Source organism: Podarcis gaigeae (genome assembly GCF_964106915.1).
Source record: "Podarcis gaigeae genome assembly, chromosome: 1".
Classification (NCBI taxonomy): domain Eukaryota; kingdom Metazoa; phylum Chordata; class Lepidosauria; order Squamata; family Lacertidae; genus Podarcis; species Podarcis gaigeae.
This window is the reverse complement of record NC_139678.1, coordinates 33,176,613-33,320,791: the sequence shown is the minus strand read 5'-3', so window position 1 is coordinate 33,320,791 and position 144,179 is coordinate 33,176,613. Positions and strand designations below refer to the sequence as shown.

Below are 144,179 nucleotides of genomic sequence, written 5' to 3'. Positions count from 1 at the left end.
CAATTCCATATAGTCTGTCAGTTGCATCTGTAACCTGAAACTTTTCTTAACCTGAAGCACCACTTTAGCTAATGGGGCCTCCTGCTGCTGCCACGCCGCCAGAGCATGATTTCTGTTCTCATCCTGAAGCAAAGTTCTTAACCCGAGGTACTATTTCTAGATTAGTGGAGTCTGTAACCTGAAGCGTCTGTAACCTGAGGTACCACTGTACAGATGAACTGAGATTTAAAGGGGGCATGCATAAGAAATGGAAGAAAGGGTAATTCATGAAGGAAGAGTATATACGAGTAGCCAACACCTGCAGGGAGAAGCTGAGGTGGGCTACAGCTCAGAACAAGCTCAGGCTTGCAAGAGAAGTTAAATAATAATAAAAGGTTTTTTTCAGCTGTTTTCAAAGCAAGAGGAAGTGGTAGGTCCTCTGCATGGAGAAGACAGAGAAATGCTCTTGGGTGACAGAGAGGAGGTGTTGCCGCTCAGCGTCTACATTGTCTCTAATATCCATAGGAAGAAGCCTAGATGAGCTGTTGGACAAGAAGATTTACACATTTCAGCTTTCAACATGCTGCCGTGTACATAAACCAGGTGGGACTGAGGACCAAGGAATGGTTTACAGGAAGCCACATTCCTTCCTTTGCTTCAAGAGGCAGATAAGATTTCATAATACAGATCTTCACCACAACACAAGTGCATTATCACATTGGTATTTACCACATCAGGGAGCTTGTTATTTCCCACGCTTTCCCTTTGACATAAGTACTTACTGTCACCCTGGAAAGCGTGGATGGCATCCCCCTGCCTTTTCTTTTACTGAACTCCACTGCTCCATTGTTAATATTTCACATCAGGTTATCTACATTGCAAATGTGTCGCTTAGCTTCTTTTATTGAGGCAGGAGGAAAGGAAAGGTGGAAAATGCAACTTGGGCATTTCCCCCCTGTCATTTGAAGCAGAATATAGACTGAATACAGAAATAATCTTCATTTGCCGGGCTGCCTGTTCATCTATGGGTCACCTAGAAACTCCATCCTTTGTGTTTCTGGTAGGTTGCTGGATCTGGCATAAACTACATAAAATTCAAGTTGATTGGGAACCCAAATATTTTGTTCCAAGATGTCCTAACAGGATCAGTTTATGTTAATTGTGTATCAAGTTTATGTTATTGTAGGGAATGACAATCACCACCAGGTGGCAACACTACAACTATTTGTTTCCTTTAGAAACACACAAATAACACCCCGCCCCCACCTGCTTTTCAGTTCAAAACGCTAAGAAGGCCACATCTTTTTTGTTTCAGCAATATATTCCACGCACTGGTATTATCCCTCAGGAAATATCCAGGACCTACGGAATATGGAATTCTACACGCAACAATATTACGGTTTTTAAAGTCGCTAGTCCATTCTGATGATTAAGCATTTGTAAAGGTAAAGGGACCCCTGACCATTAGGTCTAGTCGTGGCCGACTCTGGGGTTGCAGCGCTCATCTCGCTTTACTGGCTGAGGGAGCCAGCGTACAGCTTCCAGGTCATGTAGCCACCATGACTAAGCTGCTTCTGGCGAACCAGAGCAGCGCACGGAAATGCCATTTACCTTCCCGCTGGAGCGGTCCCTATTTATCTACTTGCACTTTGATGTGCTTTCGAACTGCTAGGTTGGCAGGAGCAGGGACCAAGCAGCAGGAGCTCACCCTGTCGCGGGGATTCGAACCACCAACCTTCTGATCGGCAAGTCCTAGGCTCTGTGGTTTAACCCACAGTGCCACCTGCGCCAAAGCTGTTCTAACTTCCTGCTCAGGAATGTGAGTTATCTTTCCCAATTTTTTTCCTTTTAAGTAACGCAACTAGTTTCGCTCCTGGAAGCAGCTTCGGAGGAGTTCCAAGGCCCGCCAAGGGTTATGCACCCAGTGCCTCAGCCCCTCCTTCTTCCGAACTCGGGGGTGATTTATGGCAACAACGGGTGAAAACGGCATCTCTCCCCCCTGGAGAGATGAAGGGAGACTGATATACTCCCCATAATCAGCCTCTAATTACCTCCTGCGAGCTGGATAGATGTTAATATCCGCCATCTTCCAAGGCGCCCCCTAGCAGCCCCCTCTTTCTTTCTTTCTTTCTTTCTTTCTTTCTTTCTTTCTTTCTTTCTTTCTTTCTTTCTTTCATACTGTATATATATATACACACACATGCATTTACCACAAAGGCATTTCAGAGCAGCTGGCAAGTAAAATAGTTTCAAATCCAGAAAACAATGATTAAAAACAAGGCAGCGAGTTACTCCCAGTCAACAAAAAATACCAGTAGCGCCATCAGTTTCCACCACAGTCTTGAGCAAATAAAAAAATCCTTGCCTTCATCTGGCATCTAAAATTTAGAAGAGCAAAGTGCTAGCCATATCACAAAGGGGAGGGTTTCCAAAACTGGGGTGCCTCCTAACAAGAATGCTCTTACCTATGTTGGCGTATAATGGCCTCAACCAAAGATGTTTAATCTGTAAAACAAGATAATCTTTAATAAAAACAAAACAAAACAAAAAACCAAAGATGATTAAAATCCCTGGTTGATCTTAACCAATGGACACAGTCTAGTCAGGAAAATATACTATTACAAGAGCCTTGCTCCCCTGTTGCATAGGAGTTTATGTCCTTAAGTCCATCTTCTGGAGCAAATGGCTTTTATTATTGATCAGGCAATATGGTGGACGAGTGGAGAAAGAGGGAAGGAAAGAAAAGGTGATAAAAAACCCCATAATGATTTGGGGACCCCTGGATTCTGCACTACTCCTCTGTGGAGAAAATGTGAACTTTTCCATAAGCCCTCCTGGAATTATCTTCAACGATGCAAAGAAAATACAAGCTAATTATAAAAGGCACATTGTCTATTAATATGTTAATGAAGCGAGGCTGCTAATGGAGAGATCTGAATTTTAATACATTTTAAGAGCTTCATGATTATGTGTTTGTTAGTTGATATGATCATTACAAATTAGCTGTACATGGTTTTACCCTGACTAAAGTCTATATTAAGCCCTGTATTCTAAACAGGCTTTAATGAAGCAGGTGAGTGGGCCATCTGTGTCACAAAGATTGTCACTAAGAAATTTGCATTCAGAAGAAATGCATGCCAGCTAACAAGCAAATAAAGCATCAGGCATGGTGGTTTACTGTTTACAAAACAACATTTTCATACATCGCCATATATCCTGATAATAACTCTGATGTACATTTCTACAACAGTAGCTCTGTAAAAGTAATTTTTTTTATTTTAAGAGATCATAGTTAACTTTTATGGTTTCCCTACAACAACAGAGAGTTTGAACACATAGTGGAAGCAATGTGATAACTAACAGCATAAAGAACCAAGAATTCAACTGAGATTTTTCAGCTTTACAACTGAGATTTTTCAGCTGTAACTTTTGAAATTATGGGTTGTTCCTAAACTAGCCATGGGATGCGGGTGGCACTGTGGGTTAAACCACAGAACCTAGGGCTTGCCGATCAGAAGGTTGGCGGTTCGAATCCCTGCGACAGGGTGAGCTCCCGTTGCTCAGTCCCTGCTCCTGCCAAGCTAGAGGTTTGAAAGCATGAAGTGCAAGTAGATAAATAGGTACCGCTCCAGCGGGAAAGTAAATGGCGTTTCCGTGCGCTGCTCTGGTTTGCCAGAAGCGGCTTAGTCATGCTGCGCACATGACCCGGAAGCTGTACGCCGGCTCCCTCGGCCAATAAAGCGAGATGAACGCTGCAATCCTAGAGTCGTCCATGACTGGACCTAATGGTCAGGGGTCCCTTTACCTAAATTAGCCAACGTGTGAAGGTAGAAAGGACCTTGGAAAGGCACAGCATAGGGATCAGAGTAGGTCACAGGTTCCCTCCTTTGTCTTAAAGGACTTTATGATCTGAAAATAGAGACGATGTATGTGCTTCTGTAACCCAAGAAAATCGTTAATAAAAACTTAAAATAATAATAAGAAAAATGCACACCAGAGTGGCTTGTGAGATCCTGGGACACACATCTGCGCTCATTCCAAAATTGCACACTATTACAAGTTCTGTCCCACTTTAACTCATGCTTGAGAGCAGCAGTAGCTATTTGACAAGTAAGAAAGAGCTTTGTCCTTTTATCTGTCTGCAAATCATCGCCAGCAAAGATCCTTGAGGAACACAACTTTGTTTACTTCCATTGTGAAGACACCCAGTTTACGCTTACTATCCACTGCTTGTCCTAAAGTTTAATCGGTTATTGATCCCATGACTGTTAAGTTCAGGAAATGCTGTGGGCTATTCCATCTTTTTAAAAAGTAGAACAATTGTCCCTATCAATTTCAGACTTGTCAGGAAACCAAGAGGAAGACAGATGCATTTGTTCTGAAAGTCTGGTGGCATCATTCTTGACCCCACCTTCTAGCACCAGTCTCTGGCAGCCTGCCTTAGCTTCCACCTGTAAAATGGCAATAATAGCTATCTATATCTCCAGGGTGCTCTTGTGCATATGCATCATGCATGGTTTAAGATTGTATGGGCTGCACCATGAGACATTTGGGAGAAGCCTATCAGAAGGTTGATGGTTCGAATCCCCACAACGGGGTGAGCTCCGGTTGCTCTGTCCCAGCTCCTGCCAACCTAGCAGTTCAAAAGCACGCCAGTGCAATAGATAAATAGGTACCACTGTGGCAGGAAGGTAAACAGCATTTCCGTGCACTCAGGTTTCCGTCACGGTGTTCTGTTCCACCAGAAGTGGTTTAGTCATGCTGGTTGCATGACCCGGAAAGCTGTCTGTGGACAAACAGCGGCTCCCTCGGCCTGAAAGCGAGATGTGGGCTGCAACCCCATAGTCACATTTGACTGGACTTAACCATCCAGAGGTCTTTTACCTTTTTATATAAAACAAGTAGTAAGGGCCACCTATTGTGCATGTGTGCTAGGCTTAGTTTCAGTTAGGAATGAAAGCCATAAGTACAGGCAAGTAAATTATTCCCCCTTTTACCTCTCCTCCTCCCTCCTCCTGCCCCTTCTGATTGTCAGCTGTTAGATTCTACGGTTCTCGATAAAGAACCATGGGTAGCCACATAATTATCACCCTCCATTACAATCATAGTACATTATATTATTATACAACAACAATAAGCAAAATATTAACACACTCTTCTTTCTTATCATTGCAGCATGTTCCAAGACTGAACCCTAACACCAAGAACATATTCTGGGTCTCAGGCTGAATCCAGTTTTTACTCATGGCTAAATATACTTCTTGAAAACAACATCATTTATATCACATGTGATACACTGACGGAATCCAGGTGGTCTCTATTCTAGGCACTGGCCAGGCCTATATTTGCTGAGCTTTAATATCTTTGCTGCATCAAGTGCCTAACCTTGGATCATAAGTGGAATGGGAGTCACAGACCAGGTTATGACTTGAAAATGAACTAGCATATGAAGCATATTTGAACAGTACTCAAAATACTTATTTATACAGCTTGTTATTTTATGAGCAAAGCATTTATAATCCTTCTGCTGTTATTTGGGATCAAAAAATAACTTTCACCAGGCAGATTTGGTAAAGTAATTCCTTAAGTGAGACAACTGAGCCGATCCTTGGAGGGGGAAATGCTAATTGAACGATTCAGCTTAATTTAGGTCATACTGCCCTCTAGGGGATCAGTCATACATATCCATTTTTTGTTTCTAAATAGTAGGAACTCTTCTTAATACAGCTTTGATGTTCAGAAAAAGAACGTTGTTGTGTATTTCAATGGGCATATTTACTACATTAAAGAATGAAGGTAACTACAACTCTCATAAAGAATTTAAATGTTTATTTAGTTCTTTGAAGAACTTGGCAATCAGCACCAAACTGAAGCTTGTGGGAGATGCATCATCTTTTCGTACTGTCTCCGTACTGGACTTTCTGGATACGTTAAGACAAATTGCTTCCTTTTAGCCTTCACTTTCCTCTGTAGAATGGGAATAATAATTGCCTGCTATGGTGATTGTATGCCGCAAACTGCCAAACCCTACTTCCTTAAGGGAGTTTACACAGGAGCAGGGCTGAACAGAACATTTAATTGGGTTAGAGACTATAGAATATTCAGTTACTATTTATTACTTTCCTGGGACATGGGTGGCGCTGTGGGTTAAACCACAGAGCCTAGGACTTGCCGATCAGAAGGTCGGCAGTTCGAATCCCCACGACAGGGTGAGCTCCCGTTCCTCGGTCCCTGCTCCTGCCAACCTAGCAGTTCGAAAGCACCTCAAAGTGCAAGTAGATAAATAGACCGCTCCAGCGGGAAGGTAAGCGGTGTTTCCGTGCACTGCTCTGGTTCGTCAGAAGCGGCTTAGTCATGCTGGCCACATGACCCGGAAGCTGTATGCTGGCTCCCTTGGGCAATAAAGCGAGATGAGCGCCGCAACCCCAGAATCGGCCACGACTGGACCTAATGGTCAGGGGTCCCTTTACCCTTTACCTTTTACTATTTATTGCTTTCTTTTTTAATTGTTACTGCTAACAATAATAACCAGGAGACCAATTTAGAATCAAAACCAGTATTTAGTGGTTTAAGGTTCAAGTGGCAAGAGCAGTGATAGAAACAAGAATGCAAAGAGCTAGCTTCCCATTTTTAGAAAGTCACATATACGAAAGGATCTGTATAGACCTGTTAATGGAGATGGAAGACTAAAGGCAGGTCTGCATGCTCTTTTTTTATAGGCATCAAATGTATACTTTCAATTAGTCCAACCCCCAATGCCACGCAGCATTTGTGGGCAGTCTCTGCTATGTTTCTGCCCACAGACATTGCATGCTAGCTATAATTTTGGAGCCACTCAAGGCTCTGCAGTCTTCAGCACCAAGGACAAGTGTTATGAGAACACTTTCTTTGGAATAAAAAGTAAATGCTATTTTTATTCCACACAATCCCAGTGCTTAATGACACATGGTGCCTAAAAGATTGGCGAAAAATACCTTTATTTGGAGGGGGAGAACCTAGGATAAAACATAAGATTCTAATTGATGTAAAAGACAGAGGAGGTTTCGCACTCCCAGATTTGGAATTGCATTTTGAAGCTGCCTGCCTGTGTTGGATAAAAGACTAGATATAGCTAGAAAACACACAGGTGCTAGATTTGGAGTGTCATAATGTCAAACACGGGTGGCAAAGCAGGAATATGTAAAAGCTTCAACAACCGTGTTATTAGGGGGTAAAAACTTAATTAGGTTGTGGAGAAAATGCAAACATTTATTAGAAAACAAAACACCAAGGTGGTTATCCCCAACAGAAGTTGAGACAAGGAAAAAAATAATGAGAGTGATAACTGGGATACTTATTTGTTAGACTTTTCAGAAGGAGAACCAAAAATGATTTTTTAAAAAAAAGAGATTAAAAATATGTTTCTAACTGGCTAAACTATCATCAAATCAATTCAAAATTTAATATAGGTAATAAATTGGGATTTGCAGAAAAACCAGTACAATTTGAAAACCAAATATTAAGATCTAGAGTTTAAAAAATATATCTAAAATGTATAGGATATTATTAGATTGAGAAACTAAAGAAGAATTTGTGAAATCATCTATGAGCAAATGAGCACAAGATGTGGGTCATAATATTGATCCAAACCTGTGGGAACATTTGTCAAAAACAAATTTTAAAATCACTGTTAGTTATGTATTAAAAGAGAACTGTTTAAAAATGGAACTTGACGCCAAGTAAATTAGCTAAAACTAGAACTAAAAGTGACCTATGCTGGAAATGTAAAGAAACAATTGGCACATTTTATCACTTATGGTGGTCTTGTAGAATAATAAAAGAATTCTTGGAGATGGTCTATAATGAACTTAAGAAAATGTTTAAAAGAATGTTTCCTAAAAACCCAGAAGCTTTCCTTCTGGGAATAATAACAATAGTAATTTGGGGGAAAACAAACTACTCAACAAATGTGTGACTATAGCTGCCTGAATTCTTGCAACACAAAAGTAGAGTACAGTTGCAGTAGCATCAAGAAAAGAATGGCACCTTAAAATATTAGAATATACAGAACTTTCCAGCATGAGACATAGATTAAGAAATAAAGATGATAAGAATTTAAAAGAGGACTGAACATTATATTTAGAATATATGGGAAAAGATTATAACAAGAAAATAAATGTAATAGACTGAAAAAACAAAACTCAGTAGTAGATGTGGGATAGTTGTAAAGTAATGAAAATAATTTAGTAGAATAAGAAAATGCAGTCATAAAGACAACAGAGAAAGAGTGGAAGAGGAGTTAAAATTAAGGCTCATGAGATCCAATTAAATTGGAGGAATAAGTTATGTTACTATTATTATTTACAGATATATGTCTTATACTTATGTTTCTTTTTTTTTTTTCCTCTTTCTTACTAACATGTGTTTGACTGTAACATACTATGCACTGATGACATGATAAAACAGAAAAGCAAATAAAGAGGGAGAGAGAGAACACTTTCGGTTTTCGGAGGGGGTTCTTTATGGTTTTGATTTAGCTCATTTTTAAAGGGTTTTTTGAATGATAGCACCATGTTTAGTACCATAAAACATGTTTGTGCTGGGGGCAAATGGTGGTCCATTGGGTGTGGCATTTTGTTTTTACAGTGGCAAACTTTTAATTCTTTACCTCCAGGGAGACTAGCAACAGGTCTCTGGGCAGCTTCACTATTGATGAGAAGGGAAATTATCCATTCAAGGAAGAGAGTTAATCGCATTATATCATTTTGTTTCAAGAAACAGAACACTCTATGCATACTTACTTGATGCTGTTAGATCTGTAATTCTTAACGGTCTCATATAGTGCCCTTATAGAAGATCTGGATGCACACAAAATGAAAAAGCAAATACAGTAGCAAATAAGCAAACAGGCAAGTAACTTTGGGCACAAATGTCCAAAGTAGCTATATGTAGGCCATATATAAACAATGAGGTTGCATTTATCCTGATGCTTGTGCAGAGAAAAAAACTTCTGATTGAGTTTTTCATGCAAAAAAGGTTTTTCTTGATGACAGTTGTTCATGTGTCCTACTTTACAGAGGAAAGCCCTCTGTTCGAAGGCAACCTCTATTTGAGTGTATCTGAAGAAGTGTGTATGCACACGAAAGCTCATACCAAGAACTGACTTAGTTGGTCTTTAAGGTGCTACTGGAAGGAATTTTTTTTGTTTTGACTATGGCAGACCAACACGGCTACCTATCTGTAACTGGCTCTATTTGAAGGGTAATGCATTTCTACGTTTGCATCTATACATATGAATCAACATATGTCAATCTTATGCAATGGCATATAGATAGATAGATAGATAGATAGATAGATAGATAGATAGATAGATAGATAGATAGATAAATTTATTGTCATTGTCCGTATATACACAGTATACACAACAACGAAAATCAAACACCCGAGACCGGATTCACATACACATTCGCACGTATCTCCAACACTCTCATCCTATGCAGACATAATCTATTAGAACATAACATAATCCAGAATATAACATAACCTATTTGAAGCATAGCATAACCTAAAACCTATCTCATTCCTTACTACTCACTGCTTGCTATTTCTTACAACTGGCCCTGAGATCATTATTTAGTGCAATCAGAGCTCTTGGATAGAAACTATTCAGAAGGCGTGTGGTTCGTGTTTTCATTGTCCTGTATCTTCTGCCCGAAGGCAACAGTTCAAAGAGGTTGTGAGCAGGATGGGTGGGATCTCTCAGGATATTGTGTGACTTCTTCAAGCTGCGAGACGTGAAGATCTCATCCAGGGTTGGTAGTTGGAGCCCAATAACATTCTGGGCAATTTTAATTATTCTCTGTAAAGCTTTTTTATCCATTTCAGAGCTGCTCCCATACCACGATAATATACTATAGGTTAAGACACTCTCAATGGTACTGTGATAATAGGACAGAAGTAGGTGCTGAGATAGATTCAATCCCCTGAGCATTCTCAGGAAATACAACCTCCCCTGCACCTTCCTCACAACCATATTAATATTTGCAGTCCATGAGAGGTCCTCAGAGATGTAAATGCCCAGGTATTTAAAACTACCAACCCTCTCCACCTCCTCGCCATTTATGTGCAATGGTAAAAATACACTTTTCTTTCTCCTAAAATCAATTATGAGTTCTTTGGTTTTTTTGGTGTTAAGCATAAGATTATTTTCTTTACACCATTGAATTAACCCCTGTACTTCTTTACTATAAGCAGCCTCATCATTCTCACTAATGAGCCCCACCACTGTTGTATCATCCGCAAATTTGATGATTGTGTTGGACTTATGCAGTGGGGTGCAATCAAATGTGTACAGGGAATAGAGAAAGGGGCTTAACACACACCCCTGAGGGGCTCCTGTGCTTAATACTAGAGTAGAAGAATAGTAAGGTCCCATTCTCACTGTCTGCGGCCTATCGGTCAGGAAATTCCTTACCCACAAACAGATCTTCTGATGTATACCCAAATTGGTCATTTTAAGGAATAACCTGTCTAGTAGAATTGTATTAAAGGCAGAACTGTAGTCCACAAACAACAGCCTTGCGTAGGTTCCCTGTCGTTCTAGATGACTCAGTACAGTATGGACAGCGATGGAAATAGCATCATCAGTAGATCTATTTCTTCTGTATGCAAACTGGAATGGGTCTAGAGTGGATGGAAGACCAGCCTTAATATAATCTAGCACCAATCTCTCAAAGCATTTCATAACGACAGATGTTAGGGCTATTGGTCTGTAGTCATTGAGAGATACCACCACTGACTGTTTAGGGACTGGCACTATAATCGATGTCTTCAGGCAGGTAGGGACAGAACCCTGCAACAGGGATAGATTAAAAATGTCCGTAAATACACCAGCTAATTCTGCAGCACAGTCCCTAATAACTCGTCCCATAATTCCATCTGGTCCAGCTGCCTTCCTAATATTAATGCTCCGAAAAGCACGTTGTACGTCGGAGGTCTGTAATAAAAATGGTTGTTTATCAGTAATAGTTTCTGATGATGTGCTGGTAGCCAATGCTGTAGTGACGGTGGTTCCAGTTCCCACCTCAAAACGACCGAAGAATTGATTCAGCTGATCAGCCAGGTGCGCACTGCTGCTAGCCAGTTCGTTTTTAATATTTTGCCCTGTAATTTGTCGCAGGCCTTGCCATACTCGACGAGGGTCGGAGCTCTCAAAATGCTTTTCGATCCTCCGGCAGTACATAGCTTTGGCATCCCTAATGCCCTTTTTCAGTTTGGCTCTAGCTTCTCTATACTGTTGCGCATCGCCAGAGTGAAAAGCAGCATTTCTTGCCTTTAACAGAAGATACACATCCCTGTTTAGCCAGGGCTTGTTGTTAGGAAACACCCGTATTTGTTTGGTGGTAGTAACGACATCAATGCAGCTTTTGACATAGAACAGTACTATTGAAGCGTATGTGTCCACATTATTCTCCACAAAAAGTGACCATTCAGTGTTCCGAAAGCAATCTTGAAGTTGCTCGGATGCACCTGCTGGCCACACTCGTATCTCTCTAGTTGATGGTCTAATTCTGCGTACGAGAGGTCTATATGATGGTATCATAAGTAAGGATATGTGGTCTGACTGTCCCAAATTGGGCAAGGGCTTGGTCTTGTATCCATGCATGATGTTACTATATACTCGGTCTAGGGTATTTCCCCCCCTAGTGGGACAATCAACATACTGGTGGAACTTAGGAAGCACAGTCCTTAAGTCGGCTCGATTTAAATCACCAGCAACCACAAATGCTCCATCCGGGTGGGCCCGCTGCTGTTTGCTAATAGCAGTTAGCAGGTGACCCATAGCTGTAGTAGTATTTGCATCAGGAGGTATATACACCGCTGTTATTATGACAACATTAAACTCACGTGGCAAATATTTGTCCTCTTTGGCCTTTTGTGTGTGTGTTTGATGCATTTCCTCATTTCTGGTGATGTGTAAATGAGCACCCTAGATAACAGTGTACCAATAGATAGGTAATTCCTTACAGAACTGCAAAGCATTAGTCCAGTGAAGAAACCAAAATGCATAATATCAGATTCCTTTGATCTGCCCAGCTGATGTGATTCACAGAGTGGCTTGAGCTAATGTCTGCTGGCAATTTATGCTTGGCAAGTACATTATACAGTCTCTTCTGCCCATTGCTGCCCTGTTCTGTGCTGTGCAACTGGCAGAGATGACTCTTCTTTTTGTATCTGCACTGGCTCATGCTCCTATTCCAGTTCTGGGTAGTCTCAAAAGGCAATCACATCCATGCATGTGCACACACGCATTTTGAAAGGGGCTAACTCTTTAACCAATCAGAATTTTAAGAGGGAAGGGTATAATACTCCTAGATGTATCCTTTTATGCAAATAGACCCACTCATTCTTGAACTGTGAGGAAGCTTTAGAAATAAATATATGTGGGAATGTTCAGGGAGGTAGGAGAGGATATATTGTTTAATAATATCCTTCTCAACTTGCGTTAGCAAGTTCTATAATTTAGCAGAGTAACATTCCCCTTTTAAACTTACACAGCGGATAACTTGTTGCCAGGCGTGTTTAAGCCTCTAAAATAAGTTTCCTGGTATTTCCCCTTTATTCCCCCCTAAAAAGAATAGACATGAGACAGTCTTGTATAAAAGGTATAAAATAGTTTACTCACACATTCTGTTCACAGATGGATCCCAGAAGGCAGACTTAAGTTACAAAATATATACACTTGGAATCTATCACATAAGGAGATAGTTCCTTTGTCCTCTCTTGGCTGGAGGCCAAGAGAGCATCTCAGGCTAAGCAGCTGATGCTTCTACAATGAAAGCAAGATGAAGAAGAGAAAGAGATGGTGGCCAGCCCTGTGCTTATGTTACCTACACAGGTAAGGTCACGCCCACCTCTAGTCACATGTTGAGGAAGTTTGTCCCAGCCTAGGAGGAAACAGGAAGTTCCGACTCTCTGGTACAAACATGTCCACTCTCAGAATGTTGTATTTGACTGTTCTGTGTTTCACACCCCACAATATAAACACATGTTATAACTGCAACTTATCAAGAATAACTATCAACAATGAATGGGATTCTTTGCAAGCTAACTTTTAGAAGTGGAGCACACTGGGTCTTTTTTTGTCTGTCTCAAAAAAAGCTCCATTACTCAGGCATGCATATGTCACTAAAAAGCCCTGGGTACTTCTGTTGGTTTATCTTCCATGAGTTGATCACAGACCCCAGAATTCATATTCAAAGCTTTGCTCAAAGTTCTTCTCTAAGGCTCAAACTGTGACATCACTGCTTCTAAATCAGTAGCAGCCAAAGGGGCCAGGACCCATGAGAGCGACCAGGATTATTGTGATGTCAGAGCAGCCAGTCACAGCAGGCACAGCTAGATTTTCTGAAGCTCACAGCAGGACTATTCAGGTATATCCTTTTTGGCTTTAGCTTTTAGATTCATAAAGCAATTATAATACCAGAAGTTGTAATTTCATTACTTGCACCCCATCATAAACGGCTATTTGCTGCTATGATACAGTTAGCATTTGGCTGCTAGAAAACATATCTGGTTTTAATTTCAGTCTTTTACGCAGACAAATAGTGCACCTTCAATTTATTTAAAAATGTGTCTTTTATAATAGAGAGACAACGTATCCTTTCATATCTGTTTGAGATCTTTTTTTACAGAATACAAAAAGGGTTGATTTATTTGTATAAAAGGAATCTGCCTTTTGCCTATCGTTTTCCTGAGCATTGTCAGTATATCTTGGAAACTGCAGCATTTTCTTATTTAATGACCCTCTGCTTGTAGGAACTTTAATTTCTGATGTCTAAGCAGATTTATGTTTTACACCCCATTTTGTGCCATATGGCACCGAAGCCAGAAAATTAACAAAACCTTCTTCTGTTTCCAATATCCTGCATAGCTCTTCCTGATGCAATCATATAAGCTACCATATTCCCATATCTTCATTTAACCATTTAAATCAGTTTCAGAACTACACATGACCTCAGCAAACATATGCCTGCAGGTTGATAACACCTAATGGAAGGGATGCTTACAGCTGAGAATAATTGGGTGGGCAAATACCACATCTGCTGATGCAAACCTTGTGATGAGAGGCAAGTTTGCCAGAGGTAACAAAATTCCAGCCTCACTAGGGAGTAAGTCCCATAGCAATCAGTAGAACTTACTGTGAAAAATAATCATAGATAGGAAAATTATACTCACCCATGATTGGGTGCAAGTACTACACGCTCCATTAAATAGACGTCAGCTGTAATTTGTGTTCTTCTCCTTGTTCGTATTATTATCTATATGTTTATTGGTCATGTTTAAGCGTGACGTAAGCACTGCAAATTACAAGGCCAGTGGAAGTGATGGTATTCCAGCTGAACTATTTAAAATTTTAAAAGATGATGATGCTGTTAAGGTGCTGTTAAGTTTGGAAAACTCAGCAGTGGCCAGAGGGTTGGAAAAGATCAGTCTACATCCCAATCCCAAAGAAGGGCAGTGCTAAAGAATGCTCCAACTACCGCACAATTGCACTCATTTCACACGCTAAAAAGCTAAAAAGTAGAGACATCACCTTGCCAACAAAGGTCCGTACAGTAAAAGCTATGGTTTTCCCAGTAGTGATGTATGGAAGTGAGAGCTGGACCATAAAGAAGGCTGATCGCCGAAGAATTGATGCTTTTGAATTATGGTGCTGGAAGAGACTCTTGAGAGTCCCATGGACTGCAAGAAGATCAAACCTATCCATTCTTAAGGAAATCAGCACTGAGTGCTCACTGGAAGGGCAGATCCTGAAGCTGAGGCTCCAATACTTTGGCCACCTCATGAGAAGAGAAGACTCCCTGGAAAAGACCCTGATGTTGGGAAAGATGGAGGGCACAAGGAGAAGGGGATGACAGAGGACGAGGTGGTTGGACAGTGTTCTCGAAGCTACCAACATGAGTTTGACCAAACTGCGGGAGGCAGTGAAAGACAGGAGTGCCTGGCGCGCTCTGGTCCATGGGGTCACAAAGAGTCGGACACGACTAAACGACTAAACAACAACAAACAACCAAAGCGTGACGTGCCTTTCCATAAAAATAATAACCAACATTACAGCAGCCTTCCCAATCTTGGTGCCCGCCAGATGTTTTTGGACTTTAACTCCCATCAGTTGCAGCCAGCATGGCTGTGCTGGCTAGGGCTCATGGGAGTTGTAGTTCAAACCTTCTAGAGAACACCAGGATGGAGAGTGTCACATTACAAGCTTAGAAACAGGGCTTTTTTTCAGCTGGAACTTGCCAGAACATCATTCTGGAACCTCTCAGGTGGGCACCATTGCCATTACAGTCAAACCTCGGATCCTGAACACCTTCACTTTGGAACATTTCGGCTCCCGAACGCCAAAAACCTGGAAGGAAATGCTCCAGTTTTCAAATGTTTTTTGGAAGCCAAACGTCTGATGCAACTTCCGCTTGAGTGCAGGAAGCTCCTGCAACCAATCAGAAGCCGGGCCTTGGTTGTCGAACATTTCGGAATACGAACAGGCTTCCAGAATGGATTATGTTCGACAACCGAGGTTTGACTGTATAAGAGAACAAGGGAGATCAATGTAAGTTCTGGCACCTCTTTTTCTAGAAAAATAGCATTGCTTAGAAGTATTACAAGCTAACATTACAAGTTTTACAGTGCCAGCTCAATACTTTCCTATTAGCTTAGGCAATTTAATTTGCAGATGACTTTTGGAATTGTCTTCTGTTCTTAGCATTTAGGGAGGTAGTTTTGTACTTTTGTATTTTGTTATGATCATTTGTTGGTTTTAAAAATGGTTTCAAAGTGCATTTTTATGTCGCATGTGTCAGAGCTGCCTCTAGGTCCCAGCTCACAGAGGACCAACGCCCGGTTGATGTAATGTACAAAAGTCTTTATTGAAGTTTAGTTTCCATTTCAAACCCCAGAGCGTGCAGCCCTACGTCTTGACTCTAGATCGGCGAAGTCCCCTCTGAGTCACTATCCCTTCCGCACCAGTTTAAGATCCTAGCCCGGCTCCACCTCCTGCGCTGTTCCTTCCTCCTCTGGGTCCTTCTGCCCCCTGGGGTTTCCTCCTTCCTGGACTCTTCTGACGCTGACCCCCCTGAGTCTTGCCCTTCCTTCCGGCGGGCTTTAGGACCTGGCTCCGTATCCGGGCTACCTGCTGTGCCGCTCGCCTGTACATTTGAACTTGGCGCGCGCGCCCAGCCTGTGACTTTCCTCTTGACCGTTTCCCCGCTCTCCGATGGAGGCGTGGTCAATCCTGATTCATCTCCTCTCTCTGGTGGTGAGAACACTGGTCCCGATGCCTGGGACTCCTCCCCCCCACTGCGCTCTGGTGGGGAAGCTGGTCCTGATTTCCAACTGCTGCTCAGGGAGTCCCCGCTGGCCCCTTCCTTCTGGGGTTTCCCCCTTGGCACCCCCCTTGCCCTGGCCATCGGCGCTCCTTTCTGTGAATCTTCCGATTCGCTGGAGAGACTTGTGGAATCTCTCTGACCACTGTCACTGCCTACACCCCCCTCGGATTCCTCCTCACTCTCCATTTGCTCCATCTCCTGTGTCTCTGCTCCTGAACCCCTGACAGCATGAATTAATTTTATTCACACTTTTGCATACTGCCCTTGAATCTTTGGATAAAGAGCAGGTAAGATATAGGAACATAGGAATCTGCTTATACAGAGTCAGGACATTGGCCCATGCAGCTCAGTATTGTCTTAATATGTTGATTAATGGCAGCTCTCTGGGGGTTTCTCCCCCCAATCCTACCTACAGAGTCTGTTAATTTAACTGGGGACCTTCCAAATGGAAAGCAGATGTTCCCCCACTGAGCTAGATACATTTTAAATAAAATAGAACAAGCAAATGTAAATAGACTTGAAATACAAAATAATTTCATTTTACTGGTCTGGGGGATGCTCACTTCTGCACAGAATCAGGCAGCAAGTCTTAGAAATGCTTTTTGCTGCATTAGTGTTTCTTCTTTAATTACCCTGTTAAATTAGAGCAAAGGTTCATAAAGCACAGCATTCTGCCTCTCAAAGTGGGTGGCAATGCATGAATATATTAGCCATTCCTTGTTGTTTCCCCACCCCTGAATAGATTTACAGTGCAATCCTATATAGGTCTACTCAGATGTAAGCACCAGATATTTCAAAGGGACTTACTCCTAGGTGTGTAGAAAATTGCACCTAATACTAATAGACAAGTTTAAGCAATTCCCAATTAACATTATACAGCAATGGTAACCAGCATGTTTAATCACATTATTGTCAGCACTAAGCATACATGTCTTCTTTCACATATTTAATTTCAATAGCTGAATATGTTGTACTTAAAAGCTCTTTTTTCATTATGCACCCCCCCCAGTAACACTATTACTTTAAGAAAATGATACATTTAAGAAAATGATATTCATCCCAATTAAGATGTTTCCAGACAATTAAATTGCTTCCTGATTTCCATAATTGTCTCATGTCTAAGATTTCTCTCTTTCCTGATTAGTCAGGTAGGGTAATCCCAGTCCTTTAAAGATGTATGGCATTCACAAGTTTCAAGCAAATCCTCATGAAATAAGCCACCACAAAATTTGCCTGTTTGTCCTTGTTCAGCTCCAAACACTCAGCATGACACTTAGAAGTGTAAATCTCTGTGTGATGTAGTCCTGAGCTGGCCTATTGGGTCAGATGAAATATTACCAAGGAAGAAGGTTTTCTGTGAGGTGCAGTTCTAAGAGCTGGAAGAGTGAATGACAATCTGGCATAAATTAAGTCCGCCATAAGACTGCTTGGATTTGTGGTAGGAAATAATCTCATAAAGTGTCAAAGACATGTCCTTGCCAGTGTCTTGATCATCATTCTATTGGAGTCTGAAAAGGAGTAGTGAGCAATGAGGACATCTGTTAATGCTCTCTGTGCTACATACTTCCCCTAGCACTGATATCAAACATGGGCATGGATAGGCAATTGTGCTCTAAATAGGACTGTTGCTATATTTGGATATTCAGAAACAACAAAAGCCATCCGTCCAACAAGCAATCCTGATTTACAAGGCCACCAGAAATTTTGGAAGTACAAACTATTTTCACATTGTTTGTACGTATCAGTGCATCAGTTGTTTTGTTCCATCACACGCTGTACTAAGTATTCATCCACTCAGAGCATAATATTTACAAAGGCAGATTTAGCGGAGTGCTTCTAATATTGGATAGCTTCAGCATACTCAGGAATCAAAGGTTTTGTCTCTCTTTTGTGGGAAATGTACACTTGTTGTGCATCCTAGGATCCATGTACCTACAGGACCGCCTCTCCTGGTATGCCCCGCGGAGGACCTTACGGTCCATGAATGACAACATTTTGGAGGTCACAAGTCACAAGGTGGTTAGATTGGTATCAACCAGGGCCAGGGCCTTTTCAGTACTGGCCCCGACTTGGTGGAACGCTCTGTCACAAGAGACCAGGGCCCTGCTGGACTTGACATCTTTCCGCAGGGCCTGCAAGACAGAGCTGTTCCCCCTGGCCTTTGGTTTGAACTCAGTCTGACCCTTATGTTTCCCTCCCCTTATGGTCTTGATTTATTGGCTATTTTTAAATGAGGCTGCATTTTAAATTGCATTTTAACCTGTATTTTAAATTGGTCCCCCCTCTTATGTTTTTACTGTGATTTTATTGGTGTTAGCCACTCTGGCTGGGGACGGTAGGGTATAAATAAATAAAATTTATCATCATCATCATCATCCAGCAATTTCACTGGAGGGCACCACAATGATTATTTAGAATGGAGTGTGAGGGGTGGGGTGGGGTGGGGGGCACCAAATGTTGATGGTTGCACAGAACGCCACTGAAATTTGAGACCCCAAGATCTGCCACTGATATTTACAAGCCAACTTGGCTCTGAATTGACCCAGTTGAACTGCACAATGCACTCTAACATGATGTAATAATGGCCACCAACCTGAATGGCTTTAAAAGAGGATTAGACAAATTTGTGAAAGATAAGGCTTTCAACACCTACTAGCTGTGATGGGCATGTTCTGTTATTATAAAGCACCAATGCAGCAGCAAGCAAAGGCTATAGCAGCCAAGTCAGCTGCTTGTGGCTGGAAAGCCAAACAGGATGTTTGTGACTGTTGCCATGGGAACAAAGGGGCAGTCCATTCTGTACTGAGCACTGGATGTTAGCTCAGTGTGTGTGTCATGTGGCCCGTACTGGAAGTACATGGGTGGAGTTTATTCTTACTGCTGTTGAGTGCAGACATGTTTTCTCTGTACTGATGTGAGAGACAGAAATAAAGGATGTAAATAGTTTTCTGTCTGCTTCTTTCCCCTCCCTGGGGGACACCAAAGGGGAGAGAGAAGGAATGGTGTGTTTTTCTCACAGCCTGAGAAAAATCACCGAGACCTCGCCTGCTTATCTGCCGGGAGTAGCAGCGGGGAGGTCGCCAAGGAATATCTGCCGGTGCCTACGCTGTGGCACATTCCTCTGACCCAGGCAGAATTCCAACATGTTCTACCTTGGAGGCAGTATGCCGCTAAATACCAGTTGCTAGGAATCACAGGTGGGGAGGGTGCTGTTGCACTTGGGACCTGCTTGCAGGCTTCCCTTAGGCGTCCGGTTGACCACTGTGAGAAGAGGAGGAAGAAGAAGAGTTTGGATTTGATATCCCGCTTTATCACTACCCGAAGGAGTCTCAAAGCGGCTAGCATTCTCCTTTCCCTATTATTTAGGTGTGCATCAGTGGGGCTGAGAGACTTCAGAGAAGTGTGACTGGCCCAAGGTCACCCAGCAGCTGCATGTGGAGGAGCGGAGACACGAACCCGGTTTACCAGATTACGAGTCTACCGCTCTTAAGCACTACACCACACTGGCTGTACTAGGTGGGCCTTTGGCCTAATACGGTAGGAATCTTCTTACATGCTTGGATTTTGGAGATAAGCACGTGGACAAGATATGCAGGAAATCTTTATTGCCAAACAGTGTTTGATTACTGTAAAAGTTTGGAAACGAAACAGAAAAACTCCTTGATTTATCTTCCAACATCCTGTGGCAACTGCTGTCATTTGTAGAGAATATGCAGAAAACGTTTAGGACACCTTGAAATATAAAGTGCTAACTAGAATAACCTCATCATGGTATATAATTGATCTTTCTTACATCAGATCTCTTCTGCTTTAACAATTTGGAGAGAAGTTCAATAGCCACTTGCTCTGATGTAGTCCCATTGACTTTCACAGGTCTGAACTGGCATAAGAGGTCACTGAATTACATCCTTTTTGACTCTCTCACTGAACTCCACTTTGATCAGACAAAGGAAGCAGCTTATTGATGGAGCAACATATTTCCCTCCTGCACTGCTGAGCAAACATTCCTCAGGAAACCCAGTAACCATAATCAGCTATCAAACACATGTACTGTATGAATGTTGTGTATTGAATCCATTGTTCCCTTTGATCTGCATTCTTGATATCTGTGCTTACCAGATGCTCAGAACTTCAAAAAGTTTCTTCATCCTTTTGTCTGAATTTTTATGGGCCAAATGTTTGAAGTGGCCTTTTAACCGATCTCTAAATTTGTGGCCAACAAAAATTTTAAAAAGAAAGATAACACGACGATATTGCAGTAAGGTGGAAATACTCGGAAGACTGTAAGTAATCCAAAATCACGTTAGAGCATTCACACGCTGGAAAGAGTTACCCAAAGTAAATAACCCTAAAGTTTATTTATCCTGCAGTAAAAGAACCACATCATTTGGCACAAATGGGTTTGTATTCTCATCACCAAAAATGTTCGAATTCCAGTAGTGTATTATTTAGGTGTGCATCAAAGGTTTTAATGGCTATCATTGCTGTGCATAAACATAAAATATGACTAATTATAATCACAGGTGTGAGGTGCTGAAGGAATCAAAGAAGTAATACAGGTTCAAATTTAAGAGCCAGTTACAGAAAATAGGGCACTTAAAACACATCAAATATAAAGCAGAGATGGGAAACATATGGCTCTTGAGTCTGTCCATTTACATCCCAAAGCTCTTTGCATTGAGCTCCATTATCAGAGCTTGACTTACCTATAATATTAGACATTTTTTTAAAAAAGGAATATAAAATCTTTATTAAACATTCAACACATATTTACACAACAATATACCATGTAACAATTTATGCACATACACTACAAGGAAAAAAGGAAAAAAGAAAGACACAGAGAAAATTAGAAAAAGAGAAAATAAAGAATAAAGATAAGTGAGATAAAATAAACTTACGATTGTTCTCAAAAAACTGGTTCTCATTTGTTACTTTATACACAGTATCATATTATTGTATTGTTTCCTAATTTCTTTCAGAGAAAGATTCTTTAATTTGTTAACTAAACATTGCAAGAATCATTCAAGATCTGCCAGAAGATTTTTACTATCGCAATAATTTTTATAATATACTTTAATTTTTATAATATACTTTAAATATTGTCAATTCTTTATTTACCTTCTGCACTGAGTACCTTCTAACTCTCCCTGTCATTTTTGCCAGATGGATGTATTCTAACATTTTTATCTGCCGTTCTGACTTTGTAGGTGTAATTTCACTCTTCCAATTCATTGTGACCAAGTTCCTGGCTGCTGATGTTGCATACATAATATTAAACTTAATGGTCTTCCCAGGAAGGAGGAGCAAGAGGCTTGAGAAAGCCATAATAACATAAGAGTCTAGCTGGATTGTGCCAAAAAGCCATTTAGTCCAACGTTCTGCTCTCACAGTGACCAGCAAGATGTTTACAGGAAGTCTGCAAGCAGGACTTGAGTACAACCACACTTTCCTCACTTGTCATTGCCAGCTTTGGGTATTCCACAGCACACTGCCTCCAATCATGGAGGCAGAACATGTGGGATATATTGCTAGAGCAGTCAAGTACAACATTCCTGTTTTCCTAGAATGGATATGCAGGGGGATGTGGCTCCAAAGAGGGAGGACTTCCTGCCATACCTGTTGGGAGCCACCTCCCTCTGAGTGTGACCAAGTAGATAGGTGTTACCCTAGCTGACCCAAATAAAAAGGGCTAGGCATGCAGTCACCTTCCTTTTTTCTCCATTTTCTTCTTCTGGATCTCTACAGTGGTACTTCAGGTTAATTTGTTCTGGAGGTCCGTTCTTAACCTGAAACTGTTCTTAACCTGAAGCACCACTTTAGCTAAAGGGGCCTCCCGCTGCCGCCACACAATTTCGGTTCTCATCCTGAAGCAAAGTTCTTAACCCAAAGTAATATTTCTCGGTTAGCGGAGTCGTTACAGACTCCGCTAACCCAGAAATATTACTTTGGGTTAAGAAGCGTCTGTAACCTGAGGTACCACTGCACTGCTCCTGGCTCTGAGCCAGGACATGGCTCATCCCACAAGTTGCAAGTCTGAGATTTAGCTCAGACTTCTTTTCTTTACCTGTTTTACTTTACAAGGGTGACTGGACCACAAGATGAAGCCTGCCTTCAGGTTATTGCAGTGAACTGAATGTGAGTAAAACTTTATTCTTATTTTCAAGAAGACTATGTTGTGTTATTGTTTTAAGAAGGAAATAAAGGGAAAATTTACCAGGAAGAATCCACTCTGAACAAGGCAGACTGGATTACTTACATAATTAAAAGACTGACACCAGTCATCAACAGCTTCATGACAAGTTGCAAGGCAATGTGCTTTGCTGTTTGCTCACTAGTCCAAGTGAGGAGGGATCATATCAAAACAATATATCCTCTCCTACCTTCCTTAACATTCCCACAGAACATAGCCATCATGGCTAGTAGTCTCCATGCATTTATCTAATCCTCTTTTAAAGCCATCCAAGTGGGTAGCCATCACTGCCTCTGAGGGAAGTGTAGGCATGGATTTCATAGGTTAACTATGTACCGTCTTTTGTCTGTCCTGAATCTTCCAACATTCATCCTCAATGGATGCCCATGAGTTCTAGTGTAATGAGAGATGGAGACTTATCTCTTACCATGTTCTCCATTATCATGCATACAGTGGTACCTCAGGTTAAGAACTTAATTCGTTTTGGAGGTCCGTTCTTAACCTGAAACTGTTCTTAACCTGAAGCACCACTTTAGCTAATGGGGCCTCCCGCTGCCGCTGCACCACTGCCACACGATTTCTGTTCTCATCCTGAAGCAAAGTTCTTAACCCGAGGTACTATTTCTGGGTTAGCGGAGTCTGTAACCTGAAGTGTCTGTAACCTGAAGCATCTGTAACCACAGGTACCACTGTAATTTGTTTTATACACCACTAACATGACCTCCTCTTTTGTTTTTCTTAACCAAACAACCCCAAATGTTGTAGCCGTTCCTCAGAAAGGAGTTGCTTTATTCCCTTCATCATTTTGCTTGCCCTTTTCTGAACCTTTTCCAGCTCTGCAATATCCTTTTTGGGGTGAGGCACCCAGAACTGTGCATGGGTACAGTGCACTATGTTGTGAAGCATGCACTTGACATGAATCTTTCGCTTACCACCTCCTTTACACCTAAAAGAAACCAAGCATTTGGCCAACCCCCAAAAGAAAAGAAATACTTTGAGCATGTGCAGTTTCTTCAATCCACTTCAACCATCATCACAGTGACTGCAGGAATATAATGGAGTTTCTTTTTACTGCCCTGGTGCTATTTACTAAGGAATGAACACCACTTTGTTTTTAAAAAAGCAAAGAAAGCATGATATATGTTTTAAAATAAAAATAATAAAATGAGCATCTGTAAGCAAATGTATGCCTGGCTGACCACTCCGTCCCTGACTATAAAGTGTACATGTATATAGTGTACATTTTTAAAATAAGTAGAAAGGAAGGATGGCAGCACTTAGAGGTGCCAGCTTGCTAGGGCGACTGGGGAGGCCAACGTTGTGTGTGTGACATTGTAACATTGGGAGGAGCCAGGGGTGGAGCTGAATATGGCAGCTGTGCGACTCAATGGCTGGTGGCTCTTCCTCTTGGTGCCACCACCAGCGGGAGGCTGCTTCTGCTCTACAGCAGGAGGTGGAGGAGGAGGAGGAGAAGGAGCCTCCACACTTTTTGGACAAAATATAGGCGGGCTAGACCCCCAGGATCTGCCATCCCTGGCAGCACTGATGGTTCAGGTGCTGATGCAGGGCCTGTTTTCCACTGATCTGATCATTTGCTACTCTCTGGGTGCTCATTAATGGGATCTTGAACTTGGGTTCCCAGGTCCAGCACTAGCTGCTTCACTGGCCTCAATTTGCCCTGCATCACATAAGGCAGGGATGGGAAACCTGTGGACCACAAAATGTTGTTGGACTCCAACTCCCATCAGCCCTGGCCATCATGGCCAATGGTCGGGGTGATGATAGTCCTGTGACGTTAGCAGGGCTACTGGATCCTTACGCCTGCCATAAAGCCTTCAGCTCCAGCAGCCTCCCATCTGTGCATCTTGCAAATCAGCGTCATGCACCTATTATTAGGAAGCACAAATTCATTTGCAGCCTACATTAAAACAAAACAAAACAAAACATTGCTTTCATTTCATTACATGCCTCATTTCCTCCACTTCTGCCTCTTGCTATTTGCCATGCTTTCCAGTCAGATAGAGAGAGAACTACATTTGTGTGTAGAGTCTATTACCAAAAAAGAAAAAGGTTTTGATCTCTTACTCTGGCCTCAGGCAGCTGCTATTATATCATAAACGATAAGTTCAGATCCCTCCCCACCAACAACCCTCCATGTTAGAATAGAACTAACAAAGTAGCTGCTCTTTTTATCGCTGAGTATCACAAATCATCCCACCTCTTAAAGCAACAAGGCTCAATCAGCATGTGGTTAACCTACAGAAGCCTCCCTCCTGCTGTTGTTATCCCTGACAATGAAGACAATATTTAAATGCTTAGCAAGATGGACAATTCCTCCTTTGACGGCAGGTAACTCACTCCAGCTGCAGGTGCATGATTTTCTGAAGAAATGATGACAGGATCACACATGCTCTAACAAGCGCTCCTGAAATCAGACTGCCTTTCACTCGGCAAATGACTGTTTAAAAAGGGGAGCTTTGAGAACGACAATGGAAAGTTATCATTTAATCATGGGCAAAACAGAAGTGGCTGCCAATTTAGTGCAACATCTTCAGGAGAAAAGCCTGGTGAGCATAGTGAAAAATGCAAAGCGATTTGCTTAAGAGGAGCTAATGGCCTCCTCTCTCCACTAGGAAAAGACTGATAGAAGGAAGAGAAAGTGTCTCATGAAAAGCACTCAGCTATTCCCTTTCTCAGACTCATGATTACAGAGTCTCTTGCAATATAACTGAAGGGTTGCCTTTTTCGAGGCCTGGATCCTGAGGCATGATGAGCCTGAGCACATCTTGAGACCATTTCGCCTCCTTGGAATTGCACCTCTCCTCAGGGTGGGAGGAGATGGGAGTTGGCTGGGAAGCAGAAAGGAAGGCATGGATTTGTGCAAGAAGGGCTGATAGCAACACTATGGATTTGGCCTGGCAGGGAACTGATGTGGTAACTGGAGGCCAGCATGAGCTTGTTTCTGTATGTCTGCAGTGGCTGTTCAACATGTGCCTTTGTAAATAAAGTATTGCTACCAACAATTACCATGCTCTGTCCTCTAGAGAAAACACCCTTTAAAGCTTGCCTTCAACTTCCCGTCATGTACAGGAGGACTATAGAAAGCTGCCATACAGGGAGACAAAGCACCTATCCATCTAGCTCTGCATTGACACTGACAGTCAGAAGCTATCCAGGGTTTCAGGAAGGAATCTTTCCAGCCCTTTCTGCACATCCCAGGACTTGAACCTGGGACTCTGTGTAGGCGGATAATGCGCTCTGCTTTTCATCGATGGCCCTTTCCACTTCCACTTTTGGAAGCAGGAGCACAAAAGCAGTATTTGCTGAAGCAGCAGCTGAATATCAAGTCCATAAATAAATAGCAGATCATCAACAACAAAAATCTATGTCACTTCTTATCTACAACACTGAAAACCATAGAATCATAGAATTGTAGGGCTGGAAAGTCCCCACGGGTCATCTAGTCCAACCCCCAGCAATTCAGAAATCAAAGATGATGTTAAATGTAAAAGTAATGAAATTAATATTAAAATTAATTACCAGAGGCCATTGAAAAATAGATCAGAAAGTAAATAATCTCTTTCTCCAGCAGTAAGGAAATGAAATTCTGCCCACCCCACTGCCAAAAAGCAATTTCGAATAATATTTATTTCATTATTCAATATTCATTTCAATTTGTTGTTGACTAATCTTAATAGACACATTTCAGACTAGGTCCAATGTATACTTTTGGATAAACCTTTGGGAGATCTAAAATCCTAACAAAAACAAAGGCAATCTGACTTAGAAAGCCCACACCCAGCAAACATGGAGAAATCACAACACTCTGAAGCTAGGAAAAAGCCCAGAGTGAAAGAGGAGGAAGGAAGCAAAAGATGAATGCATAAAAGGACATCACCTGCATCCATATTTTATGTGAGCGATTTGGAGCAAACGTTAGGCAGGGAAAACTGAATGGTCATTAGAAAAGGCAGCACTAGCAGCATGATTTATGGCTTTATGGGGGGGGGTCTGCTAGTAAGAAAGCAAGCATAGCTGACAGATGATATCGCCACAATCATATATGTGTGTCACAGAGTAATGATCAAAGATTATTATAGGAAAGTGTTGTATGTGGGAGAGAACAGAAGTGTTCAACCAGCTGCTTGCCAAAAGCACATACAAATCCACACCCATACTAGCAATAAACCAGGGACTTCCAGAACTTTAAATCATATGTCATTTATTGGTGCTGTGGGTGGGAGGAAGAGAAAGATCTTGACCTGCCAACTGAATAAAATATGTGGCAAAGGTGAAACCGAATTTGCATTAAGCTTTGCATTCAGTGCCTCAGCTCAGATCCGGGGCTTGTAAAAATAAAGGTGAAAGTGTTTTGAGAATATTCAATTTGCTCCTCTCAGGAACAAGACAGCTCAGACAAATATGAGATTATGGGTGATAGTTTCAAGGATGGTGGCGACATCTTCAAGCAAGCTTTAGCTCTGGCTCTGTTTACGTTTATAAAAAGCAATATTCTCAAATAGCAAATAAAAATGAAACAATCTCCTTTATTCAAAGGTATAATTCAAATGGAAAAGATATTGGAGATATTGCTAAATACCTCTCTCTCTCTCTCTCTCTCTCTCTCTCTCTCTCTCTCTGCGTGTGTGTGTGTGCGCGCGTGCACACATGTTGCTGTTGCAAAGCTTGTGGTTCCCCAAGCCTGCTGTTTCCTCCCTCTTTTGCATAGATGATGCTCTTTTAGACTTTAACCAAAAAATGAGATCAGCACTTGGAGAATAAGCTCTCAGCATTTTTACCAACCTCCATGCTTTGTGTGAGCTGGAGTTATAACAGCAGTAGCAGCAGTCAATCTGTGCTGAAACTCTACATTAGAGGAAATAGTATTTCAGACCTGGAACAGCAAATTCATCATGGTCCAAGGTTCCCCACAGTTGTAGGACTCATGGGTGTAGATCAAGCAAAACAATAGAAATACTTAACCAACTGACCAATCAGGTCAGTTCTGCGCCCCCAACAAAAGTTCTGCACCCCACAACAAAATTCCTGGCTATTCCCATGGTTGGATTGGCCTTGCTATTAGGCATAGTGAGGCAAGTACCTCAGACAACTGATGTAGAGTACAGTGGTACCTCGGGTTAAGAACTTAATTCGTTCTGGAGGTCCATTCTTAACCTGAAACTGTTCTTAACCTGAAGCACCACTTTAGCTAATGGGGCCTCCTGTTGCTGCCGCTGCGCCACCACTGCACAATTTCTGTTCTCATCCTGAAGCAATTAACCCGAGGTAATATTTCTGGGTTAGCGGAATCTGTAACCTGAAGTGTATGTAACCCGAGGTACCACTGTGTAATATAAGAGCAGCAAATTATTAGTTAATTAATGTATTGCTGTATTATCTTTATTCCCAGGGAGAGGTGCCGATGGAATTTTCTGTCTTAGGTGCCATAATTTGTCAGTCCTTGAGAACAACATGCGCCCACACCTAGAAAGAAGGGACATTTGCCACCCCACTTAAGGCAGCAAAATATATTGTCTTATGCTGTCCCTCCTCCCATGATCCCACCCGAAAAAACTGATAGGGCCAGGGTTCCTAGGTGTGAGCACATGAGTGTCTGAAGTCATGTGTACACATGTAAGAACAGAAGAACATAATGAAAGCTCTGCTGGATCAGGCCAAAGGCCCAACTAGTCCAACATACTGATCTCCCAGTGGCCAACCAGAAGTCTATGAGAAGCTTGCAAGAAGGACCTCAGCACACCAGCACTCTTGCCACTTACGCTTCCCAGCAACTGACAGTCAGGGGCATACTGTCTCTGACAATTGTGGGATGTAATCCTCTGGAGCAGTCAAGTACAACTTTTCCTGTTTGCCTAGAGTAAACATGCAGGGGAATGTTGGTCCAGCCAAATGAACTTCCTGTTACACCTGGTCTGGAGCATCCTTCCTTTGTATGTGACCAGGTAGGTGGGCATGACCCTTCCAGACCTAACAAAAGGTCCAGTCACACTGCCACCTTCCTCTTTTGATGCATTTTCTTCTCTTGGACTGCACTGCTGGCTCACTGCAGGGATATACCCATATGGGGTAAATCAACACCTTCTACTGATTTGTAACTTCAAGCCTAAAGCCTGCCTTCAGGGATCACCCTGTGCTCTGATGGTGAGTAAACTTCTTATTGTTACTTATGAATAAGATGGTTGTGTCTTCATTCTTTTAGGAGGGAATCAAAGGGGCCTTACCAGGAATAATAGAACATAAGAGATTCTAATGAATCTATAGCCAGCTTCCTGCTGTGTAAAAGGGGGAATGTATTCTGCTGTATGAATAAACTCACTAATGTGAGTTAGGAAGGATAATATTTAATCAATATATCCGCTCCTGCTACCCACAACATTCCCACAACAATAGAGGTAGAACAAAGCCAGATGGGCAGGGTATAAATAACAAATTATTATTATTAAATTATTATTATCACAGTCAGTAGTTATGTCTAACTCTCTTTCAAAGCCATTCAAGTTGGTGGCTACCAGTACATCTTGTGGGAGTGAATTATGTAGTTCAACCATGCATAGTGTGAAGAAGTCCTTTTCTTTTTGTCGGTCCAGAATCTTCCAACATTCAATTTCAGCCACATAATATGCATCTGCTATGGAAAATACTAGCAAAAGGTCAATATTTAAACCAAAGTGCATCCTGGAGCTGATGTGCAGTTGTGGTCTAAAACATCTGGAGGAAACCAGGTGAAAATTGATTTAAACCAACTGTGTGACTCTGCAGGACTATATTTGAAGAAACCATTTATTTTCCCCACACATATGGCTGACCACAGACTAGGGTGTAATTAACATATTCTTTAAAATTGCTGTCACTAAATGAAAAACACTGCTTACTGGAATATAGTCAAGTCAAGGTCTATCCCTAGATCCTTAACGTTATGTTTGAGTGGAGCCAGCTTCTTCCATTCTCTGGGCACCCGATAAACGTTTCTTTGTCCATGTGAGTGGTTTGCTTTTATTACGTTATTTTCATAAGATTTATACACTGCTTGATTGTAAAGAAGCTCAAAGTGGTTTGCAAAACGAATCAAACATTAAAGTTATGGTGAACTGTGGAATGGGTATTATGTGGTACCTTTAAGAGTGCCAGTTCCACAGACTGAAGCAGTCAAGTGGGCATATATGGCAGGGCCGGCCCAAGACATTTTGGCACCTGAGGCAGATGACAAAAAATGGCCCCCTTCCTGCCAGGGAAGAAGGGGTGAGGGAAGAACTACATCAGGAACAAGGGGGCAGAGAAGGATCAATATCAGGATTTGCTGCCCTGGTTGGTCTTGACACCTGAAGCAGTCACCTCACCTTGACTCATGGTTGGGCCGACTCTAAATATAGGGTAAGGCGTTCTTACAGGCTGACTGGCTGAAGAATGATTCTATTGTTAACCCCAGTCAGTCTGCCAAATCAGTTATGATATGGGTGTGAAAAATGAGCAGGAGTTATGCAATCGGCCAGTTATTGCAGCTGGAAATTGTATCTCCTCTGGTTATAATGGTGAGACGTATTCAGGAACAAATTGGACTGAATGAATGCATTTCTCGCACGCATACACACTCCCCCCGACCCCACCGGTGTGACTTTAACATGTAAGGTGAGAAGAAGACTAACTGGCTTTCATGCTTCTACACTGTGAGGCTGCTACCATTTCATAATAAACATGGTTAACATAAAGGGGAACTGAATTGACGTCAAGATTGTGCAGTTTTGTTAGGTAACAGGGAGACCTTCCATCCTTTGGGTGGTAGTCAACTAAATATTTGCACTAGTGCAAGGATTAGCACTTTCCCCCTTGATATAACACCCTTATATCTGCTTTGTAGGGTTCAGGGGGAACCCAGAGCAAGTATAACAGGTGCATGAGAAGAGGAGAGAAACCCTTGCTCTTAAGGAACATTCTCCTTAATGCTAAACTCTGTACAATCCATACTGTCCACTTTCCTAAAGAATATCATCCAAGCAAGTTACAGTTTATATGGATGCAGGTCAGAGGTTTTGACCCAGGTCAAAATAATACACCAAGAGAGAAGAAAGGGTGCTCTTCTGAGAAAGCAAAAGCTAAATCATAAAAGGGAGGTCATCAAAGTGAAGATGTGAGAAAATGAAAGTTTAAAAAAATCAGTTATCAGAGTTTCAAAGAGATTACAAAGCCATTGTCAGTCAAGCCACTGTTCCTTTTAGCCAGACTGCAAAACAAGCACCTCCTTCAGCTATACTGAAGCTTAGATGTTTGCATGAAAGTGCCAATTTACCACCTAGGATCGAAACAATGTAGTGTAATATAATGATCCAGTGATTCAGTATTAAGTGTGGTGCAAGTATTAATGTGATGGTGTATGTAAAGCACTTAGAACCAGTGGCGTAGTGTGGGGGGTGCAGGGGAGGCCGGGCGCAACATCTGGGGGTTAGGGTTAGGGGGTGCAAATCCACGGGTTAGGGGGCACAAATTACTTGCCTTGCCCCGGGTGCTGACAACCCATGCTACACCACTGCTTGGAACACCCTAAATCAGCCTCAGTATAATTGATTGATTGATTGATTGATTGATTGATTGCAGCCTACCTTTTTCTCCATGGACCCCAAAGTGGTATTCATGATTCCCCCCCCCCTCAATCTGCTCAACACAACCCTGTGGGGGTAGGTTAGGTTGAGTGACAGTGACTGGCCCAAGGACACCAAGTGAGCTTTATGGCTGAGTGAGGTTTTGAACCCTGGTCTCCCAGGTCCTGGTCTGGTCTGTCACTCCAACCACTACACCCCACTGTCTCTCTGTAATAATTATGGGGCTACTTCTGAGGATGTGCAGACCTAATTTCCCCTAGACCTGAGTAGCCATAATGTAATGAATATTAAAAGACATGCCGAGCAGGAAATATGACACCAGGCTAGAGTTGAGACTTTGCGAACTTCCCATTTTATGACGTATGATGTATGTGTGTATTTTAGAAATTAAGACTGCATTTATGTGGAAGGAAGGGCCAATCTGTGACCTGGCTGAGACTAAAAGCAGTAAGGAACTTAAACCTCCCAAGTGGATCATTCCTATAGAAGATATAACATGTGACCCAACTTACCCATGTTGACAGGCACCTCTTTGAGCTGGTTCACACATAAACTTAATTAGTGGAATTTTCAGTCATGATGGGTGTGTGCAGTGCTTTTCCCCCAGGGGTACACATACCCCTAAAATTTTTGTTTGGCCTCATTGAGGGGCAGTATTTCAATATGAGTAGGAAAATGAAAGCATCCCAAACATATATATATATTTAAGAAAATAAGCACTGTGTGTGTGTGTGTGTGTGTGTGTGTGTTAGTGTGCAAATAAGCCATCCCAGATTGCACATCAGCACAAAGAATTCTCCCTCCTCCTTACTTGCAGTACTTTTCAATGGAGGCAGTTCCCACATCCCACTGCCCAAGGATAGAGAAATCAGGTGATAAGACCTGGGTTTCTGAATGACTTAACTCCCCCGCCGCCGCCGCCGCCCTTCTTCGTACGGTTGCACTGGTTCAGGCATTCATTTCATCTTCCAGAGAACCTTTGCCAGATATTGAGCCTAGGACCTTCTGTATTGAAAGCAGATAAGCTACAGCCCTTTTATGGAGACTGGGCACACGGGCTCCCCAGTGCTAAACTAATAAGAGAGGGCTCGAAGCAGGGTGAGGACAGTTACCACAGAAACAAACTAGCAAGATGCGGGCGGGGCAGTGGCTGCGCCACATTTATTTCAGCAGGAGATACTTCCAAAGAATTTCTGTTTGGATCCATCTGCTGCCACTTTCATAAATATTACTTTTTGGGAGAATGTTTCGTGAAGTATGCAAAGCTGTTTTTGTTGTTTGAATAACGCAGAGGATTGCTTACCGTAAAAACCAATTTGGGGGGAGGTGGGGGGAATAAGTGTCAGGTTATATTCAGGAGTTCAACAAAGCCTAAGTAAGGCTTAAATGAAGAGTTAACATGCAAATTAGCTTCCAGTCTATCTTCTACAAAGTCTATTGCTAGAAGTCGCAGCCCCTCCCCCACCCAATCATTTGTTATAAAGGCTTTTTTATGATACAAATTTGATAATCTCCCTTCCATGTTGGCATCGTTCTAATTTGCCTTGTAAGCCCATAAAATTCGGGCTCTTTGTCTCCCCTGAAGGCCACAAGGTTTTCAAAGATACCATTGTGCCGCCTAAAACCTATAAAATTGTCACTAGGGACTGATTAAACAGTCCTGAATTGAAACAGTGCGGGATTTTTTGTCTTGGTCCCTTTCAGGCATGACAATGCCCTTTTCAACTCCCGAGACAAAAGGGGGTTTAAGGGAGCGATTCTCTGGGAGATTCTTCGGAGATAACCCCAACCATATGGAAGACAAGGTGGCCAGCAGCTGAGACAAAAAAACAGGTGACAACAAGGACTGTCCACCCCAACCCCCAACCCCGGAAACAAGAGGCTGGACCCGAATATCCTTCTGCTCCCCACTCAGATGTCTTCTTGAAACCACCACCCACGGAGCTGGGCATCACACAATGACCCCCGGCCCTCCACAACAATGGGACTGAGAAGGCCCACTGCAGCCAAAGGCACACAAGCAAACACACACTCACACACACAGAGAGAGAGGTTGCTTTGTGGTCGACCCACCAACCAATGCCCAGAGAATTTGATCCTGCGCCAAGACGAGGGATGGTCTGGTTGATAGCCTCAAAAGCAAGAGGTGTGCTTAATTGAGAAGAGTCCATTTTCAGATGAGCTGTTTTAAGGAAAGAGACACACCCGGGCAAACGTCCTTCTTTGGCACCAGTCTTGGTGGGAAGTGAAGCTCTTCTTCCTCCTCCTCCTCCTCTTCTTCTTCTTCTTCTTCATCATCATCATCATCATCATCATCATCTATTTATATGCCACTTAAGGCCAAGGCCGTCTCTAAGCAGTTTACGAAAAAACAACACATTGTAAACACACAAACACGCATGCACAAGTAGCAGTAAAGCTGAAAAACGAAAAACTAGAATGCCCAAATAAAACAAAAATCATTAAAAAGCAGCCGTACATTGTGAAAACAACTAAAGAGTCAAGGTTCCATCTAGAAACCATTCCTCCTAAAGGAGTGGGTCAGTAATATTTCTCCTAGTATAATAACGTAGAGCAGACTCCCCCCCCCCCCCTTTCCCTCGGCTTAAGAAGCCATCCAGCCAAACCAAAGGGTCGATAATATTCCTCTTAATTGGCGTTCGAGAGAATGCACACAACTCCCATCTCCCTACCTCCACAGCCAGGTTGCCAAGAGAAGCGAGGAAGGACCACACCACCACTTTCGAACTTCGCAGAAGGCGAGAGATACGGAGGTCAGAGGACCAGTTCAAAATCCTCCAACCTGCACTGTTTGCACTAGAATTTCAATTCTTCCGCCCAACGCCAGATCACTTCCCTCTGCTATCACGATTGAGATTATGCTGCTGGCCAATGAAAGAGATACCAGGTTCCCATCCTAAAATCATTTAAAAGAGCCTGGAAATACGCAAAGAATTTTTTAAAAAAAATAAAAATCCTGCCTTTCATCTCAGTTTATAGAAGTTGAGAAACTTCGACGGGCTCGGTTTAAGTCTTCATCCTTATCGCATTGCGGCTGACAATGAGGGAACACTAGAAAATCCCTCGATAGAAAATCGCTCGGTTAACCCCCCACGCCCTGCGAGCCAATTAGACAGTGAAAATGCGCGCAATTGTCACAAAACAGCATCGCGAAAACAAGTCAGAGCCGGTTTCTTTCCTGTCGTAAGAGCTGTTTGGAAAATATATATACATTCTCGGTACTGTCACTTCGCAAAAACAAGGACAGCATCAAATCAAATGAAAGAATCGATCAAGGGAGGTGGCAGAATATTAGAAGGGCTGTGCAATAATGACTCCAATGGTACTGCTGCTGCTGTTACTACTCCTCCCCAGCTTGCATATATGCGCGTTTTATTGTGCGATAAGAAAGGGAGGCATTTTTCTGAAAGCTTGGAGGAAACCAGCTGTTTTAGGTTCCTTTCCAAAGAAAAGGGTCCGGGGCAAAGTTCCGCTTTTAGGCTATATAATGCTTCCTTTCCCACTTTCTGAACGCAACGCTTTGATATAAATATATCCTATTTTTTTTTGATAGGTTTCTTATAAATCCGGCCAAAGTTAACTTGTATTTCAGCGCGAGATATTTGAGCACGTGCGAAACTGCAGTTGAAGCAAATGGATTTTTCGAAGCCAGCGGTGTCCATGTAATTGGGCCTTAAGTATTAGTTCACCATGTAAATTCTGGGTACAGTCATTGACTGTAACTATATATAATTAGGGCAAACATTTAGTTCAGAGCATCCGTCTTCCTGTACACATTCGTATGGTAAATTTAATGGCAATCACATTGATCAATGTAGCTTTGCATTAATAGGACGAGATGGTGGTATATGGCATTTGCCAGATCGCAGACTGTGGAACTCCCTCCCTCTCTCTCTCCCTCTCTCTCTCTCTCTCTCTCTCTCTCTCTCTGTGTGTGTGTGTGTGTGTGTGTGTTGCTTTCCTACCCGAAGGGGTCCTAGCCTTGCAAACAGTCCTAGAAGCCCATATGCAGGAAAGCACCCCAGAGAGAGGGGGGAGGGGTCAAGCATCTCCCTAACAGCTTGTCACTTGACAGTCACTCTTTCCGGTGTAAATTGCCCCTTCGACATAAATGCAGGCAAGCAATTCGACCTTCTGAGCGTTTACAGGCTTGCGAACCCCGCGAACTCCAGCGGGACTGATTTTAATCCCATAATTCCAAATGACCAGGCAACGGCACCCAAAAGATATTTAAAAGGGAATTTACTGAGATCCTTCCAGAAGGGAAGAGATCTTGGTCGCTCCCAAACACCAGTTTATTGGATCATTCGACCTTGATTTTTGTGTGCGCAACTTTTGCGAGAAGAGGACTAGGGCTATTTATTGAGCATTTGTTCTGATTTGTTTGCTGGTAATATGAAGTTTGGCCAAGCAACTGTTAGCCTCACACTTTCCACTGCATTTTCCTTCTCTCCCCCCTCCCGCCGCCCCCCTCCTCCACTTTCCTTATCCCCCGAAGTCCGATCTTTTGCGGGGAGGGAGTTTGTAGCACCAATTAACTTTAAGAGGCCAACCTGAATTTGCAGGCATGGTCCCATTAGAAATAGTGAGTGATATGGGACTTCTGGGATCGCAAGCGCTCGCGTCTTGGGATGCCTGCCTCTTCTGCCAAAAAGACACGGATCCCGAGGGTGGTTTTTGTTTGCCAACAATCCGGTTTATTGAGCAGGGTAAGAAAGTTCTATTTGAAAATCAACTATGTCTGATACAAGTAACTCACTATTCGTTTTGTTTAGAATGAAACTCAACCACCTTCCTTTTTTTAAAAAAAAAGCAACTATGTTTTCGGCCAGCTTTCTAAACAAAAGGCCAAAAACAGGGTTAGGGCGAGACGATCAAGGTTAGCTACGGCAGGCATTCCGATCCCCACAACATTGACAGGGAAGTCCCGTTGAATTCTGTTCTTTTCCAGGATCCGAAGCACCCATCCAACACTTCCGTTCCGTCTATTAATCCGGAACAACTACCATTCGTGGCTTTGCTAATCACAATCGTTCATGAGGGCTGCCATCCCATTTCACCGATAACAATGGGTAGAAAATCCCCATATTTTCCCGACCCCTTACTGTGAACACACTGTGTGTGTGTGTGTGTGTGTGTGTGTGTGTGTGTGTGTGTGTGTAAGGGAAATTAACCCGGGTCGGGCGATCTTAACTTTGCACCCTTCCTTCTATACGCGTTCCTATCTGCCAATCCTCTCTAACCCCCAGGAAGAGTGCGTAAGATTTGCAGCCTTCAAGATCCCACGGTTACTTCCTCGTAAAGATAATTTGGCGGGGGCGGGAGAGAGGATTGGGCCCACTTCCCTTGGTAGCAAGCTGCTGGGATTTGAAGTCTGGGTTTTCCTTTCTTACTGGTTGGGATCCGCGGCTCATTTTACTCTAAAGTAGTACTATCCAAGCCAACGCCTCGCGAGATGAAGGCACCAGTCCAAGGCGTCGCCCCAGGGCAGGCGGGGTACAGTGAGTCTCTTTCTCTCTCTCCTTCTGGCAACCTGTCCGCGTCCTCGGCGCCTTCCTCACCCCCAGTTCCAGGAGACAAGGGCCGGGGGCGCTAAGTGCTGGTAGGCGGGGAAGAGGCTTAGCGAGGCGGCCTGCGGGAAAGCCGGGTAGCCCTGGAGGCCGAGCGCGTTCTGGGCGCCGCCGTAGTCCTGCGCCGCGCCGCTGCAGCTCTGGCACGCCTTGCCTTCGCGCACCAGCACTGGCACCACCACCCTGCGCAGGAGAGGCGCCGCCGCCGCCGCCGCTCCTTCGGCGCCGGCTCCTTCCCCGGCGCGCTCTCCTCCGGCGCCGCTGCCCTTTGCGCGCTTCATCTTGTAGCGGTGGTTCTGGAACCAGATCTTGACCTGGGTGGGCGTCAGGCGCAGCAAGTGCGCCAGCTGCTCCCGCTCGGGCGCAGACAGGTAGCGCTGCTGACGGAAGCGCCGCTCCAGCGCCAGAGTCTGCGCCTTGGAGAAGAGCACTCTGCGCTTCTTCTTCTTCTCGTCGTCGTCCTCGTCCGCTCGCGTCGAGGCGGCGGCCGGCCGCGATCTGCTCTCGGGGCCGCTCTCGTCCGAAGCTGCGGGGCAAGACAAGGGTTGGGGAGGGAAGGAGAGAAGGCAGGCGCGTTAGATCCCTTTTCGTGGTTATCATTTGTTTATTTACCGCTGCAAAGGGACACATGTAAGCGAGGATTAGGAAATTCCGGAAGACTGAAAGCGCAGTCAAAACATCATCAACATCAACATCATCAATGAAATACAGTAGTATCTCGGGTTAAGAACTTAATTCGTTCCGGAGGTCCGTTCTTAACCTGAAACTGTTCTTAACCTGAAGCACCACTTTAGCTAATGGGGCCTCCCACTGCCGTTCTCATCCTGAACCAAAGTTTTTAACCCGAGGTAATATTTCTCGGTTAGCGGAGTCTGTAACCTGAAGCGTATGTAACCTGAAGCTTCTGTAACCCGAGGTACCACTGTACTGTTCAATGAATCCGGCATATAGGTTAGGTCTGAATGGTACATTATGCTGTGTTTGTGGAGAAAGAGGGCATGGGGAAGAGCCTGCTGGATCGGGCCCATGGCAACATCCTCCTCTCACAGTGGGAAACCAAATGCCTGTAGAAAACTCCTAAGCAGTTTTTCAGCCCAAGAGTCAGAAACATAGTCATCATGGCTAGTAGCCCTTGATAGCCCTCTCCTCCGTGAATCTGTCCAATCCTGTCTAAAAGCCATCCAAGTTGGGGGCTGTCACTGCCTCCTGTGGGGGTGAGTTCCATAGTTTAACTGTGCGCTGCGTGAAGAACCACTTTCTTTTACCTGATATGTGTATGTCTAGAATATATAGCTATACCCACACACAAAATGCAGAAATAAATCTGCCCAGCCACCCGTAGATCCATTTTCTCTGGAGATCCGACAAAGCCGAAGCCGAACGAACCGAAACGGTAGCGCTTTTATTTGGGCGCACTGTGACCTTTTTATTTGGACAGGGCTTTGATGATGGTTCGGGTAGGATTTACACAGGGACGCACGAAGTTGCTTTATACTAAATCAAACCATTGGTCCCATCCACGGGAGTAGCTCTCCAGGGTTTCCCAAGAGAGACATTCCCAACCTTGCCTAGAGATGACTCTGGGAATTCTCATCCGCCTCATCTTGATTTTTTAAATGTGGTTATTTTAGGCATAGTTTAATGTTTTGTTGCCAGCCAACAACACTGGAGACTGACGTGAACTGGTCTCCTGGAGCACCAATCCGCTTCTGCAAGAACCTCCGACAGGAACAGGAGCAGCGCTAGGACGCGGGAGAAGTTGCGCAGCCGAAACCGCCTTCCTGTGGTTTGCGTTGAGAAGACAGCGATACCGCTTCTGTGTCGCGCGAGTTAAGCGCGAGACTGCGGGCAAGATTTCCTTTCAGCTATCATCTTGATGAAATATTGTTCTTATCTTACCCTGTCTATTGGAAGAGTTTTAGAATAGCGAGTATCTCCCCTTGATTTCAATGAGCTCCAGCTAGTACTTTTACGAAATATTAATTGTACAATTGTAGAAATGGGTTTGTGGCTTTTAGCTCGCTGAGTTCCTAATCTTTTGCGTTTTATCTTATTTTTTTAAAATCATACTTGGGCAGCTGGAGCGCTTGATAAAGCTGCAAAAGAGTAAATAACAATGATTGGTGCATTTGGTGGTTTGTAGGGTGCGTATATATGTATGTGAGTGAGTGTGAGAAAAGAACAAGAAAAGTGAGAGGTAGACATTTATCGGATGCCCAAAAATCTATTAAACTTTCTCATCCTTCTTATTGCCTCTCCCATACACACACACGCCCAACTGCAAGGGCTCAACATCTATTTTAAAGTACCCTTTTGTATGCGCCGTCTCCAAGCCTAAGGTTAGATCAAGAGATCTCCCGGAAGCCCCCCAAGCAGCCGCTCGCCTTAATAAGCTAAAAGAAGAGAAGATGCGGCTGAGCGCATTTGTTATCCTAAGCATGGGTGGTGGGTGGGTATGTGGAAGTGATATTCCTGGTGGATTTACTAATGGCAAAAGGGTGTGCTTTGGTTATATGGTGCGTGAGAAATGCTTCTAGAAACCAATGGGTCTGTCTTCCTTCTGTCTTTCTGTGACAAAAATCTCTCCCCACCTCCTCTCATTCAGGAGCCGCTTAGCTGCGAAGGGACCAGCTCTCATCGAAGTGGTGGATGGAAAAAATCGAAAGGAGGCGCATCAGCAAGAATACCTGACAGGGTTTTTATGGCCAAGGGCCATTGCCTCCGGAAGACCCCACTAGGAAGCCCTGGGGCGCACCATTTTCCTAAGAAGCGTTTTGGAAGACTGAGCTGGGTTATTAGGATTTTAAATAAGCTAGTACACGTTGTGAATTACTCTGTCTGTAAATGGACTCGTACTCGTTTGTGTATTTCCTTAATTCAGTGCCGGAGATTTAAGATGCAAGACGTTCCTGTTCCACAATAGGAAGGGTCCTTAGATCTCCAAGAACTGCTACTCCGCTTCTGGAAACACTGGGCCAAACGGGAAGCATCTTCTGGAGCGACAGACTGTTGTATTTAACCAGGGGATCTGCTTTTGGTGAAAGCAGAGCCGAAGCCTGGAAAACGACCCACTACTCTCCTCATCTTGAATACAAGGGAGCTTGAACTATTGGCAAGACGACCGGAAACAAGTTGACTCGGACTTAAGCTGCGTACACAACATCCATTTCTAGCACACCCACCCACCCAAATAATTCCGGCAACTATAGTTTACTCCTCACAGAGCTGCAATTCTCGGCACCCTTAGCAAGCTACAGTTCCCAGGATTAATGGGATATGTGTGCTTTAAAGGTTTAGCGGGAACACAGCCTGTAAACCCATCTGCTCTCGGTGGGACCAAAGCTACTTCCATCGAAGGTCGCAATCTTGGGCGCGTTTACTTGGGAGTCTCTTCGCATCCAGGGGAACTTAATTCTGAGCAAATATGCACAGGATCGGACTGAAGGGCAGCCTGAAAAGGCTATTGGGGGATCTAGGGAGGGGGAGCTTATATTTTACAAGGCTGCAGGCAGCACGATTCGGCAGGAGTGAGGCTTGTAGGTGTGGATTTCATTAAGTCCGCCCTTCTCATTTTCCTTGATCGAACATTTCTCCAAACCTCACTGGGGTGGAAGCAAAAATCACTGCCTAAAATCACTGCCCAAATTAAGCTCTGTCTCATTGATTTCAAAGGGAAATCAAAACACGTGGCTACATCTCCCACGGAAATCAATTGGACTTTTTTTAAAAAAAAAAAACAAACAACCTTAAGTGTGGCTGGATTTTACCCATAACTTGGTTAGCATTCAGCTGGAGTTCAGACCAATGGAACCTGAATCCAAGCGCTGGAATTTATTGAGCTTCGAACAAATATGCATGGATGGATGGATGAGTCAGATCATCTTTCGCTATTATATTACCATCATGATCTAAGCCATGGATTCTGTAGAAAGGCTGGAATTTGGTACATGCGTACATACTAACTACCACAGAAATAGACTACAGTGCTTTAAGAGCCATTACTTGGAAACAGAAATCGGTGGTGAGGGAAGGGGAGGGAAAGACAGACCGTAGAGATCAGCTATGATGAGGAAATTGCCCAGGGATACACTGAAGCGTGTTTTGTAATTAAACAAACTGAGCCCCTGGGGGGGGGGGACTACAAAAGACAGCCACGGATCTAATCTTGTTGCCCAGCAATACAAGCATATTCTACATTATAATTACTTCAGTAATATTAACTAATTACAGCAACTGTGGTATAGATTGTATACTGGGCTGAGTTTGGATTCTTATTTTTATCTACAGAAAATGTTTTGATTTTCCATGAGGTGGGAAATATCTCTATGAAGTCTGTTTCCCTGCCTCTAAACAATTATAAAAAACTATGAATAGAGATCTTAAAAAAAAAAGACTATAGAATCATATATTATATATTTGCCAACATCTTCATCTAGGCACACGTTCATTCAATGGAATTTTCTGGCTGAGGAAGTGTCCTTAAATTCGTATGGTACATTTTCTGTAGAAAACGGTAGATATATAAACGGCAAAGCATAGTCGAGGTAAAAGGCACCGTCAAGAAACAAAAAAATAGCCCTACATGTGAAGTCGTAATAGTTTTAGTATATAATATGTGACCAATTAGTAAATACATATTATATTAATCTATGAACAGACGCATATGTGTCCATCTTGAAGATGTAAGCGCGGAGGAGACAATACCTAAGCTGGACCATTCCTAAACACAAAGGCTACTACAGGGATCTCACGGTTTTGCCTGGAGTAAGCTTTATGATAGGAAGAAATGTATTTCTGCCTTGCTTTGAGTAACGAGTGTGTGGGCGTCCCTGAGTCCGTGTACACACACCTGTGTACACGAGGGATATGTATGAAAGTCAAATATGACACCTCTCGCTCAATATCTCCTCAATGCACAGCGTTATCGATTTCCCTTCGGTGGGGTAAGTGGGTTCTCCCCTCTCTGCCGCACGTACACACCTTTCCATCATCTCTGCCCAGCAATATTGTTGGGGTTCAATATTCCTCCGCCCATTATCTCTGGGTGACCACCACGTCCCCGTTATCTCCCCGCCTTTTACATCTCCCTCTAAGATGGTGGTCGCCTTTATTTTCTCCCTCCCTCTTCCCCGGATCTCCCCCAAGCCCTTCCTTCATCCCTGTGCGATCTCTGCCGCTGCCCCCCACTCACACAGATACTGGCTCCTGTCCGTTTCCATCCATTCCCGGTACAGGGAGCGGCCGTATCCCTCGCTGGGGTCCTGCTCCTTGCCTCCGCCGCCTTCCGGCTCGGGTAAATCCAAAAGGCTCCGCACCGTGAAGCTGATCCTGCCCACGGTAGTCATGGCAGAGATGCCCGCCGCCGCCGCCTCTTAGTCAGTCCTCGGCAGGGGCGGTGATGGGCAGGCTAAGGCGAGGAGAGCGCAGCTACTGGGTGCCGGGAAGGCTCGGCCGGAGGCTCATCCCTGCTTCCCCTCCGGCGAGAGATTAGTGTCGCTTACCGAGGGGGCTCCTGTTTATATCAACAGTCCTCCTCCCCAGCGTCAACACGGGCTGCTTTCAAACCGTCCCTGTCTATGGGATGCTAAGTACCTGAATTAGTCAAGTGCTCAAGCTCTAATGGGGAGTAAGGGCAACCTCACCCCCCCCGCACGCACACACACACGCAGCCCCCTACCCATCCCCCTCCTCTCCCCACCCCCCACAGAATCACCCCTCCCCAAAGCCAGCAGGAAGCAGCTTTCAGTGTTACAGATTCTGTCTGATTAGGCCAAAGTGGGGACAGATAATGGTAATTGTTCGCCGTGAATAACATCTTGGGTGGTATGCGGGGACCAGCAGCCGCCCTCGCCAGCCCCTCCGCCCTTCTGTGAGCACACAAAGTGAATCCTCGCAGAGACATCCGCAGCGCTTGTCCGGGGCTCGCTTGCTTTTCGCCTCGAGCCCTCCCTCGCTCCTCAGCCTTTTCACGAGAATGCAGGAATTTATTCATTGTTTGTTTTCTTCTCCCGGTTTGGGAACCACTTCGGGGGCGCAGCTACCCAGGATTCGGTCTCAATGGGTCCCCTTCTCTGCTTTTGCAGAGGGTGCCTTCGCGCCTCAAACATCCAGGGGCGTACCCCGCGGGAACAGCCTCTTGAGTCCCTCTCCGCCCAACGCCAGGGAGGCACTAGCGTGGCTGAGCTTCCCAGGTCGTGAAAACGCTTTCCCATGAAGCCCCTTCCGTCAGTGGGACCGGGGTCCTATTTCCAAAGAGTATGGCAGACTCCTAGCTCGACCCATCATCTTGTGGAGGCCAAACCATAGAATCATAGAATCATAGAGTTGGGAAGGACCATGAGGGTCATCTGCGCCAAACCATTGATTTCTGCCTTCCAAAGGTGTGAGCCTTCCTTGCAGCCAAGTTAGCGAAGGGCCACGGTTCAGTGGAAAAGAAAAGGCTCTGCATGCTGTCGATTCTGGGTTCAATCTCCAGCATCTCTAGGTAGGGGTGGAATGACTTCTGCTCCTAACCTTGAAGAGTCACTTGCTACCAGTGCAGGAGGTGGACCACAAAGCAACTTCCTGCAAACCTGCAAAAGGAAAAGAAAGAAAGGATCGTTTCGCCATGTTGTTGTTATTTCACAACTCAAAGACAGCATTCCTAAGCACACTTACTTGAAACTAACTTATATTGAAAGCTGTAGGGATAGGTGTTAATCACAGAGGGCTTCAGACGTTCTTGTGCACACAGATCATACACATTCCATGGTGTTAAACTGGAGTAAGCAGGGGTGGGGAACACCTTGACCGCCAGCTGTTGTGTGACCACAGCCACCATCATCCCTAGTCACTGGTAGTGATGGTTGGGGCTGATGGGAGCTGGACTCCAACAACATATGGTGGGGCCCTGGACTCTCCACATCTGCATTAGAGTGGTTGGTACTGGAACCAGTGAGACTCATTTTGGGCTGGGTTGACAGCAGTGTTCCCAGAAGGTGGAGTTATTCCACTCCTGCCTGGGTGGGGGGAACAGTGTAGAAGGAATATTTGGATCTATTTTCAAGTTATTTCAATCTAGTGACATAAGCTCATGTCACCCCCTCATCCTCGCATAACACAACTGAAGTGAAAACAGTGGGAGCATTGTGGGTAGCAGGAGAGGATATATTGATTAATATTATCCTTCCTAACTCGCGCTAGCAAGTTTCTTTATGCAGCAGAGTGCATTCCCCCTTTTACACAGCAAGAAGGCTGGTTGCAGACTCGTGTGAGTCTCTTAAAATAATAAGTGATTCAATCTGGCTTCCCCAGATTGAGATCTGTTCTATTATTCCTGGTAAGACCCCTTTTATCCCTCCTAAAAGAATAAAGACACAACAGTCTTATTCGTAAGTAATAAAAAGTAGTTTTACTCACGATCAGGCAGAGCACAGTGTGATCCCTGAAGGCAGGCTTTAGGCTTAAAGTTACAAATATGTACAAACAGGTTTACCCCATATGGGACATAACCTAGGAACTGCCGGATAACAGCCAGCAGTGCAGTCCAGGTGAATCAGGAAGCAGACAGGACGAAAAAGAAGAAAGGAGGTGGCTACGTGACTTGGCCTTTTACCAGGTCTGGAAAGGTCATACCCACCTACTAGTTGTGGGAATGTTCAGGGTGGCAGGAGAGGATATTTTGTTTTTTAATATCCTTCCTAACTTGCGCCAGCAAGTTCCTTTACTTAGCAGAGTTTACATTCCCTTTTTACATGCATAGGAGATAGCTGGTTGCAAGCTTGTGTAAGCCTCTCACTATTATACAATTCAGTCTGTCTTCAGTTGTAACCATTCATCTTGTTTTTATTATTGCTTGTAAGCCGCTCTGAGCCCGGCCTTGGCTGGGGAGGGCGGGGTATAAATAAAAAATTATTATTATTATTATTATTATTATTATTATTATTATTATTATTATTCAGATTGAATTGTACATTCCTGGTAAATTCCCTTTAATCCCCTTAAAAGAATAGAGACGCGACAAACTTATGCAAACTCAATAAAAGAAGTTTACTTACATCAGTTCACAGTTGAATCCCTGCAGGCAGACAGTTACAAATATGTACATGTGGATCTACCCCATATGGGGGAATAATCCCACTGTTCTGCTAGCTGAGAGCTAGCAAAGCAGTCGTAGCTAAAAGCTGGTCAAACGAAGGAGTCCAAAAAAAGAGGTGCACTGAGTGACTCTTCCTTTTGTTACCTGGACAGGTTAGGTCACACCCACCTTCTATCACATGCAAAAGGAAGGATACTCCAGCCAGGAGGAACAGGAAGTTTTGACTGGCTGGACCAAACATTCCCTTGCATGTCTTCTCTAGCATTACAAGGAATGTTGTACTTGACTGCTCTCAGTGGATTACATCCCACACTAGTCACATGCAAAGGAAAGCATGCTCCAGACCAGGTGTAACAGGAAGTTCAACCGGCTGAACCAACATTCCCCTGCATATCCTCTCTAGGCAAACAGTCAGTGTTGTACTTCACTGCTCCAGTGGATTACATCCCACAAAAAACAGCAAACCAACTTTAGATAAACCAATAGTCTAATTTAGTGGGAAATGTCATGTCAAAACAAAATGTTAAGAGTTACAATCATTCTGTAGAAAGTTACCACAAAAGAAGGTTGTTTCTGAAGCAGCAGCTGACAGCTGGATCCCAAGAACGCAAGACAGCCACCTGTGAGATGGATGCTCAGGGGGGAAATGGCACTCTCCTTTAAAGGAAGAAGGAAAATGTACATAGTTTTAGGTATAGGCATTGTTTTCCAGAGTCAGATGGGTTTGGGACTCAAAAGTAAGCGGATTGGTTACACTTAAGCTTAGAAAAAGGTCCAGAATGGGGAGTGAGGCAATGAGGGCATTGCAGGGGGTTGGACTAGATGACCCCCGCATTCCCTTTCAGCTCCACAATTCTATGATTCTCAGATGATACTAGCTAGTTAAACAGGGGAAATGCAGAAGGTCCATTCCTCTTCAACAAGGCATTTGGCTAATTATAAAATCCATGACCTTTTTGTGGGAATTTTAAGGAAGGTAGGAGAGGATATATCATTTTGACATTATCCCTCCTCACTCACGCTAGTGAGTAAACAGCAGAGCACATTCCATTTGCAACTTATTGGAAGCAAGTTGTTAATTCGTTAGAATCCTTTAATTAAGAAATCCAGTCTGGCTTGTCCAGTCTGGATTGTTCCTGGTAAGTTTCCCCTTTATTTCCCTCTTTAAATAATAATGAGACAACACAGTCTTCTTTAAAAGTAAGAACAAAGTTTTACTCATATTCTGTTCACACCAATAATCTGAAGGCAGGCTTTATCTTGTGGTTACAGTGAAAAGAAGTCTGAGCTACATCTCAGACTTTCTGCTTGAGGGCTCCAGCCTATGTGAAGGTTGAGCCATGCAGTGGCTAAGAGCCAGGAGAACAAGAGTAAGAGAGTAAGAGTCAAAATGGTAAGAGAGAGGTGTTGCATGGCCATCCCTTTTATCTGGTAAGCTAGGGTCATGCCCATCTTCCTGGTCACACACAGAGAGAGGAAGCTCCAGAGCAGGTATGACAGGAAGTCCTCCCTGTCTGGAGCAACATTCCCCTGTGTGTCCATTCTAGGCAACAGGAAACTGTTGTACTCGACTGCTCTAGTAATAATACATCCCACACTTTTAACCTGGGGAGTGGGTGGGTATAGTTTTGTGTGTTACTATGCATTTTTGTGTTTATACGGTAAACCACCCTGTGGTCCTTCGATGAAGGCAGTATATAAGTTTTAATAATGATGATAATACCAGAACAAAATTGGTGCCAGGCAAGTTATGGAATCACCATGGACAGCATTGCATCTGCTTTAGGGCAAGGATACCACCAGGTGCCCCCCGCATCCAATTGGATCTATGCCTTTCAATCTGGATTGCATTGCAAACTTGGGTTTTCTGAAGAATGCATCAAGGGGAGCAAATATGCATTAACATCAGCAGTAGGGAATATTTCTTCCCCATAGGGTCATGGCAATTATTGGATTCAATAGCTATACCCAGATTGTCAGCAATAATAACCGTCTGTCAGAATGACAATGACAATCTACTGTATTAGAAATATGATTTGAAGTCAACAATTCAGTTAGTAATTAAGGAATGATTAAAAACAAACTTAGTTGGTCTCTAAGATGCTACTGGACAATTTTTTAATTTTTTTGTTTATAAGGAACAAGTGGTCACTGATGTTTTCTTACCTAGTTCTGAAGCAATTGACTCTGCACATATCTCCCATCTCAATCCTATTAGATACTGATTTCAACATAATTGATTTCCACCTAATCTGTTTGGCTGGGAGACCTTAAGATGAAATCCTAGGAACAATTCAACAAAAGTCTGCTCACTGTCTTGTGGCATATTAGCTGATCATGATAAAGAGATGTTGGAATTATTCAAAATACTGTAGAAGTGGTAACTTAATCTTTAGCTACGAATCCGCTGCTTAACTTATATGAGAAAAAGGTATACTGCATATTTGACATGCAGGGGACTAACCAAATTTGCCTTTATTCCAAACACTGAGAACTGGCCTCAATTCACAGGCATACAAAACCTACCTGCATACTGAATTCCATTACACACAACACTTATTTCAGTGTTCATGTGCTAAAGGTTTGCATGATGGTTTAGGGTAAAATGAAAAAGATCATGTGGTTTATTTCAATGGGGTTAACCAGATTTAATTGCAACTCAAACAAACTGCTACTTAAATTCACTTCGGTCCAACAAATGTGGGCTTCCAGCTCAGGAAGGCAGGACCCACCCAGTCATGAGGCAGGAGAGAGAGCTGAGTCAGGGTGCACCCCTTTACCCACTTATTTCATTATTAGCTACCTCACTTTCCTGCCAGCCTTTCTACTGCTGTTGGCAACACTGCTTACCACCATCACCCTGGTAAAACTAGAAGGTGAGGCTAAACTCTCTGTCATCCTCTCCAAGGCCTCCCTCCCTGCACGTTCTGAGGAAGGGCCATGGGGATCCTTTCTCAGAGCCAGACATTCTGGGCAAGGACACCTGTGATGGCACTGTGGTTTACACAGCAGCTAGAAATTGCAGGATTTGCAGTCAAAATCACAAATGCATGATTGCCAGAAAGGCACACGAGGGGCTGACACTTAAAGATTTCCTGAATCAATATAGAATGGACTGTTTGAGGTCAATTTCTTAATGCCTTGGTGGGAATTTCAAAGAAAGAATATAATTTTATGTACTTCCTGTCTGAGTTCTCCTTCTCTTTATTTCAAGCCAGCAATGTGAACAGTTGTACATGCCTTGGCTCTGCCCAGAACCCAGACTCCACTTTGGAAACTAATTTTATATTTTGTAACTAAGAAGTATTTTTACCTGCATACCAGTTTGATAAATTTGCTGCTTGCATTGAAATGTAAGTAAACCGTTTTGTTTTTGAGTTGCTGCCCTCCAGACCTCTCATGGAGGAGGCGCACAAAGAAGGGCCTCAGATAATGATCACAGGGTCTGGAATAATTCAAATGGAGAGAGGTGGTCCTTGAGATATTGCAGTCCTGACTTGTTTAAGGCTTTGTAGGTAAAAGCCAGCACTTGGAAGTGGGCCTGGAAACTAATTGGTAGCCAGTGCAGTTAGGCCAGGATCTTTATAATATGCCCAAACTGCCTTGCCTTCAGTGAGCAACTTGACCACCAAATTCTGCACCAGCTGAAGCTTCTGAACTCTCTTCAGAGGCGGCCCTACATATTAACGTGATGCAGTCATCTAACCTAGAGGTAACCAGAGCATAGACAACAGAAGCTAGGCTATCCCTGTCCAGATAGGGCCTCCAGCTGAAAAGGATGGAAGGCACTCTGCGCCACTGAGGCCACCTGAGCCTCAAGTGACAGTAAAGGATCCAGGTGTACCCCCAAACTATGAACCTGCTCCCTCAAAGGGAGTGTAACCCCAGCAAGAGCATGTCATCTCCCATACATCCAGTCTAGGGAGCCACCCATTAACTTTGCCTTAGTATTATCTGGATTGTGCCTCAGTACCTTGACTCTCATCCAGTCCATTACCTAAGCAAGACAACGTTGACTGAACATATTTCTGGTTTGCCAAGCTTTTTTTAGAGAATGAATTTGATTCAGTGCTTGGTCATTAGTTCTGCATTTTATGCTTTTGTGATCTTTTAATGCTTATGCCATACATCACAATGATTTGTTTTTAGTCCAGAGGTCTCAAAAGTCCGGGAAGGTATGATTCGGATACTTTGATAGTCTTATCATTTAGTCACATCCTTATACTGACTTCTTCAGGAGGCTTCCCCTGAGCAATTAATTAATTAATCCGTCAATTAATCCATGCAATTGTGGCTTGCGGTTCCTTCCGCGCTATGATTCCAGATGGGCCTGTATCTCCGCGGGAGAGGAGGGGGGGATTATTCTTTTAATCTCCTGCGGTTATTGATTCGCAGCTCCCTGTGCAAACAACGCCCCAACACAAACGCCTCTCGGCGCGCCTATTCGGAGCGGAGCCTGAGTCCCGCCCCTGGCCCTCTTTCCCCGCTGGCCGGCTGAAAATGTAAATAGAGCAATAATGCGCCCGGCGGGGAGGCTCAAAGAGCTCTGTCTCTGGGGCTGATTTGTGGCCTGGGATGAGCAGGGGACGGGGCTCCAGTTGGCCGACTTCCTGCATATTTCTTAGGGACTGGACAGGCTCTCTGGAAAAGATTCCCAGGCCGTGATGATTGGAGCCACCTATCAAGCGTGCCCGGTGACAGTCGCTTTCCTGCCTCTCTCTCTCCCCCCCCCCCGCCCTCCCCTTCCCAGCCCTCTCCCCCGTCCCTCCCCTGGTTCCTCGTAGATCAGCCTCCCCAACGTCCTGGGTGGTCGGCCCGAGGGGAACACAAATACATGCCAACTGCTAGCCTGTGAACAAAGGGGAAATGTAGCCCTATGTCCTGGACCTGTTGGAAGCATTTGTTCCAGTCAAGATTTTGCATTTGTTCAGACGGGGAATAATAGGTGATTGACGCCTCCTGACAATGTGCTTTAGCTCTCCGGGATAAATCGGAGCTTGTTCCTTGTTGTCATGGTTTTCAATTGGGTTCAATGGGATTTGAACCACGATCGACTCTGCTTTGCGTCTACTGCAGCCTACTCCATACAAATTTATTAGTTATGTCTTTTTAAATGAGATTAAATGGAAACGACTTCAGGGAAACAACTCATTCATAGCCAGGGGCTCCGGGTGCCCACCAGCATTTGAATGCCAGCTTAGGGGTGTGTGTGTGTAATGAATATCAATTCATAACTTCAATCTAGAAGCAGGGTCGCCAGACATGGTACGCAGAAACGCTGGGAGATAAATGCTTCCTTTTTTTACACTTAAGGAAGGGGATGGGGCTGAACTGGTCTGGGTCCAAATGCCCTGGTTTTCCTCTGGGTTGTGGACCAGGCTGCGTGTGGACCTCGGTTTCAATACAAACCCTTCGGCTCCGCTGGGCTGAGGATGGGAGCCAAAGGCAGCCATCACAACTGCTTGGAAAGGCAAAGTCCGCCTGGAATATAATAGGGCTGTTTAGAAGAAATGGGTCGGAGCCAGCGTGGCTGCAAAGGGCTCAGAGAGGTGCCGGCTCCTCTCCGCAAACAACAGTAGCCAAAAAAAGGGGGGGTGTCTCATAAAGGAAGATGGTTCTCCTTTGTATGTATCCTCAAGGACAGGCCAATATTTCTGAGGCCATCAGCGATGGCAACGAATTAGGGGGGGACACCCCTCACCCACTATCCCCACCTCCTAACTCCTCGACCCCTCTAAGAAAGAAAGGTACTTATATTAAAATCGTGACCCTGAAAGCAAACAGTTCCTGGCTTCTGGGGAGGTTGTCTCTCTCTGTGTGTTTAGTTTGAAGCCTGGAGGGACGAAGTATTCAAGGTGCCTCTTAGAATACTTGCCAAGGACTCTCTAAGGAAAGTTGGTTTGGGTTGTTGTTTTTCAAACTTCGCGAGTCAGGAGAGAAAGTCTCTACTCCAGTGACCTCTCTTAGCCTTTTAAGCTATTGAATATCCTAAGCCCACACTGCTGTGTAGAAATAAGTAAATGGTACTCGTCAGCCCTTAAGAGCCCTTCAGCACCAAATATTTGCTCTTTCTCTTATGGATTCTCTCCAGTGGCACCAAAACCGCTCCTCTTCCAGCCTCTGAGCGAGCTGAGCACACCAACCCCTTAATAGCTCTTCGGAGAATCTCCTTGTGCTGGGCGGGCGGGGAGGTAATTCCCTCGGCGGAGTGGAGGAGAATTTGCTCTCAGCTACCAAAATATCTTGATATAAACCGGTGTGTTTATATCAAGCTGTTCCTATCGCCAAAGCTTCCTAGTGGGACTTATGTTGCTTTGGGAACCTGTTTTAAAACTTATTACAATTAGCCGATCAAGGGGCAGGTTGTCGTGTGTGGGAGTGTCGCATAATGGAATTATTTCCCGTACTATCAATCCATCTCTGCGCATAGAAACCTAGCTGTCAGGTAGACTAGTATCCTTTCCCCCTGACCTCTAGCTTTCTATGTGCTGGGATTTTTTAAAAAAGTTATTTGCTTGGATTCAACCATGTGAGCCTCCAAGATGGAGGACACGGAACAAGAAATAAGCCACGGGAGGGCAGGATGGGATGATCTAGCCTCCTCCATGTTTCAGACGATATGTGACTATTCCTTAGGTGGGACACTTACTTTTGACCCACTCGCCAGTTCTACTCTCTGAGTCTGACAATTGTTATAAGCAATTAAATGGACCCTTATTTAGATGTGCATGCCAAAGGTGCAAAAGTCCATGTGTGGGCAACATTTTCGTTAAGCAAAGGAAGACATGCTATTATTATTATTATTATTATTATTATTATTATTATTATTATTATTAATCTGGAATTAAATAAGATATATATCCAACTGCTGACCTTACTGAGTATCGTGCACTTACCCTTACCCAAAACTCTGGCTCCCACCCTTCTGAAATACGAAGCTCAGCTGTTCCCTTGCGACCTTCCAAAGCAAACCTGAGCAAGCAAACAACGTGTAAAGCAGTTCCCATAAGAACTAAGCAAAGCCCCCAACGCGTTTCGAGCGGATTGACTTTTTATCTCCCACGACGAAAAGAAGACAGCGAAAGAATCAGCAGTTGACTAAGCTAGGTCTTGATGTCATGTTTTCTGAGTCATTTGTCCATAAAATGGGAACACTACCTCACAGGGCTATTGGCAGTGTTGAAGACGTAAGAATATGAATTTCAGATGCGATGGGAGTCAAATGTAAGCTTATCTGCAGCTAAAGCTCTTGCCATCAGCTGAAACAGTTGTGTATCGATTGACTGTTTTTGACCAAATCATAGGAGTCCAATGTGATTTTTGACCAAATCATAGAAGGTACCTTGGAAGCCACAGCTTTTTACAAAGTATAACGCTACCCCTTTTCCAGGGAAGATGGAATTCGTAGAATGAAGCCGATAACCATTGCGATTGATATTATTTTCAGTAAATAAACACGGAAGTGGATAGCTATGTGCAACCAAAGTGGATACAGGGCAACCAAAGCAGTTTCTGTGCCAAAACCAGGCTTAAACTCCGATTGAAATGGATCTAGAAAAGTACCTGAATCTGGTCCCTGTAGGAAGCTGTCTTATGCAGAAGAATCTGCAGCCAAACTACAAGTGCATGATTGCTAAAGAGTCACAAACAGGGGACTGTATGATTTCATATCCTCTAAACTTTTTCTGGTGGGAGGGGGTACCATAAAAAACATAAACGTATTCTTCCTGGTGTTCATCACTGTCCCTGTTGAATCCTTGCAAGCCTTTTGCTGTGAGTAACCATTATATCGTTCTTGTTTACTTGAACAGTCTAAGCATGATTTATTTGTTAAGAGGAAACATAGAAGGAAGATGATCCAAATCTGCCTAAGCACCCTTGGATATCATAATTTGTTCTAGAAGGTTATACAACCTTGTATCTAAAAGCTTCTAGAGATAAGCTGTACACAGATGCTGATCTTTAACTCTGCTGAAATAGGTATTTGCATTCCTACACAAGTAAGAATAGGAAGGATATTACTCATCAAAATCCATCTAACACCGGTAAATTCCAGGTTACAGTACTGCATCGCCTTATATGTAGGGCTGCCAAACCATCAGCACAGCTAAGCTGCATCCCTCTGCCGCTTTTTGTCAAAAGGGAGAGTCTCTATGCTGTTGGGGAGGAAAGTAACTTTAGTAAGATAGAAATGGAAAGTTTTGCAGCTGGTCGGTCTCTTTCTAAGCGGGTGTCCTGATCTGGCAGATCTCCAGATTAGACCCGAGCAGGCGGCCTAGGTAGTGAAGAGAAGGCACAGCTGGTGTGAGGAACAGGAGCAGGAGGGAAACCCATGTGTTGACGAAGGAACACACAAAGCTACTTCACACACACACACACACACACACACACACACACACACACACACACTGGAGAGGACACTGGGTGAGAAAATGCGTTCTAATTTGTTGTGCAATATAAAACTCTGCTCTGAAGGTACCCAGGAATAAAAAACGATTTCCTTATCTATAGACTCTAGTAGATTTGATTATTTGCTACAGGTAGTAGATGCTACTATTACAATTGCAACGGTCATTACGATTAGGAGCAGACTAAGATATTCAGCCGAAATCGCGTTCCATTTTGCCCGGAGACAGAGCTCCCCCCACCCTAATTCGAAAGGATAGTCTTTTTGTTGTTGTCATTGTTCCCGGTTAAATACAAAAAGGGGGGGAAAGGAGGGGAAGGAGGGTTGCTGTGCGGGGCTTAGGGATGGTGAATTTGGGCAAGGAAAAGCTGCTGGCGATTGCCAATGGTCCCTGTGACTCGCCATACGCGTCAAGAAGTACTTACCATATGCACCAAGAAGGACGTTAGAGCTTAACTGCTTTGTGGTAGAGGGGTTAGAATCGCGCTCTGCGCGAGACAAAATGCTCCTTAGACTCCTGGCGTTTGGAACGCAACCGAAAAATACCTAAATACACGAGATCTGCTTAGAGAGCTTTGCGTTAGTCCACGTTGGGTGGTCGGTAATCCAGAACCGAGCCGTGTTCTACTATGATATTTACTCAAGGGTAATAAAGGCACGGGGTGGCGACCCTATTTACCCCTAACAGCAAATGACTGCAATTGGCACAGCAATAAAAAAAAACCTACTTCCAAGTCTTCCTGACTGACATTTCTCACTAACCTCCATGGCTACTGTTTTGCACCACAAATACATTTTACGATTTCAAATCAGACTGTCGACCTAGAGGTTTGAAGGGCTTAAGAGACTGAGGTCTGCGTTCAAGGCAAAGCTCATCTCGCCTTTTCTAGTGATTTGCAACTGGGTGATCGTCCTGTGGGACCGCAGTTTGCCTTGGAAGAGAGGGAAAGTCCGAACATATCTCTCTCTCACCAACACGCACGCACGCAAGCATAGGATTTGGCGTCTAGAGGAAAAGAAATAGAAGCTGGATCTGAAGAAACAGGTGCAAAGAGAAATTGAACTGGGAAAGAAGAAAACCTCGGAATAGACCGATTAAACCAGAGAAGTAAGGAAAACACGGGTCCTTCGAATTGTTTCACTCGCCTCTTGTGTCATACGCCAGTATTAGAATCAAACCAAACCCGGTCGTGTATAATACATCCATTGCAGGGTGGGGGTGGGGGCTGCAATTGCGCAGTCCTACGGAATAAAGTTGGACTTACTTCTGAGTGAACACGCATAGGATTGCCCTGCCAGACTTTTTAGAAGCCTGGCACTCCATGCTGATAATAGTCAATTGTGTAACCCTAAACACGCTTACTGTAAATGGGGCTTGCCTTTCAAAACCAGGAGGATATCGTTATGATTATCATTATCATTAACAGGTCGTTATCCTCACCGCCACAAGTCTGCCAAATTGAGCATTTCCAGGATGTGACGCATGTGGTCTGACGGCTGGGCTCCTTAGGAAATAGGACAGAAAGCTCAACGGAAAACTTACTTCCAAGTTCCAGGCCCACTTATTTCAGAGAGGCGCATGCTTAAATCTTTAGAATCAACGGGCTGGAAAGTGCTTCGCGATCTGGGTACTACCCAGCACTTTTTTGGGTACAATCCAGTTCCAGCTGAAATTAGGGACAATTAAACCCTTATTAGTGACAATTAAACCCTGCAGTGCACACTTAATGAGGGGAAATGCATAAGATTGGAGTATATTTCTATGGTGTCAGATTACTCTTTTTTGGAATAAGTGTTTTAAGTGTTTTAATCTGCTGTTCTTGGAAGTAAAGGGAAAGCTCTGTTATTTTTACAAGAGATGCATTGCATCCTACAGTCTACAGTGGTACCTCGGGTTACATACGCTTCAGGTTGCATACGCTTCAGGTTACAGACTCTGCTAACCCAGAAATAGTACCTTGGGTTAAGAACTTTGCTTCAGGATGAGAACAGAAATTGTGCTCCGGCGGCGCGGCAGCAGCAGGAGGCCCCATTAGCTAAAGTGGTGCTTCAGGTTAAGAACAGTTTCAGGTTAAGAACGGACCTCCGGAACGAATTAAGTACTTAACCCGAGGTACCACTGTATCTATGAACTGGGCTACACACAGAGAGAGGGAGAGATTGTATAAATAATACCAGACACTCCTTGATGTGAGTTTCATGAGTTGACCGTTTTCATGAAGCTGAAACTGATAAATTTGTAACCCTTTGGGGGTGGGGTTCTCTGAATGCAGACGTATTTCGACGTACTTTGAAGAAATAATAAGCATAAAGCAAATCTGGGGGTCTCTCTTCAGAACAGCTTAAAAGGATAATACAAGGAGAAGAAGAGGAAAACACAAGCGTCCTAAATCCAGGCTTTAAACAAAGGGAAGGTAGTGGCAGGGACGAGGCTCGGCTCCGCCAGCAACGAAGTCCACGTGCATAATGGCTGAAAGGACGACCACCCAAAGTGACAGCTTGTGGCATGGAGGATGGAGAGAGAGAGAGAGAGAGAGAGAGAGAGAGAGAGAGAGAGACCTGGGATAGTTTGACCTCCTCCGTTTGTGACTAGGCAAAGCGAAAGAGTCGCTCGCTGCTCCGGGAAGCCACTGGGACATCGCTTGTGAACAGGCATTAGTGTCTCAGAGAAATGGTATCTGAAGAAGTGTGCATGCACACGAAAGCTTATACCAGAACAAACTTACCGTAGTTGGTCTATAAGGTGCTACTGGACCATTTTTTATTTTTATTTATTTTTATTTCGACTGCATCAGACCAACACGGCTACCTACCTGAATCTAGAATCAGAGAAATGGGGGAGAAACGGCCTTGGTAATATAACCAGCACGCGAAAGTCAGCTCGAGCGGGACGGAAGAGAATTTGAGGTGTACCTGCCAGATTTTTGGATTGTAAACAATCAGGCAAGGCCTAATTGTCAGGTGCACCCTCGTCAATAAAAATGATGGTGATTAATTTTTTATTTATTCAAAATATCTTTAATATCGCCTTTCATTTTTTAAAAATGAAGAAATCTCAAGGCGGTTCTCAACAGGGCAGTAAAGTACAATAAAAACCATAAACGCTGCTGAACAAAGCTATGATAAACTCCACTCGCTGGTACTGGGAGGAAGACCTGGGAGGAAAAGAGAATAAATAGAGCACCATGGACCCCTCAATCCCGAGTATTTTCTACTGAAATGTATATTTTCAGTGTCTTGTCTTTTGGGGGGATATGTATGTATATTTGTGTGTGCGCACAATATACTCATATTTGTGTGTGCGTGCACGTGTGCGTGGCAATAAGCATGAAGGCGATGAAAGGCTGCAGTCCCATTCCCATTTACCTAGGAGCAAGCCACATTTAACTCAGTGGGCCTTACTTCTGAGTAAGCATGTATAGGATGGTGCTGTCAAAGCAAAGTGAGTGTGTGCAACTCCATTTCTCTTTCCCTGACGCCGCTACTAAAAACTTTTAGGAAAACGAGGGATTAGCTCAGATCCTTGAAATCTGGGTGAAAAACGAGGCGGACTTTCTGAATGTTTGTGTACAGTGGTACCTCGGGTTAAGTACTTAATTCATTCCGGAGGTCCGTTCTTAACCTGAAACTGTTCTTAACCTGAAGCACCACTTTAGCTAATGGGGCCTCCCGCTGCTGCTGCGTCGCTGCTGCAGAATTTCTGTTCTCATCCTGAAGCAAAGTTCTTAACCCGAGGTACTATTTCTGGGTTAACGGAGTCTGTAACCTGAAGCGTATGTAACCCGAGGTACCACTGTATACTATCTCTGTCAGTGGCCCATCTAGTCCAGCATCTTCGCACCGGGACCAGCCAGATGCCTGTGCGAAGCCGGCAAGCAGGACGAGAGCGCAACAGCCCCACTTCGGATTGGCATTCGGAGGCACTGACTGCCTCCTCAGCCCACACCTGCATCTCTGATGTAAGGTCTGCAACTGCAGAGCGTATGAAGCAACTCTCTGAAGAAAAGGGAATAGAGGAGGAACCAGTTATATTCTAGTTCTAGCCATCTCAGCCTTCAGCGAGAGATAAGGGGAAATATGCACTTGAGACCCCACAGAAGGGAAGGCGCTGAAGCGAAGAGCGGGAGAAGAGAGAACCTCTCCGGCTTCCAATCCCTCCCTGCCAAGGCGATTTCATTAATGGGCTCCCATTAGAGGCATATGCATTTAACCTTTAGGGCAGATGTGGGATGTGAAACACAAGAGCAGTTAAGTACAACATTTCTAGAGTGAACATGTTTACACATGGGGAGGAATGTTTGTCCAGCCAGCAGGTAAACTTCCTGTTTCCTTCTGGGCTGGGACAGACTTCCTCTGCATGTGACTAGAGGTGGGCGTGGCCTCACCTGTGCAGGTACTGTAATGCCAAAAGCACAAGGCAGGACAGCCATCTCTCTCTATGACTATTTTCATAGAAGAAGCAACATCTGCTTAGCCAAAGATGCTCTCTTGGCCTCCAAGCCAAGAGGACAAAGGCAGTGTCTCCTTATGAGATAGTTTCCAGGTGTATGTAACTTTTCTAAGCTAAGTCTGCCTTCTGGATCCGATTGTGAACAGAATGTGAGTAAACTCTTTTTATACTTTTATAGAAGACTGTGTCATGTCTTATCTTTTATGAGGGAATAAGGGGACGTGGGTGGTGCTGTGGGTTAAACCACAGAGCCTAGGACTTGCCGATCAGAAGGTCAGCGGTTCGAATCCCCACGACAGGATGAGCTCCCATTGTTCGGTCCCTGCTCCTGTCAACCTAGCAGTTCGAAAACACGTTGAAGTGCAAGTAGATAAATAGGTACTGTTCTGGCGGGAAGGTAAACAGCGTTTCCATGCGCTGCTCTGGTTTGCCAGAAGCGGCTTAGTCATGCTAGTCACATGACTGTATGCCTGCTCCCTCGATCAATAAAGCAAGATGAGCGCCACAACCCCACAGTCAGTCGTGACTGGACCTAATGGTCAGGGGTCCCTTTACCTTTACTACCAGAACAGTTATTATAGAGGCTTTAGCGAGCCTGAGCAAATGTATCCGCTGTGAGTTTAAAAAGGGGAATGTTATTGGTATGAGCTTTCGTGTGCATGCAAACTAATTACATTTCTATACCACCCTTAATCTGAAGATCACAGGGCAGTTTACAGTTAAGGACTAGATGGGCAATTGACCTAATCCAGCAGGATCTTCTTATGTTCAACCTGTACAATTTGACCCTGACACATTGAGCATCTGCTTTCATCAAAGCAAGTCCAGGCTCAATCGCCAGCATCTCCAGGGAGAGCTAAGAGAGACCCAGGTCTGGAACCCTGGGAAGTCACTGCATGATAGTGCAGAATACAATGAGCTGCATGTACCAGTGGCCTGACTTCAGTGTAAGACAGTGTAAGACAGGTTCCTATGCAGAGACTCCCACCCCTTTGAATGACTGTGCTATAAAGTGCCCTGTACATTGATGATGCTACACTTAGATGGAGCCCTGACCCACAATTGCTAGACTCAATGGAAGTTTTGTTCTCATAGGTTGTAATGAATCCCTGCTTCCCAGTTTCCTTAAAATCCATAAGGACTTCCAGCTAATTTTCTTCTTCTCCCAATGAATGTTTAATTTCATATTCACTTAAGAACACTCAGCTTTTGTGATCTAGGAAGAACTATTGGGTTTTTACAGTCTCATGGCAAGGCCCTTATTTTGTGAGATTTCCAGTTGAAATCAGTAATGCATGATTGCCAGACAGGCACATGAGGGGCTGATACTCATAGAGTTTCTTGAACAATATAGAAGGGACTGTATGAGGTTACTTCCTTAATGCTTTGGTGGGAATTTCTAACTTCCTGCCTGCCTGAACTCTCCCTTTCTTTCAAGACAACAGATGTACGTACCTACCTGGGCTTTGCTTAGAGTCCAAACTCCATTTTGAAAACTAATTTTGTATTCTGTACCTAAGAAGCATTTTTACCTGAATATTACTTAGAAGTATTAGCTTTCTTCATTTAAGGCAAGTAAACCTTTTTATTTTTACTAAAATGTGTGCTTTATTTTTAGCAATGGGGACAAACAGGGAAAAGGTCAGCAGACCACTAATAAACAGGGATTAAAAGGTATTATTGTCTAATTCCAGTGCTTTTCTTTCTTTAAAAAAATGTTTAGCGGTACTCTCATTTTGACTCAAGAAAATCACCATTTTATAGTTCAAATCAGGGAAAATAAATACAGTAAATGGACAAAAGTACGAAGATACACAAAATGTTTAGGGGTATGCGTCGCCCCAGAAAAAAGCACTTCCTATCTTCAGGTAAGCTGCAAAAGCTTGTGAGTGTTTTACTCTGCTGAAAAGGGCTTGCTTCACAACCTGATTATAGTGGTACTTCGGGTTAAGTACTTAATTCGTTCCGGAGGTCCGTTCTTAACCTGAAACTGTTCTTAACCTGAAGCACCACTTTAGCTAATGGGGTCTCCCGCTGCCGCTGCGCCGCAGGAGCATGATTTCTGTTCTCATCCTGAAGCAAAGTTCTTAACCCGAGGTAATATTTCTGGGTTAGCAGAGTCTGTAACCTGAAGCATATGTAACCTGAAGTGTATGTAACCCGAGGTACCACTGTACTCTCATATTTCTCCCACACATATTAGACAGGAGGTTTAAATTGTAATTTACAGATTTAATCCTGAATCTAACTGCATCATATATTTTTAAAATAATGATTAACAAGATAAGATTATAAGAATATAATAGCAAGATAAGAAGAGCTTGCTGGATCAGGCCAATGATCCATCTAGTCCAGCATCCTGTTTTCACAGTGGCCACTGGATTGGAGCACAAGAGCAGTCACCCCTCCTGTGGTTTCCAGCAACTGATACTCAAAAGCATTACTGTCTCCATACTCCAGACTTCCCACTTCACTTGGACTGGGAGAGTTCTGATTCCTGAACTTCATAATTTTTTATGAAGACCATAAGAAGAATTATGCTGAATCAGAACATACTTCCTCTCCTTCTCTAGACAAACTCTTGCCAAAGGGAGAATGTAGGAATAGAACAATAGTCCTCCTGGATCTGGCCAGTGGTTCATCTTTTTCTCACAGTGGTCAGAATTCCCCGCACATTGTTGTTCTGTTTGTTCCCCTTATTTTGACTTGGTTGCTTAAATGCAGGGGATTTCTCTCATCCTCTAACAATGGGGAAAAGGGTCCATGTGGACACCAGGAAACAGAATATATTTTTTTAGTCAGGTTAAAATCCTTCAAAAATTACTTGAAGCCTTCAAAAATCCAGAAACTCCAGCGGGTACAGAATGCCACGACGAGACTCCTTATGGGGTCTTCGCCATGGGATCACATTCATCCAGTGCTATACCAGCTGGACTGGCTCCTGGTGGAGTACAGGGTCAGGTTGAAGGTGCTGGTTTTAACCTTTAAAGCCCTATACGCCTAGGACCCTCGTACCTATGGGACCACCTCTCCTGGTACGCCCCCCTTAGGCCTACAAATAATAACACCTTAGAGAGATCCCGGGCCTCAGAGAGATTAGGCTGGCCTCGACCAGGGCCAGGGCCTTTTCAGCATTGGCCCTGGCCTGGTGGAACGCTCTGCCACAAGAGATCATGGCCCTGCGGGATTTGACATCTTTCCACAGTGCCTGCAAGATGGAGTTGTTCCTCCAGGCCTTTGGTCAGGGCTCAGCCTGACTCCCCTTTTCTTTTTGTATAAGAACTAATATGAAAGGCCTCCCAGCATTCTCACAGGCCCATGTAAGATCAGCGTAAACAGTTGAGCCGATGAGCACCTACTGTTCCCAAACCTAGCCCTGCGGAAAGCCATCTAATTAGACTTTAATTTGCTTTTAACCTGTTTTTAGGAGGTAATTTAATTATTGTTTGATTTTATACTAATGTTATATATTTGATGTTAGCCACCCTGAGCCTGACTTCAGCCGGCGAGGGCGGGATATAAATAAAAGTTGTTTGTTATAATTATTATTTAAAAAGTACTCTCACAGATTTTATTCCTACTCTGGGCCCATAACCTTTATGTGGAAAAACAGATTGAGGATTAATTTTGTAGATTAATCCTATTTCATGTGTGGGGTAGAAATATAAAAGTAATCTGGATGTGAAGCATTTTAGCAGAGTAAACATCAATTTTGCAGTTTATTAAAGCTTAGGAATTAGGCAATTATCCCCTTGTATATATGTAATCAGTTGACCTTCCCCTTTTCAACTCCATTGCAGAGAATGAACCACATGTTTTTACTAAGATAAACAGGAAAGGTGTTTACTTACATTTCAATGCAGGCAGAAAATACAGCAGTGTGCAAAAACAAACAAACCACCTTATAACTTACAATAAAATAAATTAGTAGTCTTAGCTAACATGGCTGAAAGCAGGATCTCCTCACAGGCAGAAGGAAATATAAAGTATTGTCTCCTTTGTTACAGAGTTCCCACCCAGTGGAAGCAAAGGAAGTGACAACACACAGAGGGTCCGCTCCAGGAAGTTCAAAGACTCTATGTACTAACCCTTTGCCTGTCTAACAAAACGTGCATTTGTGATTTGGGCAGCAAACCCCACAGTTTCCACCAAGCCTCCCACATGCTATTTTGACCATTTTCTTCCACTTCATGGCAGAAATGGTAGGAACAGGGAAGTTCTCACATTGGGCGAAAGATTCCTGCATTGCTGGGGATTGGACTAGATGACCCTCACTCTTTTGATTCTATGAGAAAGAAAGAAAGAAAGAAGAGTTTGGATTTGATATCCCGCCTTTCACTCCCCTTCAGGAGTCTCAAAGCGGCTAACATTCCCCTTTCCCTTCCTCCCCCACAACAAACACTCTGTGAGGTGAGTGGGGCTGAGAGACTTCAGAGAAGTGTGACTGGCCCAAGGTCACCCAGCAGCTGCATGTGGAGGAGCGGAGTGGCTCCCAAGAAAGAAAGAAAGAAAGAAAGAAAGAAAGAAAGAAAGAAAGAAAGAAAGAAAGAAAGAAAGAAAGAAAGAATCGTGCTGAGCCTTAAGTTGGGTCAAATTTAGGTTTAAGGAAGAAATCACAGAGTTTTAGGGTTGCCATATTTCAAAAAGTAAAATTCCTGACACCCGCAAAGTTGAACTTTTATGGGAAAACCTTCCCCCAGAATAGCTTTTGGAGCTGTTTCGGCTGTTTTTTTCCATCGCATTGCCATACATCCAGGTTTTCCCTGACATTTTGCCGGTTTGGCAAAATTCCCTCCATGCCATTTTTACACCTGGAAGCCAGGAGATGGCAGGAATTTTCCTGACATATGGCAAGGTGACACAGATTTCCTTTAATGCATTTACAGTACCATCTTAAGAACCTAAGAAGAGCCTGCTGACTCAGCCCAATTGCCCAAGGGACACCAGAAGCAGGATCTGAGAGCAACAGGACTCCTGCAGTGTCCAGCAACTGGTATTCAGAAAAGGTGTGTGTGTGTGAATGTTGTTGTTTGGTAATAATATTGGTAATAATTATTACCAATAACGCTGATTAATATTTAATAATAATAACAACAATAATAATTTAAAAAATATTTAAAAAGTAATAAATAAAATTATTCCACAATTAATAATAAATAGTATTGTTCTTATCAACGCCAATACTGTATAGGGTAATATCAAATGTCATTAAATAATACGAACTAGCATTATTAATTAATTAATTAATTAATTAATTAATTAATAACAGCACCGTTAATCATAAACATGCCTGTTTGTATTATTAAAAGCAATAAAAACATTAACATGATCTCATCTAATTCATTGGGCTTCTTCTTGGCGGGAGTGAGGAGGAAAGAGATAAGATTTTTTAAAAAAAAGAGCTGGGGGAGACTGGCTCTCCCGGGTTATTGTGGGGATTCCTCCCCCCCCCCCCCCCGCTTTGCTTGGATGAGGCAGCTGTAGCCCAGCTGCAGCCACAATTTGCTCTCCGGCCCCCTTTCGCGCTCTCAGCTCCTCTTCTCATCCCGCTTTGTGTTTCCTCCCGCTCCCTGCTTCCCTGCTCTTTTTTGTTGTCTTCCAGCCGAGAGAAAGAGCATTTATTTCAGGTAATTAATTTATGTATATGGAGCAGCTCGGATGGTGCTCCTGCTGTTAGCGCTTTGATCCTTACAAGGCAGCTTAAAATGTTGACTTGGGCAGCAGCGCCGTTGGCAGAGGCGGATCCTCAGCTCCAGGCGGCGCAACACATCGAGCGCCGCCTCGCAGAGTCGAGCTTGGCTGCTGCCCGTGGAAATCCGCGGAGGGAACCAGCTGAAACCCGAGAGTGCCGCGCTTGCAAGCGTTCTGCAAATTGCATCTTCTCTCTCTCTCTCTCTCTCTCTCTCTCTCTCTCTCTCTCTCTCTCCTCGGGACACCTGAAAATTGGGAACACACGCGTTAAGAGGAGGTTTCTTTCTTTCTTTTTACACAACCAAAGCAACACGGTGGTGCATCAGGTCAGCTTTGGAAAAGGCTGCTAAGGGTGAGCAGTTGGGTCCAGTCACAATTAAATCATCTGCATTGTCCTCTGAGTATCATATGTAAAGGGACCCCTGACCATTAGGTCCAGTCGTGACCGACTCTGGGGTTGCGGCGCTCATCTCGTTTTACTGGCTGAGGGAGCCGGCATACAGCTTCCGGGTCATGTGGCCAGCAGGACTAAGCCGCTTCTGGCGAACCAGAGCAGCGCATGGAAACGCCGTTTACCTTCCCGCCGGAGCAGTACCTATTTAACTACTTTCACTTTGACATGCTTTCGAACTGCTAGGTTGGCAGGACTGAGTATCATAAACACACCAAAATTAATACAGAAGTGTTTTTTTATTATTATTAAATTAAAAGCCACAACGAACCAACCTTTGGCATTTTTCTGGCATTTTCCCAAGCAATCTGAAGTTAATTCATGTGGAAGCCTGTGTCCTGGAAAAGAGTTGCATAGCAAACTGCCTTTACTAGGACCTGGGAGATCGGGGACAAATGGCCGCTGAGCCATGAAGCTCACTGGGTCACCTTGAGCCAGTCACCCCCTCTCAGCCTAATCTACCTCACAAAGTTGCAGGAATTAAATGAGAAGGGGGAGAACCATGGACGCCACCTAGAGCTTCTCCGAGGAAAAGGCGGGACTGAAATTCAACAAATGAATAAACGAATCTAAAGGAACCTCCTACCTTCCAGATCATCACCTCCTGGCAAATAGAAGGGGAAGAAATTGAGGCAGTGAGAGGTTTTACTTTCTTGGACTCCATGATCACTGTGGATGGTGACAGCAGTCACGAAATTAAAAGACGCCTGCTCCTTGGGAGAAAGGCGATGGCAAACCTAGACAGCATCTTAAAAAGCAGAGAATACCTTGCCAACAAAGGTCCATATAGTTAAAGCTATGGTTTTCCCAGTAGTGATGTATGGAAGTGAGAGCTGGACCATAAAGAAGGTTGATCGCTGAAGAGTTGATGTTTTTGAATTATGATGCTGGAGTAGACTCTTGAGAGTCCCATGGACTGCAAGAAGATCAAACCGATCCATTCTTAAGGAAATCAGCCCTGAGTGCTCACTGGAAGGACAGATCCTGAAGCTGAGGCTCCAATACTTTGGCCACCTCATGAGAAGAGAAGACTCCCTGGAGAAGACCCTGATGTTGGGAAAGATGGAGGGCACAAGGAGAAGGGGACGACAGAAGACGAGATGGTTGGACAGTGTTCTCGAAGCTACAAACATGAGTTTGACTAAACTGCGGGAGGCAGTGGAAGACAGAAGTGCCTGGCGTGCTCTGGTCCATGGGGTCACGAAGAGTCGGACACGACTAAACGACTAAACAACACCACCTTCCAGATGTTTTGGACTCCACATCCCATGAATCCCAGCCAGCACAGCCATACTCCTCAGTCTCAGGATCATACAGCTGAGTTGGCTAGGGTTGATGGGAGTTGTAGTCCAAAAGATTAGAAGGGCACCAGGGTGGCGAAGGCTGATCTAAATCATCCCTTGCTCCAATCCATCGCTTACTGGAGTTAAGGGCCAACTCATACTGCTTCATAAGTATTAGGGTTCTTCTTCTCTTCCCTGGTTTACAGAAATAGCCACATGAACTGCAACTTCAGACATAAACCCTGCAAACCTGGGTTGAGAATTTCATATTGTCAGTGAATAACTACTGGAGTGTAACACCAGTTTTTGTTGTTTTATTATTTTATTTTAAGGGATCCAGAGGTGATCTGGGAAATTATAGGCCAGTTAGCTTAAGGTCTGTTCGGGTGGTGGTAGGGGGAACTTGTGGAAAATGTTACTAAACCCAGAATTATGAAGAACGGGGGTAACCAATGTGTTGCTCTCTGAATGTTCATGGATCTCAACTCCCATCAGCCCCAAGGGTCATGGGTGATCAAGACTTTTTTTCAGCTGTAAATTGCCAGAACTGAGTTCTGGCACCTCTCAGGTAGGCACCATTGCCATTATAAGAGAACGGGGGAGGCATTCGTGGTGAGGCGTTTTTCTACAAAAAGAGCACTGTGGATGAAGGGGTTATAGTTCATCAACTTCTGAGTTTCTCTGGGACACAGAGGACAATTTTTATTGTGTGTGTGTGTGTGTGTTAGGGTGAAGGTTGATCCCTGCAAGGCAGTCTTTCTCTTTGTTAACTGACTTTTCCCCAAACTTGAAACAATGCTTTGCTCCTCTGCACCTTGCAGATTATTTTCAGCCTCAATCACAATACTAGTCTTGGACAGTGTTTTCCAAACGCTACTCTGAAGAAGAAGAAGAGTTTGGATTTGATATCCCGCTTTATCACTACCCTAAGGAGTCTCAAAGTGGCTAACAATCTCCTTTCCCTTCCTCCCCCACAACAAACACTCTATGAGGTGAGTGAGGCTGAGAGACTTCAGAGAAGTGTGACTGGCCCAAGGTCACCCAGCAGCTGCATGTGGAGGAGCAGGGAAGCGAACCCGGTTCACCAGATTACGAGTCCACCGCTCTTAACCACACTGGTTAGGCGCTCTTAATACCACACTGGCTCTCTGGTGTGCTGTTTCTATTGAGCTGCTTTTTCTACCCTGTGTTCCATATTTTTGTACAGTAAGTATTTGCTTATTTCCTCCTCACTCCCAACCCATTTTCTTCTGTGCCACGTCTTTTCAGATTGTAAGCCTAGAGGCAGCAATTGTCTTCCTTGTTAATGATCTGTATGGTCACTCTAGTAGCAATTTTTGCCTGAACACTAGAAGAATATGCGTGTGTTTGTTGCATGATCACTAGTGAGCCAGCATTAATTATATCTTTTTTATTTGTCACTGTGCTGTGATGGGTTCAAGAATACCGTAATTTCGAATTATGGTTTATTCATTCATTTTCTAGTTCTAATCTATGACACCCACTCCACTAGCAACAGGCAACACTACAGAAAAGATTTTGCAATATTTGGAAAAATAGATTCCTGGAATCTGTTTGGTCTTTACAAGTTTCCAACATTTTTTTTTAAAGTATAATTTTCCATGTTGGCACAGTTTTGTACACCCAACTCTTTTTCCATTCTCTTAGATGAGGCCACCACCTTGTGCTATGCCATGCTGCCATTGCAGCCATTTTGTGACTGGAGCACAATGCATTTTTTTCAGAATTCTAAATGTTCCCATGGGCCCAAAAAGACTGGCAACCACTGATTTGATGTGTGGGGGACTCGCAGCAGAACAGGTGCACTGGAAGATAATATGGAATTATCTCTGTAGTCATTTACATTTTTCATTTGTTTTGCACTTTATTTTGTCTCACTGAAATATTTTCAATAAAAAATAAAAATATGTATGTCAGCACTGTGAGCTACTTGGATGTAAACTTGTATATGTGACCCAAACACTGTGAGCTACTTGGACATAAACTTGTATATGTGATTGAGCCAAGTCACATAAGTAAAAGAGAATTGCTTCAATGTATTCCAGTGGAAACAGGAATGACACCAGGATTCAGATCATATTGTGAATCTTGGCTGTATTCCAAAAGCAGCCGAGCAACAGCAAAAGTAGAGTCTGATATTTCAGTTTTCCATATTTCTGCAAGAACCATTTGACAAAGTTGAACAAAATTTCATGCTGAATTTGATGTGCAGAATTTGTCTGTATAAGACGTTATCTGAATGCATTCGCAGAGTATGGGGTTGGTCAAGCTTTGCACAAATCTCCTTTAATCCAGATTAAATACATTTCAGGGTCTGTGTGCAGAGAACTTCAAAAGAGATTATCCTACTTCATCCCAGCTCATGCTCTATCACTGGGACCTGGCTTGCTCAGTGACTCCCTGGCAATCGCCTCCCACAGTTCTGTCCATACATAATGTCAAACAAGTAGAGAGTGAAAGGACCAGGTCCCATCTTCATCCTTGGTATCTCAAAATAAAAGGATGAGGTAGCAGGTGATAATGAGAACCCTCTGCCTGAGATGCCAGGGAGCTGCCAGTCACAGCAGACAATACTAGGTTAAGATGTGCAAATTATCTGACCTGGTCTAAGGCAGCTTCCTTATACTGAATACATGAATATAGAAAATACATAAACCTGGAGATTATATAACCATTTTGTGGGTGTTCTGGCTGTGGTGCTGATGAACATGGGAGCAAAGGGGGGGGAGTAGCCCCTCCCCCATGCCACACACACCCTTTAACCACTTTTATGCATTTGGGAGCTTCAGATCCCATGGAAGGCTACACACAAACAGTGCTGGATTTACATATAAGCTAAACAAGCTATAGCTTAGGGTCCCACTCGGGGGGGGGGGGCAAAAAAATTAAAGGGAAAAAACTGGATGTACATTTCCATAATATAAGATAAAAAACACAAGTGGAAAAGATTAGAAACCTTTGTTAAATGGCTGATTTTGGATTATCCAAGGGTAAAAGTGCTGTTGGTGGGTGATCTAAACGCAAGGCTATGGCCAGATGACTCCAGTTTAGCAAGCAAATACAGGAGCAAAATCTGGTTTCCCGAGACATCTAGCCCAGAAGCCCGCCAGACCCCAAGGCTATCTAAGGACCAAGATTCAAACTACGCTGGCGCCTGCCTTTTCAAATTTTCTAGGCAGCTAAGTTTACACATTCTAAATGGCTGCACAAGAGGCAATATCCATGGGGAATATATAAAAAGCAAATAAAACAAAACCTACACACAGCAACAGTGTTTTGTGTTGTGTAGGCTCCTATGATGTAAGTAGCCTGCTAGCCTGCTCCCTAAAATATCAATGGTTTTCTCATTTCTGTTTAGCATATATTCAACACAAAAAAACATCGACAATTTGTTGTTGCCAACGGACAACTGGACATATAAAGGGCCCCATTACCTTCAGTAGCTGAGGGCCTCACGAAACCTAAATCTGGCCCTGTACGCAAATAACTATAAGCACAAAGGACCCTCCTACTGTACATGTGGAAAAGTCTAGCTGCAAGTGTGTGATCTCAGGTTTGGTCCCACCCCTCTCTTCTGTGTTCATGAACACCAGAAGTATAATGCCTGCATAATACTTTTATAAGCACATGAATATAGAGATGGTATCAACTGGGGAGACAGATGATTGAGAATATGGGATTTGAATGTAGGCTTGAGTGTATGTGTGCAGGCTTCAACTTGTATTGAACTTCACTTGAAACTCTAGCTGAATATGATTGAATCACCCAAAAGTTGCTAAAGTCGGATTGGATCTTTGGTTCTATCAGGAATATTCCAGGCCATTACCCTATTTTTGTTTGTCTTCACTTCTATCTATAAAGTAGGAAGTCCATAGCCCTTTCAGCAGGCACCCCCAAACTTGGCCCTCCAGATGTTTTGGGACTACAATTCCCATCATCCCTGACCACTGGTCCTGTTAGCTAGGGATGATGGAAGTTGTAGTCCCAAAACATCTGGAGGGCCGAGTTTGGGGGTGCCTGCCTTTCAGCTATGGAGCGATAACAGTATTTTATCCAACAACTCTGCAAGAAGTTAAGCTGCTTTTGGTTTCCAGTGTTGTGACTGGGAAGAGCAACACTTCAACAAATGTACTAAAATTAATAGATGAAATATTAGTTAAAGCATATTAAATGACATAAAGTATCACTTGTTTCCCTATTCAAAATATTATCTTCCTCCTAAATGTGTTTCCTATACAGGATTAATGCAATAGAATATATATCATTCTAACTTAATTTCGTATCTGAAGAAGTGTGCATGCACACGAAAGCTCATACCAAGAACTAACTTAGTTGGTCTTTAAGGTGCTACTGGAAGAATTTTTTTTTGTTTTGACTATGGCAGACCAACATGGCTACCTATCTGTAACTTAATTTTTCCAGATAATGGGGAAAATGTCTCCTAACACTGCAATCCTAATTGAGTTTAACTGGGCTTATTTCCAGGTAAGTGTCATTGTGTATTATGTTATTATACAGGCTGTTATTACTTAGTAGATTCTAAAATCTTAACATTGCAGTGTGTTTACACAGAAGTTAAGTACCACTAAATTTAGCGAGGTTTACTCCCTGGTAAGAAAGTTTAGGATTTTAGCCTAATTTTACCTAATACTTAACTCTGAGAGCAATAATCTTACAATACTGGATTTGTTGCTGCACCTCTTTTAATGCTTAAATGCTTCTTAATACTGTTTGTTGTTTCTTATTACTCAGGACACAATCAAGCCAAAGTCAGGCATTTCCAAATCCCATTAATTTCAGTGGGAAATATTTAACCTCAGTTCTCCTTCTGAAATGAATGGGACATAATTCAACTTTGACTGAACCAATCTTCATCTCCCTGTCCTTTAGTTGCTAAAGTTCGAAAAGGCCTAGAAGGCTAAAGAAGAGTCCTATACCTCCCTCTAGAGGCAAAAGTCAGAAGAAGCTACAGTATTTAGAACCTTCAGTATTTGAATGAAAGAAAGGGAGGGAGTGTGGGGACTCTTTGTGCATCCTTTAGAAACCCCCAAGTTTCCCAAATCCATTTTATGCAGTGTATGTGCATTGAAGCTTCCAGCATTTCATACCACGGCTGGTTGTTCACTGTTCTCTCTCCCCGACCCCCCCTCCTTGTGCTTTGTTGATAATTGCTTCATGGATCTAGTTTTGCATCACTAATTTTAAAAATCCTGCCCACAGACTCTTGTCATCAGCCCATAAATGTTCCCCAAGTTGGTGAGGCTCATTTGACAACAATGTGAAATTAAGCCTTTAGTGTCATCAGCCCATTCCTGTAGAACACCCCGCCCAGCAGCTTGCAGTGAAACTTCAATTGCAGTGAAGTTAGGGCTAGAGGCACCAGCATGTGAGGGCATGGGGAGGGGGCAATGTCACAACATCCAGATGTTGCATGTGAGCATCACGCCTCCCTCCCAAATCTGGGCAGAAGATTCCCAGGCTTTGGGAAGGAGGTACCAGGCTTTTATATTTTCATACTCTTAATTTACAGGCACGGGTGGCGCTGTGGGTTAAACCACAGAGCCTAGGGCTTGCCGATCAGAAGGTCGGTGGTTCGAATCCCCACAACAGGGTGAGTTCCCGTTGCTCGGTCCCTGCTGCCCACCTAGCAGTTCGGAAGCACATCAAAGTGCAAGTAGATAAATAGGTACCACTCCAGCGGGAAGGTAAACAGCATTTCTGTGTGCTGCTCTGGTTCACCAGAAGCGGCTAAGTCATGCTGGCCACATGACCCAGAAGCTGTATGCCGGCTCCCTTGGCCAATAAAGCGAGATGAACGCCACAACCCCAGAGTCGGTCACGACTGGACCTAATGGTCAGAGGTCCCTTTACCTTTACCTTTACTCTTAATTTACCGGAAACATTTAGGGAACTGGCCTAGTTCCCCTAATCGACTGACTACACTCCACTGGCCCGACGAATAAAGATTCAGCAGGTGACTCCTGTCCCAACCCTTAAATGTCTGCTGAAAAAAATCCAATCCTGCCAGGCCCATGCAGGCAATTAAAGTACCCCCCATAATAGTATATTGATATTAGCTTTTAATTTCTTTTTATTTTAAACTTTTAAAAAACTTTTAATGATTTTTTTTTGTTTCAAAAAAAGTAAAAATATATCACTGTGTGATATATTTTTAATGATACAATGGTATGTAAATTTTTTAATAAATAAATAAACCAAACAAACAATCTGATGACACTTGTTTCTATCACTGTTTCCAGCAGAAATAAGGAAGACACAGAACCTCCACTTCTTTTCCCTCCTCCATATATTTTCAGGGCATTGTTAGATTGCTACAATGCTACAAACCTGCTATCAGTCATGCAAGGGGTTTGCTCTGGCTACATTCACAGATAGAGAATAGCACATTACAGTGGTACCTCAGGCTAAAGAAGCTTCAGGTTACAGACGCTTCAGGTTTCAGACTCCGCTAACCCAGAAATAGTACCTTGGGTTAAGAAATTTGCTTCAGGATGAGAACAGAAATTGTGCGGCAGCGGCTGAGTGGCAGCGGCAGGCCCCATTAGCTAAAGTGGTGCTTCAGGTTAAGAACAGTTTCAGGTTAAGAATGGACCTCCAGAACGAATTAAGTTCTTAAGCCGAGGTACCATTGCATGTGTTTCAGAAGGGTGTCTCAAAAAGGGACCCCAAGGTTAATAAAAGAAATTCTAACCAGCATTCCTTACCAACTAACACAACTAACAACTCAGTCTCAGGCACTCCTGCTCAGAAGTAAGACTTACTGAGTGTAATGGGACATCATCCCAGGTAAATGTGTTCCTCCCTGCCTGTGCCTTTCACACTCACCCACTGTGAAGGAGGCCCCATTCAAGCACATGGATAAAATTGTTAGGAAGCTTTTCAGATCCAATGATTTGGCATACAGAATGTGAAAGTGCACAAGATTACATGTAAATAATGATGTCCCAAGACACTTATTGGGGATGTGGGTGGCGCTGTGGGCTAAAGCCTCACGCCTAGCACTTGTCGATCGAAAGGTCATCGGTTTGAATCCCCGCCGCGGGGTGCGCTCCCGTCGCTTGGTCCCAGCACCTGCCAACCTAGCAGTTCGAAAGCACCACCCGGGTGCAAGTAGATAAATAGGGACCGCTTACTGGCGGGAAGGTAAACGGCGTTCTGTGTGCTGCTCTGGTGCCAGTTCGCCAGAGCAGCTTCGTCACGCTGGCCACATGACCCGGAAGTGTCTGCGGACAGCGCTGGCTCCCGGCCTCTAGAGTGAGATGAGCGCACAACCCTAGAGTCTGTCAAGACTGGCCTATACGGGCAGGGTACCTTTAAGACATTTATTGTATCTGAGACAGAAACGCAAACCCCCATGATGGCATGCACGCATACATACACATATAAATTACTGCCCTTCAACAGAACCCCCAAATCTGTCACTTGTAAACATGATGTGAAAAGCAACTTTGCCTTTAGCATGCACATTATTTAAAAGGCAAATAGCAGCAGGGTGGGGGGGCGCGGGGGTAGGGCTGCAAATTATTGGGATTGCAGCACGCGTGGAAATAGGAGTTTAAGTGGTCCTGATGTTGATGGTTCATTTGAAGCTGCCATTTTGAAATCAGAGAAAATCCCCTATTGGTACTGGCGATGGATTTCCTTTCAATGAGAATAGCAGCTTCAAAGTAGCCATTTTAATCAGGGTAAAGCCCCATCCGCTGGCCATGTGCTGTGATCCTGATTATTATCAGTCCCCACCCCAGGAAGCTGCTATGCTTCACTATTCATAATAGAGGATGTTAGGTGGCAGTGATGTGTTAAAGAAAGTAAGTACATGACAGAAGTTTGTGAGTACATGACAGAAGAGCTTGTCTCTACCTTTCATAATACTGAACCTGGAATAATCGAGTAAAGCTGGAGAGACTCAGGACAGAAAAGAAGTACTTCTTCACACAGCACATACTTACTATAGAATTTAGTGCAGCAAGATGGCTACCAATCCACATGGTTTTAAAAAGGAAACATACAAATTCATGGAGGATAAGGTTATCAGTGAGTGCTTAGTCACATTTAAAACACACTTATAACACTTTAAGGGTCATGGCTTCTCCCAAAGTATCCCCTCCCCTCCAACATTTCTCCAATGAAAATAGGGAACATGCCGTTCCATAATGACAATGACACAGGTGGCGCTGTGGTCTAAACCACTGAGCCTCTTGGGCTTGCTGATCAGAAGGTCGCGGTTCGAATCCCCGCGACAGGGTGAGCTCTCATTGTTTGGTCCCAGCTCCTGCCCACCTAGCAGTTCGAAAGCACATCAAGTGCAAGTAGATAAATAGGTACCACTCCAGCGGGAAGGTAAACAGCATTTCCATGTGCTGCTCTGGTTCGCAACATGACCCAGAAAAACTGTCTGTGGACAAACGTTGGCTCCCTCAGCCAGTAAAGTGAGATGAGCGCCGCAACCCCAGTGTCATCCGCTACTGGACCTAACAGTCAGGAGTACCTTTACCTTTACCCCACACATCTTACTGGGCTGCCCCAGCCACTCTGGGCAGCTTTCAACATATATAAAAACATCATTAAACATTTTAAAAAACTTCCCTATACAGGATTGCCTTCAGATGGCTTAGGGGTTGGATAACACCATACCCTCCAACATTTCTCCAATGAAAATAGGTACATCCTAAGGAAAAGTGGGACATTTCGGGATCAAATCAGAAACTGGGACAGCTTCTCTCAATCAGGGGCATCCCTGGAAAATAGGGACACTTGGGGGGTTTGGAAACCTGGGAACTGTAGTTCGTTAACAGTCTCCTAAACACTCTCAGCACCCTTAACAAACTACAGTTCCCTGTATTCTTTGGGAGGAGCTATGACTTTAAGGTGGTATAAGAGTGTTTTAAATGGATGGTTTGGATGTGTCCCTAAGAGTATCAGTCTAGCATCTGAGGAAAGGTCGGCATAGCTTAAAGGACAGTCTAGGAAACTGGGAGGTTCCTCTCTTTTATCTTCTCTTTTGCATGCAGGTACATCAGCCTCCAGTGCAGGCTGAGTTACATCCCAACAATTGCAATACTCTGTAAGCCGTCTTGAGTTACACTGGAGATGATGATGATGATGATGATTATTATTATTATTACTGCTGCTGCTACTGCTACCACCACTACCATTACTATTCGTATACTGCCATATAACTGTAGATTTCTGGGCTGTTCACAACATAAATGAATATTTATGTTCATACAATATAAAAAACACAAAATCCATAATAAAAACAAAAACAACAATAATTCCCACCTTTGCCACACCTTTAAAAGGGCACTCTTTGCAAAGAGTGGGGTAATGTCATGGTAGCACATGGTAATATACTTTACTAATAATTATATACCCTTCATTTTGTTTACAAAGCAATCCCAACATACTCATTTAAAAATACAAAATTATACAAAAAAAAAGTGTTTCCAGGAAATATGCTATGAGTCAGTCATCTTTTGAATAAATGAATTCCACCACCCCCCTTCCCAAAAACTCTCATGAAATTTCTTGGCATGATCAGTTTGTGACAACTTGTGTTTCTACACATGGTCCCATTTCCTTACCAAATATATTCCGCCTGTGGCTAAATCCAGCCCATGTCATAATCAATTAAATCTTCCATTTTTCTTTTTCAAACCAGGCACTCAGGTTGCCACATGAAAGTCTTCAGACAGGTGTGTGAGCGTGTGTTTTGTATGAATGTTTACCCACGGCATGTTAATTGAGCCCTGTAGGTATGTTTTCACCACATTTTTGAAAAATAAATTGTATAGAAAATATGTTTGTGTTCTTTTCCCTTAAAAATAGAAAAAATGAACCTCTAGACATCAAGAGTGTGAGATCAGCCCTTGTGGCCTAATGCAATTCCCTGCCTTTGCTTACACCTTGGTATTCTACCTCATTTAGCCTCTGGCCTTGGGAAAAATATGAAATGGAATAAATCAGAGTATTTTCTCACCATTTCCAAAGATGTAAATTATTAAATGGTGAAAAGCAATGCCAATACAGACTTCCGTAATCTTCAAATGAGCTTTGCTTTATTTCTTACACTTGTGTGTGACAGACTGAAATGCATGATTGAAAACACTTTCTTAATGGAAAATATGGTTCCTCATAAATTTCATAACAAACTGTTCAAACTTTGTCAGAAAAAAATAGCCCAAAATGTTTCATTCTCATTGGCAAAATGTTTTTGTTTTAGAATAGATCATATAGTAGTTCTGAAACAGAACACTGTCTATACATATGTGTCAGAGTGTGCGTATGTGCTTGTGTGTACATTCATGCACTCTGAAATACCAATTTTGGCACTTTGAGGGGGTCTGGATGCCATAGCTACAATTTCAAAAGGCTACATGATTTGACTAAATGTAGGGAGCCAACATGGTGTAGTGGTTAAGAGCTGTGGACTCGTAATCTGGTGAACCAGGTTCGCTTCCCCACTCCCCCACATGCAGCTGCTGGGTGACTTTGGGCTAGTCACACTTCTCTGAAGTCTCTCAGCCTCACTCACCTCACAGAGTGTTTGTTGTGGGGCAGGAAAGGAAAAGATATTATTAGCTGCTTTGAGACTCCTTAAGGGGAGCGAAAGGCAGGACATCAAGTCCAAACTCTTCCTCTTGCTCACAGGAAGGACAGATCCTGAAGCTGAGGCTCCACTGCATGAGAAGAGAAGACTCCCTGGAAAAGACCATGATGTTGGGAAAGATGGAGGGCATAAGAAGAAGGGGACGAGATGGTTGGACAGTGTTCTCCAAGCTATTAACATGAGTTTGAGCAAACTGTGGAAGGCAGTGGAAGACAGGAGTGCCTGGCATGCTTTGGTCCATGGGGTCACAAAGAGTCGGACATGACTAAACTACAACAACAAGGAGAATCAAGGGTGGGACATGTGAGTTTCATTAACAGACCTTTCCATATAGTTCATGTTGTGCATATAGATCACAATCAGTATGCATTGGGCAGTAGCATCACAAACATAGAGCAGTTCCCGTTGCTGAGGAGACAAGTTGTTCATTTTGTAAAAAGCCTTGCCTCTTCATCAGTTCAGTTTCGAAGGTATCTTGCTTCTACAGCAAGAGCAACTGCTACAGGACCACCGTCAGCAAGGCAAAATTCACACACACATTTCTGTCCTGGGTGCACAATCCTTTTCAGTTCATAACTTCAGTGTGTTCAACACCACTGTACTGATTTGTGTTACATCTGTTTCATATTTGTATCTATGACATGCTCAAAATCTTTCTTGTTGCCTGACCAGTTTTCTTGCTGCTGCCTTTCAACGGTGCATTTATTCAGTGACCTAGTGAGAGGCACAGCTACTGCCCAATGCATGTAAGCTAATTGTGGTGAGCTTCTGTGGAATGTCCTTTGGGGACAATGGCCCTTCCCAGCTCCGTATATTACCATTTGATTTCTGTGTTGGGCATTATTCTCTCTCCTGCTTCATTCTAACCTGTTAAATTAAGTTAGTTTATTTGTATTATATTATATAATGTTTTATGTGATATTGCATGGATTTATTTTCTGTATTTATTGACATTATATGTATAATTTTATTTTCCCCAATATGTTTTTGAATTGCAACATTTATTAACATGTATTTGGTATGTGAACCGCCCTGAGACCTCTGGGTATAGTGCAGTATAGTAGTAGTAGTAGTAAATTTTATAAGCCACTTTGGACACAGTTTTGTGGAAAGTGGCATACAAATGATGGTGATGATTATAACCTTTTTCACTATCCTATTGGTAACTCAGAGCTCTAGAGTTCATTTTGATCATTGCAGGTTCCTGGTATTGAATGAGTGTGAAGATGTGCATCCTGATTTCCTTTGTCTCAGCAAACAGCTGAGTCTGGGACCTTTTGGATTCACCTGAAACCATAGCTATGGATCAAATGCTAAGTGCATAGTTTTAACTTCCCCATCCTGGTTATCACTGGATTAAATTATATTCTTCTTTAGACAGACACAGTACCTTGGTTTAAGAACTTGATCCGTTCCAGAAGTCCGTTCTTAAACCAAAGCGTTCTTAAACCAAGGTGTGCTTTCTCATAGCAGCAAGGGACTCAATTTACCAATGGAACGCACTCAACAGGAAGTGGAACATGTTCTGCTTCCAAGGCAAAGTTCACAAACCAAAACACCTACTTCTGAGCTTACAGCGTTCTTAATCCAAGTTGTTCATAAATTAAGCTGTTATTAAACCAAGGTACCACTGTAGATTGGTGTGCATGTTTATTCCCAAGAAGAACATTAGACCCATCTCTCTATTCCAAGAATGTTGGACTGAGAACCTAGACAAGACAAGATTTAAATTAGGAGATATTTCACTCATATACCTTGCTGATCCTTTGAAATGGAGTGGGGGAGCATTTCCACATTTTAAGCAGGAAACTCTTCCCTGCTAGAAAATAGCTTTTGGAGAGAAACAAGAGCTTAATGAATTTCAGAGTGAAATGAAGTTTTGTTGTAGGTGAACTCAATGGGAATAAAATACTTAGGAAACGAATGCAAGCAATGTGTCATGCTTTTATGCATCAAACCCACAATTGTTAACATATGAAGGAGGCTTGTTTTACTGCAGCTTGAATTGCACACTAGCAGATTGATTCATGAAGACTCTGTTCAATAACTATGTGGCTTTTCTGTGAAGTAAACCCATAAAATGTGCAGTACAGAAGGGCATCTAAGTCTGAATGGTCATTAAATGTGTAAAGATTTGTAAAAATCAAGCTGACTGAGAATAGCAATGCAGAGATTCTTCTGTGCTGAAGAAACAGATCTTATATCTAACTACCTATCTAACATTATCCATCTAGGTGCAAACATACACACAGTATATTGCATTAGAAAGGGAAATACTGTATGTGTTTCATCTATAGCCATAGATCTCTGTTACAACCTAGACTTGAATTTCTCCGATATGGGGATCAGTCTTTGTTTCTTTATCGCAGGATCCTAGGTGTCTAACTTGATATCTGTAGCGCCTGGGAGGGACTTATCCAGCCTGTAATCTTCATCTTGCAAGTGCATTTACAAGATGACCTCATGGCTACAACATGACATGCAGCCAAATTTTGTCCTTTTTTTTAAAGGTTTTAATCTTCTCTCCACTTTGTGTATCATCTTGCCTTATGAAGAGTTACTGAGAACTCAAAAGCTTGCAACAATTTTTTGGCCCTCCTGATAAATGTAGTGTCCAGTTATGGATTTGGCAACATATTTCATCCTAGTGTTATAAGAATTTAGGGTCTCAAAATAAATTAAATGTTCATAAATTACAAGGCAAACACATACGTAAGTATATAAACAACGCGTCTGAAATAAGTACAGGAGAACAATCCTGAAGCCATTTTGACCCTCCCAATCCATTTTGACTCTCCCAAAATGACCTCAAATATTTCTCTGCAGGGAGGAAGGAAATGGGAAAGTCTCTCCATTGTCTTTTGCTTACCTGTCTTAATTTGTGTATGAATAGGGTGAGCCTGTGAACTGGATTCAGGAACTGAAGTATTTACCATCAAAAAAGAATGGCTAGGCTGCCCAGGTAAAGCAATCAGTGACCATTAACAGATATTCTGGCAGACAGGATTTCTGCTGTAGACCACCTCCTCCTGTGATGTATGTATGATGTTTTGGGGGGTTGGTCTTGAGCTACAGGGGGGCAGTTTCAAAAGTCTACATAAGGGCTTGCACACCATCGTTCTGGATTCCTCCTCCCTCCTGCATGTGGTGAGTGAGGACCCTGTTGCAACAGTTTAATAAAGATCAGGCTTACTAGCTGCTTTGCTTCTCAGTATTCTCTGGTTGGCCTCTGTTATTTTCTCCTACCTACTTAAGGACTCTATATGGGCTCTTGGATACCCCACAAGGGAAAAGGAGCAGTTTTTTCTTATAACACTAGCCATGGAATGGATTCCAACAGGGTGTGATGAACAGTTGTCCAAGAGCTCCTGAGTCCTGGGTCTTTTGTGTTGGGCCCAAGATCTCTAGTCCTCCACTTTAAAAAACCACATGCTGTGACCTCATAAATAGAAACTAGTCTGAGAATAATTTTCTTGAAGCCATTCATGCCATGCAGCTCACCAAACTAGAGTGGCTGATCCACATGAGGAGTGATGCACAAGGGAATCATAAGAGCCAGCAGCTGGGAGTAAAAATATTAGTCATTTAGAACTGATTGTCCTATCCAAGCCAGAAAACCCACTTTTAATGGACACGATCTGAGCTGTGTTCTCTGCATGCCAAGCTGAAAGGAAAGGCAGAGAGAGAGCAGTTTTTGGTTTTTCCCTAGAAGCTTATAAAAGCAGCCAATGGAGATGTTTTTGACTAGGTTCAAATCTATGCTTCCCCTCTGGTTTTGAAATCTGCAGCCCAATTACCCTTTTACTTGATGGTGGCAAAGCCTTGCTCCAGACCATTACTTGCTTGTTAGTCAAAAGAACCAACCAGAATAGCAACCCAAAAGTAGTCATGCAGCTAATCACTGCCAGATGACGGATCTCATTCTGATGGCAAAACCAGACTTCACAGTTCCAATGCAGCAGGTAAAATCCAGCAGTCACCCAGTTCCTATTATATTTGTGCTACAAATGTTTCATTTGGCAAGTTCGCAATGAGTTCTGCTCTGTTGTTTGGTAATAACGCGCAGACACAGTTACACATCTCTCACATTGAAACAGAAACATCAAAAGAGCAAAGAAACATACGCTCAGACTTTACTGATTCCTTCTCTTACAAAACCACATTTTAAATAATAAACACACACAAAACAAATCTCAGGCTTCTTTGTTTTTTTAAAAAAGCAAGTACCTGATAAACTGTCTGAATAACTGATTTCATGCTTAAAATCTAAGATATACTTATGTCCAAGCATCTTTACCTAAGATCCAATCAACTGCAGCATGGGGGAAAATTATTATACCAATGCCATGTGGTTCCTAGTTTTCTACATTGCTGGTTTTCTACATTTGATGAGTACACCCTATCAAATTATGTATATTATGCAGATTATGTATATCTATATGTAGACTTCGTGTATCAGGACATAAATTATATACAGGGCCTTTCCAGTGATGGTTCCTACTTTACGGAACTCCCTCCCAAGAGATATTTCAGAACAGGCATAGTCAAACTCGGCCCTCCAGATGTTTTGGGACTACAATTCCCATCATCCCTGACCACTGGTCCTGTTAGCTAGGGATGATGGGAGCTGTAGTCCCAAAACATCTGGAGGGCCAAGTTTGCCTATGCATGTTTCAGAAGGTCTGGAATGGAAGGCCCAACTGTTTGAACTGTTTTTTAATTAGGACTATTTTCTTTGGGCCGCTGTTTCAGAGTTTTTACTCTCCTGGTTAAGCTTTACTTTGTTTTTCAGTGTTGATTGATTTTGATTTATAATTAAATGTTGATTATTGTTCAAGGGTGTGGTCAAGCATTATTATTATTATTATTATTATTATTATTACTACTACTACCTCCACCCACCTTTTATCCAATTAGGACCTTCAGGGGGCATTGTCCTATAAGGCAGCTTAAAAATATTTTAAAATATAATTTTTGGAAGAGCATTGTACCATAATGTACACAGTCACCTCCAATGTAAACAGGGTTGCTTATGGAATTAACTTCCAAGTAAATGTAATTAGAACTACAGTGTAAAGGAAACTATTTTCATTTAGCATGGCAGCTCCTACAGGATTTGCTTGTTAGCTAACAGTGGGTGTCACAAAGAACTTCCTTTTACATATTTTACCACCAGTCTTCACGTATTTCTTCTTTTGAAAAGACTGGTCTCTGTGGTTTGGTAATCATTTGTTTGCAATTTGGTTCCTCACTATGTGGCTATTAACTCATAAAGGCTTGTATTTTCATAAGGAAGTCAAGTATCAAAGAACATGCTGACTAGTAACCAGTTAATAATTAGACACTTCCATGTTTCAAGAAGTCAATAGAAAAATAAAATAACAGCTCGGATTTACATGCAGTCCACATGTGAATACTGTACTTGCAAAACAGAGTCTTACGTGCTCTCTTCGGCAGCACATATACAAAACAGAGTCTTGCCTGCAAAATAAAGGTCGCCTTAAGATATATTTAGAAATGGGATTGTTCCATATGTTATTTCTCTGTTGTTCTTGACTGTATCTAACGCTAGCCATTGGAATCCATATTCTGATGTGACTGCTTTGTATGTCTTGTTCATTTCCTCTTTATATCCAGGCTCCTGGCCAAGATCAAAGCACAGAGGCATTTACTTGTAAGTAAAGAAGTACTGGTACTTTTTTATTAGAGCAGGCTAATGGTATGAACTCGGGGGCTAAAATTTGTGCAGTTAGAAGATCTGCTTTTAAAAACCTGGATGAGGGAGGAAGGAAAGGGACAGCGTTCACCCCTTTTTCTGTGCCAGCTCCAGTCTGGTGCAACAGAGGGCCCCAAGGATCAGGGCCCATAGGACATCTTCTAGACTTTGGATCCAGTGGATTCAAAGCTATTGTCACCTTGCCATGTCCCAAAATAATGGTAGATTCCCATCCTCTTGGGGGCAGCGCGGAGTAGTCACAACATAGCCAAGCCCTCCCCACTGGTGAAACTGAACAAATGGCTGCCATCCTAAGCTCCTTCAGCAGCATGGAGCAGGAGTTAGGAATGCACTATATTTCTGCTTTAATTGCCCAGCAAATGTGTACAGTACTACGACACTAAGCAGCTTATATACTAATATTTTAGCTTACTTTCAGATTGAGATAATTATACACCAAATGACCCGATCAGACCTAGATTTATGGAGCTAAAGGTCCACAGCTATGGGACATATTTTTCTAAGTGAGTAAGATTTTTCCAAGGCAAAAAATATATATATTTCACCCCCACCCCCCAAATCCACCTTTTCTTTTTCTTGCTTTTCTATGCTTGGTTTGTCATATTTGAAGATGTGTATTTGTGTTAATAGGGCTTTTTTTTCATTATTAAAATCAATAAGCTGGGGAGAGTAATTACTTCATTTTGAGAAAATATTTCTGCCTTTTAATGTGTTTCCACATTGTTAAATATGCAAAAGAAAATATTCACGTAAACACGTGTCTTTTCCAGAAGGTTATCAGCCACTCTGCTCCTACCTCAGAGTTTACCCACATCATAAAAGAGACATATAAGTATTTCAGAAGATTTATAGCTACATTAAATGCAATCAAAGGTTTTTGGATCTAACAGGGAGAAAGGTGTCAAAGTTTGACAACATTTTCCTTCACTGTGCTGTCAAAATATTGCACACTAAACTCTTGTAACTGATGACAGCAACAACCGCCAGAGTGATAAAATAAAAATTTAAGCTTGAGGTGTCAAAAATGAAAGCAGTTATTTACAACCATAATTATCAAGAGAGGTACTTTTATTTACGGTAGTTATTTACACCACAATCCTAACCATGTCTGCTCAGATGTATGTGCTATTGAATATAAGGGTCTTGCTTCTAAGGTAAGTAGGGTTAGGATTGCAGCCTTAGTCGTTTATTTTCAGTACTGTACTTATGAGCTGCCTTTCAGGACAAGTCTCCTAATATGACTTACATAAGAAAATTAAGATCATAAAACAAAACAAACTCCAGGCACGCCTGGAAGAAGCGGACCATTTGGATCCCTTCCAGTCGGGATTCAGGCCTCAGCATGGGACTGAAACTGCCTTGGTCGCACTGGTTGATGATCTCCGGCGGGCTAGGGACAAAGGTGAGAGCTGTTTCCTAGTTCTGCTGGATCTCTCAGCGGCGTTTGATACCATCGACCATGACATCCTTCTGGACCGTCTTGAGGGGCTGGGAGCTGGGGGCACTGTCATACAGTGGTTCCGCTCCTTCCTCCTGGGCCGTGTTCAGAAAGTGGTGGGGGGGGGATGAGTGTTCAGACCCCTGGCCGCTCACTTGTGGGGTGCCTCAGGATTCTGTCCTCTCCCCCATGCTTTTCAACATCTACATGCAGCCGCTGGGAGGGATCATCAGGAGGTTTGGGCTGGGTGTTCATCAGTATGCAGATGATACCCAGCTCTACCTCTCTTTTAAATCAGAACCAGTGAAGGCGGTAAAGGTCCTGTGTGAGTGTCTGGAAGCGGTTGGGGGATGGATGGCGGCTAACAGATTGAGGTTGAATCCTGACAAGACAGAAGTACTGTTTTTGGGGGATAGGAGGCGGGCAGGTGTGGAGGATTCCCTGGTCCTGAATGGGGTAACTGTGCCCCTGAAGGACCAGGTGCGCAGCCTGGGAGTCATTTTGGACTCACAGCTGTCCATGGAGGCACAGATCAAATCTGTATCCAGGGCAGCTGTTTACCAGCTCCATCTGGTACGTAGGCTGAGACCCTATCTGCCTGCGGACTGTCTCGCCAGAGTGGTACATGCTCTGGTTATCTCCCGCTTGGACTACTGCAATGCGCTCTACGTGGGGCTACCTTTGAAGGTGACCCGGAAACTACAACTAATCCAGAATGCGGCAGCTAGACTGGTGACTGGGAGCGGCCGCCGAGACCATATAACACCGGTCTTGAAAGACCTACATTGGCTCCCAGTACGTTTCCCGACCACAATTCAAAGTGTTGGTGCTGACCTTTAAAGCCCTAAATGGCCTTGGTCCAGTATATCTGAAGGAGCGTCTCCTCCCCCATCGTTCTGCCCGGACACTGAGGTCCAGCTCCGAGGGCCTTCTGGCGGTTCCCTCACTGCGAGAGGCCAAGTTGCAGGGAACCAGTCAGAGGGCCTTCTCGGTGGTGGCGCCCGCCCTGTGGAATGCCCTCCCATCGGATGTCAAGGCGATGGACAACTACCTGACATTCAGAAGACATCTGAAGGCAGCCCTGTTCAGGGAAGTTTTTAATATGTGACATTTTAGTGTATTTTTTATCTCTGTTGGAAGCCACCCAGAGTGGCTGGGGAAACCCAGCCAGATGGGCGGGGTACAAATAATAAATTATTATTATTATTATTATTATTATTATTATTATTATTATTATTAAATTTAAATAAAAGAATCCAGTTGCAAAACTAAAAGCAACAGCAGTTTAAAACCCAACTCACAGCACTTTTAATAGAAAACAGTTTGAAACAAGTTTGAAAGTATGTTTAAAAACCAACAAAGCAGTAGCCATATGTTCTGCTTTTCTAAAATAATTACAAATATATGGGGACACGAGTAAAAAGGCCCTGTCTCTTATCACCAGTCTGATGGAGCTTGACAGTGGGCCTGCAAGCAGAGCCCCAGATGCTGTTCTTGGAGCTTGGCCAGGTTGGCATGCGGGCAAGTGTCAGATAACCTTCAGTTAACCTGGTCCCAAACTATTTAGTAATTTTAATATCAATACCAGTACTTCATATTGAGCCCATAAATAAATAGGCAGGGAAACAAACAGGTCACAGAAATTGGAGTTATATGTTCTGAATGTTTGGCTACCACAACCATCCTAGTGGCTGCATTCTGTATCATTTGAAGTCTCTGAACTATCTTTAATTGCAGCCCCATGTAGAGAGCATTATAGTAGTCTAGCAATCTCAATGTAAAAAGAAATGGTGCAGTTCACATAACAACCAAAGCTGGATGTTAAGTGCTCCTTGCCACTGACCACCTAGGCCTCTAGTGGCCATGATGAATTCAGGAACACCCCAAAACTCTACCTGTTATTTAAGAGGTAGGGTAACCATATCCTGAACATGCAAATTTTCAAATTCTCAGACTCCGAAACCCCTCTCACACAGAGTCTCCATATGACCAGGCTTCAATCTCAATTAACTGGCCCTTCTCCAACCCATTACAGCATCTGGACATGGGCTCAAGTTACGCATGGCCACTCCTGAGTCAGATATTACGGAGAAATACAAGCTTTAGAGATAAGAGTGGGGACGCAAGTGGCACTGTGGGTTAAACCACTGAGCCTAGGACTTGCCGATCAGAAGGTCGGCGGTTCGAATCCCCGCGACGGGGTGAGCTCCCGTTGCTCGGTCCCTGCTCCTGCCAACCTAGCAGTTCGAAAGCACATCAAAGTGCAAGTAGATAAATAGGTACCGCTCCTGCAGGACGGTAAACAGTATTTCCATGTGCTGCTCTGATTTGCCAGAAGCGGCTTAGTCATGCTGGCCACATGACCCGGAAGCTTTACGCCGGCTCCCTCGGCCAATAAAGCGAGATGAGAGCTGCAACCCCAGAGTCGGCCATGACTGGACCTATTAGTCAGAGGTCCCTTTACCTTTACCTAGAGATAAGAGTGGGGAATATGTGCCTTCTGGAAGTTGGTGGACTCCAACTCCCATCATCTCCAGCCAGGATGACCAATGGTCAGGGATCATGGGAGTTGGAGCTCCACAATATTTGGTTCCCCATCCCTGCTCTAAAAGGACCTTACTTGTTGAGTTGCTGCTGGAGCTAGGCCAAAAACATACATTCCCTGAACAAGCATGAGAGTCAATGTGTGTTTCCACAATTCTGGTAACATATGAATGAAATTGATTATTTTGGTGGAGCCAGTATCATAGCCTACTTCTCACATTAGCATTGCCAAACCCCAGGGAAGAGCTGGCTTACACATTGCAGGGTACCAGAAGGCATGGAGGATATATTAATGAGGAAGCTGGACAAGAACTTTATTGGCTCTTGTAAACACAAAGAGAACAGCGATAGGAAAGCCGTGACTCCACCCAGATACAACTATGTCCAGAGCCACCTAGTAACTAAACCATACAATGGCACTCTCCACCTGAATCACACCTCAGAGAGTTAATGCCTAGGAGAGATGAGTCAGAAGCTCACATTTCTGGAGGGCAGAGGGATCTATCAGGATAGGTATTCCAAAGGGAAATATTACAAAGTGAGATTTGCTGTTAGATGAAAAACCACCAAAGATCATACAGAGATTTACTTTGAATGTGTATTACATTTTTGCTTGCTCTTGAAGTCTGGGTAAACCATGCTCAGGAATCTCATTGTGAAATCTCTCTCTTTAATACTGCCTGTTGCAGCTGTTCGGTGCCACTTTTGAAAAACACAGCTTTTTACTGCTATGAAGCAGACAAAAAAAATGACCTCAGGCAGGCAGTCTGGGCTTACATGACAGCCTTGTCTACTACCATCAGACAGGGTCGGGTCTGAATGCTTTGAGCATTACAGAATGTTTTACACACACACACACACACACACACACACACACACACACCCCAATGCAACTAATCATTCTGTGGGTTTCATTCTCCTTATTTTGCCGCTCCCTCTGTCACTCAGTGTCCAGAGGCAAACACCATATCTAGTTTAACCTGTCCTGCTGGCTGGAGCAATAGGCAATGCCTGGAATGATGGAATAAAATGTTGGGAGCCAGGGCAGCTGCAGCTTCATTTGGTAATTAAATACATTTGACAGTATCATCCTCCAGATTACCGTAGTACTTGACAACCCTGTAGTAGAAGCTGTGCAGGGGGAAGTAGGAGTAGATTTGGGGCATGATTCCATTCAAAGAAGAAGAAGAAGAGTTTGGATTTGATATCCCGCCTTTCACTCCCCTTCAGGAGTCTCAAAGCGGCTAACATTCTCCTTTTCCTTCCTGCCCCACAACAAACTCTCTGTGAGGTGAGTGGGGCTGAGAGACTTCAGAGAAGTGTGACTGGCCCAAGGTCACCCAGCAGCTGCATGTGGAGGAGCGGAGACGCGAACCCGGTTCCCCAGATTACGAGTCCACCGCTCTTAACCACTACACCATAAGAAAGCATGCAGGATCAGGTCAATGGCCCATCTGGTCCAGCATCCTGTTCTCACAGTGGCCAACCAAATGCTTGTAGGAAACCCACAAGCAGGATTTGAGTTCAAGAGCACTCTCCCCTTCCATGGTTTCCAGTAACTGGTATTCAGAAGCATCACTGCTCTAATTGTGCCTGCTTTGTGTATTGGATTCTGAGATGGTTCTTGACATTTCATGAAGAGCAGTGTCAGGGTTTCAGGGACAGAGAGCGAGGGGGAGGGGTCCCAGGGTGACGAGGAAGAGGACGACGATGACCCGAGGTTGTCAGTGAGTCCGTCAAGTGAATCCGAGGATTCCCAAAAGGGAGCCCCCCTGGTCAGGCCAAGGGGCAGTAGAGAGGGAAGCAGTCAGAAGCAGGGGAACGAAGAGGGAATCCCCAGTGGGGGTTGGAGATCGGGACCGGCCTCTCCGTCGGAATGGAGTGAAGGGGGTGGAGTTACCAGTGTGTCAGAAGGAGCAGAACAGGGAGCAGAGAGGGGAAGGAGTTCGGAGCAGAACGTCCTGCCGGAAGGGGAGGAGTGTAGTACCGAGAGTAGCGTAACGGTTGAAAGGAAGGTCAGAGGCAACGTACGCGTGCCAAGTTCAAATGTGGAGGCGCGCGGAAATGAGGAGAGCCCTGAGGAGGAGCCTGGTCCCAAAGCACGAAGGAGGGGGGAGCAGGCGTCAGAAGACTCAGCCTCGGGGGAGTCCCGAAGGGAGGGAGCACAGGGGGGCAGGAAGACCCTGCGGAAAAGGAAGGAGAGGAAAAGGTGGAGCAGTACAAGCCTCTTAAGCTGGTGCAGGGGCGGGACTGACTCAGAGGGGACTTCAAACATCTAAGGGTAACAGATGCTGAGCCACGGAGCTTGGATGTAACGACAACAATGTTCTTCAATAAAACCTTTTGTATATAACTTGGACTGGATTTTGGTCTCTTGTGAGCTGGGACCTCGGGTGGCTCTGACAAGCAGGTTTTGAATTCAGGGAGGGGAGAGGAAAAGCTTGTGGGAGCTGTTGTCCTATTCAGATGAAAGGCTTTTGTAAAGAGGAATGTATATTCATCTTAAGAGTTGCATCCTGAAAACATGTTCACTTCCTACTTCTTTTACCCACCACAGGAGTTTAAACAAACCACTGTTCCTTGAGTTCAGACAGCATAAAGAACCGTGGCTAACTTAAATTAAAAATAAAAGTTTTTAATCTCCTACTCATTGAACCAAAAGAGGAGGAGTGGAGAAGGGAAACCTGTAAGTCTAAGGCTCACTGCATTTCATTTTTTTGTTGCAGGAAGCCATGGTTTTCCATTACATCCATTACAAGCCCTGATCTCTTGCCTTCTTAAAGAGAAATAAAAGTACATCTGCAATTGCTCAGTTAGGAAGAAATAAAGCTACTCCCAGTTCTCTGAGGTTATGCAGTACTAAAGGTACTAGGCTGACTGACAAACAGTTGGCATTTTTTACATTTTATTAAAATGTAAATGTTATTAAAATGATTTAATAGAGCATACACCATTAAACATATCAGAGTGCTTACTGTTCCACACAGACCTATAACACTTCTCACCTCACAGTGTTTGCTTGGGCCTCACCATAAATAATCTGGCTATGGACCTGAGTTTAGCCTTTCACACTGATGGCACTGGGACAATCAAGAGTACCATAATTTTGTAAACAGAATTCAGTTTGAATTATCAAAGCTACATCTGAAGCAGGCAACAAATATATTTCATAAGATTCATTAATCTACAGTGCATCTTATTTTATATTACAGGGGTTTACAATAGGTACTTGCTGATGCCAAAAGCAACCTGATAATAATTTCGAAGGGGTGGTAGTGACTGAGACAATTACTTATATATTTTTTCCTCTTATCCTAAATAACTAAGAGCTTTGCACCAAACATATACATCATGTTTCTGTTAGAAGTAGTAAACCTTTCCTTTGCTACTGACCTGTGGAGACCTTATCCTGAAGGCGACTGAATTATTTTCTGTGATGGATAACCAAGAAGAAACCAGTTTACCAGCTCAGTTGGTTAGAACATATTGCTGATAATAGCAAGGTTGCAGGTTTGATCCAGCTACATATTCCTGCATTGTAGGGGGCTGGACTAGATGATCCTCACGGTCCCGTCCAATTCTATGATTCTAAGTAATCCTTTAAATTTTCGATGTAAAGTACCCCAAAGTCTTATATTTTAGTACCTAAAATATGGGTTTAGAAAGGGGGAGATCAGACATAGTAAATAAATAAACCATGACTCCTCTCCCTCAACAGAGCAAAGGGTTTTCCAGGAATAGATCAGCAACTAAAGTTGCAATCCTAGGCACACTTACTAGAGAATAATCATTACCAGATATAACCTCTCCATTCTTAAAGAAATCAGCCCTGAGTGCTCACTGGAAGGGCAGATCCTGAAGCTGAGACTCCAATACTTTGGCCACCTCATGAGAAGAGAAGACTCCCTGGAAAAGACCCTGATGTTGGGAAAGATGGAGGGCACAAGGAGAAGGGGATGACAGAGGACGAGATGGTTGGATAGTGTTATCGAAGCTACCAGCATGAGTTTGACCAAACTGTGGGAGGCAGTGGAAGACAGAAGTGCCTGACGTGCTCTGGTCCATGGGGTCACGAAGAGTCGGACATGACTAAACGACTAAACAACAACAAATCATTACCAGCCACAGTGTAACATTACTTCCAAATAAACACGCATATGATAATGTGAATGGTGGAAGGAAAGAACTGTAGTTAGTGATGGTTTAAAGCTATCAATGAATCCAGAAGACCTCTTTATTATGTGACAGCTTAGTATGCAATGGAATTAGTTTGTGCTCACCTGAGATGTCCCATCAATGGGATGGTTCCCATTAGGATTAATTATTTCAAGTCAGCACTCAGGTTTTCTCTGAAGACGTGTTGCTTCCTTGCTGTGATGACTACAGAGCAGGGTCAAAGGCTTAATTTCTCATTCTAGAGCTTGGGACGGAAGAGAAAGAAACGCTGGTTATACCCATTGAATGTGGTATACCCATTGAAATTAATGGACTTAAGTTAGTCATGCCTATCCATTTCAACAGGTCTACTCTGGGTAGAATGATCATTGGATAGAACCCATTGTCTTGAAATGTATGAACATCTGTGTTCTACGATCATTACCCGAAGCATGGAACATTTTCTTGTAAGAGAGTCCTTGTATGTTTCAGTTACACCTGATGTAAAAATTCTTCTGCAGTTGACTAGAACTCTGCTTTGTTAAGCTGCTTGTGTGCAGCAGGATGTATGGGGGCAACATGGCACATGTTGCAGGAAAATAACACATGTTCTGGGTGTTGATGTCCAAGTGACTTTGTCACATGTTTCGTGATAAGTCTGCCCCTGTTAATTTACCTAAATTCTGTCACACTTCTGAGGATTTGTCAGTCCACGTGACATTTAGATCACTCTAAAAGCCACACTGGTCAGGAGTTCATCCCAGATCCAACTAGCTGAGCTGACGGATGAGTGTTCATGCACCTTTCCTGGCCATGCCTGAGAACGCGAGGGCAACCCTGAGAGTAAGGAAGAAGAGGAAGCTGCCATGCAGCGCCACCCTGTGGGCAGGTGGTTATCTAGAAGGCAGGTATGGTGGACGAACACCAGCTGATGACATGGCTCCCCAAATCAACATAGACTGTGGAAACTTCACACTGGACTTCAAGCATCTGGCATTTTGTGCCTCCCCATTCTTCCTCCAGATTCTGGGTCCTTGGTTTCCAAATGAGATGCAAAAGCTGTTCTCATCAGAAAAGAGATTTGGGGAGCCATGTGATCAGCTGGTGTTGGTCCACTGTCCAGGGTCAACACAGCCATCTACAAGGAGATTTTGGAGCGCTTCGTGCTTCCTTCCGCAGACGGACATTCATGGGGATGCTGACCTCATTTTCCAGCAGGACTTTGGCACCTGCCCACACTGCCAAAAGTACCAAAACCTGGATCAATGCCCATGGGATTACTGTGCTTGATTGGCCAGCAAACTCGTCTGACCTGAACCCCATAGAGAATCTATGGGGCATTGCCAAGAGAAAGATGAGAGACATGAGACCGAGCAATACAGAAGAGCTGAAGGCTACTATTGAAGCATCCTGGTCTTCCATAACATCTCAGCAGTGCCACAGGCTGATAGCATCCATGCCACACTGCATTGAGGCAGTAATTGATGCAAAAGGGGCCCAAACCAAGTACTGAGTACATATGCATGCTTCTACTTCTCAGAGGTCCAATATTGCTCTATTTGCAATCCTTGTTTTGCTGATTTCATTTAATATTCTAATTTTCTGAGATTGTTAATTTGGGGTTTTCATTAGCTGTATGCCATGATCATCACAATTATAACAAATAAAGGCTTGACATATCTCGCTTTGCATGTCATGAGTCATCTCAATTTAGTTTCACCTTTTAAGTTGAATTACTGAAATAAATGAACTTTTCCAGGATATTCTAATTTTCCGAGTTTCACCTATAAAAGGAAGTTTGTGACGTTCCCACCCAGAAAACACGTACTCTTACAAGTCCTTCCCTCTGGGATTCCTGCCAGAAATGTCCACTAGCAAAAGCTGGTCACTCATATTTCTATTATCAATTTGCGTGCTCCAGAGTAGAGAGAAGGTATGACATGATTAGGTACGCATATGTGTGTCCCCTCTGAGTTTCAGCTCCTCGAAGCTGCATCGCCAGCCTGTGCTACGATCGCCCTTCACCATTCTCAGGATGTAAAGACGGTTGACTGGCGCTCGCAGATTCAGCTGCTCTTTACAGGCCACAGCACTCAGTCTCCATGAGAAGCGGAGTGTTATGACGCTTGTGCTACCGCAAGAGGGCGCCGCAGCCCGTTGATCTTTTATTTAGCAAGAGGAAGAAAGTAGGAAATTCAAAAGCAGGTTTTGTGGTATCGCCTCCCCCTCCCCCCCCCCCCAGTTTGAAAAGAGTATAGCATCCAGAAGAGAAGAGATGCTTTCGTTTTAAAAGAAAAGACCGGGTGGGGGACCCCTCCTCCATATTTAAAGAGTGAAACAAAGGCAAGAGTTAGCTCGCTTGCTCCTAGGGTCGTTAAGAGTTAAGACCCGCCTAAGTTGCCGAGTGCTCTGCTTCCGACGGCGGACAGACAGCTCCTTTTGACAGCATCACGAGCAAGGCGTGAAGGCGACGGCCTCAAACTCTAACGCTTGGAAGGAAGTCCGTTTTGGCATCAAAAGATGCGACGAGCTGCTGGCAAATGTCCTGCTGTGGTTGCTAATTAGAGCCGAGGGAACGGGCTCGTTTAAAATCTCATATTCATGATGACTGAGTGGAGAGCCTTCAGTTTGGCTGGGATGTTTGCTTTACTTTGCACTTTTGAAGTTAAGAGAGCTATTCCTACGCGCCATAGAGTGGCAATAACGCCTTTCCAGAGGGGCGGGTTTTCTTTCTTCGCGGAAGCAAAGCAAACCATTGAGTCTCCGCAATTCTTAAATTACAACCCGATGGGAAGACACCATCCTGCCTTCTTTAAAGCAGAGCTGGGAAGCCTGTGGATCTCCAGGGGTGCTGGGACTACAATGCCCATCATCCTTGAGCCGAAGCTGGCTGGCGTTGTTGGGAGTTGGAGTCCAGCAACCTCAAGAGCAGAGTTTCCCAAATTTGAGTCTCCAGCTCTTTTTGGACTACATCTCCCATCATCCCTGACTCATGGATGATGGGAGATGTAATCCAAAAAGAACTGGAGACCCAAGTTTGGGAAACTTGTCCTAGAGGGACACGGATTCCTTTCCCCTGCTATAAAGAGACAAATACTCCCACGAAAACGTCGCTTTAAAATCGTTCAGGGCTCCATTTTTGAAAAGAAGGTGAATGGCCTCAAAGCTTCCTCTCTCAGAGCCTTTCCGTTTAAATCCCCGTTGTGCCCGGCTCATATTGCTCGCAAGCAACTGTCCAAGAAAGCATTGGACATGATCCAGCCAAAGACAAGCATATTAAAATCCTGAAACCCGAAATAGGATTGAATATGCAATGCAGTCCCATCATCACCCACAGCCCTAGTGAGTTGTGTGGGACTTGCTCCCAGATAAAAATACTTCTGCTTGGCCGGATCTTGCCCTAATTGCCCTGTCCTCGCTTGAGTTTATCCTAGACAAGGACAGTTCAGCCTTGACTTGAATCAGCCTAATTGGAGAAGGCCTGGTGGCCAAGGGGAATTTAAGGAGGTACAATGGGTTCACAATGCACAATAAGCTAAGGTGTGGACCGGCCCCTAGTCATCCAGGGAACAAGACGAGAACCAAAGAAAAGAACTCGCGCATGCGCACACTCACGCCTGCCCATCCTAATAGCTGCTCTGCAGAATGGGATTACCATTATGCCTCTGTATACAAGTTGCTGGAAATCACAAGCGGGTGGGTGGGTGCAGAACTCGGGACATGCTTGCGGGCTTCTTATTGGCTGCTACCGATCGCCCGCTGGATGCCAGAGTAGACGAGCCATTCACTAGTCGGACTCAGAGCACCAGTTACAGTGCAATCCTATGCATGTCTACTCAGAAGTAAGTTCAACGAGGTTTACTCTCTGTTAAATATAGGATTACATTACTCCAAGTGCAAGCCTATACATGTCTGCACAGAAATAAACTCCCTTGACTTCAATGGGGCTTACTTCTGAGTACACATGCATGGGATTCCACTGTGAAACTTTGGTGTGTCTGTGTTTTTTCCTGTCTCCACGATGGGGTGTTTTTTTTTTTAAGGCCACCCACGCTTATGATTTCTACCCAGAAGTCCGTTGCAGAGGAGAATGGAGGAAAAAATTACTTTCCTTAAAAAAAAAAAAAGTCAGATCGCTGAAAAGGCTGCTCTGTTATCGTAATCCTCTTTTAATAATAGTGCAATTATTAGTACTAGTACTATTATTTTTATTCCTGTCCAGTCATCTTCTGTCTGCCTTCTTCAACATCCAAATAGGTATTCACGCCAGCGGTCATGGTTCAAAAGTCTCTTGATTTGAGGTAGGTTTCTTAAATCATGTAGTAAAATGATTCTCCCTAGTTTGTTAATGAACTAGCGTGAAAACCCTGCTTTCCCAATTGAGAGTGGAAAATGGATTCCATCATCATTTTTTTTAAAAAAAATATTTCATTCGATTATACAGCAAAATAAATAGCACATTTTAGATCAACAACCACAGTAGAGGAAAAGGAATAAAGTGATCAGTGGTGCAGTTCTATTTACACTTACCTCGGAGTAAGCATCACTGAACATAGCGCAACTTACATCTGAGTAGACATGCACGCGATTGCTCTGTAACAGCACAATCTAACACTAGACACACTTACCTAGGAGATGTATAGGATTTGTGTAGTTAGGCTGCAACCCTATAACCACAGCTGGATGTAAGACATAATGGACTCAATGGAAGGTACTTCTGAGTAGTCACGTTAAAATAAAATCGAGGGCTTTTTTTTACTCTGTATTTATCTCAGTCAATTCGTATTTCACGCAGCTCTTCCCTGAAGGTGAGTCTCAATCCCATTACGAAAATAAAATAAAAGCAGCCTTCCCGTTTCCTCTCAGCACTTCTACTCTTTTTGTCTCTGGAAGCCGACCATGACGGCAATCAATAACTTATCCCCATGCCAAAGTAACGTTCAGTCAACATCGGCAGCTCCAAAATCTCATGAAACGATCCAAAGGGACCCGAATTAAACCATATTACGTTACTCGCGAGACAATAGCAAACAAAGCTAGATTAAAACAAAACAACAACAACTCGTTTGTGCATAAGCATTTTTACTAGCAAGTAAACTCTGTAAAATAAATTTAAAAAACAAATGCATATTTCTAGGTTGCAGTTGCTTATAGTGCTTCGGAGAAGGGCGCACGAGCCTGTTCCATCCCAATGGATGTGAGTTTATTCAGCATGAAACTGCGCCCTGTTTTATGAGCCGCAGAAATAGACATCCCTTTGAAGTCAGTGGTAAACAACATGCATTGATTCCTATGGTTTCCTAATGCTGTTCCTTTCTGAAATGCACCCGGAATTCTCGGGCTACCAGGGTAGAGACAACAGCACCGTACTCTGGGGCAGCTCTAACAGAAAGAGGGACACACTTTTCCTCCAAACTAGGATCCAGTTTCTCCTCGGAACGATTCCACCGCGGGAGCGTCCGCTCTACACAAGCCAGGGATGGTCCTGTGTCCTGTTCTGCTAACTTCTTTGGCCACGATCCTAAGGCAGCCCAGTGAGCTGAGCTTCAGCCCATTGCAACCGACGAACTTGCGCCTCCCCTAGCCCCTCCAACCCGAGGGTCGGCGTTTGTGTACCTGCAAGAATCACCCAAGGGATCTAAAGGGAAGTAAGGCAGACACACACGCACGCACACACACACACGCACACGATCCTAAATACATTTCACCTGGAAATGCGTCGCGTTCATCGTAGCGGCGCTTTCTTATTTAGGCTGCCCGCTTCAAGGCAGTTCCTCCTGAAGTCAGGTTTATGGAAACGCACCTTGAATGGAGGGCCCCACAGAACAGGGGCACAGAATAAGCCCCTATTCAGCAGCAGCGAGGCCGGCGCGGGCCAGGCGCGGGTTGAACGCGAGTTCTTAGCCCCGGGCGAAGTGTCAGTCATTCCCTGCTCTTTGATCTTTCCACCGGGATTTGGAGCTCACCATAACAACTTTCTGGTATAGCGAGGGGGATGTTTTAAGATGTATCCCCCCCCCCCCATCTTAAAAGATTCCTTCTCCCTTTAACCTCACCACCGCACCAGCTCCCCGTTATATTTCATCTTTGGCGCCTTCTCTTTGTATGGAGAGAATGCAGGATGGAGACATAAATTTCCCCATCCGATATGAACTCTGGTTCTGTTTTCTTTCTTCCCCTTTCCCTCCTTCTTTCCTTCCTTCTAGCTATTGAATGTATTTATATCCCTCCGCCGTCTCCGAGGGGCACGCTTCTCCCCCTCCTCATTTAATCCCCACAACAACCTTGTGAGGTAGGTGAGGCGAAGAGGCAGTGACCAGCCCGAAGGTCACTTTGAACCCTGGCCTCCCGGGTCCTAGTCTGACACTCTAAGCGCGGCACCGGACCTTCCTTCCTTCCTCTCTCTCAGCTTCATTTTGCAAAAAGGATACCTATCATCTGATTATAAAGTTAGAGGAAGGAACAGATTAGGCGGATAGCATTCCTGGGTGAAATGAAATCGTGAAGCTGAGGCTCCAATACTTTGGCCACCTCCTGAGAAGAGAAGACTCCCTGGAATAGACCCTGATGTTGGGAAAGATGGAGGGCACAAAAAGAAGGGGACGACAGAGGAGGAGACGGTTGGACAGTGTTCTCGAAGCTACCAGCATGAGTCTGACCAAACTGCGGGAGGCAGTGGAAGACAGGAGTGCCTGGCGTGCTCTGGTCCATGGGGTCACGAAGAGTCGGACACGACTAAATGACTAAACAACAACAACAAATAATTTCTGGGTGAGGAGAAGCACATTAAAAGCACTACTTGGAAAGATCAAGCAGTGGGAGGCGAGTGATTGCTTAGGGAGTGTGGGATCCACGTTCCCCTCTGTCCCCCTTTGTTGCCCCATGTGAAATTAGGGTTTCTCCCTTGCAGCTGTGATCCACATTGAACTAGAAAAGCTGCCTGAGTTCTGGGACCCCAGAAGGACCTCGGAGAGACAGGGCAAGCGGCCCTCCGCCTGCTCAGACGCAGCCCAGCAACCGAGAGAGGCTCATCCGGCCGAGATTCGTCCGCAGTTCAGAAGGGGAGAAATGAAGATTAATGGCCTCTGCGCGCCCCGCTCCCGAGGAGGCAAGAACTGCAAAGTGGCTGTCGCAGAGCCTCGATGCGTGTTTTTAGGGTTCACACTGTTCGGATCCCAAAGCGGCGTCATCATCCCATTGCATGATGCGTTTGTCCTTGAGCGGAAAAGATCCCCAGTGAAAGACAAATATGGGTTTCTTTTCTTCTCTCTCCCCTCGTTTTGTTTTGTTTTTAAAAAATCCTTAAGGGATGTAGGTGCGGGGAGGGGGGGAGGCTGCAAATTCAAACCATTTCGCCCAGATCAAATGGCCGAGCCTAGCGAAGCGTGAACCGACGCGCAAGTTTCAGGTTTAAAACATCTTCAGGACTGTAACTGGAGCTCCGCACAAAAGAAGGAAAAAGGGAGATGCAATTCATTGGTTTTGTTTGATGGTTTGGGGGTGTTTGCTTTTTTTAAGAGTTATGCGCAGAACATTTCAGGCCAAAAAGATAAGCATTTTCCGCAAGATGTGAGATGTCATAATTGTCACTAGGCATTGTAACTAGTTGTTGTATTCTTATTGCATATATCTTTTGTATTTTTTTCTGTATTATTATGCGAGTGCCAGCGTGGTGCAGTGGTTAGAGTGTCGGACTAAGACCTGGGAGACCAGGGTTCAAATCCCCACTCGGCCATGAAGCTCCGTGGGTGACCTTAGGCCAGCCACCGCCTCTCAGCCGTGACCTACCTCGGGGGGTTGTTGCGGGGATTAATTCAGGAGGGGGAAGAACCTTGCACGTCACCTTGAGTTCCCTGGAGAGGACGGTGGGATATTAATGCAATAAATACATAATACTAATATGTTCTTTTGTCATTTTGAGGACCTTTGAATCACAAAGTGGTAGGTCAAGGCACCATGAGTCTAAGGGGCCGCAAAACTCTGGTCCGATGCGGTCGCCCCTCTGGAAAAAGGGTCAACATGAGAATTTTTGTGCTGTCCTATTTTAGAGAGACTGTGTGGGCTTAAGGCTGGCAGCAGGGGTCCCAACTTGAATATAATATTGGGAGGGGGGCAGATAAGCCCTGTGCCCCTATAATAGATCACAATACACCATTTGCACCGACACCATTTGAATGGCAATGCCCATCAACTTTGGGGAGCCTGGAGCCCTCAAATATGTCAGGGGGTGTCGAAGGGAGTCGGGACCTCGGCCCCTAGGTGTCGACTCCTATGGCTGGCAGCTTCACACGTTCACATACGTGCACTAGATGACGATAGGCTTGATGGCAGTTGAATATGCATACAGAAACAATGGAAAAGTTCTGGGTCTGCGAGAGAATGTTAAAGGTGGGTATCCGTATTAGTGTATTTCTCCCTGCGAGTCACAAGTGGATACTACTACCTTCTAGCGGTGGGTCAATAGCATCCTATTATCTCATTAATGCGCCGCGCTTGCGCTCTCCACAGCCTATTTCCATGAAAGCAACTTGAATCGTGTCGCTATACCGAAACTTTAACCAGAGAGAGCTCTTTTCGTTTGCAATCTCAATTAGGCTTCAGCTGCTGCTGTGTTTTTTTTAACTAAAACAAAGAACAGGGCAAAACCAGATGGGTTTTCTTTAGACTGTTTGAAAAGGTTACTCTCCCTATTCACCTTGATCCAGTCAGGAGGCCTTTGTCATCCGATGAAAGATGCTTTGTATGTCCCCAGGCCATCTTCCACCAAATCAGGCTCTTCCATTGGACAGAGAGGCCGTGACACCGCGTCTCCCTCCGGCCAATGATTCGGCAGTTCGATTTACGCTCCATCTCTCAGCCGGGGCAGCGCAAAGCCAGGGTCCCCTCCCTCCCCACAACAAACCCTTCATAAGAAAGATGAATGACTCATCCATCAAGCTCCAGCTTTTGGGATTGAACTTGAGACTTGCTGAGATTTGCGGATGTGCAGTGAACCGCAGCTTGAACTTTGGTAGCTAGGCCAGAACCCTGAAACCTGATGAATGACTTTTGTCACAACATATATACAGATACATATATAAACCTGCGGATCTCTAGACGTTAGGGAGGGTCAGAAATGCTTAAAATGGCAGCCCAACCTCTACCAGATCTCTCCTCTCTTCTACAGGACTTAATCGGAGGCAGGCTCAGAATCTGTTTTGATTGCCAGGTCTCCAGAACCATTGCAAAAAAATAAAACCTAGCTCAAACTGTGCTTCCACACAGGCTGTGAAACGTCTGGCTACGGAATAAGGCTGCATGTTTTGATTAAGAGTATAGCTGAAATGAAACAGCATTGTGACTTAAGCCTAATTCTCAATGAAGTGGTAAACCTGTGTCAGGACTGTACCACATTGCAGACTGTGGGTGGGCTTGGTGTGACGGAATGTTCCTCCAGGAAAAAAAACCCACCCTCCTTCCTGACATTAAATGAGCAGAGTCCTTTTGTATGGAGAAGCATTAAATCCTCCAAATAGAAATTACGTCGTTTGTTTGAAGTGGAAATGTTGAGGCACAGTTTACCTCTCGAAGAACCGTACCTAAAAGTGCAAACAAGGATTCCGAAAGTTCTAGGTTCGAATCTGAACTCGCCAGGTGGTCTTGGACAAGCCGCTGCTTGACGTGATTCATTAGGCGTTCCTGTATCTCTCTGGTTAGATTAATGATTCTCCACACTTAATTGTTACAAACAATGGGGGGTATGATTAGGTATGCATGGCAAAGGCTTAATTCCCTTTGTTTTTGTTTTCTAAGGAGGAGGTTATTGTCTCATCTGTTTTGATAGCATTGGCGTTGTTCTTATGGGGTGTATGTAAATCAAGAAAACCAATGTCATAAATGCTTTAAAACTACTTCTACAGCCCAAATCTTTAGAAGAGGCCTTTGGATTGAGGACGCAAGCACTGTATGCTGAAAAAGAACCCAGGCTGTGGTCCTTGTTGTTCCCATGCTTGGGAAAAGTTTAACTTAGGCAAATAAGCGGGAGGGGGGAGGAAGGAGGGGAAGTTTAATTTGCATATCATTTTCCTGTATCAGATTCCAACTTTTCTTAATGCAGAAGTTGAGTTAGGTCCGCACAAAGTAAGGTTTCTTTAGGTATCTGAAGAAGTGTGCATGCACACGAAAGCTCATACCAAGAACTGACTTAGTTGGTCTTTAAGGTGCTACTGGAAGGATTTTTTTTTTTTTTTTTTTGACTATGGCAGACCAACACGGCTACCTATCTGTTTAGAAACCACAGTCCAGGGCATATTATCATACTGAACTGGAGGAAAGGCAAAACAAAAAAAATTCCTTCCAGTAGCACCTTAAAGACCAACTAAGTTAGTTCTAAGTTAGTTGGTCTTTAAGGTGCTACTGGAAGGATTTTTTTTTGTCTTGACTATGGCAGACCAACACGGCTACCTATCTGTAACTGGAGGAAAGGCGTTAGTGTGACCTTCTGCCAGTCAAGACTTTCACACTGTGGAGGAGGAAACTGTGGGAGCAAGGCAGGCTTCTTCCCCAAACAGAAAACGTGTGTTGCAGAGATTGCTCTTCTCTCTTCCACTCCTTCGCCCAACTGCTTTCCCCAACTTTGATCACTAGTTGCCCAAATGATGTGACAAAACAGTGAGTGGGACAGCAGTTGCTAATAGGAAGTCCTGTCTATAAACTATTTGTAGAGGATATTAGTACTATTATTAGCTGTATTCCAAACTTTTTGAGGTGCTTTGTGGTGTGAATGGTATCCAGAATACAGAAAGCAAGACTTTCTCTTTCCAGATTCCTGTTCCCCAAATGTTAGACCAGAGTTGGATGGCTAAACTGGTTGGTGATGATGGAAGCTGTTCTACAATAATACTTTGAGGACCCAAGGATAAAGATCATTGTGTTGTTGGAAGCGTAGAATGGCCAATAGATCGGGGGTGGGGGGGACAGGAGGGCCCTTGGGTCTGGGCCAAATATTCAATTTTTTGGCATTTGATAATTTTTGCAACTTGTCTTTATGTACATCGAACCACAGTGTATGACATACTCTCACAGCTTAAGATTTGCACATTTAAGCAAATAAGAAATGTGATTTGGTAAAAGACTTTTTTTTGTTAATTGCTAAAAATTTGGCCATAGTGAAGAGTTTTTAAATGTTCATCATTTTAATTTTAAAATATTAGTTCTGCTGTTACAAAAGTAGACAATGAGGAATGTGTGCTCTCAGATCAGCTGATTATGGAAATGAACAAGTCAGTCTCCTTTTGGCACCTTATTTTCTGTTTCAGTGTTGCCATTTTAAAATTTTTATTAGGGCATTGAGGCCTGAAAAGGTGGAAGCCTCTCTGGCCCTGCCCCCCCCCCCGGACTTGTAAGAGGGTCTGAAAAGGAAGCAATCTTTGCCCTTAACCTGATGGATGGAAAGTTACATCTGAAAATTCTGTATAGACTCTTTTAGAGCACAAAAGTAAAAGGAGTAAACAGAGAGTAAACAGAGCGTTTGTGACTCCTTTTAGTGTGACTATTATGCTCTTTCCTTCCTTCTTCCCTTTGGAGGCTAGATGGTGTAAGCAGTTAGGCTCCTAACTACCTGGTGTGACTAAACTATTTGCTCCCTTGGACTGAGAGCATGCAGCACTCTGTCTCTCTGCTCTTTTCAGACATGGATTAGGGTATTATTAGATGACAACCCATCAGTCATCTCACTGAACTGCCAGGTATCTTTAGGGACACACAGAGAGGCAGACAAATACATTTGTTTGGAGCAGGCTTCCTCAACCTCTGCCCTCCAGATGTTTTTGGCCTACAACTCCCATGATCAGGGATGACGGGAATTGTAGTCTCAAAAGATCTGGAGGGCTGAGGTTGAGGAAGCCTGGTTTGGAGGAGGAGGAGGAGGAGGAGGAGAAGAAGAAGAAGAAGAAGAAGAAGAAGAAGAAGAAGAAGAAGAAGAAGAAGAAGAAAGTGTACATTCCAATAGACAAATAATAAACAGACATTTCTCTTGGTTAGGGTGGTAATCATATCCTGATGGAATGTATCCAACCTTGGAGATGATTTAGCCCAGCTCAGAGTTCCTAAACAAGAAACACCAACAGGCTGCAGTGGCTTCAGTTTTGAGGAAAGAGAGACGCTCACAAGTGTGCTGTTTCTTCATCTAGTGAGGTTCTGCTGAAGAAACATCAGCCCTAGGACCTAGCCACTGAGTGATTTCTAAAACAGGGGCGGAGAACCTGTGGGTCTTCCAATGTTGCTGGAGTCCAGTTTCCATCAGCTCTCAGTCAGCATAGCCAACCTGGAGTCTAACAACATGTGGGAGAACCACACTTTGGGTCTACAGCTACTAAGGTGCTGTGGTTAGACTGTTGGACTAGGACCTGGGAAGTCTTACATCTCCATTCATCCATGAAGCTCATTGGAGGACCTTTGGTCAGTCACAGTCTCTCAGCCTTACCTACTTCACAGGGTTATTGTGAGGATAAAATGGGGGGGGGGGGCACTTTGAGCTTTTTGGAGAAAAAATGAGATATAATTATAATGATTCATTAATAGCATAATATCAGTAGTAAGTAAGTAAACGAATAAATAAAGGATCTACACTACACCTTTTAGACGAGCTTCAGACCTGAACGACTGTCTTCTCTTGATTCCCAAACAAGGAAAGCTGCTGGCCGTAGTTCTGTTCATAGACCAAGTTCCTCAACAAATCTACAGCTCCTAAAGTTTTCTATGGTGCTGGACCAATGTCTAGTGCTGAGGCTTAATCCCAACTGGAAGTTTCCCTCTGATCCTGTTCCTCTGACACCCATTCCCAGGCACCTGTGAGTAGTCATATCTACTCACCGGCAGGAAAAATTCATTCTTGCTCATTCACCTACCTCAGCAGGAAACACACACAAAGATGTCTCCTCCTCAAGGTAAAGATGAAGAAGAAAGTAGGAAATGAGGGCAGCAACCCTGAGAGTATTAAACTGAAGGAAGATGAGTAGGTCACCACAGGAATGACATTCTAGGAAAGTTACAGATAGGTAGCCGTGTTGGTCTGCCATAGTCAAAACAAAACAACATTCCTTCCAGTAGCACCTTAAAGACCAACTAAGTTAGTTCTTGGTATGAGCTTTTGTGTGCATGCACACTTCTTCAGATACAGTCTAGGAAAGTTGAAGGTTCCTCTTTATCTACTCTTCCCATGCAGGAATATCACCCTACAGTGCAAGCTGGATTGCATCCCAACACTTCCAACAAGGAACACATTCCACGCATTTGATGGATCAATGAATAATAGAAATCTAGGGTTGGAAGGAACCTCAAGGGTCGTGTAGACCAACCCTTGCAATGCAGGAGTCACAGCCAAATAATTATTGACGACAGACGGCCATTCAACCTTGTTTAAAAGCCTTCAGTGAAAGAGAGCCCACCACAATCCGAGGGAGTCCGTTCCACTGTCACAGCTCTTACCGTGGACTCGACTGAGCAAAAGTTTATATGTCATGAAAAAGTGTTAGTCTTTAAGGTGCCAGAAGACTCTTGGCTGTTTTTGCTTCAAGAGACTAACACTGCTGCTCTCCTTTGGTCACTGATCTCAACAAAATGGCTGCTACTGCTTTGCCCGGAGTTCTACGCATACCTTTGAAATCCATGATTTTTTTGTCAGTATAATATGACTTCGAGTTAGTCACAGCCTAGAGAAAATAGTACCGTTGCCTTACAACCTGGGGAATGCAGGCTTTCCAGTTACACTGAACTCTTCGTCATTGAGCTTAGTAAAAGGATTATTCTATATTCACATCTAGAAATAACAAAACTTGGCCCCATTTACGCTGGCACATCTTTTACGTATTTTCAGTCAATGGTCTTTTACACATTCCTGCGATTAAAAAAAACGGAAACAAACCGATGTCCCGATAGGATTTATGTTCCTAGAAAAAGACTCTTATTGTCCCTCTGACGCCGAATGGGTTCTAACTTCACTTTGTCCAACCGCAGGGAAGCAAACGAGGCAGGACTCCTAACATCTCAGCCGTTTCAGCAATGCAGAGGTTTGATTCTTTTCCATCCCTGGAACATCCTTGAAATAAACTGCAAGGTTATAGGCTGAAAGGATCAGATCATAAACAAGTATATAGGACTGAATTCATTATGCGGTTATTTCTAGACTCCTACTGATTCTCTGGAAAAGGGAGTTACGTTAGTTCAAAGGTGGCTTTTAAAAAAATGCCCAAAGGGAAAAGAAGGAAAAAAATATTGCAGAATAGCAGGCGCGAGATTCTGATCTGGATCGGCCCCCTCGGCAGTTATTTACTTTTTAAAAAACAACAACAATTAGTGCAATTGTAAATTCGGTGAATGGAGTCGCGCCTAATTTGGCTCAGAGTTAGGAACCAAGTATGTGTAAACGGAAACCCTCATTTCTAAATATTCCGGTTTGCCTCAAGCAAACGATATATAGCAAAACCATGCGATTTCCCACAGTCGGAAAAGCACATCAAAGATTGTGCCAAATAATATGTTTTACAGCCTCTCCCAAAACTCAGTTATTTGATAGCGCCCTTGTCTTCAGCGGCAGTTATTTACAGCTGTCTTAGTTAATTTTAGGGGAGCTGCGGTTTGCTTTCTTGGGTAACATTTATATAAAGCATGATCCCGGTTCAGGAGCGCCACCATTCACTTCAACGGGGCCTGCGCGGCAGAGCTCCCAGTTCCCGGGAATTCTGCGCAGGAGGGAAACAGAAGCTGCTAAATTACTCACTTAATCACTCAGTATTTCTTTTAGACATGCGTGGGCACACATTATCTTTTCAGGAGAAGATTAAAAATGTTCCCCTCGGGTATTTTAAACACCCACACACGTTTTTCCCCCTCAATGGAAACCTTGATGTACATCCCTCTATTATTCCTCCCTTCTCTCCAGGCACCGCTAATCGCAGGTGGTCGTGCGCTGCTTTTGTTGTTTTTAAATTGTGTGTTTTTCAAGTGCAACAAGTCTACATTGCCTCCTACTTGAGGCATTCCGTATGAATCCCTGACACATACGAACCTGAGTGTATGTCCCAGACGACAGCTTTTATACCTAACCCCAAGTGAATAAATTCGGGTTCGGTGTTTTTTGGGAAACTGCAGTACGATCAGCACCTGCAGCCTGAGTCTGTGCATGTCTACTTGGGAGCAAGTCCCACTTAATTCAATGGAGCTTTCCCCCAAAGATAGGAGCCAACTCCTAGGGGCCGTGGTCCCTTCGCCCTCCCCCATAAAATATTTGAGGGACCCGCCCACCCGTTGATGGACATTGCCATTCAAATAGTGTGTATGCGCCACATCCTGTGATTGATTATGCGGGACGGGGCTCACCTAGGCCCCCCAAATGTGCCTAGGATTTCCGCTTTGATGCTGATGGTGATGGAGGAGAAACACTCCTGCATCCTTTTCTGCCCTGACAGTCTGACTCCCTGAATCCGGTTGAGACTGATTTGCTGTCACTCATCATTGACAGAACCTGGTAACGACCGGATTTCAGGTTCTCAGAAAGTGGAACAGGGGGTTTCGTTTTCTCTGTCTTTTATCCCAGTGATCAGAGACTCATTTTGCAATCTCTTTTGCACCTTTAGAGGTGAATTCAGTGATGCCTGCAAAACGCCCTTTTGGGATTGTGATAAAACTGCAGTCTTGGGGGAACAGCTAGACCACTCCGAGATATCCCCCCCCCCTTCTTCCAACCCCACCCTCCTTGTGTTTAACTTCAAGGCAGCTGAAGTTTTCTGGAACTCAGAAATTTGCTCATTATTTTGTGGCGTTTTATTCGATCCCAGTAAAGGTATTACCTTACTGTGGATTCTAGATTACCCCGCCCCCTGCTGGCCAATTTATCAAATTGGCTGCCTATGCTGTACCTATTGAGGGCGGGCACTCCTAGTGCTGATGACATCAAATGCAGAAGCGCTCAAAACGGGTTCCCGGGTGGTGCCCTGGAACAAATTTACCTCCTACTCACTGGCATAGGTTAATAATGCTGACATAAATACTACCACTCCTGCTATTGCAAATATTTCCCCTTGACAGTTCCATCCACAAACCAAACAAATGGAAGGCTTACACTGGAGCCTATTCCAGTCTGGTTCCTTTGAATGGAACTAAGAAATAAATCCGAACTGCAGCCTGGTCGCATTGAAGGGATGGCAAGTTCAGTGCCAGACACGCCTGCGAACCATCTTTACTCAAGAATAAATCCCACTTATTGGAGTGGGGTTTGCTCCTAAGTAAATTGCCTTACTCGACTCTACAGGGACTCGCTGATCGCTTCCTACACGATTCTTTATTTTAATAGTTAGGTCCTTTGTGTAGAGATTTTCAAAAGGGATACATGACAAATCTGAAGAATCATGAACTGTGCAGGCTGTTTATGTTAGCCAGATTTAATATGTTTCCCTCGATGATAGTAAGAGGAAGATATTTAGCTCTCCCAGAAGCAGAGCGTCTCTGCAAATGTAGTAAACAGGAACCTGATACTTTGGAGCATATTTTCTTTTCTTGTGATTTTGGCATTTATGCAGAAGACAATTATTGGAGGCCTTGCAACTCAACAGGCTCAATTCTATGCCACCAACGGTTCAGGACCTGCTCTCGGACAGGAATGATCAAATTACTTTAATAGTGGCTGAATTTCTGAGTGCTGTCCATGTAGACAGACGGGGCCATTATTAAGAGATTTAGTGGTTCATGATTGATCGGTGATGTGGTAGTGTTATATTGTATTATTTATGCAAATTGATTTGCTCTGGAGTTAAAGATCTGACTGGGACAAACCTTGTTATGCTGAATTCGTATTTTTCACAATTTGTATACGGTGTTTGTTTGATAATGTGTGGTTTGCTGTGCCTAATAAAGGATTGACTTTTTAGTTAGGTTCATTGCTGGACAGAAGAGAACCTCTTCACTCTCTTTGAGAGATTGGCTTGGAAAAGGAATTGTTTAAATGTCACCTGTCCTCCACGAAATCGTGGTAAATGAAATTATGGGGGGGGGGGGAGGTGGAATCAGCGCGAAGATTTATCCTGAAATATTGAGTTCAAGGCTTGAGGAGGGGGTTGTCTTCAAGTGAAAGCCGTATAATATCCCACTCCCCGTTTGGAAATGGATTTCAGAACACCATATTATACCAAACAAGGAGTCTCATGGCAACTTAACTTCATATAGTACAGGGCAATGCCCTTGCAGGAATACAATACAAGCTGTTCAATACAATCCCAGCACTTCTAGCATTCTGTTTATGGCTAATATTGGATGTAGCCCTTTATCTAGAGAAGAAAACCCTCTCTGCCAACGGAAATTATGCCAAATAACTTCAGTTTAGCTATTTGTTGAAAGCTGGCAAATGTTCGAGATATTCTTAAAAGGTATTTTTTTTATTAATGATTTTTTTAATCGTAAAAATTATGTGTTGGAGAAATAAGCAGGCTGTAGAAATTCAGCAGCGGGTTAATGTTTCCTGTCACTGTTTGGATATCCCTTCATTTATTACTGGCAGAAATTCACAAGCAATTTACTCCTGAGTAGCCCTGGAACTGACTTCAGTGGGCCTTAGCACTCAGACAAGTGGTTTGTAAGCGGAAGCTTGTCTCTCTATGTTTGTAAAGGCCTCGATCCAGGAGGAGGAATGATTGGGTTGTTTTCATTGCCGAGATCCGGTCCCATTCCACTGAAGGCAGCGGGAAAATGTTTCTAATGTCCATCAACAGCAAATGAGACATTTCAACTCACCTGATGCCAGGAAAAAGCCCCTTCAAATATTTCCCCCCGTCCTTGTTTAATTCGGTTCTTTAATTTCTCTCCTCGCCATCAAGGCACGACATGTGAGAAATAAGCAACAAGAGGACCTAAAGACCTTTCCCAAAGTGGATCATCACTTCTGCCTGAGACAACCATAGTCCCAAAATTAAAATAGACGACCCTAACACCTCGTTTCATCATCTCAATAACCAACACCGCGTCCCTCAAACCTAAAACGCCGCCTAGCCCGAGGCAGTCCTCTAGATGGCGCTGTTACAAGGTAATCCGAAAGCCCGCTCAGCCTTGTTGAGACCGAGAAAATTGCCCAGACATTCCCAATTGCTCACTATAATTGAGGACAGAACAATGCGGGCTTTCCCCCCGCCCCATCGACTCTAAATTCATGTAACATGTGACAAATGAGAAACCGATTTCTTTATTAAAACCAAATACGCTTTTAAAATCCGGCTTTCCGCAGCTTTTGAGCTCGAGACGTTAAAATGTGTATATTTTCCTTTGTGCTGTGATTAAAAAAAAATAAAAATAAAGAGATTGCTTAAAAGAATACAAACGCAAATGAGCTGAGTGCTGCACATTTCAGTCCAATGTGTTCTCCAGGAAAACCCTAATTAGACACTGGCTAGTTTCCATCCAATGAGACCAGCAAGGAGCAAGTGGAGGCAAAGTTATTAAAATAGCCAAAGCAACTAACACATCATTAAGGAAAACCAACCCATCAGTCCAAGCAGCCAAGAGCAGGCGCAACTTGCGACGCGGCGCTGTTCCTCCCGGGCCGCCTTGAAAGTCAAGATCTCGCCCAGGGCGGCAGTCCTGCTGCCATTGACAGACTCCAACGACCGCGAGCAAAGGGGATCTTGACCAGCAAGAGGCAGAATAATTGGGGAAGGCTGGGAGAACCGTCCGCGGGGAGTCTGGGGTGTGGGTGTGTGATTTTACAGTTTGTGAAAAATAAATGCACTTTATTCCAGCTGTTCCTGTGTACTTTAAATTAATTTTAACGCCATGATCATTTCCCCAATGGAAACTCGGGACACACCGAGGCGCGGGGAGGAAGCGTTAATAGCGCTACGCCAATATAATTTCTTTCTTTCTTTCTTTCTTTCTTTCTTTCTTTCTTTCTTTCTTTCTTTCTTTCTTTCTTTTTTCTTATGCCCCTCCCCCCCACCTCCTGGAATAAGGAACCCTCTTTCGGCTGGATCTCTCTGCTCCCTCACGCGGATCTTCTGCCCAAGAGGCCTTCGTTTTCAAACCCGCTTTTCAGGCGGAGCCTTCAAGCTGCGTCCCCAGTGAACGATCAAGGCGATTTATGGCGCGCAATAGCGCTGGCTTAGGAGCGAATGAATCCCATCAAATTGATATGGATTGGCCTTCCCGAGAGGGAATTAAAACTAGACAGGCAGCCGTAACGAAGAAGACTTGACAGGCCAAGCGCAGGGGGTTAGATATGGGGCAGAGACCCAGAGGCAAGCCTTAGACTTTCTCCCGGTTTCTTGGGAACGTTGTAGGGTCGTGACCACTGCAGAAGCGCGGCTGGACGCCTTAAGAAAGGCGCCAACACAGCCTCCACCCCGAAATTCCTTGGTTTGCACCGTTCTCAGCCCTTTTGTCGCCAATTGCACTTTTAAGACCAAACAGAATTTCCCGGTTCCCATACTCGCAATCCAGAGAACATTAGCCACATTTAGCAGCCGATCCTAAACGGATTTGCGCGGAAAGTATGCCCGGTGGGAATTTTTTCCCCATCAAATAGAATGCATAGGCATAGCTGTCAACGTTTTCCTTTTTTTAAAAAGGGAAATTCCCTTATTCCGAATAGGATTCCTCGCAAGAAAAGGGAAAAGTTGACAGCTATGCGCATAGGAGTGGTAGGCTTAACTGTGAGGTAGACCCATTGAATAAAGCGGCGCTTACTGATGGGTAAACATGCAGTTGGCTCGAGGTACGGAGGCCATGAAACTCAACAGGCGTCGGGGTTAGTCGATTTCCATGGGACCTAAACACAACTGATTCTCGCCGGATCGGGGCCACGGTCTTCCCTGTTGTTGGCGGCGCCCGGTCTCTTCCCCCCTCGCCCGCCCCACACACCTCCAGCGTGAAACTTTCTTTTCACGCGTAAAAGTCTCGTGCACTTGAGCACGACTTGGGAGCAGTCGAAGTGGCTTCTGGATTTTTGTTTGATTTGGCAAGTCGGATTCTCTCCGCTCCTGCCGAGAATTCCCTCAACAACATCACGTCTTAGACGTGACTCTCCACATCCAAGCGAAAGGCAAGCCCCCTCTGCAGAATGTGGGAAGGAGATAAAGGGCCTTTTCTTCAATTAAGTGTCTTGAGGGAACATGGGAAAGCCTCAGATTCATTATTTAAAAACGATTAAAATTCCACAGCAAAATCCTTATGCATCCATGAGGGAGAACATCTGATCATAATGGCTACATGTGCATGCACGGAATCGCGAGGCAAAGGGTTGTTTCAAAAGCCCAAAAGCGCCGCAAGTATTATATCGGCGTTCGTCGGCGCAGTTGGGAAGCCGTGTGTACAAATGCGGTACACAAAAGGAGGATTGATTTCAAAGGAGAGGAAACACCAAGACTGGCGTGCGCCTATCTCAAGAATGAAGCCGCAAGCCGCGGAAGACAAAACATTTGGATTAAAGCCGCTCGGTGGCAGCCGGATCCCCAGCAAGTTGCTCAGAAGTCCGCCCCATTGACTTCAATGGAGCAAATATACACCTCAGGTTAAAGAATCCCTGACAGATGGCCATCCAAATCTGCTTGGGCCATTCCAAACTTCACCACATTTCCGCAAAGAAAATGGGAGCTTGTGATGTCCAAGTCTCACTCTCTGAGCAGCCTGTTATCACGCAGTTAGACGAGTTTAAGCCCAGTTAAATCAATGAGAGGTTGGTGTGTCTTCACTCTGCAGAGCATCGAGCTGCTGCTCGGAAATGAGGCCCAATGATTTATCTGAGGACTTCTCGGGTAGTAGATGCACTCACTAAAAGGAGCTGTTGTGTGAAGGTTCCTAGACCCAAGCCCGATCCTATATCCATGTTGTTGATTCAGAACAGAAGGAAGCACCTGGGATTTGCTTCCCACGAAAACTGGAAGCTGCCAGACCTTTGGTCTTTCTGACTTAGTCCTAGCTACCATGAGTGGCTCAAGGGTTTCAGACAGAGGACATTCCCAATGGTAGCCGGAGTTACTGAGGATCGAACCAAGGACCTTCTGCATGCGCGCAAATCATCGGCACTGAGCAAAGGCCCTTTTCCAATAGCATGAGACGATTGCCAGTATGCCAGCCTCTATTAAGGCCAGTGCTGCAGACCATTTGGGCTATGGATAAAAAAGTAAGGGAGTTTCCAAGCTGCTACCAGAGGAAGGAAGAGGGGGTCCTCCTTCTTAGTTAGAGAGAAGATGCGGGAGGGGTTGCCACCTCAAATCACAAATTTCTCGAATGATTTCAGAGGCAGTTCATGGGGCTCCTGTCAAATGGGTGTTTCAGAGAGCGCAGAGGAGCAAAGGGTCGTTTTCTCAAGCTGGTCTTTGAGCTACGTCCTCAGCAAATGGGGGAGCCGCCTCCCTCCTCGCTCTCCAAGAATATTGTGAAGGTCATTCTCACCTCACTTCTTCAGACTGGAGAAACAAATGTTCAGAAGGAAAGCGCCGTCTGGGGGCGGGGGACTGTCACCCGGTCTGCCGGCAGCCAGCACCATTTACAAGGACCCCGATTCTAAGGAGGCCCTCTGGCTGATGTCCATCCAGGCCGTCCGAAATGTGCTTACTCGGAAGTAAATCTCGCAGCGTACAGCTTCTTTGCAAGGTTGCAATTCCGTGCACATCCTTGTAAGGAAACCGCATCGCTTCGCCATACTTGGCTTCTTGAAATTACCGGCTTGAGGCCCGGTCCTATGCTATGCGTGTCCCCTCTGAATGGGGACAAAGCCGGGCAAAGACACTCGAGTTCAGCTAAGTCAAGGGAACTTCGGCTTCGCCTGGTTCGCGATAGAACTGGAAATAAAAGTATCTCAGCAACATGTGTGGCCCATCTTGCATCATCCCCACCAGAGGGGGCTTTTCACTTCCAAGTAAATGTGCTTCGGATGGTTGTTAATGTGGTGCCTTCAAACACGTGATTAATGTGTGAGTCGCACCAGGTTCCTAAACACGTTCGTGTGAACGCGAATTCTGAAACCAGTGGAATTTGCTCCACGCAAGCCCCTTTCGGTCTGTGTTGTTATTTTATGCATTTGTTTTAAGAGATTTAAGGGGACAGGAGTGTATACAATTACATTTCTTAAACCATTATTCTAGTTTTTTTTAAAAAACTCATCTCGGCCCAAGCGTGTTTACTGTGGAGATTTTCGAGCTGTGGTGTAAAATTATAGTCTTAGAACAGTCATTTGCAGAGGTTTTCCTTGGGTCTCTATGTCAAGCAAATCGTGGCTTACGTCTAAGCAAAATGTGCCGAGGTATATGGTTGTCTGAAGTCCGCGTCACCTTAATCTCAGATCCCTGTGGGCCACTTTGGCACGAGGGAAACGCGCTTTGCATATTCTCAGAGACTCTGCAGCACTAGAACATATGAAGGGCCTACTGGATCAGACCAACGGCCCATCAAGTCCAGCAGCTTGTTCTCACAGCAGCTTCCAGGTGCCTGTGAGAAAAGTGCAGGCAGGATTCGAGCACCAGAGAGAGCGCTCTTCCCTCTGATTTCCAACAGCCTTGCTGCCTCCAGCTGTGGAGACAGAGCAGAGCCACTATGGCTAGTAGCCCTTGATATCCTCCTTATCCTTCACGAACATGCCCAATCTACTTTTAAAGCCATCCAGATTGGTGACCACTACTGTCTCCTATGAGTTCCATAGTTTCACCAGGCGCTGCTTGAAGAAGGACTAGCGGGGCCAAGACAGGGTTCCGATTAGAATCATAGAATCATAGAGTTGGAAGAGACCACGAGGGCCATCGAGTCCAACCCCCTGCCAAGCAGGAAACACCATCAGAGCACTCCTGACATATGGTTGTCAAGCCTCTGCTTAAAGACCTCCAAAGAAGGAGACTCCACCACACTCCTTGGCAGCAAATTCCACTGTCGAACAGCTCTTAGTCAGGAAGTTCTTCCTAATGTTTAGGTGGAATCTTCTTTCTTGTAGTTTGGATCCATTGCTCCGTGTCCTCTTCTCTGGAGCAGCAGAAAACAACCTTTCTCCCTCCTCTATGTGACATCCTTTTAAGTTCTGCGATTAAGTTCTGCGAGCAGAGCTCTCCTGAGTCACCTCACGTGGTGAGGCTGCATAGAATCATAGTATTGTAGAGTTGGAAGGGACCCCTAGGGTCATCTAGTCCAACCCCCCAAGCAGGAATATCAGCTAAAGCATCCGTGACAGCCATCCAACCAACCCAGGCTTCCTCAAACTCTGCCCTCCAGATGTTTTCGGCCTACAACTCCCATGATCCCTAGCTAGCAGGACCCAGTGGTCAGGGATGATGGGAACTGTAGTCTCAAAACATCTGGAGGGCCGAGGTTGAGGAAGCCTGATTCATCCTCTGCTTCCAAGGAAGCGGATTACGCAGCTACATAACCTGAACGCTTCCCACCCAAACACTGAACCGAGCGCCGGCGAGGAGAGACGCGCAGAGAGAGGACCTCCTTCTGCTCTCCAGAAACTCAGCCGCCAAGCCTTCCCCTTTCCTTCCCTCGCCCCCGGCCCCATCCAGCATCTCCGCTCTCGGCGCGAAGCCTCCACAGACGCCCCTCCTGTCCTTCCCCAGAGGCCGCGTCTCTGTCCGAATTGTTATTTTTCCTTAGGCGTTTGGAATAACACCCACTGCAGTTTGGCCGCGGCGCTCGGAAAAAGCGGCATTCCTGCTCTCCCCGGCGCAAGGCCGTCCTCGCCGGCGCTTCGCGGAGACACTCGCATCCTTGTTAATTTCGGCCGGGCCAGCGCTTTTATTGTGCAATCAATCGTCCCCGGGAGCAGTTCATTGGCCCGGCCTCCCTCCGGCCGCCTGAATATCTCTGTGTGTCTTGAAGCTCCAGGAGACCCAGCGGAGAAGAATGACCCCATATGCCATTTTGTTTCCCACCTCGACATCCAGCCGGTTTCAACGCACACAGGGGACTTTGTCCAGGAAGAAGGGGGGGGCGGGATGGGGCTTAGGCGTTTTATTTAAGTATTTCGGTTTATTGGAGGCTGCTGCTGCTGCGCTTTCAGACTGACGTCCCAGGCCAAAAGGTAATGTCTGTGGAAGTAGCTGGGTAGGAATCGATCTAGGCCCGCGCACTGCGATGTCACAGAATCATAAAGCCCAAAGGGACCCAAAGGGTTCTCTAGTCCAGCCCCCTGCGATTAGAGCCCAGTGCAGTGTAATTCTGCCCCGTGGCATTCAGTGGTCTATGCTTAGCCTCCAGCCTTCAGTCCCTGCTGTGATTTAGGCCCCATCTGCACTCTACATTTAAAGCATTATGCTGCCTTTAAACAGTCATAACTTCCTCCAAATAATACTGGGAACTGCAGTTTGCTAAAGGTGCTGATAATTGTTAGGAGGCTCCTAGTCTTCTCCCAGAGCTACAGTCTCCAAAGTGATTGAGCAATCAATCCCTCTTCCCATGGAAATTTGTAATTTGTAGCTCTAGGAGAGAAATAGAGACCTCCTAACAATTTTCTGCACTCTTAACAGACTGCAGTTCCCACGATTCTTTGAGGATCAGCAATGTAGGAATTTACTTCTGAGTAAACATGGATGGGATCCGGTGGATGAGCTTAAATGCCAAGGTGTCGGTGTGGGATGCATTATTACTAGAGCAGTCAAGTACAACAATTTCCTGTTGCCTAGAATGGACACAGGGGAATGTGGCTCCAGACAGGGAGGACTTCCTGTTATACATCCATCTGTGTGTGACCAGGAAGATGGGTATTTGAGGGGTCCGGCCCCTGCAAAGTTGATGGACATTCAAATGGGGTGTGTGTGCTTGTGATCGATTGTGGGGGCGGGACTTACTTGTGGCTTACTTGTCAATATTTTATTGAAGTTGGCACTCCAGATTCATGACCAAGGGGCAGTGAAGGAAGTGCTCAGAGGCTTTTGTGGGCATCAGTGCTCAGACTGTGCTCAGGGGCGCCACGTTGGAACTCCTGAAATGGGCATTGGCCTTCATTTCCCGATGTTCCTGTATAATGCTGGGCATTTCCCATAAGTGCAGGAGCTGCCCTGCCTCCGACCCTCCCTTGCAGATGCCCCTCACGGGAGCTCACACCAGATGGGGCCTCAAATCAACAAGCCGCAGTCCAGTGGCATAGGCAGAAACGCCCGCATTGCAACCCTACGCAGTTGTGCACAATGGGGATTGCAAGCCTGTGCACAATTACTATGCAACAATCGCAGTGCCTTGCCAGTTCCTCCGAATACAATCAAGCGAGTGGCTCAAGAGGGGGAAAGCCGCCTTTAAATAATTCTTCTTGTTGCTTTAAAGATCTTGAAACGTGCCCGTGGGCTCCAGGTTGGCGGTGTTCAGCAGCAGCGGGTGACCTTGAGGGAGTTGTGCAAGGAAACCGGCCCTGGAGATGTTTGGTTTGGTAAGGTATACTGTCAGGCTCGCATTGCTGCTCATTCTATAAATTGTGTTTCCTGTCGAGGGGGGAAATGTCAAGAGTTTTACAGCTGCAGGTTCTGAACCGTACAAACCACGAGAATTACACTGAGAGCCGTAGATTCAGGATTGCTCGCTGGAATATGCCTGGATGCTGTACATCTGGCAGCCCGATCCTGTACACATTTACTCGGAAGTAAGTGCCACGGAGTCCAGGAGGACTTGCTCCCGCATAAATACGCTGTAGTAGTCTGAACACTCAACAGTCAGAAGTTGTGATAGCTCTGCTCAATGGAATGGGGCAAACTTTTGAGTGACCTTGCATATGATGGCGCTGTTAGAGTCCCACTGATTTCTGTGGGAGGTCCTTCCAGGCATCAGGATTCTGGAGATGTGACTTAAGAAACACATCCCGTCTGAGTGCTGCCGATGTGAGTTACCACACTAGTAGAAAATCAGAATGGGATGTAATTAAGGACACCCTGCTTAGAAGCTGTTATCATAACCACTTCCCATTTTGAAACGCAGGCTATGCACGCGGCGGTTTCGAAAGTTTTACGGTCCGACCTCATAGCAATCTGCACTTGGTGTGGCGAGGCGCCAGGGGCAGGGTTGCAGCAGCCGAGTCTATGCGCGAGGAAAATCCCACAGGTTTCAAGTGGACTTACTCCTAAGTAACCGTGCATAATACTTCAGCCTCCCATTTTACAAATGGGGACAGTGCCAGTGAGATAAACGCCCCTTGTCCTGGCAAGTAGAACTGAAATTGGAACCCATTCAGACTGAGTCCAGTCCTGGGGCACACACATTCTCACAGTGGACTTTGATGGGGGAAACTTAGGTTCAAGTCCCTGATCTATTTGGGTGGACAATCTGTCCCTTCCCATTTCTCTCCCAGTCAGAGGAAATGGTTGCCCAGATACCTCGCTGTTCTCCCTAGAATATGCAAAAGTCTAAATTTCAAAGTGTTGTGTGGGGATAAAATCGGGGAGTGTATGGCTCCTTGGAGGGAAAGTGGAACATATATATAATAATAAATAAATAAAATGTAGATTGGATCGCAGCCTTAAAGTAGACAACACATTAGCAGCCAGTACACAGCACCCCAAGCTACTCAAAGTAGGTTGGAATACATGGATTAGTTATAGTTAGCCAAAGCATTTCCATCAATCAATGGAATTAATTAGCCACGCATTTCCTCTTATGCCGGATCCTGTTCACGCTCCCGTTATTTCTGATTTTGGTTTTCCTAGATTGGGAGCAAGTCAGGGCACCCTGTTCGTTGCAATTTAATAAAACAGGGGATGTCAACTCGCTGAAATGTTGCCCCCTCGCCCATATGCCTCCGTTCAGCCAGTAGAGTCTGCTGAGTAGACGGTTAAGACGACGTGATGGGAATTTTTAAGCCCCAACTCCCAGTTACGTTAAAACATTCCCATCCCAAACCTTTTTCACCCGATCCTCTTAGGTGCACTGCAGCCCGTTATTTCAATAGGCGCCTAAATCTCCGTAGGATCTGCCAAGGCACGTCTCATTCTGCATTGGATCGGACTGATCATGTTGGATTTGATTTAATTTCTCTTCCCAAACGTGCCTCCTCTCAGCAAAAAATAAATAAAATAAAATCTCGAGGCGGTGGAGGAGAATCCCTGTCGGAATAATCAGGGAAGGATTAACGTGCCAGAGCAATAAACGGGCTGAAATGCAAACATTTCCACTTAGCTGAGTTATGACTCGGGCAATAAATCACCTTGTAATGTACGTATTTAAATACGCCTCCGGTTTGCTGCCCGATCATATCCATGTTTACTCAGAAACAGCTCCCCATTGCGTTCCTAGGTAACTGCCTTTAGGATTGCATCCTGGCTGCTTACGCGCTGTCCCTGCGCGGGTTCATTCTCGCAGGGGAGTGATTTCTTTCCCAACTCTACCACCATCACCACCGAATTAATTATACTGCTCAATATATTAACAATGATTTAAGTGTCATTTAGTGCTGAAGCACTTTTTCATCGCAATGAGCACTTTGAAACCCTGAGCTCTTTGCATCCTACACACACACACACACACACACACACACACACACACACACACACTACACATAAGAGCCTGTTGAATCAGATCAATCGCCCGTCTAGTCCAGCATCTTGCTCTCAGGGTGGCCCGTGGGAAACCCGCAAACAGGACCTGAGTGCTAGCCAAGCAAGTCCTACTGAGTTCACTGAAAGTGTTCCTAGTTAATGAGAACAATGGATAGGATCCGGTTGATCTCTCCACCCGCTGGTGGGTCTGGGCTTTTCTGAATGCCAGGACCAGGAGCTGCACGGTTCAAACCCAACCCACCGGTCTCTGTTCCTCAGTCCCTTTTTGGCCTGAGGTGCCTTGAGCAAGAGCACTTGCCCCGCTCCTCTGCGGCGGGGAGCCAAGAAAAAGAGGTACGGTATCAGTGGATACCATTCGAATCCCTGAAACCCGCAGTCGCCAGACGGGGACGCCTCGCAGCCCAGCAAAAGAGTTTACCCAGAGCTCCGAGGCGCGCACTATTTCGCATCCGTTTTTGTGGCACGATTAGATTTGCAGGAAAGGAAACCTTCTGTTCGACCTCCCCAATCCAGCCCCCTCCTTCTCCTCTTCTGCACCCCCTCCTCTTTTTCTCTTTCTCTACCTCCAATTATTTCATTATTTTGTACCTGAAATTAATCTTTTTGCCAGGCAGGTCAGCGCGATCAACAGGCTGCTGTTTATTATAATGTTTTCATATTCCTCTCGGCTCCCTCGCCCTCGCCCGGCTCACTGTGGATGTGACCTTTGTTATTTCAGCCCACACTCAGCAGTTCAATGGAAACAAGTTGAGCACGTTCACTCCTGATAAACATTATCCTTAAACCACTGGGGACCTGGGCAGAGTAAACGAGCTTTTCCGACAGGACCACATCAGGAACACACATTGAGAAAAAGGAACCGGGAAGCAGGCAGCGATGGAGGGATGGTGGGATGGATGGGAGAGGCGGAGTTGGAGCTGCTGTGGCTGGGGGTCGGGGTGGGGGGTCGGGAAGGTATGGACGGGCAGATTGGGTGGGAAAAGAAGACGCCTCAGGGCGAGAGCGGAACGCGCAAAAAGGAATGGAGATGGCCGGAGGACTCGTTTCTAGGACGTCAGAAGAGTGGACGGAATGTGTGGACTAGGGAGACCAGGGTTCAAATCCTCATCCGGCCACTTGGGTGAGCTTGGGCCTCTCAGCCTGATCTACCGCACAGGGTTGTTGTGGGGATTAGATGAAGAGAAACATTGTAAGCCGCCTGGAGCTCCTTGGAAGGAAAGGCGGCATACAAATGTAACAAGCAAACAAACCAATAAAGCTAGAACAAAGCCTCATACATTACTGCCAGCAGAAGACTCTCCGTTCGGGTTAGGTGGCAAGAATTGCCAGGGATCAGAGGGCCAAATGTTCAAACGGCCAGGAGGTCGGAGGGTAGCTGATCAGAGACGAGTCCGGACGCACGCGAGGGGTTTTCACCAGCGCCATCCCATGCGCGTTTCCTCGGAAATAAGTTCATAGAATCATACGGTTGGAAGGGACCTCAAAGCGCATCTGGTCCAACCCCCGACCGATGCAGGACATCCATTACAATGAGTTAAATGTGAGGCTTCCTGCAAAGTAACTGGACGTAGTAGGGGTGCAGTCGTGGGCGAAGCTGTCTGCTTCAAGCCTATCGCGCCTATTTAGGAAGATTAACGTAGCGATTTGCTTGAAATAAAGGACTGCAACCTCAACTGGAAAGAAGTCGCGTTATAAAATCCACTGAACCGCCTTCCGCGATAAAAGTGTTTAGGAGCGGCTGTTACCGATTAAAACTCCAGTCCCAATAACAAGGACTCGCTTCCCCCTTTAAACTGGAATGCCAGGATTTTCTCTGGTCTGATCATGAGCTCGCGGGTCCTTGGAAGGAAGTGTCATGAAAATCCACATAAACGCGACGAGGGCTGGGGGAGATCTTTTGTCCAGCTAGCGAGGCTTCACCGGGGCGTGGGTCAAAGAGTTTCACTCTTGGGTAAATTCAGGGGGAGCACTGGAATATCAGCAGCCTGATCTACACACAGGGAAGTTAAAGGGGAACGATTAGGATTTCGAGGTGCTTCGGCTGCGATCTTAAATGACAGCCGTGACAGGGCTTGAAACAACTTGATAGGGTTGAGGTGAATGCCATTGACTAAACATGACAACAGGATTCTAAATCTATCATCATCATCATCATCATCACTGGACTTAATTCCACCTCATGGATTTAGGACTGTAGGGACAAGGATATGAAAAAAAGAAGAAAATGTTCTAGCCCCAGCGTTTCAAGGTAACTAGTTTACGGATCTGGGTGTGCATTCGAATTAAGTCCAACATAGTCCTTTTGCTGGCCCAGGTCTGTCGTTAACTGATAATATTGAGTAGGCTGCAACAGCCTATGCAGACTTCGGTGTTACTCAGAATTCTTCGGCGCTGTTTTGGAGAGCTGCTTAAATTTCGCCACGAGTCCATTAACCATTTTATTTTATTTTTACATTTCAAGTGATATAATTGCCAGTTTCACAAGTCAGCCTGCGTGAGAATGCCCTGTCTACGCTCCACAGAGCTGGCCTCCTTTTTAACCCCAAAGTGGTGGTTGTGGCCCGCTGCTCTCCGATCCACACCTCTTATCACTGGGGAAAAGTCTTGTAGCCAAGGGTGACCGCGCATCTCGGTGGTGTGGGGCTGCCCTGCGTCACGAGGTCTGCATGTCCTCGCTCGGAAGAAATCTCTTTGTTTAGAAGAGTTTGTAAGCGGCCTCAAACCACGTTCCGGAGAACACACGAAACCCCCATTCATTCTTGCACAGAGCAAAGGTTTCAGTGGATATTCTGAGCTTTTGAAAGCACCCGGCCCGGCCCATAACAAGCTCTTTCTTCCACCGACACTGGCCCCAAGGCAGCTTCTTTCGCCTCGGGTTTCCACTTGGTACGCCAGTCACTCCTGTTTAGGGATTCGACTCAAATTCAAACCCAGACGACCCCGTTTGATGCGGCGCTGGGTTCCCAGCAGCCTTTATTCGTTCTTAAAAGAAAAGCTTGACCGCTTTGCTCAGCTCCGTTCGGCGATGCCATTTGCAAGCAACGCCGACCAGATTTTCACTGTTCTAGCTGAGTGTTTTCACACGGAGTCGTTAATGGGCCCGATGGTGTTTCTTGGACAAGAAAACCCTTCGCCACCCGATCCTAAAACATGAGAAGGTTCATTCCCTAAAGGACGTGCGTTAGTGATTTTTTTTGGGGGGGAGGGGGGCGTTAAGGAGAAGGTTCCTGCTTAGCAACCGGGCGAAAAAAAATGCCCAGAAAACCCTGCCTTGAGGTTTTTGCGGGTGTTATCTGCGCTGCGCGTCAATATTCTGAACATTAGACCTCTCGATTCAGAAGCACCACGGTGCCAGCCAAAACACACATCACAGCCTTTCACATCCACGAATGTGTTGCCGAGCCCAGCTCGCCACAAGCACGGCCAGCACTTTTCTTTCACTTCCTCCAAAATTACTTAAATTTTCACGTTGGCGGAGCTACGTTTAAAGACAGGCCAAACATTTGCAGGAGGGGAACGTTAATGGGCCAGTGACCTTCTCGTTTTAGGACCCTGCAATTTTTATTTTTTAAATAGGTACCTACGGACCTATGGATGCCTAGAGGAAATTGTACCCGCCAGCCAGCAATGCATCATGATCTGCCTGCCTTTGGGCAGTTGTAGCTCTGCTGATTTTTCTTCTTCTCTGAATGCTGTCATAAGGATACTTAGGGGAAGGGACTCCCATAGAAAGCCACTTAGATTAATTGTTCCGGGTTTCAACAAAGAAAAAAAAGTGTGTGAACGTGTGTGTAGGCAGCTAGATATTAGCTGGGGTGATTTAAACGCGTAAACGTAAGTGTGATAATTTCGTTCATGGAGCCACGAATTCAAAAGTTATTGTTTTTTCTTCCCATGTGTAGAAAATGGGACCCGCTGACTCCCCACTTTCTGTTGCCATTTGATCACTTTTCCTTAGACAGACGTCCGTAGCTCTTTTTAAATTATTGACACTTTCCTAGAACGCATAACCAATTTCTTATAAAAGAAGTATACTTTCGGGGGGGGGGGGGAAGGGAGGGAAAACGTTCTGATTTTTGAAAACATTACTTTGCCCTCAAATGTAGAAGGGGGAAAATTGCATTATTAGCAACCACTGAAAATCTGCAGGTTCTGGACGGCAAAAGGTGGACCCTCTCTAATGAAAACTATACGGTCTTGAGCTGCTTACCCGTCTCATTAATGCATCTGGCACATTCCGGCATTAGTTTCCTTGCTAATGCGCAGCTATCGCGCACCTATTGCGAGCTGCCCCTGTGCCGGGAACCCAGGTGCTGATCCAAGCCCGCCTGCGAAAGCGAACGGAAGGCCCTTCCAGGGTGAGCATGTCTGTCACCCTCCTCTGCCAATGAGAGGGCCCGTTCTCCTTTAGGTCCGCCCTTGGCGGGGGCGTTCCCCTGCTGAGTGATAGCCTGAGCCGCCCCGGCCAGCCCAGCCCAGCCCACGTTGCTGCGAGATTGAAATGCAGAACTTAAGTCTCCTGTCTCAGGAAAGTGACTTCCTCGGGGTTCCTTTCCTTGACACCGTCGCCGGCTCGCGTGGTGGAAATCGGAGGCAGCCGCCGGGGCCTCCTCCTCCAGCGCGCACTGCGCCAGGCCGGCCAAGGCGCACTCGGTCGCCTCGTTTCCGTGGGGGATCTTGAAAAACCAAAAAAAGCAAAAGCAAAAGCAAGCCCCACCACACGTCTCTCCCGCTCCGCGGTTGCCCTGACTCGAGCCATGGGTAAGTTGGGCCGGGGAGGGAGAAGGCAGGAGGGTGCGGGGCTGGCGAGGCAGGAGCTAGCAGCAGCGCCTTCTCGACTTCGCTCTTGCTCCTACAAGTTGGAGGGACGCGCGAAGGGTCAGCAGCCTCAGCCGCAGCGGGCGATCCTAATCAGGCTGGGCTTGTAATTTGGGGCTCGCCTGGAGGGAGGCAGATAGCTCGGGCGCCTCCTCCCCCGAGGTGCCCTCTTTCCGTGCGTTTCGCCCTTAGCTTTAAGCTACTTGTATTTCTGAGCGAATCTCCCAAGCGCTGCTGACTTAGGAGAGGAGCTCCCGCAGCTCTGGCTAGCTGCTCGCTGCTGCCTCGCCAGCATTTCCCAGAACTTAAATTTTCCAGGCTGAACGAGACCAGATAATTTTAATCATACTCTTAAAAAAAAAAGAAAAAAAAACCAGTGAGAGGGGAAGAACAGGAAGGGGGGCAGAAATTAGTGGTCGACAACCGCCCTTTCGTTTTGTTTATTCGCATCTGGAACTGCATTCAAGAGCGCAATTCTAGCTGTGTCTACTCAGAAGCAAGCGCTCTTGTAGCTAAAGGGGGCTTACTCCCAGGTGAGTGGGTTAAATTGCAGGCCGGGTCCCGTTTCAACAGGACCTGCTTCCAAGTAACGCCTCGGTGCGAACTTTCTCACCCCCTCCCGTCCCGCCTCATTGCAAAACGGTGGTTTCCACAAAAGTGACTCCCTCTCAAGCCTGGGTGTTTTAGGATCGCGGCCCGCGCTGCTGCTGCGCCCGTTCCAGAGCTGCAGACGGATGCTTTAGCATGGAGATTCGTGAGATCCCCCCCCTCAAAAATAGCATTTTCTCCGGACGGGTGGGTCACCGCGATCCGAAAAGAGTTTTTTGGGTTTTTTGGCAGCCCGAGCCCAAACCTTGGAGGGAAAGCCCCGCTCACTGCAGGGGGGCTTACTCCCAGGGAAGCATGCCTAGGATCGTGACCATTTCCCGCGGGCCTCGCTTCTTGCCAAGACCGGTGACCCGGGGGCGAGCGTACCTTGAGGGAGAAGCGAGGCCTGGCTCTGCGTGGAATCTGCTTCCAGCTCCCTGGCGTGCTACCCCCGATCCCTGGGAATGCAGCTGCCCCCTTGCAGTCACGGGGCGGCTTCCTCCTCCCAAGTAAACGGCTCCAAACTAGAAATGGGTTGGGGGGCGTCGGGGCTGCGCTTGTTCCCACGAGCGAGTCCTATGTGCGGTGCGTGTGTTTCTCCCCACAGAGCCAGCCTTCGGGGAGGTGAACCAGCTCGGCGGGGTTTTCGTCAACGGGCGCCCGTTGCCCAACGCTATCCGGCTCCGCATTGTGGAACTAGCCCAGCTGGGCATCCGGCCGTGCGACATCAGCCGGCAGCTGCGCGTCTCGCACGGCTGTGTCAGCAAGATCCTGGCGCGCTACAACGAGACGGGCTCCATCTTACCGGGGGCCATCGGGGGCAGCAAGCCCCGGGTCACCACGCCCACGGTGGTGAAGCATATCCGGACCTACAAACAAAGGGACCCCGGCATCTTCGCCTGGGAGATCCGAGACCGGCTGCTGGCCGACGGCGTGTGCGACAAGTACAACGTGCCCTCGGTCAGCTCCATCAGCCGCATCCTGCGCAACAAGATCGGCAACCTCTCGCAGCAGAGCCACTACGACTCCTACAAGCAGCACCAGGCGGCCCCGCAGCCCGCCCTACCTTACAACCACATCTACTCGTACCCCAGCCCCATCGCGGCGGCGGCAGGGGCCAAGGTGCCCACCCCACCCGGGGTGCCCACCATCCACAGCGCCGTCCATATGCCTCGCACGTGGCCCTCCTCCCACTCCGTCACCGACATCTTAGGAATCAGGTCCATCACCGACCAAGGTAAGCGCTCCTGGAGACCTCGGGTGATTAGGGCAGGAAGTGGCAAGCCAAACCGAAGGGGGACCCCCCTGAACTCCTCCCCCAGAGGGCCCAGGGCCTACTTGTGGGGTGGGGTGGGTTCATCTCTTTACAAGTTAGATCTCCTCGGTACCAAATCCTGTCAGTGTTACCTTGGCGAAGGTGTAAATTGAAATAGAAATCCTTCATGACTTTGCCCAAGATAAAAGCTACAGATAACCCCCCCCTGCGGATGACGTCCCCTGGACTCCTAGCTAGCATATCTACTTTGAAATAATCTTCATCTTACTTGGTGGGAATTTCAGCTTCCCAGATGACATTTAGCTGATTCTTTGGGTACATCCTCTAAATGGCCCATTTCAATTTAAGCAGAAATAATATTTTTATTATTTGTATCCAGCCTATCTGACTGGGATGTATATATTTGCAAAGTACCTCAAACTAATTTGAGCTAACAAAAATCAAATGCATTAAAACAAATATGTTGTTTTATTTTAAATTACCTAGTTCCAAACTGAAATAGAACCCAGTTTGCTTAAATCTATGGCCCAATAAGTGGCACATTTGCTTTGGAGTAACTTCCATTAAGCTTAGTTTAACTTGCTTATGAGTAAACATGCATAAGATTGGCCTATTCAGATTAGGCTGCATTCCTACATATACTTACTTGGGATTAAGTGCCATTGAGCATAGTAGGATTTATTTCTCAATAAACAATCCTGCATCTCGTTTTTTAGACTGGGCTGCAGCTATGTGTTTGTGATATGGCACTCAAGCCTATCTGCATATTTGAAGATATGTTTGCTAGTGTTATATGGCACTGCATTGGAAAGCCTAGTTTGTGTAACTCCTGCCTTACAAGTATACCTCTTAATAAATATAACATAATACAACCTATTTTCAGATGGCTAGCCATATTAATCTGCCCCAGCAAAAGCAACCGTCTTGTGACATCTTTTAAAAATTTAATATGGCCTAAGTTTATACCATAATAAATGTGTTAGCTTTTAAGGTGTCACAATCCTCTTTGCTGTTATTATATACCTGGTAGTAATAGTTATATAAACATATGAGGGTGTTAAAACGATAAAGAACCCTGTGGCGTTCTAAAAACAATTTTATTGTGCCATTATGTTTCTGTAGACTATAGCTGACTTTCTCAAATGCTTAAATGTCACCTTCAGTTTGGCAGCAAGGTAGCATATTTTAATATATCCTAAAAATATAAATGTCTATGATATAGATGAATAATGCACAAGCAAAGCAATAGGCAAGCATGCAAAAAAAGAGAGAAGCTATCAGGTATATTTGCTTTTTCCCCCTGCCAGGCCTTCTTTGTGCCTGTTTGCTTTCATGTCAGGGATTCTACAGGAAAGGCATCTCCTTGAAATTGCAGGCAAATCCACCACCAGTTTTCGCAATCAGACCAAATTTGCTCAGACAGGAAGTTCAAATGTCACCTAATTGCTTTCGTTCTTCTGCTTCACTTTGTTTTCCTCCAAAGCGGTGGTCCAGAAAACTGAAACTACCGACGTTTAACTAGCATTTAGCCCCTTCCCAAGAACTGCTGCTCGGCTCGCTTTTCCTTACTTTGCTCCAGAAATCGAAACCTTGCCGTTGCAAAAAGGCAAGAGCGATTGAACCGAACAGTGAAACGCTCAAACTAAGCACACGGCATCAGATACTTGCCCACCATCTCAAAATGTGATGCTACACAGTCTCGCTAGGGGGGGTCTCATAGGTTTTAATGGGGCCAAGTCCCCCCCCCAAAAAAGTGTATGTAAATCTAGTCAGCTCCTCCCAATAGTCTAACTCTCCCCCCACATCAATTCTACCTATTTTTATCACGAAACACTATTATTTAGATTATGGCTGCTGTATGATTTGGCAATTTTTAAAAACAAAACAAAACACAATGTTCATAAAATATTCAGGCTTGTTTTTTTTAAAAAAAAATTCACGCTGCTTTGCATGCTGAGGGCAGAAATAAAATAATAATAATAAATAAATAATAATAATAATAATAGCTAAACATTAGGTTCTAACTTTTTCTAGCTCACTTTTAAGATTCCAGTTGGAATTTCTGCAGGAAAATAAATGCTGCCAGTCCTTAAAAATTACAATGCATTTTCCAGGGAGGGGGGGAAGATTTGCAAATGCTAATTGTGCCCCTTGTGGGTGGGTGTTGGGGAAAGAGAAGGAGCTGCACGAGAGCGATACGCGACTTGGCGTGTATTTCCTCCTTTTCTTAGAGCCATAGTGTCCAAGGCCTCCTACCTAGGGAGCCGGGCAATCGGGTGGGATCTGAATGACAAGGAGGCTTTTCCATCCCGTCTCCAGGCCTCCTCCGCTCCCTCCCCTTCCCCTTCCCCGCTCCGGTTTGCGGAGCTGCATCTGAGGGCGCTTTGCCCTTGATTTATAGGATAAGCTGACCTTGCTGACACGGAAAGGAAGCCCCTATTCATGGGAAAGTGAGAGATCAGCAGAACAGGGAGCTCGCAGAGACAGCTCGCTTTCTTAAGACAACTTTCGACGTGCGCCAGCGCGAGGAAGGGAAGAGACCAGCGGCTGGGGGGCTCCCCTCTTTCGTCCCGGAGAGGAGGGGCCCCCCTGCGTCCTTGTTGCGAGGGCCTCCTCTATGTCCCTACCGAGCACCCGTAGCATTTCCTTCGCCCTTTAGGGCATCCACCGAGTTTCCAATAGCCTGTTGATGGCAGGAGTTCATAAAATAAAAACCCCAAGTGTTTGCGCTGAAATGGTTCTGTTTGCACCCTAAATGCCCTGGCTTAACCGGCTTGTGGATCCCATCGAAGGCTCGCTGCGTTTGTCAGCTTTCCCTGATGGCTTCGAATTAAGATTCCGTTGAAATCTATGGGACTTGCCCCCAATCAGTCCTATCTTAGGATCGAAGTGTTCTCGCCCCTAAATCCTTACGGTTTTTTGCTTGGAAGGAAGTCAGCTGGCCCCATGGATTTCAAAGGCACTTGCATCATGGCAAAAGAGACGGGGATCATAGTCACATCCGGAAGTAGGCTGTAATATTGATACAGGCTTAGGATAGAGACACGCAAACATTCCGTTTTCTGGTGGCTGTTGCAACCGCGCAGCTTTCCAACGGAGCAATCCTGTACCGGTCGACTCTGAAGTAAGTCCTATGGAGCTCAGTGGGGTTTGCCTCCTCCATCCGTCACAGGATATAGGTTGCAAGCTAAATATTTCAAACAAATAATAAAAAAAACCCTTCCGTGTTAATTTGCGAGTTAGTTTTCATTACGCATCTCCTGCCGTAAAATGTGACACTATTCCATCAAATCGACCTTGAAAATAATTATGTCAAAGATACTTATCACTACGCAGGGGCTGTCAGCAAGAGAGGATGATGGGTGACTTTCAACAACTGCGGAGTTTTTCTTAATCCAGTTAGGCCCAAATAATTTCATTCCTTTGTGTTAGGATGGAATAACTGGGCGCTGGAGTTTGGGGGGTGGGGTTCGTTGAAAACAGTGTGGAAGGTGGAATGGAATGTCAGATCTGCCCGTCCACATGTACCTTAAACACGTCTACTTGGAAGTAAACACTTGTTAATTCAAGGGCGCTTAAACGCTGCGCATAACAAGATTGGAATCCAATTATTTGGAACGCTCCAAATGCACTTCCGTTCCTTATTTGAACGTTGTAAATTCAACCCAGTCTCGAACTCAATGATATTTACCTCATAATAGACAGGTATGGGATGTCACTGTAAGGCTTCAATCCACCCATGGAGCCAGTAAATACAATTGGGGTACTCTGGAGGAAGAGGATTCAGGCGTGAAACCAGAATCACGATAATATGTGCTAAAATGACGCCATACTGCCCTGTAACACCCCCCCTCCCCAATTCTCTGACATTAAATATATTGCCTATTATCGATTACCGTTTATTCATGGAAGTGAGTGACTGGAATGAATGGCCACTTCTGGTTCGCCCTGTCATAAGTGGTGGCCTTTGAGACTGCGGAAGTCCAAAACTAGGTAGCTTTTTATCTTTTTCTCTTTTTTATGTTTATCAGGCTGTTGGAAACTCAGTGGCTAGAAACGCGTTTAGGATGGGACTTAAAAGGCAAACAAAATTGTACGGGTGCTGGACAGGGACATAACAAGGCGACCCAAATCACAAGTCACAAGGCAAAGTGTTAGGAGGAAAGACCTTCCCCATCAGGTTAAGCGGAAATGTAACACAATTCATCAATTCTGCAGGTGTTCGTGGTGATTTGTCCTTTTGCGATTAATTAAATGAGAATTAGTTTGTGTGTGAAGTTAAGCTTAGCTTCCCGGTGGACAAAGCTACTGGTCGTTTGCAAGGCTTTCTCCTTTGATAGACCCCATACAGGCTGAAAAAGTTTGGAGGAGACTTTGATTCGTGTGTTTGTATCTATGTATCTAGCGCATCTAATATTTGCACAACTATAGTCAAACACAGACTGTAGTCAAACTACAGTCAAATTTCCTTCCAGAAGTATTAACGTAGATTTATTTTTATTTTTTAAAAAGAAGCAGCCACAGCAAATACCCTTTTACGAGCTAAAATTACCCCACCCATTTAAACTTAATATACCTCTATGCTCAGCTGAATATCTGTGTTACTTTGATTTCACTGGAACTTGTTTGTGGTTCAGAATATTATTAGGATCGCAGCTTCTCTGTATCGGGGACATTAACTGCGATCTCCAGGAAAGGAAGGCAGACAGGTTTTTCAGTGTTGGTTTGTTGGGAGCTCAGAGCTCTCTCCTTTCTAACATGGTAAAGCTGAAATCGTAAACACGTTTGCTGGCGAGTAAGCGCGCTTGACCACAGAGGGGCTTACTTCCGAGGAAACACATTCCTCGGCCGTGAGTCCTACTGGGAGACATCTGCATCCTGCTCCTTTATACGTTTATTCAGAAATAAGTACTTATAAATAGCTGTTTATCGGACCGTAGGATTGGGGTTTCAGTTACTTGAACTTTAAAAGAAGGAGCAAAAGTTTCCAGCTTGCAGGCGGTGGAAACGCACCCACAGGCAGGGAGGAGATGGGCTGGCTTCAGCCTGTTTTATTTACTTCCTTACAGCGCAGTTGCATGCGTGTCTCCTTAGAAGTAAGCGCTATTGAATCCAATGGGACTTAGTCTCAGGCGAGCGTGTCCAGGTCTTCAGCCACTTCCTCGTGGTTGTACTTTACGCGTGCAAAACCAGGATCTCTTCACAGCGAAGGCAATAAATAGCCTCCGTTAAGTGATCCCGAGTTTGCGCTGTTGCTTAACAATTTCAGAAGCCTCTTCCTCGCCAGGTCAGCTGGCGGACCACCGTCTCTTGGAATCATTCAAGGAGCCAGGAGGCGGGACGTTGGGTTTGCACCAAGGGACTCCTCTCGGCCTGCCGCCCCCGCACCCCGAATATACTTTAACTGCGGGGGAGGGAGAGAAGGAACGAGACCCTCGGAAAATAAGAAGACTCTGGGACGGGCGGGCTGTGCGCGGCGCATTATGAGCCTGCGTTAAAACCACAGCTTGAAATAACGTTCGTTGTTTGTTGGTGGGCAAAGCCTGGCAGATAGCGACTGAGATGTCACCAGAAGCTTGCGCTGCGAAGAGAGGTCCCACGTTTTCCCAAGTCGGGGCCTCCTGCTGCTTTCATTTTCATTCCTCCCCCCCCCCCATTTATTTCTTTGTTTCATGTTGGATGGTGGTGAGAGAAGCGATCTAGCGCCTGGCTCGGCAGATTTACAGATTTACTATAGGCTGAATCCCTTGATTTAAACAGGAGGCCTCCGTTGGAGCAGATTTGCTCTTGGGATGTGGGTCCGGTCGGTTGGGATGGCACCGCAGTCCTAAAAACCACGCTAGATCCAGCGCCTGGGAAGTACCGCTGTGGAAACCATATAAATCCAGCGGAGGCGGTATACTAGTGTCGCCTCGGCAAACTTACTCCCGAGTAAGCCTCGCTGGACTCGGTTGGGACTTGCTTCCGAGTCAACGTGCGTGGGATCCTGGCTGCAGGGCTGCTGCAATCCTAAACCCATTTAGTTGGGAATGAAACGTCATGGGATTTACTTCAAAGTAAACATTTTTAGGCTCGGGCTGCCCACGGGGCTTGAAGAGCCGCTGTAATCGAGACGGCTGATTTCCGACTACCCGAAACCTTAAATCCTAGGCGCATTAAATAGAAACAAATACCACTGATTTGAACGATTTCAAGCAAATTTGATTAGTTTCACGACTTTTCCTCCCAAGGAGGGCGGGGGGAAACGGTTTCAGGCTGGGGGAAATGAAGATCTGGGAACAAATGGCACGGAAACCCCCAGCCAGCCTCCATTAGGAAGGAGGTTTCCAAGCCCCGTTGATAAAAAAAGGGGGGGGTTAGCACCCAAGGAGGAACAGGGAGCCAGAATTGCCGCCCCTCAACGCACCAACTTAACAACAAGTTCCATTACGGGTCACCTACATATTCCTGCATTGCAGGGGGCTGGACTAGATGACTCAAGGGATCCCTTCCAGCTGTACAGTTCTATGATTCCATGGAGAGGCGATCGGGACTTGCTTCCGATGCGATCAGGCACGAGGGTCAGTCGCCCTTTTCCTTGCCCCGGGAGACCTTGGCTAACGAGGTGCAAGTAGATGAGGGTTTTCACGGGGAGGGAGGGGAGAAGGAGCCGGGCCCTGAGTCTCTGGTGGAGATGCAAACTCCAGCCGGCCATGGGCGTAGTCAGGATTTATTGGGGGGGGGGGAGAGGACACCCACCTGTCATCATCCTCTGACTGGCTCTGTCTAGCAGATTCGGAATGAAATGTCTCAGCCACAGTTGTTTAAAATTTCTTTTGACCCCAAGCGCTAATAATAATAATATATGTGTCAAAATCTTCCTACAATTTCTTGATTGTGGGGTGGGGGACAGCTGCCCCCCCCCCGTCCCTCCCTGGCTTTGCCCCTCGCACCCAGTCCTCCCTTGCGCACGAGTCTCTTTTTCCGGGAGCCCCGATCCGAGGCCGGCGCCCCAGGCTGACGCTCCTTTGCCCTGTCTTTGCCCGCAGTAAGCGACAGCTCGCCCTATCACAGCCCCAAGGTGGAAGAATGGAGCAGCCTGAGCAGAAGCGGCTTCGCGGCCACAGCGCAGCACGTCGCGGTGAACGGGCTGGACAAGAGCTCCATGGAGCCCGAGGCCAAGTACAGCCAGGTAAAAAGCGAGCGCCGGTTGCCTGGAAGAAGGGCTGGGGGGGGGGGGGATTGGAGGAGGGGTAGGAATCGCAGGCTGAGTTCTCAATGCCCTTCCCTGGTGGTGAGGTAGTTAGTTGAGGGCAGGACTTGCCTACTGCCAAGTAAGCCCTCCTGAATCCAGTGGGGCTTATTCCGAAGTAAGTGTGACTAGGGTTTATTGGCTTTCTTTTCCTCCCTGTGCCATATTCCAGTTGAGTTCCAATATACTTACTCAGCAGAATCATTTTTTAACTTCCAATAAAGAGAGAAACGTTTTCAAACCGGAACACGCAGCGATCTGGATTACGGTTCCGCATGAAAGCCAAAACAAGCCGCCTTCTAGCATGGACGTAGACAGGATTTTTTTGGGGGGGGGCAGGCCTTTTGTTAGAGGGGCAGAACCTGTTAACTATGCATTTATTTTTATTGATTTGGGGGGTCAGCTTCCCCTCTCTGCCCCCCATTGGCCAAGCCCATGCTTTCTAGTAAAGCCAAGATCCAATGAATTGCTTTAAGTGAATCTTCCAACACACACCTATTTTGGGATGGTGTGTGTATATATGTGTGTGTATGTATGACCCTCCTCTCCACACCACCCCCTTTTGGGGGTGATATTGGAGTATCAAAAATAGTACGCAGCAGCAGAAATTCAGGATGGTCCTGCCCGAATCCTGTGCACGCTTCCTTTGTCTTCAGCAAAGCCAGGAGCCACAGGAGAGAGTTTGGCTGGAAATATATTCTGGAAGCAGCCTCAGCTCCCATACTGAGAGTTGGATCCGGCTCAGTTACTTGAACTTCATTCCCATTGAAATCAATGAGGCTTAAGTGAAGTCATAACTAACTTGCCCCACTGATTTCATTGGGCAAACTAAGCAAACTAGGAGTTAGGCCCAGTGAACTCAATAGGACTTCTAAGTAGACATACACAAGATCATAGGATTGCACTGTTTGTCCTGTTCCAATCCAGAGTAAACCTGATTATATGTGTTATATGAGTTGGAGAGTGGCTGGGGAAACCCAGCCAGATGGGCTAGGTATAGATAATAATAAATATATTATTAATATTAATATTCTTACTTGTCACTTGTTGGAGAAGGGCTGGAGGGGAGGCTTGCTTTATTTTGAAATGCTTCCGAGGTTGTGCCATTCCAGTGTGGGAGTACTGAGCTAGGTTTTCAATTAATGATTTGCCAGACCAAGAGTCCCTTGCTTTAATTTTTAGGTTTTACTTGGTTTGTAATAAGTTGCCTGCTTTCTTGGAACTGAAGGGGGGTGGAGCTCTGTCTTCTCTTAGCAAACTATTCCTTTCCTGCCCTGGTCCATTGGGCACCTTTCAGTGAAGCATCCTGAAGTCATGTTGGTTTTGAACAGGAAAGGCATACAACTCTATCCCACACATTCACTCAGAAGTTCCACTGTGTCCAATGAGGTTTATTCCTAGATAAGTGGAGACAGTTACTTAAGCACCCTTATTGGGGACCAAGCCCCATTGAACTTGGTAATACCTATTTCTGAGTCAACTTGCTTATTCCTGTTAAGCGCCTACTTCAGTTTCTTAGTGGAATTAACAGGATTTCAGAATGCTTTAAATGCCACCTTTGAATGGGGACTAGTAGAGATGACCACATAAAAGCTACATGCATTCGTCATGTGAATAGGCCCCAGAGTGCCCTTTGGACCATGGCATAAGCTTGGATATTAGCTTTGTAATGTATTTGTATCCCACCATATGACCCAATGAACCTTTTTAGAATTGTGGTGTGATCTGGCTGCAACATCTGTCACCCCATTGATTGCCAGGGTTGATTTGGCTGGCTAGGCGGGTGTCTGCTTCCTCCCTCACAGCTTCATGTGCATTCCTCCTGAAGCTGTGCATTCGAGAGGACGACCATCCCAGGTAGAAGGCGTGTACCATTCTTTGGTCAAGGATACACGATAGCTGCACTCCCCTGTCAGAACCTTCAAACCAACTTTGTAATGTACTTACTGTATATCCCACCATGTGGCCCAATGGACCTCCTTACAATTGTGGTGCAAGATATATCGTGACGCGGGTGGCGCTGTGGGTTAAACCATGGAGCCTAGGACTTGCCAATCAGAAGGTTGGCGGTTCGAATCCCTGTGACGGGGTGAGCTCCCGTTGCTCGGTCCCTGCTCCTGCCAACCTAGCAGTTCAAAAGCACGTGAAAGTGCAAGTAGATAAATAGGTACCGCTCCGGTGGGAAGGTAAACGGTGTTTCCGTGCGCTGCTCTGGTTTGCCAGAAGTGGCTTAGTCATGCTGCCACATGACCCGGAAGCTGCACGCCGGCTCCCTTGGCCAATAAAGTGAGATGAGCGCCGCAACCCCAGAGTCGGTCACAACTGGACCTAACAGTCAGGGGTCCCTTTACCTTTTATATATTGTGAACCTTTATTCATGCTTTCTCCAAGTCTTTTATTTCTTCAACCTCAGATCAGTTGGTTGCTCCCAGTGCAGTGACCCATGTGTAGATGCTGCTCCAGGTGTGCTATTTCCATGCATATTTATCATTTTTCATCCAGAATGATGTTCTGCCTGTGGATGCTTCTTTTTGCACATTGATTACCCCGACTTGTGGGCACATCCACTTGAACACAAATAACACCCTTCCCCAATATATTTTTATGTACTGTAAATGCACCAGATTTTGAGGAATCAGTTCAACTGATTGATAATTGATTTATTTAAGAAAGTAAGAAGAGCTCGTCTGGATCAGATCAAAGGCCCATCCAAGCCCAGTAACTTATTTTCACAGTGGACAACCAGATCCTTATGATTATTCAGAGGCATGCAGTCTCTGACAGTGACGTATTCTACCATCATGACTAGTTATCATTGATAGCCCTTTTCTCCATGAATTTGTATAGTCCCCCTTTTAAAGCTACCCACGCTTGGAAGCCACATATTGTGGTAGCAAATACTATGTGCTGTATGAAGAAGTACCTCTTTTAGTATGCCCTGAATCTCAACAATCAGCTTTATTGGATGGCTCTCATTCATTCCATTCATTCATAATTTTATTTGTATGTCTCCCCCACAAAAATCATACCCAAAGCAGCTTAAAAAACAGGAATGAATTTCAAAATCAAATAGTGCAAAAGCAATTTCATAATAGCATAATACCTGCATAACAGCAATACAATAACATATAAAAACATAATAAAAAAAATCCTTCAGTAGCACCTTAGAGACCAATTAAGTTTGTTATGGGTATGAGCTTTCATGTGCATGCACACTTCTTCAGATACCAGTGCACACAAAAGCTCATACCAATAACAAACTTAGTTGGTCTCTAAGGTGCTACTGGAAGGAATTTTATTCTGTTTTGACTATGGCAGACTAACACAGCTACCTACCTGTATATAAGGTAAAGGGACCCCTGACCATTAAGTCCAGTTGTGACTGACTCTGGGGTTGCGGCACTCATCTCGCTTTATTGGCCAAGGGAGCCAGCGTACAGCTTCCAGGTCATGTGGCCAGCATGACTAAGCCGCTTCTGGCGAACCAGAGCAGCGCACAGAAACGCCGTTTACCTTCCTGCCGGAGCCGTACCTATTTATCTACTTGCACTTTGATGTGCTTTTGAACTGCTAGGTTGGCAGGAGCAGGGACCGAGCAACAGGAGCTCACCCCGTCGTGGGGATTCAAACCACTGACCTTCTGATCGGCAAGCCCTAGGCTCTGTGGTTTAACCCACAGCACCACCCGTGTCCCTACCTACCTGTATATAAAAGCATGCAAAAAAACCCATACCATAAATACAATGAGATTACATCAACATCTAATACCCACTAGCAAAAATAACCAGGGAGCTTAACTGTGTCACCTTGATCCTAGAAACTCCCCTCCCATCATGTCGCTTACAGTCCCTCTCCTGCAGCAACTTACAAGGCTTCCAAAGGCAAGGTGTGGGGTAGCTGGAAACACCTTTCTCAGGATGTTGTGACTCTGGGTTCTGGCACTATGAGAGGGGGATAAAACCTTCTCTCTTATTTTCCACACCATGCCTAATTATATACATCTCTCATTAACCATGCTTACATCCTTTATGGTATCTTTCCTATTGTCCTTGATGCTTTGTTTCCTAATCTGCAACGTACTATACATTCAAAGTTGGCTTCTATTATTGCAGTTTTGAATAACCCCTGCCTGCATTCTTGGGAGATTTGACGATCTTGACTTTCCATTTCAACTTTCAAGGAGTTTCCTCTCTTGAAGTCAAATGTGCCCATGTCAGACTTCCTTGACAGTTGTCCACATATGTAAATGCTGAATTTGAGATAACTATGGCCACTGTTTGCAGTCCGTTTGACAACACTTCCATCTCCCACCAGGTCCTGGGCACCACTTAAGTTTAAATCCAGGATTGCCTCACCTTTTTTGGGTTCTATGACCATCTGTTCTGCAGCATAGTCATTTAGTGTATCTTGACATTTTAGTTCTTAGTGGAAACCATAATATGCACGTATCCATCCTGCCCATTACTATAACACTTCCTCCTTTAGAGGCCTCCTTGGTAGCATTCTCCATCTTGAGATCACCCTGGGCATTTGGGTACATTCCAAGTACATCACTACTTTGGGACCTGTCTTGCCACCCACAGCGATGCTGTGAAGGTGTCTTTCCCTTTTGGGATTTTCAGTCTGTTCCCCCTTTGACACACAGAAGGACACCAATTTTTTATGCCCTAACCTGTCCTTCCTATAGAGTTTGTATTCGGAACCAGTGAGAATGCTTCACTGGTGTTCTCCATTCCACTGGGTTATTATTATTCCTATTATATATATGCAGTCCTTTAATACTCAACACCCCAGCATACCCATCTCTGTTCAGAGGCTTTTAGAATCAGCATAGAAGCCAGGTGTGGGGAACCTCAGGCCCAGGGCCAGATATAGCTCTCCAAGTCTTTCTGCCCCACCTTCAGCACTCTCCCTAGGCTACACCCACTCCCCAGCCACACCCCTCATTGCCCTTGCTTTGCCGTCTTCTTCAGTAGTTTTGTTTGGCTGGAGTGCATGCATGAGTGTAGAAATTAACTTACTGCACAAAGGTAACAGGTGTGTGTGTTGCTGCATCCACTGTTTTTCTCTCACCCCACTGGCCACTGGCACATGGCACTCAGAAATCACCGTCATGCCAAAGGAGCTGGTCACACCCTGGCACACACATTTGCGCATGGCATCTCTATCCTCAGCGTCTGTTAGTGTGATGGCAATTGCTTGGAAAGGCTTGTTTTCTGTACTGCAAAGGATTTGGGTTACCAAACTGTTTGCAGACAACCGAAGCCATGGGATTGTTTGATAAGCTAGCTGGACTTGAGGTCCTGTTGAAATAAATGGGACAGGTTAGTAATGGTCAGTTTAAGTCCCATTGGTTTCATTGAGAACTAAATGCCGCTCAGCGGCCTGGATCCAACCCAGCATTTCTAAAGAAGTTGTGAAAGAGGATTCCCCTGCCCAGGTCTTACACAATTTCTAACACCAGCAGAGTTGTTACAGCACAGGACAGATTTCATTTTGAATTTTTGTTCCTTTGGTGTTTACATAGGCATATGTGATTTCTGGTTGCTCAAAGTTTATGTTGGACTGCAGAGGTGTGTAAACTTCAGTTCCTTGTCCAGGTCATGCTCATGCAACTCTTGGGTTGAACAAGGAACTGGGAACCAACTGCAGCCTTGTTGTGTTCCTTTGAGTAAAATCCGCATACATGTGACCAGGTGTACTTTCATTTGCCTTTGTCTCCCCTGGGATGTAACTGCTTCCCGTTCTGTGGATTTAGTGATGTAGCACCAAACTATAAGCACAGTGAGCACAGCAAGTACCATAAGCCACTGTAGTGTAGTGGTTAGAGTGTCAGACTATGACTGGGGAGACCAAAAGCTCACTGGGTCAGTTACTTACTCTCATCCTTTCAGGGTTGTTGTGAGGTAAAAAAAATGGGGAGGAGAACTATGTAAGCCTCCTTGGAAGAAAGGTGGGGTACAGGAGTACAAATATAGTTGTTGTTGTTGTTTAATGAGTAAAGATGGAGTTTCTCAAATATTTTTTTTTCTCCCCTCCTTTCTTTGGCAGTAGAAAAACCTGCTGGTGCAAAATGTGTGTGATCCTGGAAATAATCCCTGTCTTGCTACTGCAGGGGATCTGCACATATCAGAACCCTGTACTCTGTAATATAGGGTCAGGTTGGGGACTAATAGGTGCTGGTGTGGAATGTAGTGAAAACAGGCCTAGATTCAACTAAGGAAACCAGCACAAAGGCTCTAGCAAGTGCAACAGGGCTTCCTCCTGAGTGGCCCCTTCTTGCTTCCCCAAATCTGCTTTAGGTGTGATGAAAACAGCCCCTTAGAATAGCACAGAGGGGAATAGAGGGATATTGCTCCATCTAGCAAACAGAAATGCTTGTGCTGATGGAACGACCAGAAGAGCATGGTGTTGAATTCCTCCTGTAAATTATGCGTCAAGACAGCCTTAATTCCATCCCTTGGTGTCTGCTGTCTCTGGCCCACTCCTTATAATATTAGGGGGGCAGGGACTATCTATAGTGCTGTAGTAAGAATGACTGGAATTGAGGGGGCAAGAGTAGTGGGTTTTCTGCATTAGAAGGGCATTGAATTGGATGGCCTTTGAGGTCCCTTCCACCATTCCATACATTTGAAGCACATCTCTATCTCTGCCACCCCAGAAAAATAATAGGAATTGTATTTTGCTCCTCATAGAGCTTTATTTCCCAGCACCTTTAGCAGACTGTCGTTCCCAGGCTTCTGGGGAATTGCTTTAACTGCATGGTGTATATGCAGTGTACAATACTATTTTTTTAAAAAAATTTTTTATTGATTTTTACAAATAATTTACAAAAATCATATAACATACTTTCTTATCTTAAACAATGTTTTGGACTTCCATCAACTGCGTCTGAATATTTTTCAGTCTTTATCACTTAATCTGCATTTCATTATTTTCAGTATTACATTTAATACTCCTTCACTAATAATTCTTATCATAGTTTTCTCTGCAATATTTCGCATAATCCTCCTTACAAAACTTCTTGCAATCCTACTAGTGTAATTGCAGCATATGATTCTAAGCACGTAGAACACTTACCTAATGATGTAGTAGAATTGCTGGGGAATAGATGGGGAACCTTTGGCTCTCCAGATGCTGTTGGACTTCAACTCCCATCAGTCCCCGCTGCCTGACCAATGGTCAGGGGTAATGGGAACGCCGCAGGTGGCTGAATATAGGTCTCCCCTTTCTCTCCTTCCCCCGGTTTCATTAATCTCTTTCAGGAAAGAGTTAATAGTGATGTTAACTCTCATATCAACAATAAAAGAATAGTGAAACAACAAGATTTCAAGGCACCTTAGTGGCTAAGAAATGTAAGCTCTCATGGGCCAGAGTCCACTTTGTCAGATGCAAGAGACTATTTGTATCAGGCATTCATAAACAGTTGAATGGTGCTAATTCCTCTAACTTTTGTGTCACTTAGTAAGGCTAAAAGTCCCAAAGAGTTTAAGCAGTAGACTAACCTACTAAAACCAACTTTAGCTGGACATTTGGCAAATGCAAATTATAGCAAGGTTTAAATTGGTGGGCCTGAGAGTTAGGGGTGTGCGTGTTGATTTTTTTCATCTAATTTACATACTGCAGTAGGCAAATGGGGCAAAATAAATGCCAAAGGTATCCTTTTTGTATGTTATTGCGCTTGGTACCTTTTGCAGTTGTCTCATACCTGGTTCAGCATCTAAGAACAAAACAATGCTTCTAGACTAGATCTTAATTTCGTCAATATGTAGATGTAATAAATTGATTAACTTATTAGCCAGTTGAAAAGCAAGCAATCATTCTGATAAAAAATTTGAATCGGTTGCAGCTTTGGTTGTTACGCTCCATGAAAATAGAAAACAACTTGTCTGTGTTTACATGAGCAAAGGGAAAAAAGGGGGGGAGTATGCAGTATTCTTTGTTCACCAGTGATATTTGGTTGCATATCTGGACCTTTTATACATATGTAACTAAGACTGATTGATTATTTATTTATTTATTTAATTAGTTTATATCCTGCCCTTTCAATGAACAGAGCAGATAATGTGATATAGAGAAGTCACAGGCATTCCAACCCCCCCCCTTCCTATAGTCAAATACGTGTTTTGCCTGTGGGTTAAGGGCTGAATGCCGTTTTCCTAATCTCCACAGTTTCCTGAATGAAACTTGATTACTCAGATTCTGTTCAGGAAGTGGTGGTTTTGTAATTGCATCCATAGAATATAGGCCAACCTGAAGTTAGTGGGACAGATTCACCACTTGAATACTCTTCACATTTACGCCACTGCCATAGGTCAGGGAAGTTGTCACCAGTGAAAGCGCGTGCGCACACACAGACACACACACTCTGCATTTAGTCACTGCATTTTAGTGGGATGATTACAAAGGATTTCTGTCTGAGTTATACATAACATTTCCCTGGCTAGTAGCTTGATGATGAAAGTCTGTGTTTGGTTTTTTGTTATTCTTTAATTCGCAAGTGAATGCCTTTGAAAACTCATGCTTCTTGGTATATTTATAAGATGGTTCTGTCTACAGATACTTTCAGTGTGTGGAACTCGTTCCTCTGTATTTCTCATATTATGTGGACAGGCTGTGCTTAAGAACCTAAGGAGAGCTCTCCCTGGCTGGATCAAAAGGCTCATATACTCCTGCATTCTGTTCCCAACCAGGAAGATAGATGTTTTTGGGTAAATCCATACCATAGTCTTCCCTTACTTATTGCTCTCATTGACTGGTCTTCAGAAGCAGGTTGCTTCTGAAAATAGGGATGGAATAGTTGACAGCTGGTGATAAGCCTACCATCAAACTGAGAATGCACTGTGTGTTTATGCAGTAACAGACTCCGTTCAGCTCCTGAAGGCCCTGCTGTGGATCCCAAACCCCAGGAGATTTTCTCTTGTGCTTATGCCTTGTTGGTTAGCTCTGTTGGTTAGAGTGTGGTGCTTATAATGCCTAGGTCATGGGTTTGATCCCATGTATGGATGCATATTCCTGAATTGAGGGGATTAGACTAGATGGTCCATAGGGTCCCTTCCAATTCTATGATTCTGGTCCATGGGGTCACGAAGAGTCGGACACGACTAAACGACTAAACAACAACAACAAATAATGTCCTGTTGGGGAACTGCCCACGAACATCAGGCTGGCCACTGTAAGAATGAAATTTTGGCATAGATGGTCAAGAAAAGCATGCTTGTTCTTCTCTCTCTCTCTCTCTCTCTCTCTCTCTCTCCCCGCTTACTGGCTGGCTTACGTGCCGGTTGATCTGCCCAGAAAGAAGAAGCAGTAGTTATAAGGAGAAGAAAGCGTTATGCTTGACCATAGTTTCATGCCTTGTGTGTTTCTAGGCTGTAAGCTGGATCACCTTCCTGAACCTTTAAGTGGTGCAGTAGTGGAGAACACCTCTTTCCCCCAGCTGCATTGTGCCTTGAGTCTTACATGTGGTAGCTTCAGAAATGGATGTGGTAGAGAATTTATTCAAGCTCTTCCTTACTCATATCCCAATCATATATTTTATAATTACTGTTTTGTTTATATGACAAAGGAACTTTACAGAGTAACCAAAGGTTATTTTTTTAAAAGCTGAGAGGAAAGTCTCTGCCTCAAATAACTTACACTCTGCACTTTGACAATGAGAGGAATGAGGGAGATATGTAACGCGTCCAGTTGAAATTCACTCCCCATAAGGCTTGAGAAATATGGGTGGTATTCAACTAAGTTTTCATTAGAATAGACCAGGTTTCCCAAGCATGAGTCTCCAGCTGTTTTTGGACTACGGTCTCCATCATCCCTGGCCACTGGTCCTGCTAGCTAGGGAGGATGGGAGTTGTAGTCCAAAAACAGCTGGAGACCCAAGTTTGGGAAACCCTGGAATAGACCTTTGGGCAACATTCAACTAATGGGTCCTGTCAGTGGAAGCCCTGTGCAAGGACCTCTGCTTGTGCAATGGGGCTGCCACTCATCCACCCACCCACATGCTCCCCCCGCCCCAGAACAGTGCATGGGGGAAGGAAAGAAAGGATTGCTCCCTCTTGCAAGTCAAGATGCTTGCCCTCACTGAGCAATCGCCTTAGCAGGACATGAAATTCCTCCCGTAGAAAAAAATGGACCTAACTTATTCATGTTAAATAATTTCAGTGGGTCTTCTCTGAGTAAAACTTGGTTAAATACCATCCTAAGTCTGTTTAGAATCACACAACCTTAGAGTAAAATTTTATACCTACATGCACACCCCTTAAACATGGGTAACTTTTCATGGATGGTTTAAAATTGGTCAGGCTGCAACTTGATCTGGCTTTGCAAGTTCACTGAAGTTAAACTGAACCCACTGTTGCAGGTGGAATATGCCAGGGTTAGCCAACATGGTGCCCCCCCCCCCATATTGTTGGACTGCAACTCTCATCAGCCCCAGCCAGGCTGGCCAATATTTGGGGATGATGGAAGTTGTACTCCAACAATATCTGGAGGACATCAGATTCGATATCCCAGGAATGCTTATGAAATCCTCTCATCACATTTCACATTGAACCTGGGAATCCCTTCCTAGGGAATAAATTTTCTTGAATATGGACATAGTGGAATTGCCTTCTCCTATATGTAACCTTTCCTCCCCCTATGCACTCAGGTCATCAGGAGAGACCCTTCTCTGAGTACCTGGCCTTCAGAGGCAAGACTGGTGAGTGCAAGTGGCAGGACCTCTTCAGTTATGGCACCCTCTTGTGGAATTTGTTTGTTCTCAGGCCCATTCTCTCAAGACTTAGGAAAACGTTGGAAGCCCTTTCCTTTCAGTCCATCTCTGTTTTCTTTATCCGTCCTATTCATACTTATTCATATGATTGCTTGTGCATGTGTAGCTACCTGGGATGAGTGGAATTATTTTGTTCAGTGTCAAAATTCTTGAGTGGATGATGGCAGGCAAGGCATCATTGATGGACCTGAGGACATCTGGAGGTCCATGATGATGATGAGGAACCTCCCAAATGTGTTTTGTTCCCAATCTTCCTTCCCAGGTGAGCTGCAGTGAACCCTTGTGAGACCTCCTCCTTCCTGACTGCTTCTGTGCCCAGCGTTGGGCCGTCGTGTAAGGAAGCTGTCCCTTGTGTACCAGAGTCAGGCTCCAATGAGAGAGCCTGTTGTGGGGGCACCTGGTTCTGCCCCCTCAAAAAAATGTGCCTGGGGCCACGGTCCCCATGCCTCCCACACTATGCCACTGATGCCCCATGTATGCAAAAATACTCTGTTCCAGTTGACTAAGTGATACAGAAGGCCAAGTTACTCTGGGGTGAGAAGGCTCACTGGGTCAGTCGGGGGGGGGGGCTCACATGATCTGCTTAGTATGTTGTTGCATGCAACCTATGGTGGAACCCAGTTGGTGAATGGTTGTGTGCATTCACCCTACCCAGTGGAGCCACTGGTTTACAAGAATCACCTGAATACCTTGCTAGGGTGTTAGGGAAATGGACTCTGGTTAAAGAGGAACATTTTTGTCTGGCGCCAGTCAACCCCCCCTGGCGAGAGCATTCCACAAATGAGGAACCACTGCAGAAAAGGCCCGCTCTTGTGTTGCCACCCTCTGGCCCTCCCGTGGAGGAGACACATGAAGCAGGACCTCAGAGGATGATCTCAGGGTCTGGCTAGGGTCATATGGAGAGCGGCAGTCCTTGAGGTATCCAAGAGTTCATGGCAATTGCAATGAAAAGGAGACTGACCATCTTTGGAGAACAGCATCACAGAATTCTGGGATGTGTTTCAAAGGATGCCTACATTTCAGTTTGCATCTTGTTTCAGAAAGTACAAATTAGGTAGGCTCGTATTAAAATCAGAAATGAATGGAACCACATGTCTCCTCAATTCCTGCATATTTTGCCGCCCTGTTTAATAAGTCAGATTTGTATTGCCATGGGTATGCAGTGCTGCCTTACCACCCGCTGGTAGCTCTCACTATCAGAATCTAAATCGGCATGAGAGTGCATGTTTCTTACCGGGGGGGATGGAGGGAAGAACAAGCCATGAGGTCTCCTTCGCTTGGACCAGCCTTTCCATTGACTGCATATTTAAATACTTGCCAAGATCTGACTTGCTTTTCTCTTCCAGCTGGTAGGCTATTTTTGCTCCCTTCCCACAGTGCTGCCAGCTCCTCGTTGTGGTGCTGTCTCCACTATGAAATCCATCTGTGTTCTTCTTTCAGCAGACAATATCTGAAAATATTTAGCCCCAGTTTCCCAGTGGGGTTCGAAATTTATAAGCCCTTTCTCCTGTAACTTTCCCCATCCCAACCTGTTTCCAATAGAGACTGTGGTTTGATTTTCATTGACTGACTCTCTAAGAAACCACTTCTCACTTCTTCTTGTTGTATCCTACTGTTTGCACAATATTTTTGCAAGTGAGTAATTGCTGGTGCAGAGTCAATCACATTTTATGGTTTCTGTTTCTAACGGCAGATTTATTTGAAACGTGATAACCTAATAATTATGCAATATATTATGAATGGAGCAATGGTACTGACAACAAAACATTACTCTTCTCTGTGGGTTCCCCACCTCCAAACCTAAATAATTTGCTTTAGCGGTTTGTGATGCCTCCGCAATGCCAGTGTAACATCTTGATGTTTTGAGACTACACTGTTAGCTAATATACCCTTATGGAATGCTGACTAGCACCTATGTTTGGGTATAGGCGGGTGTAGCAAATCTTGGGGCAGAGAAACAATATCTAATTAATTATCACCAATCTCAAAGACACTTACTGGGACCTAGGTTTTACTAAAAGTAAAGATATTGATTTATTATTGGCTTAATTTGCAATGGATGGATAATTTCAGATTGGCTGATAAATGACAGCTAGAACTATTTGTTGCTGCAGTAGTTATCCTTCTGTATGGTTCTTGAAAGCAATTTTATCATTTATTTAGATTTATATCCAGTCTTTCATCACTTTTAAGGATCCCAGAATGGGTTAAAAATCACGCCAATTGGTCTTTATGGATCTTTATTATGCTGATCAGTCACTTTGGGTTTTTTGTGTCTTTTTCTGAGCTTTCTTGATCCATGTGCTGCTAAAGTCATAATCCAATCCAGGATTTCAGGTATGGTTTAGGAACTGGATTTTCCTTCAATGTGGGCTTATGTTAAG

The 144,179-nt window shown here is 44.7% G+C and overlaps 2 protein-coding genes and 1 long non-coding RNA gene across 6 annotated transcripts in view; 2 read left to right on the top strand and 1 right to left on the bottom strand.

The window, feature by feature from the left end:
• Nucleotides 1-35,849: 35,849 nt before the first annotated feature.
• On the bottom strand, nt 35,850-90,094 carry NKX2-8 (NK2 homeobox 8). Of its 2 annotated transcripts, XM_083741947.1 has the most exons (4): nt 89,755-90,094; nt 45,378-45,479; nt 41,937-43,317; nt 35,850-37,271 (listed from the first exon to the last, which is right to left on the bottom strand). In XM_083741947.1, the coding sequence occupies exons 3-4, from the start codon at nt 42,088-42,090 to the stop codon at nt 36,733-36,735; spliced, it is 693 nt and encodes a 230-aa protein (XP_083598073.1). In that variant the 5' UTR covers nt 42,091-43,317; nt 45,378-45,479; nt 89,755-90,094; the 3' UTR covers nt 35,850-36,732. The 2 variants fall into 2 exon arrangements, with proteins under 2 accessions (XP_083598073.1, XP_083598074.1); XM_083741948.1 differs by lacking the exon at nt 89,755-90,094 and having other exon boundaries at nt 45,378-45,492.
• Nucleotides 39,111-41,403, top strand: LOC310846161. Its single transcript, XR_014565170.1, has 2 exons — nt 39,111-39,198; nt 39,351-41,403. It is a non-coding gene; the product is annotated as an uncharacterized lncRNA (long non-coding RNA).
• A 31,483-nt stretch (nt 90,095-121,577) lies between the features above and the next one.
• PAX9 (paired box 9) overlaps nt 121,578-144,179 on the top strand; it is a 40,107-nt gene continuing 17,505 nt past the window's right edge. For 2 of the 3 annotated variants that reach the window (XM_083741629.1, XM_083741628.1), the window contains exons 1-3: nt 121,578-121,872; nt 123,125-123,754; nt 130,822-130,964. In XM_083741629.1, coding sequence (XP_083597755.1) covers nt 121,869-121,872; nt 123,125-123,754; nt 130,822-130,964 — 777 coding nt within the window. In that variant the 5' untranslated portion in view covers nt 121,578-121,868. Of the gene's footprint in view, nt 121,873-123,124; nt 123,755-130,821; nt 130,965-141,672; nt 141,724-144,179 lie in introns of all 3 variants that reach the window. The other variant, XM_083741627.1, reaches the window with a different exon arrangement.

Bases quoted from the DNA above. Each gene is read 5' to 3' on its own strand.
- NKX2-8 (XM_083741947.1), bottom strand. From the start codon at position 42,090: ATGACTACCGTGGGCAGGATCAGCTTCACGGTGCGGAGCCTTTTGGAT. The intron at 37,272-41,936 runs GTGAGTGGGGGG...CTTGCCCCGCAG, and splicing joins GGACAGGAGCCAGTATCTGT to CTTCGGACGAGAGCGGCCCC.